Source organism: Cavia porcellus, unplaced genomic scaffold, assembly GCF_034190915.1.
Source record: "Cavia porcellus strain 051 isolate PalLab524CR breed Dunkin Hartley unplaced genomic scaffold, mCavPor4.1 scaffold_7, whole genome shotgun sequence".
NCBI classification, from domain to species: Eukaryota; Metazoa; Chordata; class Mammalia; order Rodentia; family Caviidae; genus Cavia; species Cavia porcellus.
The window spans coordinates 53178488-53322159 of NW_026947490.1; the positions used below are offsets into that span (position 1 = coordinate 53178488).

Genomic DNA, 143672 nt, shown 5'->3' on the forward strand with positions numbered 1-143672 from the left:
GCTCATCAAATTTCAAATTCTAAAAGGCCTTATGTTGGCCTATAGAGGATTCTAAGAAAGTCTCTGTAGTCTGTTAGGTTTCTATCCTGGAGAAAAGGCCAACTGGAAGACCAGGTAAAACCCACTCACTCCATGATGCTTGGTGAGACAGCTTCCAGCAACACTCACCCCCCACCCTAGTTCTTAGATTTTTTTTTTTTTAAAATCACTACTGGGGATCAAACTAATGACTGCCTACTTCCAAAACAGATCCCTATGCTTCCTAGTTCTAAGAAGCTGCCCTATCCATCACAGCTGCCCATCTGAGCTGCTCTGGAGGTTGGTGAATGGTCCCATAAAATATTTTAAAAACAAAAAGAACTCTGGTGTTCTCTGATACTCTTAGTTTTCTTTAGTATTGTTTCAAAATAATTTTCCACTTAGGGCAATTCAGTACAATTAAAAGAAAACGTTACTAACTTCCTAGATGGTAGGGCGCCATCAGGTCTTAGATACCAGTCCCAAATTCCAAGAAGCAGAGGCTGGGAATTACTAGTCTAATCCTGCCTTCCTCGGGGCTGCTGGCAAAAACACACACTCTGTCTTTCTCGTTACTGAGGATTGAACCCAGGGCCTTTTTGTTAAGCTACATCTACAGCCCTTTTTTTTTTTCTTCTTATTTTGAGATAGAATGAAGCTAAGACTCTAAATTGCCCAGGCTGGACTCCAGTTTGCAGTCCTCTTGCCTCAGCCTCCCAGAGTGCTGGGATTATAGGCGTGGGCCACAAAACTCAACTCAGGGGTCTTTTCTCTTAAACACTAACTAGGCTTCGATTGTACCGGGCACTATTCTTATTCTAAGAATTTTACCCATAATAGTTCATTTAGGAGTCTACTTTTTATTTTTGTATTTTCGAGTCAGGGTCATGCCAGGCAGTTCAGGCTGGCCTTGAACTTCCTTTGTAGCTCAGGCTAGCCTCAAATTCACAGTGATCCTCCTGCCTCAGTTTCCCGAGAGTGCTCGGATTACAGGTGTGCACTGTCAGGTCCAGCCCTAATGATTCATTTAAACGTCACCAAAAATTTCTGTTGAAAACATCCATTACAGTTTAGGGTGTAGCAGCACACGCCTATTATCCCTATAATCCCAGCATTCTGGAGACTGAGGCAGGAGGATCACGGCGAGTTCGAGGCCAGCCTGAACTACACAGTGAGACCCTGTCTGAAAACAAAAACAAAAAGGCCATTATCACTTCCATTCAACAGGACAGCACAGCCAGACACAGGAGATGAAGCGTCTGGCTCGTGGACCTGACCATGCAGGCAGCCTGCAGTCATCCGCGGGTACTGGCCTCCCAGCTAAGGGGTGAACTGCCAGTCTCTGAAAAAACAGTTCAGCGAAAGACACTGACGATCAAAATGGCACTGATTTAAGATGTTCCCACCAACCCTAATTCCGCAGGAACCCCAGTATTTCGGATGTGAGGTCCCGTGTCATTTTCCGGGGAAGACACGCTACCAATAAAGCCCCGATGTCACCTTTCACTAGGGCGTCAGGGGAGGACAGGCCGGCTAAGCAGAATGGCGCTCGGGGCTTTCCAAGGCAGGAAATATCTGAAGCCAGCGGCTGGCACACTATTTTGGGCAAATGAGGAGCAGAAAAAAAAATGTTATTTTTCTGAAAACAAGTTTTTAGCCTGGGTAAATGGCAAATGAGACGAACTCATTATGTCCCTTTCATTTCAAACCTTGCCAGCTCGTTCTCATTTTGTGTCTCAAGCGTGGGCATCCTCTCCATTATTTGATCTATTAGTCCCTTCTGCCCCCACCCCCTCTTTTTAACTTCCCTTTGGAATGGGTGGCAGCATCCCACACCCAAACACTCGGCCCCGGGTCTGGGTCCTCGGGAGGGCGTAGGGAGAGGGCGGATCGGGCGGATCGGGCGTGGGCGGGGTGGCGGCCTCGGGCTCACACCTTTTCCCCTCGGGCGGCGGCGGCGGCTGCGGCGGGACCCGGGCGGGGCGGAGGCCGCGGCCTCGGCGAATAGCAGCGCGCTCCCGGCGCGGATTGGAGCAGCGGCATCACGCTGACCTCGGCCTGGGATGTAAATCCCGCCAGCCGCTGCGGGTAGAAGAAGGCTCGCAGCAGCGCCGGGAAAGCCATCCCATCCCCGGCTCCGCGCGGTGGCCTACATCTCGGCAGCGCCCAGCGGCAGGAGGAGCCCGGCGAGGGCGCGGGCGGGGAGCGCGCGTCGGATCCCTCGGCGGCGAGAGAAGGGGCGGCGCGAGCCATGGCCGGGGACAGCGAGCAGACCCTGCAGAACCACCAGCAGCCCAACGGCGGCGAGCCCTTCCTGATCGGCGTCAGCGGGGGCACAGCCAGCGGCAAGGTAGGACGGCGCCTCTCTCCTCCTTGGGGCGGCGCATGTGGCCGGGGCGCGGGCCAGCTCCCTCGCTGCAGCCACCGCGTGGCGTTCGCAGGCTCCGGGAGCAGCGGTGGGGGCGGGCGGATGCTGACTGCGGGCCTCGGGGCCAGGGGTGACCAGCCAAGACCTGGAGGCTGGCGCGCTCCCCACCCCCACCCCACCCCGCGGCTCTAACTCGTGGCCGGGGACCCGTGGGGGAGGGGCAGGAGAGCAGAAGCTTATTGTTTTACAAGTCTGGGGTCCCGGGCTAGGGCTTCCCCGGGGTCCCCGAGGCGTTTGCTCGGACGCGTGGGCCCAGCGGAGCCGAGGGCGCAGCGAGCCGGGAAGGCTGCCCGGGAGTGCGGCGCGCGTGACGGGAACGCGCGAGGCGGCGTCCCGGGGAAGGGGAGCTCCACCGGGGCATTGCGGGGCTCTCGGGGAAGAGCCTGAGCTCAGAAGTGCGGTGGCATCCGCGACAGGAGAGTAGAGCTTCTCTCTGCGGGAAAGAGGAAGCGTGGTCGGCTTCCAGGAGAAAGTTGCTCTGCGGCGCCCGTTGGCGCGCGCCTCTGCGCCCGGGAACGGGAACGGGTCGCCGCGTGTGGCTCCCCAGAAGCCGTTTTCTTTGTTTTATCAGCAAGGGGAGGAGAGGCGTCCTGGCTTCACCCCGGGCCCCTGCAGGTGAAGCGGGGTGGAGCTCCGCAGATGGTTCTTTCTTTCTTTCCTCCCTTCACTGCTTTTGATGTGGGGCTTTTTGCTTCCTCACCTTGAACCCCCTCTCCAACTTCACTGGGCGCCCGGGGGAAGCCGCGCTGGCGGGCTCTGCGCCCGTGGGCTGGCCAGGCTGCCGGGCAGAGCGGGGCAGGAAGGCTGCTTGGCGCCATGAGGAGCGAGCCACGAGGTTGGCGCTGCGAGCCGCCTCCTGCGAGGCCCCTCCTCCATTTTGGTTTTGCATTTTCTGCTCCGGCCCTGGATGACTTGGACACCGGGGGCCCAGATGCGCCTGGTGCAGGGAAACTTCCTCACTAAAGGAAATTCATCGCATCCTGAGCTCCCAGCTTTAGGGTCCGGAAGTTTATGATCCATTTGCTTTGAAGGTTAAGCGCTTTTTTTTTTTTTTTTTAATTGTGAGTTGTAACGTGTTCTTTACTAGTAGTTTTAGTAATTAAAGCGAAACTGGAATGCCAGTCCTTTCTGGAAGCCCCCTTGTTTCCAGAACGTGTTTCTGTTATAGGGTACACGTTTTTGATGCCTGGCGTGTAATTGAAGTCCCCAGGTCAGCCTGAAGTCCAGTCCTCCTAGTGGAGGAAGAGACAAACTTACAGCTGAGTGGAACAGTTAGCAACAAAATGACCTGGGTGATCCTGTAAATAATTTAGTCACCGTGGAGATCAGAAAAGGTGGAACAACCCGGTTCTCCCTATTCATGTGTGGTACCCCCTAACCCCCACCCAAGTCTAGTTCTCAGCTGATGGTGGTGGAAGTTTTGTTCCTCACTCAGGTACCATGTGGCATGGGAGACAGTTGGCCACTGCCTCTAGTGGGGAGAAGAGGAGAGAAGGGGCTGTTGTCATGCTGGTTTCAGAGCCCGTTGTACATTTTCGGCATATGATACTTTGTCACTGTTTAACATTATTTTATCTTGTTTTGTTATTAAAAATGGTCCAAAGCGGCAATGCGACTGCGTAGTTCCATACAGCATTCAATTTGCTGTAATTTTATCTTGATTTTATTATTCCGCTCCTTAGTGTCATTCCAAGGAACTGGAAGTTGAGTGCTGTGTGGCTCCCCTGCCCCCCAATACTTAGGACCAGGTCTTTTTTCCTGAACTGCATTCTCAGCCATGTGTTTTTCTTTTCTCAACCTTTTTTAAGTTTTAATTTTGAGACAAGATCTCACTAAGTTGCTACATTGTCCAAGTTGGATCTGAATATGTGGTCTGGCTGCCTCAGTTCTACAGCGCTGGGATTATAGGGGTGGGCCACCACGCCCATTTTTTTTTTTTTTTTTTAATGGCCAGCATCAGCAAACTGGTTCTTCTGTGGAAGTCTCAAAGCTGAACATGGTGGTACAGAAGGGGCTGGAAGAAAGTCAGGTTTAATCTGTATGCTAGAAGTCATAGAGAACCATAAAAAAAAATTCCGAGTTTTTGAGATAGAGGGAACCTTACCCCCCTGGAGTCCCGGAGTCTCATCCCTGTTTTCTACTGAGTAATAACGTATTCCAGTCTCGAGGTTGGTGGCAGAGCTAGGACTGGATACCTGTGTTTGCTGGGCCCTGTGTTTTCTTGGAGTGGAGCTGCTTGGAAAGCCTGGTGGGTGTGGGACTTCACCACTTAATCCAAAGGAGATGGAAATACAGACAGCTCTGTATATCGTGTTCCCTACAGGGTAGGTCTTGACTGTGTCTTCCCTCCCTGGTTCCCCTCTTTGCAAGAAAAAAAGAATTCTTTGCGGGGACGGGAGGGCCTTTCCTTAATTTGTCTCAATGTTGTGGCTGCCAGAGTACAAGTATTTTATCTCAGACTAAATTAATTATTTGGGTCATGGGAGATAGTGATAGCAACACTGTGTATCACAATTTTTTCTTAATAGTTTGTTTTGTAGAGGAAGATGAATTAGAACTTCAGAGTAAATTTTGCTAGGCTGACATGGCAAAACATTAAGAAAAACTATCTTAACACTGGCGTGTTGAGCAAGTTATTCTGATCTTTGTTAAAAACCAGATTCTTGTGTTTGTTCCTAAAGGTCTAAGGATAGTGAGATATAACACTGGAAAGAAACAAAACCAGTTTAAACTACTCTGTGTGCATTTATATCCCAGTCCCCTAAATACAGCCCCCTCTGTATTTCTTACTCAGGCAAATGTACACAAGTACCATATATCATTTGTTTTTGTTTTTTGAAAAAAGGTTTTGCTATGTGGCTCAGTCCAGCCTCAAGCTCCTTTATTCACTCAGGCTGACCTTGAGCCTCCTGCTTCAACCTCCCAAGGGCTGGGATTATGGGCATGTGCCACCACATCTGGCTCACACAGCTGTCTTTCTTCAAGAACTACCTTCACTGATACTTTGGTTCATGATCCTCTTAGGAATGGAGGACTTTCAGGGCTCACTGGTGTTACTTCTTTCTCCAGGGAGTTCTGGTGTCCGTTTTCTTCATTGCAATTATGACTTCTGTCTTTAGCTCCCACAGATTTACCACTGTTTGCTTTGTTCTGTGCCTGTTTACTCACTGCTTCCTCTGTGAGAGAATACTGAAATGTTACTTAAATGTTTGGGACTAAGACACATGGAGATGGAAGGTAATAGGCAAGAAAGTCTCTGTCTTGAGTGTTTGTACTGTATATAGACTGTTTCTTTGGGACTGAATCTAGAGAACATTGAGATACATCCCCAGACCTTTCTATTCTTTGTTGTGAGACAGGATCTTGCTAAATCACCCAGGCTGGCCTCCAAACTGTGTTCCTCCTGCCTCAGCCACCCAAACAGCTAGGGTTATAGGCGATTACCACCACACCACTTAAACTGTTTTTCTTGTCAGGCTGATTTATCCTTAGGGAATTTAATTATCTCTTCCGTTTAAAGCTGGCCAGGCAGATGTTTTCCCTGTTGCTGAATGAGAAGTTTGGAAGACATTAGAAGAGCCTTTGATGTGATAGAGTTGGAACTGGAATTCACCATTGTCCTCTTTGTGCCCACTCTAAACTTCTTTGCATGCAGAGACCACTCATAGTGGGTATTTTTAGGGGAGATCCGTCTGCATGTGAGTAATACAGGACAGGAGAGGAAATTACTGTCCCCTCAGAGGTGCAGGCTGTCTCCTCAGCTCAGCTTGACCATGAGTCAGCATCTGCTTTTGGAGTGCTTCACAAAGTGCCCTGTGCTGGTGTCACCTTGGCTTGCATGCCTTGTCCCTGGGACTCAGCAGCCACCCATCTGGCCAGATGGCTTGTTCCAGACCCTCCCTCCACTGGGTGCCATGAGACCTCTTCGCTTCTGTAGCTCAGTTTTTCTAAGCAACAATTGTATATTTTAAATTTTTTAAAGCTTGTTTTTAAAACTTAAATTTCTTCCTTGATTTTTCCCTTTTATTATTATTATTATTTACTTGTTTTTTTTTTTTTAAGACAAGGTCTTCCTGTGTAGTTCAGGCTGGTGCTGAACTCATGTCAGTCCTCTTGCCTCAGCCTCCCTAGTGCTGGAACAACAGGTGTGTGCCACCATGCTTGGCAGAGTTTTTTTTCCCTGGCAGTATATGCTTTGCAATGCATAATAAATACATCCGTTGTGGGGAATTGGTGCATACACACATGGCGAGTCTTGGTCCTTTTTATTTCCCCTTTCGCTTTCTTCCTCCCCCGTCTCCCCATCCCTGAATCTGCTTCCATCTGTTTTAGTTACTTTTCTTGTTGCTGAGACAAAATACCCAGCCACCCACAAGTTCAGGGAGGAAAAGTTTATTTAACTCACGGTTTGTAGAGTTTTCCATCCATATCAGCTGGCTCCAAGGCTGGGCAGTGCATGGCACAGGGACTTTGCCGAGGGGAAAAACGGTTCAGCGCAGTCAGAAGATAGCAAAGCAACAAGGGGCAAGCCTGGCAAGTCTCTTTCTGTCCTGATGTTGTCCAGGCTCCTGGGATTAGCGCAGTGCCAAACCGGTCAGTGGGCTGATTTAGTAATCATCACCCACCCTTCATCCTGACACAATCTAGATCCAGTCACCTCTGAAAAATTCCCGCCTATGACCACATAAGGCTTTGGGGAACTTCCAGACATAAGCTGTAACATCTCTACTAAGTCTGTCTCTGTTTCCTACCTTTATTTATTTTACTTTGTAAAGTATTTGTACTTAATTTTCTCCTAAGCAACCACATGGCATTTGACCTTGTGTCTGACTTAGCGTTAGGGTCTCACTCTGTCTGACTCAAAGTTACCTTTCGTGATGGCTGAGTAGTGAGCTGGGCCTGCTGTCCCCTTGCCCTCTGGATTCAGCAGGCACCAGTTGCCCACCCACATGACTTTCTTTTCCCTGGTCCACACTGCTTGCTGTCCCTCCTTCTGAAATTCTCTCATCTCAGCCGTGCGCCTGTCAGGGCTAAGCTGCAGCAGCTCTTGATCTGCAGTCCTGGTGGCTCCTGGCCTGCAGCTGCCCCCTTCCCTCTGGGATGATCTTTATTCCCTGTCTGGGGATCTTTGATGCGGGCATCAGAAACTCACCCTGTCTGGACCCCTGACCACGGCTCCCCTCTGTGCATAGCAAGAGCTTGGTTATTCTACTTGCTGCGGTATCTTTGAACAGTGTTTCTTGTGTGGGGCCTGCGGTGGGGACACGTTGTACCTGACTTTTTTTTTTTGCTAGTGAGCACTGCGATGGTGCTGTTAGAGCTCTTCAAGGTTTGGAAATCTTTTCAATTTGTGTCTTCTCTCCCACTCACGGTGGTGCTGGGCATTGTGAATTGAACCCCTTGGCTTTGCACTGAGCTACATTCCAACTTTATGTTAGGACAAAGTCTTACTAAATTGCTTAAGTTGCTCACCTTTGGCTCAAGCCTGTGATTCTGCCTCAGCTTCCCAGGGTATTGGGGTTACAGATGTGTGTCACCATACCCAGTTTGTGTCTTAACTTTTTATTTAAATAAAAAAGGCTTGCAAATATATTTCTAATGCGTATGTGTATATAATCGTGCTTTAAGCCACTTTTTATCATTAGGATGATTTGTTGAAGCATAAATCAGTCATCTTTTTGTCGAATATACCATATATGTGAGTGTTTTGTAATCCATGTATATAAGTATGAAGTACAAAAATAGGAATTTGAAAGGATGGGCACAGTGAAATATTTAGAAATGTAAAGCCTTTATTAAATATTGTGGTTAAAATATAAAGTCCTTTATTAAAATACTGTGTTTAAAACATTTCAGTATTTTTTAAAGAGTAATTGATTCTTAAATGACTTCAGTGATATTTTCTTTCCTTTTAAAATTATTATTTTTTTTGATCATCTCAATGTTTATGTAGTTCAGGCTGCCCTCCATACCTGGAGATGTGGTGATACTAATTTTGATGATAAAGATGAATGTGTGGGTCTAACTTTAGTCTTTAATGATTGTCATATTTGAAAAAGTTGCCCCATAGAAAGATTCACATAGAAGAAATTTATCATTTGCAGGCTTACAAATCACCACATTCCCATACTCCAGTTAGGCAGTGCTTTTTGTTAAAAAAAATCTGCTACAAGAATTTTATTTTCTATGATCCACATGGTGTTTTTTTTTTTTTTTTTTTTTACACGTAGGCTGTGATTCAGGCCAGCCTTGAACTGGCTTTTTTTTTTTTTAACTTTAAGGCAGGGCCTCACCAAGTCACTGAATCTCTGAGGCTGGGCTTGAATTTCTGATCCTCCTGCCTCAGCTTCCCAGAGTGCTGAGATTACAGACATGTAGCACCTTGCCCAGCTGGAATATTTTTTTAAAATGTTAGACATTTCTATTTAGAACTGTATGTGGTTTCTGTTTAAAAGATGTAGAGGTGTCTCTTTAGTTGTTGGCAACAGAGTTGTTTAACAGTGAGAACGTTTGCTGATGTCTTAACAGATAATTTGACAACTTCAGTAAAATCTTCATTTTTCTTTCAGTCCTACATTAAGCAGTAAGAAATCAAAACGTTTTAAAAGTGAAATATTTCTGTAAGTGACCCTAAAATTTACATGAAAATAAAAAAGAAAAAGACTGGGTTTATCAAAAAGCAAAATGGTATAAAAGTTGACAGCTAGTAATAATCAGCTTTCAGATTACACACAGGCCAGAGTGAGTCTAGTGGGAATTCACAGCGAGAAAGCCAGGCACCTTCTTTATAAAATCATGAAGGCTGCGTCACCAGACAAGTGAATAGAATGATCTGAAGAAATAGAAAGAACCAAGAAAAACATGAGCTTTCAGGCAGTAATTTTTCTTGCTCTCTTCGGAGAGGCAATATTTCGATCAGAGATGGGGTTGGGGGCAGTAGTTCCAGAGGTGTGCTTTGAGGATTTTGAGCAGTGGGAGAGGGTAAAAAAGTCTGCCTTGTGAGTGGCTATTACACACGCTTGTTTCTGTAGCATGTTTCCTGACCCTTTCTTCTTTTAAAACCATTATTTTCATTTGTTTTGCTCCTGGGTAAACTGTCAGGACAGTGCCCAAATAGTCCTGTGAAGCCCACTTTTACCTGTCAGGACCTTATAGGACAGGGGAACAACGGGACCTCTTCTAGGCTTTTGGCAAGAATTTTATACGGTGTCTGCACAGCCGAAGCTCCGTGTGGTGTGTGTCATTGCTTGTGTGTGGTGTTGAACTTCTGTGCTGCATTCATCAGGCCATGTGTGCCAGCTGGCCCGAAGTTTTGTCTTCTTTCTCCCCCCTCACCGGGGAGTGAGAGCCCTTCTGTCCTGTCTCAGCCCAGGGCTGCTGTTGACCTGTCCTAGAAGTCTCTGGGCTGCAGACATCCGCAGGACTGATTCTTTTGTCTTTTTCTACGGGGTCTCACACTGTAGCTTTAAAACTCATTGTGTAGTCCAGGCTAGCCTTGAACTTGCAGCTATCTTCATGTCTCAGCCTCCCTCGTCCTGAGATTATAGATCTACACTATCATATCTGGCTGTCTTTGCCTTTGCAAACTGGTCTCCTGCTTAGTGATAGAGCTTATTGCAGGGTGGTGACAGAGTTGGCTTTGGAGTACATTGGTTAACCATTAGGAGAATTTGGAAGTTTTACTGGTTGATTGCAGTGCTGGGGACCAAACCCAGGAATGTTCTACCACTGAGCTACATCCTCAGCCCTTTTTAGGTTTATTTTTATATTGAGAAGGATGTTGCTAAGTTGTCCAGTCTGGGCTTGAATTTGTCATCCTCCTGCCTCAGCCTCCTGTCTCAGCCACATTCCTGTGCCACCATGCCTGGCTGTTACCTGTTTTGAGAAAAGTGCCTCCGTGAGGTAGATGAAGACCTTTACCTCCAGTGATTGCATGTACCTCTGAAGTATTACCTCTGAAGTATTACTGTTTGACCTAGAATAAGATTTTCTAGTTGCCTACACTTTGAGGAGCCTGTCCTACAGACATAAGTAGATAACATAGGAGTTTTGTTATATTAAGATCTCAGTTTTTCTTCTAATTGTGTGTCAAAACTTGATGGATTTTATGAATCAGCCAGCTTGTCATTTTGTCATTCATTGGCCTCTTTTTAATTTTGTGGAAAACAGGAAACTGAAAGCCTCTACATTTGTAAACCTGACATTCTCTCTCTCTCTCTCTCTCTCTCTCTGTCACTCTCTCACTCTTTCTCTTTTTCTTCTAGTACTGGGGATTGAACACAAGACCTTTGCACTGAGCTACAGCCCAGCCTTTTAAGTTTTTTTTTTTTTCAGACAGGGTCTTGCTTAAATTGTCCAGGCTGGGTTTAAACATGTGATCCTCCTGCTTCAGCCTCCCACATTGGCTATGATTTTTCTTCACTTACTTTGTAGAAGGAGCAAACTACTGGAGCTGAAGGAGCAGAGTATCAAGTGACACTCTGAACAAGAGAAGCAATAAATACTTCGTGTACAGGGTGCAAGCCAAGTGTGCCTTCCCTGCCTGACCACTGAGCACGGAAACTCAGCTGAGCTCAGGGTTGACCACTGGGTTTCTGGAGGCCAGGCCATCAGCAAATTGGGACACTTTGCAAGGTACTTGTCCTCCCAGTTATTTGGAGGCTAAGGCAGGAAGGTCCCGTGAACCAAGGAGTTGTAAACTAGGGGACAACTTAGGCTAGGAGATGCTGGCAGTGAGCAGGCATCCATCGTGCATCTGCGACAAGATGGGGTTTGCTGGGTCATGGTGAGGTGTAAGGTCTGTTTGGTATGACAGATTTGAAGCTCTGTAGTGTCTCTACATCTGTGAGACTTGGAAACCTCTGTCTGACAGGGAGAGTGCTTTCTGAGGGAAGTAGGCCTCATGGGCTTGACTGGGTGGGAAAACCTGGGCTTTCCAGCTCTCTGGCCTGTGTTCAATTCATGTTTCATGTCCCTGCCCTGCTGCGTTCAACCTGTACTTTCTGAGCTCTGTCCTATGCCTGTGGAGCTGTTGCAATTAAATGAGATGTGGTGAGTGCGCAGTGGTTGGGTCTTCAGTGTCTTTGGTTTTGATTTTTTGAGGCACAGTCTTGCTTTGTAGCCCAGGCAGGCCTTGAACTTGTGGTCATCCTCCTACATCCGCTGCCTCACCCTCACCCTCAGCCGAGATTACAGGTGTGCACTACCACACTGGATGAATGGTCTTTACTTGAGAGAATTTTTTCTCATTATACATTTGTCTAATTAGCAAATAAAAATTGGCCTCATTTGTGTCTATACATTGTTGAGTGGTATAGTCAAGCCAACCCATGCATCCATTTCTTCACTTATTTTTTTGTTGAGAGGATGCTAAAAATCTACTCTCCTCTTGATTTTTATGGTTGCTTTTGATCGTTGCTTTTGATCTTCTGTTATTTTTGGGTTTTTTTTTTTTTTTTTTTTTTGGCATTACTGGCATTTAGCTACACCTGCAACCCTCCACCCCCACCTCCTTTTAAATTTTGAGATAGGGGTGTCTAAATTTCTAAGCTGCTCAATCTGAGCTTGAATTTTCAGTCTTCCTGCCTCAGCCTCTTACAACCCCGAGCTTTCTGGTATGTGGCACCATGCTTATCTTCAGAGTTAACAGAAATCTTCTTGCATTAATTTCCCCATTTGCTTTTTTGTTCTCCAATTCTAATTGGCTCAGCTCCAGAACCAGGTGGTGTCCAGGAATGGAACTAATGACCCATTGGTTACAGTGAGTTGTCATGGGCTAGTGTCATGAAGTTACTTCTGATCCTGGACTTTATTATTTCCTTGTTAAGGCTACAAGAGGTTACGGGCCATGCACCTCTATCTTCTGTGGCAGATGTCTTTTTTAGTGTTTTTGTTCTATTACCAGTTATCTGCCTTAGCTGTTCCTCTCTGTAGTTAAGTTGGACCTTTTCTTTAACAGTATTACAACAACTTGTTTTATAGCAGGTAATTGGGGGAAGGAAAAGCAGTTTATCAACATTATCTTAAAAAAAAAACCCACTTTTAATTAAAAGTAGAAAGCATCCCAGTGTACAGATTGCAAGTGTATAGCTCAGCACAGGATCACGAAGTGAACACACCTGTGTCAAGTGCCAACAAGTACGGAAATGGGTTGTTACCAGCTACCCCTCCTCTCAGCTCCTCACTTCCCTGCCTAGCACAAGGCAGAGTCCTGCTATCGCTTGCAAGATCTCAGTGACTCTAGGAGCCAGTCTTGAATGAGGAGATACGCAAACAGGAAAGTCAAGTCTCCATATGCCTGGGAGATGACTGCTGTTCCTTTAATCCAGATCACAGATGCCTCCTGAAGCTTTCACTCTTTCCTGCTCCCAAAGGAGCTGGTCTTCATTCAGTGACTCTGATGACTTGGTGTGCAGTGGGCTTTTGGAGGTGCTAGGATACAGCAGCACATTCGTGAGAGCCCCAGGTCTCTGGAGGCCTCCAAGTGTGTTTCCAACTTGTCTGTATTAACCCAGAATCCAGCCTAGTACCTGACCCCTGGGGTAGGGTTTAATACACCTCTGCCAAGCTGAATCCACAATGCTCCCGTGTCCTGCAGAGTGGTCTCTCCTGTCCCATGTCTGGCTGTTTTGCACTTGAGTTCTAGATTCCAGGATGCTGGCATGCATTGCCCACCCATTTTTTTTCCAGCCTCTTGCATCAAGAGGACTTAAAGTCTGATCGTTGAAGGTGTGAGAAGTGCCACGTAAGTGGTACAGTCAGTATGTGCTGCCACGGGTCAAGAGGGATTGGCAAGTGTTAATGGCTGTGGCGAAGCTTTTCTTGCTGAAGTCACTGACAGTCAGCCAGGCTCTGAGTCCTGTTGAAGCCATTAACTCCTTCGCACACGTTGCTGTAACACTGGGCAGTGCCTGTTTCCGCTGGGAAGCTTCTTTGTTTTCTGCTTTTGGCTGGCTGGTTTCCTGTCTCTGTGCTCTGTGTGCCCTGTCTCAGAAGCCTCTTTGTGCCTCTCTGGTCCTACCCTTCTCTGGACTCTGGAGTCTCCATTTATTAGAGGCTCTCTGGTCAGTTATATTCAGCTCCAAGTCCTTATTTATTCAGCCATCATTGGACTTTCCGCTTGATGCTCGTGAGCTACATCTGTCCGGAACTAGACTCCTGACCTGCACTACTTCTCTCCACCTGTACCCAGGTCATTGTCACCTTGGGGCTTCCACATCTATGCAGTCCACTGGCGCAGTCAGCCTGACTCTTTCTCCTGGAGCCGCTTCCCTTCCTGACCCAGGTCCATCATTGTTGCCTGGGTAACTCCAATGGCTGAGCCCAGCGGCAGGCTGAACTTCCTCTAAAACATTCTCCACAGGCTGCTGAAGTCATCTTTTGACAGATCCATCAGTGGTCATGCCTGTCCCTCCCGGGGAATTCTTCAGTGGCTCTCTGCCTTCAGTGCTGCCAGCAGCATTCCCTTCCAGCTGACCAATGAGAGACTTAATCTCCCCACCTCCCTTGCTGTTCTTCCCCATGTGCCACACCTCCCCTTTCCTACCCTGTCCGCTCTTTCCATTTTGCAGATCTCACAGCTCACCTCCACCCCTTTGTGTGTGTGGCTGTCTCAGCTTGACATGCTGTCACCTGTCATCTGGCCACCTCCATTGTCTGTTCCCTCTCACTGTGCTTCTGCTAATAGTGGCAAACATTTTCTGAGTACTAGTGCGGCTACGTCCTGTCATAAGTGTTGCATGTACATAACCACCTGTGACCTCCCTGATTCCCTGGTGAGTTGCTGTAATTATCTCCAACTCCTGCTTGAGAGAGTGGTGGAAGTCCTTGATGTAGAGCCCTAAATCTCAACTTTGGGCTCATGGTTGGCAGCTGCGCTGGGGGGCAGTCTTGTGGGACTGAGCCTTGATCTGCGCTGGGATGCTGTGTAGCGTGCCCAACTGGTGTCTGATGGAGAATTGCCTGTTGCTGTAGGGGAGAGAACACCACACATTTCGGTGATCAGAGAGGAGGTGCTCTATTGGAAGTCCAGGGTAGGAGCTCCAGGACTATATACTTTTTTTTTCCTTTGTCTTCTTGGATCACTTTTCCTCAGAGGACAGTTGTAAAAATTTGTTTCATAAAACACCCTTTCTTTTCAGTTACATATGTGCATTTATGCACAGATGTAATATCTTTTTCATAAACATTCCCTTGCTTGGGAAACATTGCTTTTTCTCTGTCTGGGGGATTGTGTCCCTTAAGTGTGACATTATCTTGACTGGGCATGGTGGTGCATGCCTACAATCCCACACTCAGAGCCTGAGGCAGGAGGATCACTGAGAGTTTGAGGCCAGTATAAAAATTGCATAGTGAAAGCCTGTCTCAAAAAGGAAAAAAAAATGTCACCTTATCTTGACAGTAAGGATTAACTGGATCTGAGCTCATTATGGATTTGTTAAATGTCAGTCTCTTTGAGAAGGGGGAAACATTTTAGTCTCTTCGGCAGTATCCTGGGGGAGGGAGGGCTTTTGCAGGTAGCTGCTGGCATCTGTTTCTGTTGGCTTTATTACATGATGGCATTTCCTATAAGAAAGCTAATGGTAGTTCACACTTGTAGTCTTAGCACTCAGGAGTCTGAGGCAGGAGGGTCATCACGAGGTCAATGCCAGCCTAAACTACATAAAAAACCCCTCTGTCTCAAAAGGCCACAAGAAAAGCAAGGAAGCAAGCAACCAAGCCGAGTAACCAAGGGTATATACCTCCTTGCAATTTTGAGCATTGTGGTTACTGACTGTATTGGTCTCCTTTGTTTTCCTGACTGTATTGGTCTCCTTTGTCTTCCTATCACAAAATGCCAGAGGAAGGAAAAGGAGTGTTTAGCTTGAACTTTTGAAGGCTGAAGGTCCCGTCAGTTTGACTTCCGGTAAGGGCTGCAGGGTGGCTGGCATTGTGGGAAGGTGTGAGAGGACGAAACGGCACGGAAAGGCAGGAAACCAGAGAGCAGGGAAAGGCCTGTCTTGCTCTTTTATAATAACTCAAGGGAACTCGCACGATCCCGTGAGAACAGCCTTAATCCCTTCTGAGAGCAGATGCTCGAAAGATGTAACAACCTCCAATTGGTTCTACCTCTTAAAGGTTTTGCCAACCCAAACATTGCCACACAGAGGACAAAGCCTCGAACCCTCACATCTTTGGGGGACCTACCACATCAAAAACAGCATGGACTGGTCTTTTCCTAGTGTCCTCAACTGTTTAGGAGATGGAGGTGGCTTTCTCCTGGGAGATGGCTGTATCTTGGCTTTCCTGTCTCCATGCTCATTAGTGTGGATGGAACTCGCACAGGCCATCAGCCTCCTGAAGCTGCACATAGGACGTTGTTAAGTCCACATTTTGCTGGGGTGAACACTGTGCCCCAGATCCCAGGATGAACTCCTTTTGTTGATTTGGGTATCAGAATACTCTGGGTCTCCTTAGCAGCAGGGGTCGTGGAAGCTGCCTGGAGAGAGGATTAGAAGGTATGTGTGTGTGTGTGTTTCTCTTAGTCCTATCTAGTCACTATCTAGTCACTATCTGGTGAGGTGAATGAGGAGACCAGAGAGTGCATATTGTTCCTCAGGAGCATGCAGGTGCTCTCAGAATAGGGACCTTAGCAGTGGCATCTTCACAGCTTTTTACAGCAGTCATAGCTGTGTTGTCCCTGCCTGAGCCTTTCATTGTAAACTGTAGAAATAGCTCATATCTCATTTACTTGGTCACTGTTATCTCCACATGCTGCTGTGGGTGCGTGTGCATGTACAATATTAAAATCTTTAGCTGACAGAGCTGAGCATGGTGGTATACCCTCTAATCCCAGCTGCTCTGGAGGCTGAGGCAGAAGGGTCATAAGTTTGACTCCTTTCTCAGGCAAGATTGTCAGACTATATCAAATAACAGGAATAGGAAGAACAATAATGACAGATTTTGGTAATATAGAGTACTACTGTAAGAAGACAAATGTTCTATCTTAGCTTTGCTACCTTTTTTTTTGGTGGTGGAGGGGCCTCAGTGTTGGGTAAAGTTACTGTAGCGTGTTTCCTCCTCATCAGTAGAATGGGTACCAAGTTAATGCCTATTAGGAAGGTGGCAAGGATTACGTAAAGTAACATGGAGAAGGCAACTGAAGTGCTGCTTGGTGGTTAGTAGTAGACAGATAAGCAGTGGATGTAGTGGTGGCAGCTGATAACCGTCACAGCTATCCCTGCTGCCAGGTCTGTAACCCAAGTCAGTAGTCTTTTCTCCTTGACCTCATCTGGTTTCCCAGAGGCAAACTACTTTCAACATTACCAGTTACTTTTCCTTTTATTTATCTCCATATTTCATAAAAAAGATTATACTGCTGGGCTTGGTGCACACCTGTAACCTCATCACTCAGGAGCCAAGACAGGACTCTGTCTGAGTTTGAGGCCAGTCTGGTCTACATAGTCACACTGTCTCCCCAAAAAAGATCATACTGCTAGTTCCTTGTTCTTCCCTTTCTGGGTATTAAGCATTCTTTATTGCTTTGCTGTGGATCAGGTTTTAATTTGTTATCTCCCCTCCTCACATCTCTCTGTTTTTGTCTTTTTGAGGCAGGGTCTTGCAAAGCAATTCAGGCTGCTCTTGAGTTCACTTTTTTTTTTTTTTTTTCTTTTGTCTTTTTCGTTTTTATCCGTACCAGGGATTGAACTCACGACTGCCTGCTTAGAAGGCAGGCGCTCATGCCGCTGAGCTAAATTCCCAGCCCCTTGAGTTCACTTTTTGAGGCTGGTCTCGAACTTGTAACAATCCTCCTGTATCAGCCTCTCTTGAGTGTTGCGATCACAAGTGTGTGCCACCACACCCAGCTCATGCACCTCTTTCTGATGTGACTGTATTCAGTTTTGGTTAAGCTGTCCTTTAGTGTTTCTATCCTGTGATCTATGCACGATTTAACTGCTAGTCTGAACCAACCTAAATGGATGGGATGTTGTTGATAGGCCTTCAATTTTAAGTGAAATTAAAAGCTGTTGAGAGGTTGATTTGTTTGGTGATTTGCTCATTTTTCTCCTTAAGTGCTTAGTTTTTACAGCTTTGATTTGTATATAGTCTGGAGTCTTGGGAAGAATTAGTAGAGGATAAACTTCTGGAAGAAACCTTAGTTTTTGTAGATGATTTTGGGATAGAAGTGAGGGACCTGCAGGCTTGTATTACTTTTTTTGTTTTTGTTTTATTTTTTGAGACAGGGTCTTGCTATGTAGTTCAGCCTGACCCTGAACTCACTATGTAGCCCAGGCTGGCCCTAAGCATGTGGGAACCCTCCTGCCTCAGCCTCCAGAGCACTGGGACTGTAGGCATGTACTATCATGTTGTTACGTGGCTTTTTCTGTGGGGGGGACACCAGGGATTGAACTCATGACCTCATGCTTGCCAGGCAGGTGCTTATGCCGCTGAGCTAAGTCCCCGGCCCATGTTTTTACGTTTTGACACTAGCTGGCCTTCCTGTTTGTTCTTAGGCAAATATCATCGTGGGTAAGGAGATTTAACTACTGTGAGAAAATACACAGGATCTTGGGAAAGCGCACAGATGGTATAAAGTGAGTGCGGGGTGTGAAAGGCAAGTCAGTATGATCGTGAGAGGCAACAAGCATGGTAGGAAGAAGCCAGGCATAGTGCACTCCTGTAATCCCAGCACTGGGAGGCTGAGGCAGGAGGATCACTGAGAGTTTGAAACCAGCCTGGGCTACAAAGTAAACTCAAGGCCAGCCTGAACTGCATAGAGACCCTGTCTGAAAAAGACAAAAGCCAGGCTTTCATCTAGCCTCAACCACGTTTTGTGAAGTAGGGACCAGCGAGTCACAGCCTCTATAACCTGGTCCTCATTCTGACACCTGCTACTCAGAATATCGGCTGGAACGGCAGGCGAAAGACATTTGACCAGTGCAAGTGATGTAAACTGTTGGGGAGAACTTGAGCTCACTGCCTGGCGAAGAGCACGTGCCTTCTGCAGGTGGAAATGGAAAGACTCTGTATTTGGCAGACTTGCAGGGCCCTTCAGGTCAGGCAGGCTGTCTTAGAGAAGGCAGGCGTAAGGTTCTCCTCCCCTGTTACTTGGATCTCTGGCTCTTGCTGTGGAAATCTGAGACCGCGTCTCAGGGTAGCTGGAGTTCCTTGTCACAGTGTTTTTTTCCTCTGTTGATGTTTGTCTCCTGGGTTCATCCTCAAGCATAGATCTGCAGCCTCTTTTCCTTCTGTTGCTTTCTTTGAACATTTGGAAACTGATTTTGTGTCCCTGTTCTTTTTCTTGAATTTGGGCGTGGTTTTTAGGACTCTGGAGCCCAATCTAGATTCCCCTTTCGAGCCCTTTAAAAGGTCCCCTAGCAGAGTGACAAGTATCAGTCAATCTGGGAAAGCTGCTCCTTATTTATTAAAAAGGGACTCCAAGGTATGGTTTGCTAAAGGCTCCAGGGCAGGAGTCCCTTATGTGTAGACTCCTGGACTGAGGACCGGGAGCTTAGAAGGAGAAAAGACCAATGTCTCTATAGACAAAGCAGACTGAGAATTATAGATGGCTCTGGAAGTGTTTCCGTAACTCTCTGGAAACTGCTGGGGTGTTGTGTCTGATTAATAGACACACATCTCTGAAACTCAAAGAATGGTCATCCTGAGGTTATCATTTCCAAGGCTGGCCCTCTCCTGCTGCCTGAGCCCTGGTTTCTTTTCTTCCAAGGTGCCCTTTGGTTGCGAGTTGCTCGTGTGATTACCAGGGTCCCCTTGCTGCCTCCTCATGAGCTCAGGGACTTGTGTTTGCAGCATGGGTCACAGAGGACACACTTAGTTTACAACTGTGATCTTGTGTGAGGCTTTTTGGGCGAGTGACAGAGATGACATCTGAAGATATCTGTCTGGATCTAATTGGAAGTTTAGGGAAGTTTGATGCAGAATAGATCTTAGTTCTTTTGCTTGTTTCATTTTGTTCTTTGGTTTTTTGAGACAGGGTCTCACTCTGCAGCCCAGCTTGGTTTTGAACTTGCCATGAAGTCCAAACTGGGCAAACTCAGGATCCTTCTTGCCCCAGCCTCCCAAGTGCTGGGATTACAGGTGTGTGCCAGTGTACGTACCTATTGCCATCTCTGTAATTTGGGTGCCCACCTATTTGCCCCACTACATTATCTACCCTTCTCAGGTACTTTTGGCATTTCTTTTTCTTTATGAGAAAAAAAAGATGGGAAAATACAGAGTATTTTCTTATAGAGTCAGCCAAGTGTTGTGTCTGCCTTCTGAGTCTTTTGGGGTCGTGTCCCTTGGTCCTTCCTTCACCCAGGGGTTTGCAGCCAGGATCCTTATCCGGAAGGTGTTGGAGACCTCAGGCACCAGGGTCTCCCCTGCCCACCATGCTTACTGCCCATGAGAATGATGGGAAGCGCGTGTTGTGGACTCCTGCTCTTACCCAGCTTGGTACTGAGGGTATCTCCAAGTAGTTTATTCTTTTCTCCATGGCCTAGCATGTCTGTCTTCCTTCTTGACACAGACTTATCTTCAAGGGAACCCCTTATTAGCATGGGGCTCAGGATGACACTCAGAGCGTTCGGAGCAGTCCTGTGTGCTTACCTGAATATGAAGATCTTTCTGAGTTTTCTCCTCCACGGTTTCGGATACAGGATGTGCACTGGTTTTGTTAGCTGGAGCCCTGCTGCCAGGACTCCCTGCACTGGGGAAGTCTGAAAGTTACGGTGCCTTTCTTTCTTTTTGGGTACCAGGAATCAAACTTAAGACCTTGTGCTTGCCAGACAGGTTCTGTAAGGCACCTTTCAAATACCTTTTCTTTTTGTTTTGTTTTTTTTGAGACTGGGTCCAGCCAGTCATGTATTTCAGGTTGGCCTTAATATCACTAAGGAGCCCAGGCCAGTCTTGAACTCAAGGTGATGCTGCTGCCTCATTCTCCTTTGTTCTGGGATTACAGGTGTGTACCACCACGTCCAGCAGAACTCTATCTTAGAAGAATATAATAGCAAACATTTTTATGCATTTGAAAAATAAGATGTCATCATAGGAAGGTGGTCATTAATAATTTGCTCTGTACACTTACTTGGAAGTTGAAAAAAGGAGAGAGAAGTCTACTTTTATAAATAGGTCTTGGGGGGAAATTACCATTGCTACATTTTCAGTCTTAAATAGAAAGTGGATCCCTTCCCCTAATTCATGGCTTTGCTTACTATGGTTTCAGTTATCCGTAGTTGTCCGGGGCCTGAAAAGATCAAAAGGAAAATTCCAGAAATAAATAATTCATCAATTTTAAATTGTGTTCTATTTCAAAGAGACCTTGATGGGTCCCACTATCCTGCGCAGGTCATAACTCACCAGTGCCTGCATCCTGCACCTTCCTTTTTCCCATCCCGTGGGCCTTGAGTCATCTCAGCAGGAAATTGGGGCTAGTACAGCCCACTGAGGTAGAGAGAGAGAAAGAATGAATTTATTTTTTGGGGAGAGTTGAGATACATACTTGCTATGTAGATCAGACCAGCCTCAAACTCACAATGATCCTCCTGCCTCAGCCTCCTAGGTGCTGGGTTTATTAGTGTATGTATGTCACTATGCCCACCTCGCATAACTTTTATTTTTTAAGTTTTTCTGTTTTATCAGTGCATATTGGCCGTACATCATGATTACATTCATTGCAGGGAGCTGGTACATGCACACAGCACGTCTTAATTCTTTTTTTTCCCTTTCCTTACCCTTCTTGTATTGTTCCATTTAATTAACAGTTCATGCTAGTCTGTCTGTGCCTAATTTATAAATTAAGCTTCGTCATGAGTAGGTATGTGTAGGAGAGAACCGTGTGTGTAGGGTTGAGTCCCATCTGTGGTGTCAGGCGTCTGCTCGTGGCCTTGGAACACGTCCTGCACAGATCAGGAGCGATGCCTGCAGTGCAGAATATCTCCCAGCCTGGGGTTTTCACTTTCTCCTTTTAGTTTTTATTATTTGCCGTAGGGATGGATCTGAGGGTTCATTCAGCAAGTGCTCTGCCTCTGAGCTGCCCTCCCCAGCTCTCTCCCTGGTTTAAACTCTGCTCCTCTTCCCAGTCCCTGTCTGAATATGAATTGTCCTTTACTTTGCAGCAAAATGGTTCCAAAATAGGTGTTTATATATAGATCAGCTCCTACTTCCGTACGTCTCATTTCAGAGCAGCTTGCGCAATTGAGCACATTGCAGCGGGCGCGGCAGGAAATAAAACTGGCTTTTGCATACATGTTCAGTCACTTTTCAGTTTTTTCTTCTCCTTTCTTTTTTTTTTTCTTCCTTGCATGCTCCATCTGTCCTTGCCCAGCTCAGGTATCTACTCTGTGAGCTGAGCTTTGGGTGATTACTGCAAATTGCTGTGTCTGAGGCTGTGGGGCCCTCGGGCCACCTGGGGGTTGGGGACAGGGAGTTTGTCCCAGTGCCAGCCCTGCTGGGCAGACGCCTAGACTCTGCTTCCTCGTCCCAGCCAGCGTGGGAGCTGGGAAGAGTTGTGGAGTAGGGAGGTGGAAGCGCTCTGAATGGAATCTCTGCTTAGCTTCTCTGTGCCTGAAGTACAAGGCAGTGAACTTCCATGGCTTTGAGAATCTGGCAGGTGGAAAGGAATCTGTCTGGCCATGAGCTGGAGTGTCAGGAGAATAACATGTGAAAATAGGCATGAAGTTTTTAAAGCCATAAAGAGCTCTTGTGTGTTCCCATATAGCAGGTATTGTGCATCATATGTAAAATATATAAGTGTGTGTGAACTCCACTTATATATGTGCTCTATGTACAGCTTGTATCCCTTTGTTCCTGGACCTTTCTTCCCCCTACCGAGGGATTCCAAAATCCAAGGGTGTTTTTTTTTAAGGCTGGAATTGGTACTGTGTCACTCTGGGCAGTTTTATTGGAAATTTTTTTTAATTAAGGTGATTGGTACGCTTTGGGTATACATAATGATCACATTCGTCATAGAGAATCTGTAACTGAATGTGGTACATCTTGATTCTTTTTTCTCCCATTTCCCTACCCTCCCTTTAACGCCTCTTCCTCTCCTTATTTACAAAAGCTTTAATTCCGTTTTTTCTTTCTTGTCTTCTTTTTCTTTTCCATTTCTTCCTTTCTCCCTTCCATGTCCCCAGTTTCCCTTCCCATTTGAACATTTTCTTCCTCTTTCACAACGATGCTTTCTTAATTCTTAAATGATTTGTGCATAATCTACATTCTCTCGAATTCTGTAGGTCATGTCTGGGTTATTTACAATACTCAGTACCATGTAAAAAGTATGTAAGTCACTGTATTGTTTAGAGAATAATGGCAAGAGAAAGTTTGTAAGTGCTCAGCACCCATGTGACTTCTCTCTCTTTTTGTTCGGTATTTTTGCTTTTTGATTTCCATTTAGTTGAACCTGTGGATGTGGGACTTGTAGCTACAGAGCCCATAGCTGTGAATTGGGGGTAAGATTTTAACCCAGGACGTTGGCCCATGCTAAGTGTGCGCGGTATCACTGACCCACTTCTCAGCCCCTGTGGATATCTTTGATTTCACTGTTTGAATCTGTAAGGATGGAACCAGCAGGGAGGAGGACCAGTTAACATGTCTCATGTCATATAAGATACATATGCCCCTTGAAATAGACCAAAAAATATGGGTGTCTTCTCAGAGGTCATAAAGCTAGACAGTGAAATAATCAGTACTTGGACCTTTTAATCTCTTTTAACCATTCCACCCTTGCTTCTCATCTTGCAAAGTCTGATATTCCTCTGCGTATTTATCCTGCAGTTGCTGGAGGAACGTCTAATAGGAAAAAAAACTCAGTGATTTTATAAGTGACTTGAAATTATGACACTTGAACATATCAAATTGCTTGTGCTTAGTTTTCTGTGAGTGATGTAACTGTTAAGTTTCCTAACTGTTCAGTGTTGGACTTACGTAGCAGGAGTTGGAAAGCTTAGGTAATTAATTGGAACACACTTCCAGCGTGTCCAATGTCACTCCTTTGGCAGCTGCAGATGTCAACTGGGAGAAGTTTCCAAGGTCTAGAATGAAGGCCATGTGTTAAATAGGGCCTTTCTCCCGCCCTCTTAATTGAAGACAGTATGTACTCCAGGCTTGCCTTGAACTTGGTATTTAGCCCATTCTGTCCTCAAACTTGTGATCCTCCTGCCCTGGGTTCCCGAGTGCTGGGATTACATGTATGTGCCGTCACACTTTGCTTCTTTTTTCACCTTTGCTTACACGGCCATGCAGATGACACCCAGCAGCAGATGGTTACCCACCTGCCATGGCTTCCTCTCCTGCAGAGAGCATTTTCAGGAGCTTGGGAAAAAGCCCTCAGTTACTTGAGTGCTCATACCTGCTTTCTCAGCTGATTCTGACACAGCTACAGTCTTGGTGGTGGATGATACAGCATTTGCCCTGCCTCCTTTTAGTGTCATCAAGCTTTCTGCTCAGCTGATCATAGCCTACCATGGCAGTGGGCAGCCTCTGGTCTAAGGAGCACCTGAGTCATTTGTTCAGCAATCAGAGGCTGTTGTGTCTCTTGTTCCTGACATGCACAGATGAGTAACATGCTGTGAACGGACAGCTGATACAACTGATGACACTGTGGTTGACTTAGTGGCATGGCATGGAGCAGGGAGAATTGCCTGGGGTGAGGAGGTGGAGAAAGCGAGGACTGAGCTGGAGTTGGGTGTGCAGGAGTTAGCTGGGAGGAGAGGCTGGAATGTGCAAGGTGGCACTGGAAAAGCACCCGAGGGCAGGTGGGCTCTGGTCCAGGACAGAGCAGGACTGAGAGTGGGAACTGCAGTTTGAGGCCAGCAGAACAACTTTCTCAAAGCGCTGCATTTGACGGATGTGTAGGATCACTGTATGCTGTGGTCCTTCCCCTGGGGAAGAACAGGTGTGTCCTCCTCTCATTGTGCCCTATCTTGTCAGTTTACTTTGTCCTTCTCACCTTCTCAGGGTTCCTCAACCTCGGACTCAGTTAGATGCTCTCAGCAGCTGGGGAGATTTCCCTGGGTCTGCGTCTGCTGGACTTGTGGAGAGAGTGGCAAGGAAGTTTTGCATATCACTCCGTCTAGAAGTAGGGCAGACTAAGCACAAGGAGACAGACCATAGAGTATTGTTGGAGAAAAACTTGTCCTTTCCGGGCTACCATAGTTCAGGCTATTTCAAGTCTGTGCATGAAGATGTTGTGTAAGATGCCAGCGCCAGTTAATGAGCATTCTAGCTACTGTGCAAAATGCACATGAAGGCTGCTAACTTCTGTCGGGAGGTGTGAGGTACTGATTCTTTGTTATGGGGGAAGTGGAAGCACAGAGAGGGTAGCTAAACAACCTATCCAGGGTTGCTCAGCCGATCAGAGGTGGAACCATGGATACACACGCATCTCTGCTCAGCTCTTCCATGTGCCTCGTGCACATAGGGGGCAGTGTCAGTACTTCCTGAGTGTTATGTGGAGTGGCTATGGCTGCCAGTTGGCCCCCTTGGCAGTCCTGCACACATTAGCTCCATTTGTGGATAGGTGAACAAGCAGGAGCCATCTGGTTCTGATTGATCAGCCTGGGAATTTGTCCCTGGGGAGTGCTGCCAAGCTCAGGAAGGTCATGCCAGGCTCTGCGGTGGAAGTGTCTGGACATGTCACTGAACTTGCTGAGAAAGCCACTCTTGCTTTTTGGCCCTTGTCCTGATTCCCTGCCTGGTGCCCATCCCTCAGCCCAGGAAGACGCCCAGCTGGAGGAGGCTGCAAATCAGCCGGAGCTTCAGGGGGTTTCCCTTCTGTTCCTTTCCCTAGGATGTCTGCGGCAGCCTGGCCAGGTTGACCAGGAGGCCAGGCCTTATGTGTGACCAACATCAACAGTTACTGTGTGAGCTGGTGCTCTTTGATGTCTGCCTCATTTTGGAATCCTTTACAGACTATTGTTAGCAATGAGAGTGTTGGGGCTGGAAAACTTGTGAATTGAATTTTCTACATGGGCATTTGCTGGATGAATCCTCAGCTGGGATTGCTTTTAATTGCTACAACATATTTCATTTTTTTTTTTTCTTTTGGTGGTGGGGGTTGAATCCAAAGGCCTTATTTAGGAAAGTGCTCTGCCCTTGAGTTATGTTTCCAAACTCTAAAAGTTTTATTTTGAGACAGGGTTTTGTTAAGCTGCCCAGATTGGCTGTGAGTTTGCAACACTCTCAGCTCAGGCTCAGCCTCAGCCTCTGGAGTAGCTGGGATTACAGGTGTGCCCCATTGTGCCAGCAATAATAAATGTGTTTTAAAGAATAAAAAAGATAAATATCATCCAGTTGCCACTTTTATGACCTAGGGATGAAGGACTATGATTAAATCTACATACGTACTTTGAACTTCTGGGACAGGTGTTCTCACTGGAGTGCCAGCCTTCCGTCTACCCATCCTCCCCTCTGGAGGAGGCTGCTGGCAGCCTGGGATTGGAGGTTGGCACCAGTTGATACCCCTGGATGTCTAGAGAAGCAGCCCCTCTGTAGAGTCTTGGTCTCCCTGTGGGGTTGGCGACATGCTGCCTGCCTTGGCCACTGTCTGACTTGATTAACCTTAGTCAACCCCTGTGGTCTCACCTGCTGCTACGTACGTTCCAGCTCCTGGTGCAGTGACATTTGGCCCTCTTGGTCCAGATCCCTGACCTTCTGCCTGCATCTGAGACCTAAGTAACACTGTCCACAAGATCAGTGAAATCAAAAGTCCCTTCTGCAGCTCAGATGGAGAGGAAAACCTTGCCCTCCCCTGCCCACCTGGTCGTCATAACAGGCCTCCTGTTATCTGCAGCCATGCTGCTGCTGCCCCCACCAGTCTCTTTGAGGGCCACTCAATTCCACACTTCTCTGTGTTGCTGCTTAGGGTCAGGGTTCTTGTTATTCACTGTGCACTGTTTTGAAGCTGACTTGAATTCCCATCATATTTTGCTTTAGTCCAGACCCCTGGACTTGTTCAGTTTCTGTTCCTGTTGAAAATCCATGCAGGCCTGTGGTGCTACGGGCCGATTGGAGATCCTCAGCCCTGTCTCCTGCAGTCTTCAGGTTGCGCTGACCCTCTGCCTGCTGCCTCTCAGTTCAGGGTGTCTTCACAGTTGTTCTCTTTGTCATTGTTTCCCTCTCTGCCTGATCTCCAAGCTGGGTACCAGCTATGTCTTTGGAAACCTTTGATTGTTTTCCATTGTTGGTAGGAAAGGAAACCTGAATATTGGTATGTACCTCACACCTCTGCAGTTGTGTGGGATGTTTACACTGCATAAATTCTTAGTTGTTATCTTGTCACTTTTTTTTTTTTAAAACTTGTTTCTGTTAGTATTTTTGGAACTGTAAAGATTAACTCCAAGGAAGGAGAGACCTAGACTGCACAGACTAGACCTAAAATGTGCAGTGATTTACCCGGAGTAGTTAGGTGATTGAAATTGCTCTTCATTGCAAACAAAAATGAGGATGGGAGGTGGTGGTGGTAATGTTGATGGTGAAGCAACTGTCTGTCACTGTGTGCTGTTATAACAAAACGTCTTTGGTGGGCAATTTATAAGCAGCAGAAATATCCTGGAGGCTGGATGTCCAGGATCAAGGTGCCAGCAGATTTACCCTTCTCCCCACAAGTCCTGTATCTTTCTCTTTTCTTTTTGCTACACTGGGGATGGAACCTAGTTTCTTTGTACTCCAGCTCTTTTTTATTTAGTTCTAGACAGGTTTTTGCTGACTTGCTAAGTTGCCCAGGCTGGACTTGAACCTGGGATCTTCCTGCCACAGCTTCCCAGAGTGTTAGTATAGGTACTGTCTGTGTTTTAATATCCTTGTATCTGAGATTAAGCTACACATGTGAATTCTAGGGAACGGAAATACTTAGACAAAAACAGCATCTTGTCGAATGTAATTTGTCTTAACTGCAGTAAAAGCAGTTGGCTCCGGCTTAGTGAATGTTGACTGCTGCCTCTGTAAAGCAGGTGTCCCCCACCTGGGCATGTCACAGATGAAGAAACTCAGGCTCAGGAGCCGAGCTCAGCAGCAGCATCAGATTTCCACACAGGCTTAGGTGACTTGGGCTTATTTTTCTCTTCTTGACTCTATATCCTGCCTTCTGCAGAACACTGATTTCATGGTACCAATTGCATTATTTCAGCCAATTATTTTATCATTTCCACCAACTGATAATTACTGGGCAGTCCAGATAAAAGGGGCTCTGATGGAGGCCCCTCCCCCATGATTTCTCCCAAAAGGTCTTGTGTATTGAAAAGTAAGTTCTAAGCCCAGAAACCCTTGCAAAACATATGATTGGAAATACCATGGACACTTGGGTTTAGTTTTCCTCTGTCCATATGCATGGTCCCCTCCCTCTCTGTACTTAGTTTCAAGGGGAGCACAGAGGACCAGCAGGGTGTTGAGCACACACCAGTAGGCTCAGGCTTGATGCCCACAGCCCACAACAGAGAAGATCTGAGGTCCCTTGGTGTATAAACTCCACTCTCCTGGAACCCCAAACTCAGCGGGGCCTTTTTAAAGTTCCGACACTTAGGACGGCTTAATTTTAGAGAGAATGACAGACAGGTCTTCCACGCACCCCTTTATTCCCCTGAGGAGCTGTTGGTGTTGGTGAACGGAACCAGGGCGGGCTGAGTCAGTTAGCTTTTGTAGCGGGTGGTATCTGGCTGCCGCAGCCCCTGCTTCCATGCACGTTGGCAGCGGGAGGGTTCTCTTTGCAGTTCACAGGTGTTAGGACATTTGAACCTTCATTTCCTCTTGGGCCTCACACAGGGAGAGGCACTTGGCGAATGTTACAAACCTCCCTTTCACTTCCCTTTTTTACAGCACTTGAAAATCTGGAAAAGAAGCTCACTTCAGATTTGTGTGTATAAATGAAGACTAGATTACAAGACTTTCCCATGCAGAAAAGAATTACATTTAAATTAGTGATTATCATAGGCATTTGGCCGTGGAGAGATCATTTTGGCTGTCTGGTTGTCAAGTGCCCCAGACTGAATGGGGATATTAGGAAATACTGGTCTGGGACTCTCTGGGTCCAAGAAAAAAAAAGAGCTACATATCTATGATGTGATATCTCGGGGCCAAGATTGACTCTAAGAGCAATTTATACACTGGGCACTAAGCTTTGGGGACATCTGAATGAACAGGGCAGGGGTGTTTGGAAGGAGAGGAGTCCGTGTGGATCTGGACAAATTTTAATTGCAGAACAAAGTACGTTGGCTGTGAATGCGCACAGACCCAGGCTTTCCTGTCTGCAAATGCCTGTGCTTGTGATGCTGGTTCTCATGTTATAGATTTGCATCAGTATTATCATCTCTATCTTGTTAAGCAAGTTTGCAGGGCAGGGAAGAGTCAATATTAGGATGTGAATTTGGTGGAAGTTAGGCTAGGGGCTGAGGGTGTAGCTCAGCGATAAAGCACTGTGCAGGGTAGGGATGGGGGTGGAGAAAAAAGTTATGCAGGGAATCTGCTCCTTCCTCATTTGTATGGAAAACTGCATTCCCAGTCTTGCACAGCAAGTGAACCTTCCAAGAGAAGGAAATATTCTTTTCAAGCCAAGGGCTTCTGTGGGGTGAGGGGAGCTGTCATTGGAACCAGATGCTAAAAAACACATTCTGGAAAATGGTTTTGACTTGACCTTGGTAGAGTAGAGCTTGACTATCCTCCAAGGAGTCTTCTGACAATTCTCAGTATTACTAGCGGAGTTGTGGAGATCACCTAGTTGATAGTTAGTTTGCAGGCTGGTTTGTGATGTGATGGTTAAGTTCTGCAGTTTATTACATAGAGAGCATGTCTTAATGATGCTGTGAATTTGTTAAATATGGCAATCACTTAATGTGTAAAACATTTCTGTTACTTTGGTGGTGGTCATACCCAGGGTCTGGATGAGGACAGCTGATTTCTGTTTGGCTGGTAGTCCTGGGATTGAATCCCAGCTCTCCCATGTTGTAGGCAGCAGCTTTGCCAATAAGCTGCACTCCCAGACTTTTATTTTTATTTCGAGGCAGGGTCTTGCTAAGTCACCTAGATCTGTGTATCTTCCTGTGCCATCAATTGGAGCTGGGATTATAGGTCTGTGCCACTGTGCACAGCAGGAGAAACTAGGAAATTATTGTCCCCCACATCATCTGTCCTTGCATTTTTAGAGGATTTCTATGCTGTGTAGCCCCATCTATATGTTCCTTATTTTCTTTTTCCATGTAAAAAGACAGATCTGAGTATGCCACAGCCTTCCATTTCAGTAGGAAGCTCTTGTACTATAACAAGACAGTGGAGGGGGGAGAATCCTCTCATTGCAACCCTGCACCCCATGAGAGAGCTTGGGAAATGGGGGACAATCAGCCAGGATCGAGTTGAACACACTCATTTAACCAGGCTCGACTTCATCAAGAGTGACAGGTCCACCTCTGTGTGGTGGTGCATACCTGAAGTCCCAACATTTGGGAGGCTAAAGGTAGGAGAACCCCTGCTACCTTGAGGACAGCATGGATGACACAGTGAGACTGTCTTACAAGAGAGACAGACCTGGGCCAGGATGCGGACTCTGTAAAGGCACAGGACCAGGCCTGGTGTTCACCACCTGCTGAGCAGAACTTCCGTTGTCCTTTTAAAACCTGGACTTTGTGAGCAGTCCTTTAGGGTGTGACTGGGAACTGAGGATGTAAGTGCCTTTAAAAGGTAGACTTACAGGGAGTGTTAGGGGAAGAAAAGGTGCTTGGGGAGCAGTCTTTGAAGTCTTCTTGGAAGTTGTAATGGCTCACTAGTTGGAGATTGTGTGTGTGCACTTTTAGCAGATGGGAATTAGTAACTCACACTTGCTTTTTTTCGATGTAGTATTTTGTTTAGTATTCTAGTATTGTGCTAATGAACAAGTTGAGTTTTATAAATGACAAAATCTCTTCTGCCCAACTGTAGTTTCAGGCACTATTTCTCCGCCTCAGTCTGAGGAGCATCTTAGTTTTAGTGACTTTACTGGAATAGGGTCAATATTCCTATTGGGCTTGGCACTAGTTATGGGTGTACAAAGATTAACAAGATAGGATTGCTGGCCTTGAGTAATATAGTTGAAAGGTGGAGGAAGGAGTAGTAATACAAATTGATAATTTTTTTATTGATGTTTCAATGTGTGCCATATTTGCATTTTTAAAGCGGATAGTTCTTTGGTGTTGTGTGCTCACTTATTTTGTATTTTTGAGATGGTGTCTCACTAGGTACTGCAAGCTGACCTTGAACTCACCGTGTATCCCAGCCTGGTCTTGAACTCATAATGATCCTCCTGTTTCAACCTCCCAGAGTGCTGGGATTAGAGGCATGAGCCACCATGGCTGGTTGCTCATATTGTATGCAAGTATCGTTGCTATCCATCTCCAGAACTTTTTCAACAGTAAACTCTTTAAACACTTCTGAGGTGAACCCAGGACCTTATACATTCTAGGCAAGTGCTCTACCATTCAGCTACATCCCCAGCTCTATTTAGAGATAGATTATTGCTGAGTAACCCAGATTGGCATTGAACTTGAAATCCTCCTGCTTGGCATTACACCTGGTGCCCTGTGGTCACGCTTGGCTTGTATATGCCACGTTTTGTTTACCCATTCATCTTTCAATGAGAAGATGACACTGAGTTTCTTCTCCTTTTTGCCTCTTGTGAATAAAGCTAGAACATTTGTGTATAAGTATCTATTTAAGTCTCTGCTTTCAGTTCTTTTGGGTATGTACCGCAGAGGGGAATGTTGTATCATATGGTAATTTTGTGTTTGGGTTTTTGAGGTGCTATCAAAAGTCTTTCACAGGGGATGCAACATTTTTCACTTTCCCAATTGTGCACAAGAATTATAATTTGTTCATATCCTTGCATGTGGTATTTTCTGAGTATTTTTTTTGTCTAAATAATCACCATTCTAATAGGTAGGAAAGGGTCTCTCATGGTGGATTTGACTTGCACTTCCATAACAGTTATTATCTATGTTGAACAGATTATTATGAGCACATTGTCCACTTACATATCTTTGGAAAGATGTCTAAGTGTTTGCCAATTTTGTTCTCAGAATGTTTTTCTTGTTATTTTTTGGTTGCATCATATATCTGGCCTTCAGGATATCAACCCCTAATCAGATATGTAAACTGCAAGCATTTTCAATCCTATCACGTCTTTCTTTTTCTCCCTTCACATTTTTATTGGTGCTTATTGGTTATACAGATTAATGGGTTTCATTTTGACAGATTTGTACATGGGCATTTACAAACTGTACTTTGATCACCCTTGTAATCACCTCCCTGCTGCATCTTCCCTGTTAGTTTGATGATGGGTGGAGGGCAGCCACTTCAATGCATACAGTAGATTTCTATCAAATTCATTATGGGATTTGATAGTGCCCTTTGATGCATGAAATCTATCTTACCTGTTGCGTATGGCTTTGCTATCATGTCCAAGCAATCATAACCAAGTCCTTTATCATGATGTTTTATTTCTGTGTTTTCCTCTAAAATGTTTTATGGTTTTAGCCCTTCAGTTCTTTGGTCTATTTGGAGTGAATGTGTTAGTCTAATTTCCTACGGCTGTGACAAAGTACCTGAGACAGTCAGCTCATAGAAGGTGAGATGGAGTTTGGCTCGAGGTTTCAGAGGTTTTCATTACAGTTACTTGGCAGAGAGGTACAGTGGGGCAAAGTTGCTTACCTGGTGGCTGGCAGGAATCAGTCAGAAAAAGAGGAAGGTGCCGGGGACAAAATATACCCTTCCAGGACTCACCATGGTGATCCACCAGGTGCCACCGCACCACCTCTGCTAGTGTTCTCACATCCTCCTGCTAGCCTGGTTGACCAGGACTCTGCAAACAGTTAATCCACATGTGAGGTCAGAGCCCTCTCCTCCCAGGCCTCTCCCACAGCTGAACACTGCTGATTGGAAACAGACTTCCAGCACACAAGCTTTTGAGGGACATCTCCATCCAAACCATCACAGTAAGGAAGACGCTAACTTCGATTTTTTCGTTTGTTGGTTGGTTTGCTGTATGGCTGCCTAGTGCTTTCAGTGGCATTCCTTGAAGGCTAACCTAACACGGAAGGAAAATGCTTAGGTGTCCCCAGAGGACTCTCAAGTTCTGCTCGAATGACACAGGAGGTTGAGATCTGAGCTCCTCAGCCCATGATGGATGGCATGGGGGCTCCCTTGGGAGCTCTGTGGGAGCCCCCAGGGCAGGTTGAGGGAGGAGATTGTCAGGGTCAGATAGGAAACACATGGTGTTCGCTCTGCTGCTTCGTTTCTCTGTGTTACTGTTTACTAACAGGCGCTTTGGGACAGAAATCTCAGCATCATCTCGTGTGTGCTACTTCGTCAGTGAGGCCCTCCAGGCTTACAGCAGACATCTGCTGCTCAGGCAGGTACAAAGCCTCAGCCTACGCAGCTGCAGGTGGCAGGCCTGAAGGAGATCCTGCGTCTCCTTCCTGATGACTTTCAAGGGACGCAGCTGCAGGTCTTTCTGTAACTCTTTGTATATGCACAGGAAGTTCCTTCCAACCCACTGATCAGGTCTCATTTCCTTTCAGTTGCTTGCCCTCTTTTCTCCCTGGGTGTCTGGTCTATCTTTTCAGGATTCAGGAAGCTGCTGGGCTGGTGCCCTCTTGTGGGACTCCTTTGATCTGTGTGAGACCCAGTAGTGGAAGGCAGGAGATGGAGAGAGCCCCTGAGGATTAGAGAAGGCATGGCATTGAGAATGCCGGGGAATTTCAAAAAAGTTTGGGGTGAGAAAGCTTTTTATAAGGCTGGAGATTTAGCTCAGTGTCTGAAGCACTTGCCTAGTAAGCGCTAGGTCATGAGTTTGATCCCTGGTATCAAAACAAAGAAAGGTTTTTTTCTAAATAAGATATGATAAAGAAAAACCATAAATCAATTTAACAACATCAGTAACATTACTTTGAGAAACATTTGTTAAAAATACAGGTGATTATTAACGGGAAAGAATTTTAATACAAATGAAAAAAGGCAGCTGTCTTAATATTAAAGAACTTTTGAAAATCAGTAACAAAAACTATTAAGAAAGACTAATAATAAGGGTGAAGATAGGATTTCAAAAGACTAGTTTCAGACCACAGCTACATAAAATTATGCAACTAAAAGATGCGTAGTCTCACTTCAAGTAGGAAGACAACTTAAGCAAATGAAGTTAGATATCATTAAGAATGTGCCAGAATATTACCCTGAAATTGAAGGAGGCTGAGTTAATGGAAATAAACAGGGTTGATTCTTTACTCTGATGAACTGGAAATTTATCTTACATCATTGTACATGTGTCTGTGTGTGATGGTGCATATCTGTAATCCTAGTTACTTGGGAGGCTGAGGCAATAAGATCTCTAGTTTGAAGTTGTGGTTAGCCTGAGCATCTTAACAAGACCATAATAAATAATAAACAAGTAAAATAATAATAAAAAGTGAATAGGAATTCTGTTCTGTGAAGCCCTGGTCCTACTCCCCTGAAATTCTGGCTCACCTAGGGTTCGTGTCTGGGTACCCACCCTGCTTCTTGAGGGAATGCTTGAATATGTACAGAAAGAGCTGTTGCATAAGAAGTTCATTTCTTCCCACTTTAAGTTGTCCCCTGGAGGGTTTTTGCCAGGGACTGGAATGGCATCGAGCATGCGTGGTAGAAGTGGTGGTCCAGGAGGGCTCTGGACCACATATCTTCTCAGGTGGCTATGACAGGAAAGGAAGGGAATATAGTAAGGACATAGATGCTTTTTCCTCCCTGGGACATAAATCTTACAATCATTGGTGTTTTGCAGTGATAATTTGTTTTAATTGTGAAATGTGCTCCAGCCATAGTTTTATGCAATTATATAGATGTGAAGAAAGTCAGGGGCATGGATCATGATTTTTTTTTTTTTAAATAAAACTTCCCTAATGGACTGTTCAGGAAAGATGTATGTAAAGGAAATTTGAGGAGTCTTAAGAGAAGTTTCTACTGGGCTGGGGATTTAGCTCAGTGGTGTAAGTGCCTGCCTGGCAAGTGCAAGGCTATGAGTTCGATCCCCAGTATACCACACACACAAAAAAAGAGTTTCTGTTGAACTTTTATCTTGGGTCACCACTGTCTCATGCACATTTCCACCCAGTCATATTTCCAGCCCCTTCGGGGGATGGAAGTTGTTATTTATATTAAGGGAGCTAACACTAAGGTTGGCCTGTGCGAGGTATTAGTGGTATAGTAGAGCGAGGGAATCAAGCTCAGTCCTGTGTACCCAGCCTGAAGGTAAAGAGGCCCACATTTTGCTTGTAGGCCTTGTGGGGACTGAGAAGTTCTCATCCATCTTGCTTTTTAAAACTCCCATCTTTCCCAGAGTGTGAGGGGCATCTCTGTGACCAACAAAAGCTCTGTAAAGCAGCACTTTCCCTGTATGCAGCCTGATAGTTGCTACCGCTGAAAGACCATACAGCATCCTGCTGGATCTTGTAAATCTTTAGTGTCTCAGGAAACAGCCGAGCAAGTCTGGAGCTCCTCGGGTTTGCCCAGGGTGTTTGGTAATTATTAACCAGGATGTTTGATGAAGGAGATGCTGCTGTAATCCCAGAACTGCAGTTTACTGTTAGAGCAAACAGGAAGTGCCAGGAAAAGTTCTGCCAAAAGAAAAACGATCACAGAGTGAAGTGATACATCTTCATGGACTCATCCCCGGAAGGACAGGAAAACAATCTGTGAGCAGCGGTGTGCGGAAAGAAAAGTTGAAGGAAGTGCTGCGATTACAAAAGATAAATTGAACCCATCCATTAAAAATGGCAGGTGCAGTACCACACACTGTGGCTTAAAGTAACACAAATTTATTCTCTTCTCATTTCCCTGAAGGACAAAATCCAGGTGTGTGGGAGCGCTGGATCCCCCTGGAGGGTGGGAGGGAGAAGCGCACCTTGCTTCCTTCCCTCCGCCTTGCGTGTCTCTATCCCACGCCACAGACTTAACCCTCGTTCCTACACTGTCTTCGTGTGACTTATGTCCTGTCTCTGTATTTTCCCTCTTTCGTTTCTCTAGTTTCAGTATGACTTCATCTTAAGGTCCTTACCTTGCAAAGACATTTTTTCCAAGTGCAGTCATATTTTAAGGTTCTGGATTTTAGGGAATGGTCATATATTTGGGGTTGGGGGGGGTAACAGTTCATGTCTTCTGTGACCTGTCCTCAGGTCCTCCTATCCCAAAAAATGTTCACCGTATCCCAGTTTGCTATTAATTAACATTTGGTTTGTGATGATAGGGAGAAGGGAAAGCTAAGAGACAGAAATTCTGGAATAGAAACTAATTAGGTGATCAGTCTTTTTTTTTTTTGTGGTGGTGGTGGTATTGGATCAGTTGCCTCTACACTGTGCTATGTCTCGCCCCTTTTTAAAATTTTTTGAGACATGGCCTTGTTAAGATAGTTAAGTTCTGCAGGCTGCACATGAATTTGCAGTCCTCCTGCCTCAGCCTCCCAGAGTGCTGGGATTACAGGTGTGGACCATCATGCCCAGCTACAGAATGACCTTCTTTCCATGGTGAGGGCCAGTTCTTTACTTGAGCACCAGGAGCTGCCCTTCCTTGCCTCATGTTTGCCATTACTGGGTGTTGCTGGTTCACCAGGCTGTGCTGCTACCTAGCAGTGGGGCACACAACGCTTTTTGTTTTTGTTTAAGGCTAATTTTTTATTTTAAAGAGACTGAAACCAAACAAAGCTAAACAATAAAGCTAATCAGAACAGAACAACAAAAGTGACACAGGATTTCAAAACAAGATAAGTCAACAGTGGCTACCATAATGTCTCTTACTATCTTTAAAATAGCTGTCCATACCTTTATAGACATAATAAAATCAAAACAACAGAATAAATCCTATCAAAACAAAAGCATGCAAGTGTATTTTAAAGAGAATAAAACCAATCAAAACAAAGCCGAATAAAACAGCAGTAAAACATAACAAAAACAAAACAGTGAAAACTATTGGATTTAACAAGACATAAGGAACTCCCCCCTATTTGCTATATTGCATATTGTTATCCTCTAAGTAAATGCTCAGACTACTAGACTTAGGCTTGCAATATCAATCAAACAATACAAGCATTAAGTTGTTTTTGTATCGTAGCTGCTGTCAACTCAGCCTGTCCTGCAAATCTGGCCAGCTACATATAGGGGTGGGGCTGTAGTGTTCTTGTCTCTTACTCTATTGTGTGGTTGGCTCACGGGAATGGCGAGCTGGCTTCTTGTTTCTCCTCCTTGGCCCCACATGGCTGCCACTGGCTCACGGGAAGGGCAAATTGGCTTCTTGTTTTTCCTCCTGTTTTTGTTTAAGATGACAGAAAACTAGTTTTTTGCACCGCTTTACCTTCCAGCTCTACCCCCTTTGTGCTGACTCCCTCTTCCCATGGTTTTAGCTGTGCTTTTATGCCAGCCCGGAGTCTCCTCTTCTGCATTTGCTCCTGGTCCTTTCGCCCTCCCTGATCTTTTACAGGCGTGCAGCTTGGTGAGGGAGTAGGGAGTTGTGGTTCTCCCTCTGCTCTGCTTTTTGAAAGAGTTCAGCCAGTTCGCAGAACAGCAGCCTTGCAGGGGTGTAGTGGTTTTGTTGGGCCAAGCTTGGAAACATCACAGCTGCTCCTTTCCCACTCAAACACCTGCATGTGCTTCCCAGACCCCTTGAGAATGTCCTCAGACTCTGTTTCTACCAACAAACGGTCTCGTTGTAGGGAATCAGAGGGGACTTTGCTTTCTGGTTTCCTAGTAAAATACATTATCAGAAAAGTTGACTTCTTTTCAAAAGGCCCAGCAAGTGTGTGCTTTGCATAACCGCAGAGGGAAATCGCAGAACCTGGCCCAGAGCCTCTTCCTCCTGTGCTACACCTGTGGCTGGGCTCTTTCTGTGCCTGGTGAAGTGGGAGAGCCCGGGAGCTTGTCAGCGTGCTGCAGAGTCCTGGGTGTGTATTTCTGCCTCTGGGGGAGGTGGTGCAGGATGCAGAGGCAGCACACATCCTGGAGCCAGCCCAGGAGTGGAGGCTGCTTTGGCTGCTCTCCAAATGTGTGATCTTGGGCCAAGTCATTTCATCTGCCTGCCTGTGACTCAGTTTCCTGTTACTTAACTTGGGGATAGTAAGAAGGGCACTGTCACAGGCTGGTATGAGGATTAAGTTGGCTCCATTCATCTGTTGGGTCTGCACCCATGGTTTCTAGTAACTTTAGATTGAAAACATTGATGTGTTATATACATGGACCAGCTCCCCACAATGAAGACCATCACTATGTATTGCAAAGAATCCTAAGAAAAATTTAAAAAATAACAAAGTTGTATCTGGACCATGTACAGGCTTTATCATTCCCTAAACAACACAGTACTTTTATATAAAGTACTTGAACATCCTCTGGTTTTGCTATCCAAGGAGTTCCATGGATAGGATTGGCTAATCCCTTCTGAGATCCTGAGGATGACTGTATGTGACATCCTAGGGACAATTCGTGATGTACAGTGTGTTGTCTGTGTGTTTTGGCTGTTGTTTGCCATCCTTCAGTTGATTTTGAGGCCGCTTAATACCTAAGTGCTGCTGACTCTAAAGAAAGCAGAAACATAGAAATGACCCCCTTCCTTTTTAAAAATAGCACTGGGGTTTGAACCCAGGGCTTTTTCATACAGAGCTACATCCTGAGACCTTTTCTTTTGAGACAACGTCTTACTAAGTTTCCCAGACTGGATTTAAATTTGCAGTCCTCTTGCCTCAGTCTCCCAGAGTGCTGGGATTACAGGCATGGGCCACCATGCCCAGCTATATGGTTGAATTTTTAAGAATTCATTCTTAGCAGTGGAGCTTCATGTTGTTTGGTCTGTTCACCAAAGCGTCCTAGGAATGTGTTCCTGTTGATGAGTATTGATCATTAGAATTTTTCTCAGATGCAGTTTAAGATCTGGTCTTTTAGGCCAGATAGCCTATGTTGCACCCACTGTAGGCCTGGAATTAAAACTGGGAGCTTCTGCTGTGTGGAGCTTTTGATTTTGTCCTAGGCTTTCGGGCCACCCTCCTAGGTCCCGCATCATGTGTGACCTTGCTGCGAGGCACAGGCAGGTGCTGGAAAGGTGGAGGCTTAGCTTTTGTTCTGATACCATGGGTAAATATGTGGAGGCCTGCAGGTGACAGGGAGATGCCCAGAAGTCTGGGCACATCGACCCAGGAGGTGCTCCTCTTCCCATCTTTAAAACTCACCTGCAAACTGCTCGTGTAGTGAGTTGCTTATGGCTCCTGGTGTGAAGGCAGCTCCCGGCCAGGGCGGGAGGATGTCTTCAGTGGGAAAGGCGTCATTTACACAGACCTTACCTGCTGGGAACCGTGGTGCTGGCATCAGGATTAGGATCCTTTCCTTTGAAGTGACATAAAAACCTTGAATGACAAGGTTCAAACAAGATGGTTTGTCTCACTGTCTCAGATGGTACTGCTGTCCCGTGATACCCATTGTTGTATAATCTGTAAAGTGCAGAGATTTCACTCTCCCAGTCCTGGGTCTGGGTAATCCAGGGTCAAGGTGCTGGCTACTGTGCTCTCCCAGGAGAGAGCACCCTGTTGCTGCGCCTTCCGGTGGGGACGAACAGTTGCTGTGTCCTCATTTGGCAGAAGCAGTGAGTTCTAAATCTTTACATGACAAAAAAAAAAAAAAAAAAAAAAAAAGAGGAAAATGATACATAGTCAGATTTTGGCATTAGCTTCTATTTCACTCTTAGCGCTCTGGTCGTTTTTAACTTCTGGCTTGTTTAGCTTCTCGCTTTGTTCCATCCTTAGTTGCTGTAAGGTGGCTGTTTGTGCTCCAGCTCTCAAGTCTTTATTCCAGCCAACAGTAAGGGAAGATCAAGGAAATTAATTATTGAAGGATTCTAGGAAGCTGCTGCGTATAGCACCTGCTTATCTAATTGACCAGAATTTATCGTGGTCAGAACGTGCTATGAACGAGGCTGGGAAATGTCATATGCCCAGCTAAAACTCAAGGGAGTTAAGGTTTGGACACACAGCTAGCCATCTTTAATGAGTGAGTATCTTGTGCTTTAAGATGGAATTGCTGGGAGCACAACCTCAGCCGAGGCTAATGAGTAAGATCGAGGTGCACTGACTATTTCTGAACTCTCATGTTTGAAGAAGAAAGGATTTCCGGTGAACTCAGAGTTCATTGAACTCCGGTAGCAGGTTTAATGAGCATTAGAGATGCCAAGTCCTGCCAGGCCCTAGGAATAAAGGCTGAGTCACGTTAGGCCTTGGTCTCCACATTCTCAGGTTTCAGATTGATCTGTGGCTGCTTTGGGGTTTGGAGACCCTTGTTAGGCAGTAATTTAGGGAGTTTCTAATTTCATTCCTGGGTGTGCATGCATGTGTGTGTGTGTAGCTCCTCAGAACTGTGTGTATTTCTGGGGCCTGTGCACAACTCCAAGAGCAGATGCACCTCTGGTAGTGATTCCAAGGGAGCATTCAAGTGGCGCTTTCCTCTTGCTGTCTGGTGGCCCATTTGATGTGGGATGGAGTCAGCAGGTTTCGAACTTTGTTCTCAGTTTCACTCAGGGCAAATTACTGGTGCTTTGGTTTTCTCAGGCCTGTAAATTAGAGCTTCCAAGCCGTGTGGGGAGCGGCCTCTGCTCCCATAGGAGTGATGTCATGTCTGGGGGCTGTGGTAGTTTTCCTTGGGGATGGGCACTGTATATGTTGATGGTGCTTCTGGTTTAATGATGGGGACAGGCAAAGCCATCTTCAAGTCAGTGAGCTGACTTGAGCTCAGTTCAAGAGTGAAGGAGCTAGATGGGCCTTTCCTATATGAGGAAGCCAAGTCCTTCTTGCACCCCTAGCTGATGGGGGTTGAGGGGTTCAGGGCGATGGTAGCGTAAGTCCACCACCCATTGAGAAGAGCACGAGGAAGTAGTGAGTCATGCACCTCCCCAAAGGGTTGATGGCAGTGTTAGAATGAGCTCTCATGGCTTAGATCTCTCTGTCCCTCAGAGTAAGACAGGCTGTGGCCTGGATTCTTGTGTGTGGGGTCACCTGTGGGAAATGCCACCCATCCTTTAGGGACAAACCCAGCCAAGAGCCCTCCTGAAGGTGGAGCTCCTGATCCATCAGCCTGGACCCCATCCAGGTTTGAGGAGGTGGAAGTTTGAGAGGTCCAGGGCAGGTGCCTGCGCCCACTTGGGTAACTTCGTTCACTCTGCAATGTCAGAGCGGCACCCGAGGCCCTTGAGGCTTAGATCCTAGCAAACATGCCCTCTAGAAACAGCATAGTCAAATGGTGCCTGGCTGGCCCAGCCATCTGTTGTGGGACAATGGTTTTAAGGAAGTAACCTTTCTACAACAGCTCAGGGACCTGTGCGCTCTGTCCCGTGGGAACTGGCAGGCCTGGTGATCAGCTGTGTATACTCCTGGGACTTCCTGCACGGGTATCCTCTGTAGAAAGAGTGTGTTGTTCAGTGTGTCTGCTGTAGCCAGGCCCATAGTTACTGGCTCCTAACAGCTGGATTCTCTTGAACATTATCAGAATTTCTAGAACAGTTTTGTGTATATTTATTTATTTTTTTTCTTCTTCTTTTGGTGGTGGTACTGGGCATCATCTCCAAGGAATGTCAGGCACTAAGCTACATCCCCAGGCCTTTTTATTTTGTGACTGGGTCTTGCTAAGTTGCCCAGGTTGGGTTTGAACTTGGGATCCTCCTGTCTTCAACCTCCCAAAAGCACTGAAATTACAGGTGTGCTTCAGCGCCCAGCTTAGCTTCTTGTTGATACACAACTCACTTTCCTGCCTTCAGTTGTATAAAATGCTATGAAATTTAACATACATGTCGATTTAAGGTTGCAATGGGACAAAAACTATTGTATTTCTAACCAGTTTCTTCCTAGCCTCCCTTCCCTGATCATTGTTCTCCAGTCCTGGAGTAAATTTGTGGAGAACATTGGAGCAAATTCTAAGGCTGCTTCAGTTTGGGAACAGGAAAAAGAGTTGTATATTTAGAATCAGAACACCTGTATTTGGAGCCTTGGCTTTGTGACTGAGTAAGACATCGAACTTTGTTGGTTAATTGCCTAGGCTTCAATTTCCTCATTGGGTAGGGGGGGCTTCCTTGCAGTGGAATAGCAATTCTTCAAAATGGTATAGTGAAGAAACTGCACATCTTCATTGCACGCGCACACACACACACACACACACACACACACCCTCTTTGTTTCCTAAAAAATCCTTGTGTTAATGTCTTAGCAGCCCCCCAAGGTCCCTGAATAATGTGCTACAGTAAGGACAGGATTCTTCTGGATACAAGCTGAGCATGGTAGTGCTTTTCTGAAGGCAGAGGATCTCTGAGAGTGGGAGGCCAGCTGGGAGTTTGTAGTGAGTTCAGGGCCATCCTGAACTACATAGCAAGACTGTCTGAAAAAAGAATTAATCTGGAGTCAGTACATAAAGGGTGTAGACGCCATGCAAAACTAGTATGACTTAAGCTTTCTTAGGCAGTTTGGTGAGCAGGCGCAGGACAGGCAGCAGCGGAGAGGGCGGGCCAGGAGATGAGCTGGCCCTTGGACTGCCAGGGTTGGGATCCTGGCCCTACTGCTCTGTAGAGCAGGCTGGTTTTGTAACCTCTCTTGACTCAGTGTTCAGTGTTCGCCACTGGCAGAGTTGATACACTACTGATTTCACCATATAAAATGGTAATAACTGAGGTACTTTTAAAGTGCTGAGCTCAGTGTAGTAAGCAAGAAGAAACTGAGCTTTTGATGTAAGAATTTTTATTTGTGTTAAAATACCTGCAATGTGGAATTTACCATCCTAATAATTTTTAAGTACCTCTCAGGGTCTAAGTGTGTTTGCATTGCTGAACAACCAGTTCCAGTCTGTGACTCCAGACCCTGGCAGAGCCCTCAAGCTCTGGCTCTATGCATTTCACTACTCTGGTTATCTTGGATACCTGGCAGAGGTGGACTCTGAGAGAATATCCTTTTGTTAGTATGTTTATCTTAAGTCTTACTCCAGCAAAAACAGTCGTCCTCTTTCTCCTGGGTTGTTTGTTTGTTTATATAGGGTCTTGCTATGTAGTTCAAACTGACCTTGAACTCAAATCGAGGTCAGGCTGGCTTTGAACTCACAGCGATACACCTGCCTTAGCCTCCCAAGTGCTGAGATTATACGCCTGGCTCTCCCCGCCTCTCCCTCTTTAACTTTCTGATAGCTCATGCTTCTGTTTGCTTGCTTTCTCAGTCCTTATCGTTAGTGAATCTTTTCTTGTGGGACCAAGATGATATCGCAGAGCTCTCTTTCAACCGTTTGAAGGGGGACGCAGGATCAGAGAAAAGGAGAACCCAGATCAAGGCAAGGGAGATACAGAGGAGGGCACTGAGAAAGAAAAGAGGTTCTCCCACGGCAGAGCAGGGCTTCTGCTGGCTCCTTCCTTCCTCTGGTGTGTTCAGAAATCACCTGCACAAAAATCAAATAGTGTACCTGTTGCCATGATTGAACAGCTGCACACGTTTATAGATTTTTTTTAGGGGGGGAATTGAACTTGGCACTGTGCCACTAGGCCGCATCACTGGCCTAATTGTACAGATTTTTAAGGGCATATTTTCTAACGTGACCCAAAAAGGAAGAAAATAACTTTAAGAATGTAGATTGTCTTACAGGCAGGTTTAGTTTTTCTTGTTTATTCCCTGGTATTGGTTTGCTCTTCGCTTTGGACCTGCTGCATCTAGGTTGAAGTCAGTAGCAAGGGCTGCATGATTATAGGCAGGCTAAGTTATCTACCCAGGCTTCCTCATTCCCAGAGGAGAGCAGATGTGAGTTCTGAGGTGCTGTAAAGAAGGACGTGGCATGAGCCGCTGCTTACTAATCAATCAGTCACTACGCTGGCCATTGGCTTTTGGTGGTGGTATGTCTGGAAGGGTCCCTGGCTGGGTCTCTGCACATGGACCACAAACCAACAAAATCTGTTATCCTTGATCAAGAGTTACGACATGCCAAGACATATGGTGCACTCTGGGGGGCTGAGGCAGGACGATTGTATGTTCAGGCTCAGCCTGAGTGATTTAGTTGAGATGCTGTCTCAAAATAAAAAACAAAGGACTGGGGATGTAGGTCAGTGAAGTCCCTGGGTCCAGTCCCTAGTACTAGGAGTACGTGGTGAGGGCACCGACTTTCTAGAAATGTACTCACTCTGTGCTGATTAACTCTATTTTAATGGACACCGTAGGGATTCTTTGCTAGGTTGTGTTTGGGTTAAAGGAATTTTTTTGTTAAGCTTTTTTTTAAAATCCGTACCAGGGATCGAACTCAGGACCATGGGCTTGCAAGGCTGGCACTTAAGTCACTGAGCTAAATCCCCAGCCCAGAAAGTTCTTTGGGATTTTTTTTTTTTTTTTTTTTTTTTTTTTTTGGTGCCAGGGATTGAACTCATGACCTCACACTTGCCAGGCAGGTGCTTAAGTCACTGAGCTAAATCCCCAGGGCTCCCTGCTCCTTTTTAAATCCAAGAGGGTATAGTGCTAGTTGAAATGGTGGTGTTATTGTTCATGTTACAAATGGAAAAAAAACGTTTTTTACTTTTTATTTTTTGGTACTAGTAATCAACTCAGTACCTCACTCTTGAAAAAGGTTTTGATTGTAAATCAAATACCATGTTTTAGATGGTACAGGCCATATTCCTGGATCCATGAATCTCTTTTTCATTTGGATTTCTAGGAAGATTTCTATCTGCTAGTAAAGGTGATATTTTATCCTCTTATAACCTTAGGCTCTAAGAAGCAGATGCCAATTAAGGAAAGCAAATTGTATGTTTAAAAAATTTATGCTTTGTAATCGTGTAGAACCTTTGGTTATGTCAAAGTGTTTTCATTTTTGGATCAAAGCCTTGTGTATCTTATATCTTTCCTATTTTTATTTTCTGGCGGGGTGGAGTCTACAGCCCCAAAGTAGTACAGGTACAGAGTAGTTTAAAATTCTCTTCTGTATTAATATGCAAAAGTGTCATCAAAGCAAATGAAATCATTTTCCAACAATTAACAAGTGTACCCAAATATTACTGACTCAGCAAAAATTCTTTGGTTTGTGTCACAATGTGTACAATGGAGGTATTGTGCAAAACGCTTTAATTTGCATGGACCAGGGCAACGAGACCAGCCAGTTTTTTTGGTTTGTCTGCTTTTTGTCTTTTTCGCACAAGGTCTCACTATGCAGTTCAGGCTGGTCCTGACTGAGTTCACTTTGTAGCCCACGTTGGTCTTGAATGTGCAATGATCCTCCTGCCTCAGCGTTCCAAGTGCTGAGATTACAGGTGTGCACCACCACACCCAGCTCATCCAATTTTTTTATGCTCAGAAAAACCAGTCCACTTCATAACAATTGTAACTTTAAAGAATCCTGTGACTTTGCTTTGCTCAAATTAATTTCAAGAACAAGGCTTCAAGTTTGAGGCAAGAATGCTCTAAATACACTAAATTTTTATCTTTTATAATTAGGTCAAGTTCCATAAGAAGCCTCCAGTTGGAGCTTCTAGGGTGATTGTCAGATATTTTTAAATTGAAAAATTGATCTTTATATCAGGTGAAAAAAGAGTTAATGGGTACATGTAACCCTTTTGTGCCTCATGCTTTTGAGTTTGTTAGCTGTAGATATCATTAACATCACAACAGAGCATGTTAGACTTGAGTCCATTCGGGAGACCCCTGAGCTGCCTTGGGTATTGGCAACGTCAGTGTCCTGTGTCACTTTACATGCTGTGGCCCACGTAGATCTAGCAGAGGCCCCTGATGCTTTGTGCAGAAGTTATCCGTGGCTGTGGACTGGCAGCCAGCAGCAGCAGGGGGCCAGCTGCCCTGTTGGCCCTGCTGCGAACCAGCTGCAGTTTCAGGCCAAGCCCACCCAGGCATGTAGGGCCAGAGGATGTCCGGTGGATGCCTGGGGAACCCCTTGGTCCTGAGACCCCTTGCCCATCGACACAGCATCAGCGTGAGTGTTCTGCACTCTGCTGCCAGGGCACAAGCAGGTGAATAAATTAGCACTACTTTCTCCTAGTGTCTGTAGGTGCCCAGGCATAGTGACTTGTGCCAAGGTGGGAGGGGAAGACTTCACTTGTGTGACTTCCTCTCAACAGCATGTTCTTCTCCCTCAGTCTTTTCACCCATTGTGCAAGACAGAGCCTTTGGTTTCCTCCCGCCACAACCTCTTCTTAGGGAGTACGCATCCCCTTAGTGACCCTGGGCTCTCTTCCTACAGTGCACTCCTCTCATACACCAGTTTCTGCTTCTCTTCTTGCAGTCTTCCGTTTGTGCTAAGATTGTGCAGCTCCTGGGGCAGAACGAGGTGGACTATCACCAGAAGCAGGTGGTCATCCTGAGCCAGGATAGCTTCTACCGCGTCCTCACTTCAGAGCAGAAGGCCAAAGCCCTGAAGGGCCAGTTCAACTTCGATCACCCGGGTGAGTTGGGCAGTGTGCAGTTGTGTGTGTGTGTGTGTGTGTGTGTGTGTGTGTGTGTGTGTGTGTGTTGGCTGGGGGAGTGGAGTAGCAGTACTTCTGTCTTACCCGTGGGGAAGTGTTTGCCTTCTAAGCCTGTTTCCTGGCTATAAAAAGGGGTCTGCCTGTTCATTACCTTGCAGGGATATTTCAGGTTGGGCGGAGGACTTTTGAAACATTTCAGATGCTGCTGGGCTCATTAATTACTGATGGAGTCTGTATGGAGTGAGGGTGACCATGTGAGTCTGGGACTCCATGGGCCAGCCCTAGGAGCAAATAAGCGTGGGCGACCCTTCTGTCTCCTGATACACAGAGGCCTGTGTCACCTCCTCTTTTAGACCTCACGTGTGGGCAGCTGGCCTGTGGTCAGCTCCCTAGCCAGCCCTGAGACTGCTCCTTCTGTTGCTGTGGGTTTCTCATGGCACTGGAATCAGCCTTCTTGATGCAGGGCCCGTGGTTGTCCCTAGTCATGCCTGTGCCTTCTAGGTTGGCACCTGCCAATCCCAGGACAGTAGCTAGAGTCAGAGGAAGATGGGATGTCCAGACTGAGAGTGAACAGGCAGAGGAAGAAGGACTCCTTCATAGGTCCAGGGAACTTTCATACTATTCTGCTTTGGGTAGAAAGCAGTTTTGGGGCATAGTATCAAATCACTTTTGTGTCGAGACAAAATATATGACAGACACCCACAACTTAAAGGACAAGAGCTTTATTTTGACTCATGGTTCAGTGGGTTCAATGAGTCCATGGTTGGTCAGCTCCAAGGCAGATGAAACTGCGTAATGGAAAAGCCCAATGGAGAACCACTTGCAGCATGTCAGCCAGGAGGCAGAGAGAAGACAGAGGCTAGGATAGGAATATACTCCTCTAAGTTATGCCCCCAGAGACCTGCCCTTTCTCCCTGGGCTCCACCTCTGAACATGAAACTTTTTTGAGGGGCATTTTAGGCCTACACTATAGCATGGAGCTGTGTGACTCTCCGGGGTATGGTGCACATGTAGGAAATAAAAGAATTGAGTTTAAGAAACATTTTACAATTTGATTTTCTTCAGATGCCTTTGACAATGAACTCATCTTGAAAACACTGAAGGAAATCACTGAAGGGAAAACGGTCCAAATCCCTGTGTATGACTTTGTCTCCCATTCGCGGTAAGTGAGCTGTTACGGGCTGGGGTTACTGTGTGGTGCAACCCAGAGAATCCCTGGTCTTCATCAGACCCCTTTACCCATCTTCTGTACTTTGGACCCCTATTTCTCCCCTGGTGGAGCTGCTGTAGTTACCATGGAGAGATCGTTTAGCAGCATGTACTGGGGGTTACATGACAGGGAGTTCATGTGGGCTTCCTGGAACATTCTGCTCATTACATACATTTCCTTCTTTCTGAAGGATGGGTGAGGGACAACACATTCACAGTGCTGGAGATTGAACCTAAGGATTTCGTACACACTGGGCAAGCACTGCACCCCTGAGCCTACCTCTCTAGACCTGGTGCATTGGTTCTGACACACATCCCTGAGCTGTTGTTCCTAGAAAGAGATGTAAAGGGTGAAGCAGGGGAATGGTAGGAAACAGAACAAGGAAAACTGTTCTTTTGCTATCTTGACTTACTTGGAATGGACTGCGCAGAGAGCTCTGAGGTCATAGGTGCTGCTCTCAGAATTAACCAAAATGTCCAGAAAGCATCTCAAGACACTGTCCTCTGCAGGGAAGCCTTTATTTTAGTGACTCTGATTGGGACTAGAGCAATGGCTGGACTTGAAGCTCAACGACTTCCCTCTGAGCTGTGGGAACCAGCTCCTGGAGCGTTCACGCCTCTTGGTCAGGGCCTTGGGGAGCTCTCTGCTCACGTCCTGGTTTTAATATGAAACCCTTTGGGGCCTTCCAGGCACATGCACAGCTCCTAAATCACACATTGTACATCTGCGGTTCCTTTCTTATTCTGGGCTTTTAGTGGCCTGGTCAGTGTTTTTACTGTTGGGTGAAAGTTTAAATCTGGTTTTCATTCCTCCTTCCTGCTCCGTTGTCTGTCTGTCTGTCTGTCTGTCTTTTTAGCTCATTCTCTCTTGAGCTGATTTTTTTTTTTAAATAGGAAATCAGGCCTCCTCATGTCTTTGATTTACCAGATAGATGCCCCTGGAGTCCCAGAACATTCCTGTCTCCTGAACTGCCTGTCTCAGGAAGCCCCTGGCCTGCACACAGCCTGGCTCCTCCTGCTTATGAGCCAGAATGGGAGAGAGTGGCGAGGGTCGGGTTGGAGAGGAGAAGGAGGAGAGGGAGGACACCTTGATGCAGACAGGACTGCTTTGCTAGTCTGCTTGTCCCTCACTGGTGTCTCCTGAAGCGTGTGTGTGTGTGGCCAGGTTCTGCGGCAGGGGTGGTGCAGAGATTGAGATACCACAGATCAAGAGTGCCAGACTGAGCAGGAATTAGGAGGCTTAGTGTAGGAATTGAAGGCCCCCCTACCCCCTATGTTGGGACCTGGGAGAGAGGCAGCGTGGAAGGTGGCAGCCAGCAAATAAGACAAAGATGCTCCTGTGGTCCCCAGCCTGCCCATTGGAGCAGACTCTGTTAGCCTCTATTGGGCAGGGCAGATTTGGCTTCGCCATTGACTTCTAAGTCTTCATTGGCAAAATAAACCTGCAGCCACATGGGTGCTGGAATCCTGCAGATTGCACTTCCTGCTATAGAGGGAACTGGGGGTAGTGTTGCACACAGACACTTCCCAATTCAGGGAACGACTTACAGTGCAGCGTGACAACTAAGGCGAGACCCTTGGAGGACCAAGGAGAGAGCGCTTTGGGGTGCTGCAGCCTAGGTATACAGAGGAGGCCATATTTAAGCTGCTCCATTGGAAAGGATAGGTTGTTTGGGAAAGGAATTTCAGGAATAGATAGGCGTGGACAAGTGTGGGGACCTGCAGTGAGCCAGGTATGGCAGAATGGGGCTCATTGTGTGGGGTGAAAGACAGGAGGTGAGGATATGGGCAGGCTTACATCATGCAGAGCTACACATGTCAGAGCCAGCCGCACAGGTGATAGGGAGCCACAGTTGGCTGGGATGTATCAGTGGAAAGGTCATTCTGGTGCCGGAGCAGAGAGAAATGCCAAAGCTGTAGATGACGGCCTTTTGAAGATCCTGAGTGTTGGACGGTGAGGGAGGGTGGCAGGAAGGAGTTCAAGGCCTGACCACTGCAGGGTCAAGGAGTAGAGGGGGTTGTAAGCGAAACACCTGCATCATGAACCCTGGTAGAATTCACAATTTCACCTTTCAGCGTGACTTGTCTCATACTTTATATTTGAAGCTTTTTTCTTCAGTGGCCACAGCTCGTCTTTTCTGAGAAATGTCCTGACCGCCCTAGACCATAGCAACTCTCAAGGGCCATTTACAAGGTGTCCAGCTGCTTGGGGTTAACTGATCTCCAGTCCACTTAGGGGCTTTTGGTATCTTACAAGTCTGTTGACCACTGAGAGTAGACTCCTTTGCTCACATTCCTGTCTCTGGTCTTCTTCCTTATCTTGGCTTAGGTTATCTCAAATGATCTCATACTGGTGGACTCTACATTTGTTTTGGGGACTTCCCCATGGCTCTGAACTCCTAAGATGTGTGTCATACCAAGTATGACTGCTTTTTGGGCTAGCAGTTAGTTACTCAATAAATGTTCGTTTTTTCAGGTCTTGAGTTGTTTTGAATATTTTCCCCACCTAGATCTACATGTGAATGAGAGGAATGAAAAATTGTAGCTTCTTAGGAAACCAACAGCAAAGCCTTCCTAGAAAAGCACTTACTCAGTTTTAGCATTTGCCAAGCGTCTTGATAAGCATGTCACATAGTTCGGAAACCTAGCATAAGTGAGCTCATCTCTGTTGATGTTTTTCAGACCAGCCTCTAGGAATCCCATAAACACCTCCTCTGCTTCCCCATGGGGGACAGAAGTTGGCTAGAAAGGCTTGTGGTTTCACTTACACTTGGGTCCTAACCCTAAACACAGTGGACATCCAGCTAATGTTTTTCTCAACTCTGGCTGCAAAGTTGAAATACTCAGGAGCTTGCAAACAACTCTGAAGCTCCAGTGCTGCCTGAGAGGCTTTAAATCAAGGGTTAGGGTGAGGCCTAGGGTGCAGGCGTAAATATTTTCAGAAGCTCTCAGATGACATGGATATGCATCTGAGCTACCCATGGTTTCAGACAATCTCCTGAGCAGCCCGGCCAGGTTCTTCTGCTCTGCATGCCCTGTGTTCTGCCCCAGCAGTACCAGCTGTAGGACTCAGCCATGAGCCCAACAGTCTGAGCTCACGAGCCAGACAGTATTTCTGTGAGGAAAGTTCTGTTTTATTTGGTTTTGCTCACAAATATGAGATCTGCTGCAAGTGAGGATGAACATACACCTCGCAGCAGCGATGGTCACTACTTTGGCATTGAATTTGAGGCAGTAGGGGACCGTGAGGAGGCTGCAGGACAGGGTCCAAGGGATACAGAGACAGGGAAGTCAGGTGGGTCCAAGCAGGTGCTGTCTGTGACACATCCTTCCCTAATTCGCTTTGGCAAGGTTTCAGTCATTGGCTTTTGAAAAATCATGTTCACCTTGATCTCTGCCGTGGGCATCCCAGCCTGTGTGGAGAGGAGAGGAAGGAGCAAGTGTATTTCTCTACTTTATCCTTAAGGACATGGAGCCCTAGCAGCTAGGTCTTGTCCCCAGCTGTGTGCTGGCTGTGAAGGAACCACGGCAGACAGAGCCCAGGACTGGCCACTTACACGCATATGCTTTCTGTTCTGTTGCCTTTTATCTCAGGACCCCCCCCCCCATCCTTTCCCTGGCCTCAGGTCTGGGGGAGGGGTTGGGAAGCAAGAGAAAACCGTGACTGTACATTTCTATTTTTGTCTGTCTCTTCTCTCTATTCTGCAGCAGGCTGTTTTATTCCAAGGACCAGACATCTGTCCTCTATGTCTGCTTGATGGCAAAAGCTCACAGAGCTGAGACCCGTCCTCCCAGCCCTGCTCACTGCTGCCTGGCCCTGCAGTGGTGGCAGAGGTTCTCAGAGGCTGTTAGCTCCGTGCTTTCAGCCCCGCACTGGTCCCGCAGATGGGCTGCCGCTTGCCTTCCTCTCCCTTGCTCACCCTGAGGGCCTGACCCATGCTTTGCTCTGTGCTTTTCAGGAAGGAGGAGACGGTCACTGTCTACCCTGCAGATGTGGTGCTCTTCGAAGGGATCCTGGCCTTCTACTCCCAGGAGGTGCGAGACCTGTTCCAGATGAAGCTCTTCGTGGATACAGATGCGGACACCCGACTGTCCCGAAGAGGTGCGTTCTGGAAGCTACTGGTGGCCCTGTTGTTAGTGGTCTCCTCGTGGAGGCAGGGGACCAGGGAGCCCATGACAGACCCCTGGCTTCCCTGAGTCTGAAGCCTGGGCCTTCTCTAGGCAGCCGGGTGGCTACGTGGCCCAGCCTGGCTGTGTTAGCTCAGCTCCAGGATATCCTGCTGCCCAAATGTTTGATGACACTTGAGAAGGCATTAGTCATTTAACTGTTTCGGATAAGGAGAGGCTTGTGAGGTCACTGAGATGAAATACGAACTGGAAGGTCTGGTTTCACTGGGAAAAGTTTGCTTACATGCCCAGTTCCTCATGATTTTTCCACCAGGCATTGAAGCAAGATTCCTTAATTTTTGGAACCAACCATGGTTATCTGGCGATAGGAGCCCCTGTGCCTGTGTGTCAGGCAGCCGCCCCACCCCTGCTTCTTCATCTGTTCAGCAGCAGGGTTGCCCTGGGGCTGCCCAGCCTGTGCCTGCCACGGAAGGTGTAGATATGCCTGTTGACTGGGGTGATTTAGTAGCATCATTGCAAGTTGGTGAAAGGGTCCTGGGTTTTGCCCTGTGAGTCAGAAGGAGCCACTTCCACACCAGGAGGGAAGGACACAGGAGGACCATGTGACGGAGGAAAGAGTGGGGATGGGTGGCCTGGATTTTAGCCTCCATGGAATCCGTTCCCTTCTCCCTCTCAGCCAACTTTGTGACTTTGGCGGCCCTTGAGTTGGTCGGTCTCCTTGGACTGGAGTTTCGATTAGAGACCATGAGACAGGCCTCCTTTCAGCAATGTGACGCTGGCTTGGTGTAGTTGCTTGGTCTCTTTAGGTAGTTAGTTAAGCCTGAGCCTGACACCCCCACTCTCCCCCAAGCTTCTACCCCAGAATCTGTTCATCACCTTATCCACAAAGCTCTGGGCCTGTCCTGTTTGATGCTTGGTGTCCATTAGATGCCAAATTAGGGAAGCAGCATGGTGCTTTGAGAGTAATAAACTTTGGAGTCAGTTTAACAGGTCTGGGAGCTCAGTTTTACCACTCAGCAGATGCGCAGCCTCGGGGGAAACTGCTGCAACCTTTTGTACTTCATTTTCCTATTGAGTGATCACCAAACTGTTTGAACTGCTGGAAGAGTTTCAAAGATTAAAGGCATCAAAGGGACAGTGTCTGGTGGCATGTTAGTTAGCAGATACTTATGTGGTAGGTAGATCAGAAGTCCACTTCTGCTGAGGAAGCTGGTGTCCATTTCTCTGAGTCCACAATGGGACTAGATGGTGCTTCAGAGTAGGGCTGGGCTGGTCAAGTCCTCAGGAGCTGGTACCATCAGGCCTAATGCCAGCACTGTGGGACTCAGTCCCAGGGATGCTTGAGTAAAGCCTTGTGGGAGAGACTGCAAAGATGCCTGGGAAATAAGAGCCATGTTTAGGGTAAGAGCAGAGTCCCTGGACAGCAAGTGAGTCATGGCGTCTAGCTGAAACAGGTTGTCATGGTGTGGGTTAAACAGCAGAGCCCTCCCTTGGTTGGCCTGTATGAAATGGGACAGACCCTTGAGGTGATGGGAAACCCCCACCATCTAGAGCTTTCTTGGAGGTGGTTCCAGCCCTGTCCTTCTGCTGCCCAGGCAAATCCCTGCTGTCTCGGCTCATAGCTGCTTTGGTGGATCGCCTGCTGTTGAGTCACTGCTAGGACTTTCCCACGTGCTCTTTGTGCAGATTCATTTGCTCTCTCCACACAACAGAAACCGTGCGTGAGTTTCAGGAGACTCGAGCGAGTGCAGGGTTTTGCCATCTGTCTCCCACACTCCAAAGGCATGTGACCTTCACATTCCGGCTGAGCCTCCTGGGAGAAAAGCAGCCCCGGAGAAACACACCTCCTTCCCACTGGAGCCCTCATGCTTCAGGGCTTGATTTGACCGTCTTCCCTCTCTGTGTGCTCTAAGTGCTGGGATACAGGGATGGATAGGAAGAAACAGGTGTCTAGGGCTGTAGCACCCACTGGCATCGCTCTGTGGCTCACGCTGCTAGGACTGCCCTGGGCCTTAGAGATGACATTTGGCCTTTTCCTATGGGCTGATGCATTGAGTAATTGTCCTGATTGTCGCTCCTTCTAAATTCTCACTTTGCTTTAGTGGGTCACAGAGCACTGCTGGTGCTGCGTGCCCATGTAGCTTCCTGGCATTTGCTGTACCCTCCCAAAGGGCCTGTGCTGGCCTTGCGGAGGTGCTGGGGTCAGAGTGAGATTGGGCTGGTTTTGGTTCCCCGGAGCTTCTGGTTTGTGCCAAGACCTTGACATGGCCATGTCTGTTGGCTGTGCCTGAGGACCTGTCTCAGGGAAGACCACTGTCGGCTCAAGGTGACCCCTCAGGAAGTAGAGTGGGCAGTGCCCTCTGACCTTGTGTTCCTGGTGTCTGGGTGGCTTTCCGACCTGTTTCTGTGTCATGACTCTTCTCTCCCATATTGGTGCCCTGCATTGTGTCTTCGCCTGTGTTCATGTCCCCTGTACCCTGGTGGCCCCCTCTTACCAGGTTTGGCTGGCATTGTGTCTGAGTTTGGCAGTGTGTCCCCCACCATGCTGGTCTGACCTGTGAGGGGACCCCTGCTTTCTGGGGGTCTCCTTGGGTCCTACCGGGCCTTTCAGAGCAATGGAGGACTCTGGCCACCTGCCGTGCTGGGGAGCTTGGGCTCCTCTTATTTAAACTGTAGTTTATAGGAAGGTGTGTTCATGGCCTCTGTGGTGGAACAGGGGGAACGGAGATGCAGGGAGGATAAGCAACTCGTCCAGGGCCACCGGGATAGCAGTTCCTGGGTCCTGGATTCCAGTGCAGGTCCATTTTGCCCCAGGCCCATACCCACTAACTGGAAAAGCAAGAAGAAGCATCTGGGCCACAGCGTGGCTTTGCTGTAACTGCCACACACTCTGCTTTCCACTGCCGGTAGCTTCTCCCTGCAAGACCAGGGAGCCTGAAGCCTGGGGTGCTGCCAGAGGGAGGGCTGTGTGGGGAGGGCCTTCTGGCTGTGAGCACTGCTGGGAGAGTGACAGACTCCCCGGAGCCAATGCCACCTGCATCTGGTAGAAAGCCTGCCTCCGGGAACCGGCTCGGCAGGGGAGGGGAGCTTCGTGGGTCTGTGCGTGCCTGCTCTCCCTCCAGCTCTGATAGCCTTTTGGTCTGGTTTCCTCCTTCCTTGGTTTTATCTGAAGGTGCATGAAGAACAGGAAGCTGAATGGCTGTGTATTTTGGCTGCTTGAAGTCATTAGCTACATGTGCCCAGCTCTCAGGCAGGGGACATGGGATGAGCCACGTGGCCGCCTCTAGGTCTAGGTTCAAGTTGCCATGGGTCCAGGGGAGCAGGGCATGTGGCAGTGCCTGGAAGCCTGTTTCTGGTGTGTGTGTGTTTGTGTGTGGCGGGGGGAGGGAGGGTACTGCTGTGGAGACCTGGGACTGAGTCCTGGGGTTGTGTGTGTGTGTGTGTGTGTGTGTGTGTGTGTGTGTGTGTGTGTGAGAAGTCCTGACACATGGGGGCTTACATCACCATTTTTGTGGCAAACAACTGTGGCAATCCAGGAGTTGGTTCTGTCTGGTGGTGGCCTTGGAAGGTGGCATCCTGGCGGTTTTCTAGCCCTCTGGCCGTGCAGATGGCCTGTGTACATGGATCATCACCCTTCCAGGCCGTGCACGCGCGAGTGCTCTTTATATGCACCATTGCGCTGAGGTGTGGCTTTTCTGCAGTACATTCGCAGGGGCTCCTGTGCATTTATCCTATACCTGAGACCTGAGTCTCCTATCTGAGAAATGGTCCAGGAGGGGTTGTTGTGCCCTTGTCAACGATTATAGATGGATGGTGGCCTTTGGGAACCAGAGAGACAGACAGATAAGGCAGCTCAGGAATGAGATTTAGAAGAGAGCCGTGTTAGTGCAGAGACTGTGTCCCCAAGCTCACTGCTTAGGGGAACTGAGACAGAAGAATTCCAAGTTCTTATCCAGCTTGTGCAGTTCAGCAGCTTGGACCCTGTCTCAAAATAAAAAATGACGAAAAGGAAGGAGAAGAAGAGGAGGGAGGAGATGAAGAAAGACCTGTTGATGTAGCTTAGTGTGAAGAGAAGACCCTGGCAGGTTCAATCCCCAGTAGCTTGAAAAAAGTGGTGAAAAGCTCTATTTCCTGAAAACTGATCAAGCGAAGGTGGAATCTGGCAAACCTGGCTCATATTGACTCCTTCCTTGCCCCAGCACCCCATTTCCTAGTTTGAGGGTCTCTCACTGAGGGGGCCCAGGCTGTTCTCTCATAATGAGCCTCTTGACTGTCTTGATTTGGGGTAGGGGGTGTTTCAAACTAAAATTTAGTTTGGGTCACATGTGCTTGACACAACAAGGCTGTTGGCCTCAGACAGCCTTTTGTTTGAGAGGACATTTTGAAATAGAATTTGACAGTAGCACAACTTAGAAATGCAATTGGTGATGTGGTGATGCAGACCTACAAACTCAGCACTTGAGAGGCTGAGGCAGGAAGATCTCAAGTTTGAGGCCAAACTAGGCTACACATACCCATATTGAGTTCAGGTGTCTTGGACTATAGAGCAAGACCCTGATTCCCCTTGCAAAAAAGAAGTAAGTATTTTGTTTTCTTAACCGGCTGCTACTTGGTTCTTGGTAAAGCCTCTTATGAGTCCAGTGTTTGCTTCATCTGGGGTAACCAGGAGCCTGGTTGCTGAGGGCAGGGCAGATGTGTGCTGTGTCTCTGCAACATTTTCTTGTTTTTCCCTTCCAGTATTAAGGGACATTAGTGAAAGAGGACGTGACCTGGAGCAGATTTTGTCACAGTACATCACATTCGTCAAGCCTGCCTTTGAGGAGTTCTGCTTGCCAGTGAGTTGCCTTCTTTTTTGTTTTTGCTGAATGTAGAACAGGAGATTTAAGTTGCCGGAGCAAACTGAGTCTTTAACCCCACTCCAGTCTCTGAGGATCCCTGGTCCTGCAGCTCTGGAAGTGTCTGAGCTGGGGCCCAGGCTCATGTCTGTGAGCTCTCTCCTGCATCCTTGCTCCCAGGCCCTTTGGGTTTGGGCCACTCCTCCAGCCAACTTGTGCCTCCCAGAAGATTGTGCATTTCTTGCTGAATCCTGGGCGGCTGTGGAGTAGGGTTCACTGTAGCTGGGCACAGCTAGAAGGTGCAGCCGGGTGTGGGGAGATGCTGCCCCCTGGCGGTTGTTTTCCTTGATTCCTGCCTCCAAAGGGCTGTGCTCCCCTGGAAGGGATCCTTGCTTCCTTCCTGGCAGCTACGGCGGGGGATGCCCCTGGCAGGGCTAGCAGAGAAGGAAGGACCAGCCCTCAGCTCAGGACACCGCTAAGTCTTTCCAAGGATTGGGGCTGTGGCAGAAAAAGATAGGGCTCCGTCTCGGCTTTGAAAGGGAAGTGGTCAGCCCCAGGATTACCATGCCTTCCTCACTTGGCCTAATCATCGGCTGATTCTTTTTAATAGAATAGAAATGTACAGAGAATTTTTTTTTTCCAAATCCATTTTATTTGACGATAAAAAGAAAGAAAAAAGAAAAAAAACCACAACAAAATTTCAGAACACATTAATCGGGGACAACAGTGGTACATACATTGTGCATTGTCACCCCCAAATCATTCACCCAGAGCACAGGACTTCTGCATTCAGTTGTCTGAACAATACCAGCACAAATAAATCTTTCTATTCAGCGAACTCAGAGAAATCAGTAGTATACCTATCTTAACTATTTTTTATACATATATATACACTTACACATATGTATTTTTCTTTCAGTTTGTCACACTAATGAAACAATACGATATTACGTATCTAGGTCTTATTTCACTAGTGAGTATGGTCTCAAGTTGCATCCGTTTACCTATACGTGTCCAGTTTATCCTTCTTTATGACTGAGTAGTATTGTATTGTAAAACAAGAGTACATCTTCCTTTAATTCTTTGGGGAAGATACCCTTAAGAGGAATAGCTGGAGAATAGCTCAATGGGACCTCCAATCCTAGGTTCTGAGGAATCTCCACACTGATTTCCTTAGTAGCTGTACCAGTCTGCATTCCCACCAATAGTAGAAAAAGGTTCTTTTTCCCTCACAACCCCTCCAGCATTTGTTATTGCTTAATTTTTTGATACTAGCCATTCTTTCTGCAGTGAGATGAAATCTCAGTGCTGTTTTAATTTGCTTCTCTCGAATGACCAGTGCTGTTTAACGTTTCTTCACGTATTTGCTGTTATATTTTCTTATCTGAGAAGTATGTGTTCATCTCAGATGCCCATTTTTGGATTGGGTCTTTAAATTGGAGGACTTTTTTTTTTTTTTTTTTTTTTTTTGAGTTCTTCATATGTTCTTAATAGTAATCCTTTGTCTGAGGAACAGCTAGCAAACATTTTCTGCCATGTTGTGGGTTGTTTCTTCACTCTGTTGGTGGTTTCTCTTGCTGTGCAAAAGCTTTTCAGTAGGTTGAGATCCCAGTTGTTGATTCTTTGTGATAGTTCCTGTGCACTCTGGGGTTTTTTCATGTCTGCCTACACCAGCATCTTCAAGAGTTTTACCTACTCTATCCAGCAGATTCAATATTTTTGTTTTAATGCTAAGATCGTCAATCCATTCTGATTTTAACTTAGTACACAGTAAAAGATAGGGATCCAATTTTCATCTTTGGCATGTGAAGAGCCATTTTCCCCAGCATCATTTATTAAAGAGGCTATCTTTTTCCAGTGAATGTTGTTGGCACCCTTGTCAAAGACAAGATAGCTCAGTATACCTGCGGTTATTTCTGTATCTTCTATTCCATTGATCTTCGAGTCTGGTTTTTTTTTTTTTTTTTTCCCATACCACACTATTTTTACCATACAAGTGTGTAAGCCTCTGAGCTAAATCCTCAGCCCCTGGATTACAAATGTTGAACCATCCCTGTATCCTTGAGGTGAATCCCACTTGAGCCTGGTGTACAGTCTTCTTGATGATTTGCTGCAGTCTATTTGCCAGTATCTTATTGAAGACTTTTGGATCAATGTTCATTAGGGAGATTGGACTGTGATTCTCTTTCTTGGTTGGGTCCTTCTCTGGTTTTGCAATCAGAGTAATAATGCTTGCTTGCAGGAATGAATTTCGGAATGAATTTGCTTTCCTTACAATTTAATTAAAGAGTTTGAGAAGTAGTGCTATTAGGTCTTCATTAAATTTTTGGTAGAATTCAGCAGTGAATCCATCAGGGCCTGGGCTTTTCTTTGTTGATAGGTTTTTAATTACATCTTCAGCTTCATTTATTGATACTGGGTTATTTAGGATTTTTATGTCTTCTTGATTCAGCTTTGGTAATTCATATGTATTTAGGAAACTGTCCATTTCATCTGCATTTTCCTTTTGTTAAAGTACAAGTTTTCAAAGTAGGCATAGGTGATTTTCTGGATTTCTGCAGGATATATTGTGATTTCACCCTTTTCATTCCTAATTGTGTGGATTTGAGGTTTTCCTTTTTTTGATAAGGTTGACGAAGAGTTTGTCAATTGTATGAATCTTTCAGAGAACCAATTCTTTGATTTGATTCTATTGTTTTTTTAGTCTCCAGTGTGTTAATTTCTGCTCTGTTCTTTTAATTTCCTCCCTCGTATAAGCTTTTGGTTTAGTCTGCTCTTCTTTTTCTAGGAGTCTTTTATTTCCTTTCCTCTGTTTCTTTGCCTTTCCTAGTGGATTCCAGCTGCTGGAGTCCATGCTGCTATATTCCTTATTACTCTTTCTATAATGTCCTTCAGAACATTTTGGAGTTCTAGTTTGGTGGTCATAAATTTCCTCAGATGTTCTTTGTCATGGAAGTATCTTATTTTTCCATCAATTTTGAAAGATAGTTTTGTGGGATACATCAGTTGGGGTTGGAAGTTGTTTTCCTTTAGAACTCGGAACATTTCACTCCAAGCTCTTCTTGACTTGAGAGTTTATGCTGAGAAGTCAGCTGTGATTCTGATCGGCTTTCCTTTATAGGTGATTTGTTTCTTTTCCCTAGCAGCATTTAAGATCCTATTCTTGCGTTGAATTTCTGGACTCTTGACTATGATATGCCTGGCTGTAGGTTGTTTTGATCACTGGAGTTCTATATGCCTCACTTATTTGTATGTCAAATTCTTTTTCCCCATCAGGAAAGTTTTCTGTCATGATGTCTGTGAACATGTTTTTAATGTCATTCATGGTGTCTCCTGCTTGTTCATTGACTGATTAATCTTAAGTTATTCTTTGTCTCATCTAGCAGCTGCTGGATTGATTTGTCATGGTCCTTTGCTATTTCTGAGGAATCCTTCTTTTCCTGGCGGCTAACTGCAAACCTGTCTTCAGTATCTGAGATCCTGTCCTCACTTTGGCCTAATCTGCTTTGAATACTTTCAGTGGAATTTTTACTCTCCTGGGATATCTGCTTGGATCTGCTTGTGGATCCATTTCTTTCCCATGCTGTGTGTCCATAATTTGCTTAAACTTGTCTTATTTCTTTGTCTGTGTCTACTCGAACATCGCTAAGCATGGTGTGTATTTTGGTAATCTCTGTAGTTACTTTGGAGATTATTTCTGATTTCATTTTTTCCAGGGCCTCATTCAATTGCTTTGTTGTTTCGTCTTCAGAGAGACCTGGTGTGGGGCTTTCAGATTGTCCTACCTCATTTCCACCAGCTACTGCCTTCTTCATTGAAGTTTTTTTACTCTCTCTGTGGGCTTCAGTTCACACTTCAGATTATTCCTGGATCCAGGGGACCCACTTCCTTCCCTCTGGTCCTCTTCATGATGCTGTATTCCATCATCTGGACGGTGATTCTCAGAGACGCTGTTTTCTCTGCTGCTTACTGCTCCGCCATCTTCCTAGAAGTCCCCAGTGAATGTTTAAATTTAAGAAGTTTGTTGTAGTATGAATCATATAACCATTAATTCCTTTCAGAATACTCCGCCTTGTGTCAAATACATCCTATTGTCTGTCTTTCTTTCTCTCTCTTTCTCTCTCTCTCTCTCTCTCTCTCTCTCTCTCTCTCTAACAGGGTCTCACTATGCAGTTCAGGTTGGCCTTGAGCTTGGAGCGATCGTCCTGCCTCAGCCTCCTCAATGCTGGGGTCATCGGTGTGTGCTCCTGTGCCTGGCTTTGTTCTTGCCACTTTCTGAAGTGGTTCTGAAAGTCCTCTTTCATGAGTGTCTTTCTAAGTTATGAGGAAAAGAATAGTGACTGCACTGCCAGCTGCCATCTAACAGAAAGGCAGTCTTGGAAAAGCATCACCGTGTGTCCCCGTCTTCCCTGTTCACCAGGTCTGGCACTTCATGACTTCCAGCTCTTCCCCAAAGTCAAACGGACTCTGAACAGAAATGTTTTGGTTGAGGGCATTGAGGTAGCCGTGACAGCACACGGCTAAATAGCGGAGGACTTCCAGAGGGGCCTCAGAAAATGTCAGAATTGTGGGAAAGTGGCATTGTGTCTCCTACTGTTACTAATTTTAAAAAGATCACACATTCACCATACGTTTAGATCATACCTTGCGTTTATTAAGATTGGATGACATACAGATAGACAGAGGGGGATGGTTGGGACTTGAAACCTGTCTGGATAAGCTTGTTCGGGAAGACCGGAATCTGGGAAGACCTAGAACTTAGACTTAGGGGAATTCCTCAGTCCTACCAGTAGTGATTTCTTTCTTCTTCCTCTGTGGAGGGATATGTTCAGGCGTGGCCGTGCGTTAGGCTGTTAGTAGCAGGCTTTATTTCAAGCCACACTTGGCTTTGTTTCTGATCAGGGCAAGTGGGGCCAGTACTCTGAGTCAGCCTGAGTAATAATCTTGCCCCATGTCCAGGGTCCGTCTGTGGTTTGGGTTACCAGAGTCGAATTCTGGGAAGAGGCCGCTGGTGCCTGAGGGGCTGCAGGATTCTTTCCACCCCCTGAGCTAGCTGAGGAGTTTCCTGCTCTTTTCCTCTCACTATTGAGAACACGGAACAGATTCCCGCTGGATTCCTCCCTCTCTCTGGCTCCTCTTCTGCCGGTTCATGCATTTGGAAGGGAGCAGAAGGCTCTGGATAGATGTTCCTGGGTGGGTTCTACCTCTGGCCACCATGCAGTTCCTTATCCCTGGGTTCAGGCTTTCTCTGTAAGCCAGGATCTTGGCCCTGAGAAATGTCCCTGGAGTTCAGGCCGGGGCTGGGCTTGATGTGGTTGGATGTGTGCAGTCCTGGTGGGGGCTACCCACACAGGGAGGTATCAGTCCTGTCACTGGGTTAAAGGTCAGGACACATTTACTGAAAGAATGCCTCCCAGCATCATCTCAATACATTAAAATAAAACAAATAAAATACACACAAAAAGAAGAGGGTCCATTTAAGTAATTCTCCCCCCCCCTCCATCACTTTTTAAAAATCTCTACCCTGGAGCTAGGAGTGAGTTGCCTTTCAGACTGTAAAAGTCCAGGCTAAACTAATCCTCTGTTAAGTAGTTTTTTGTTGTTGTTTGGTTTTTGATGGTACTGGGGGTTAAATCCAGGACCTCAGGCATGCCAGGCAAGAGCTCTACCACTGAGCTGTGTCCCCAGCCTCTTCATTTTGAGGCAGGGTCTCACCAAGCTTCCCCGATTGGCCTCAGGTTTGCATTCTTCCTGCCTCAACCTGGCTAAATTTGCATTTTTCCAATTTATGTTTCTCCTGGCATTGGAAACACTAACAGGTTTGGGTTGAAAGGCCATGTTCTGTGGTCTCTGATCAATAAAAAACTGAGGTTAAACCCTAGGAGCTCTAAGACGGGAAGAGAGCTCAGCGGGAGAGCACTTGCCTGGTTGTATGCGAGGCCCTGGGTTTGAGTTCCAACACTGCAAACAAAAAGATGCCCCAAAGCCTTAAGAAAAAGCTGATTTATTATCATCAGGATGCAAACGGGTAAAAACACAGGATAGGTATTTAAAAGTTGGTCTTGACTTGTCTATCAGTGGGGGACCACATAGGAACCACCATTCCTTATCGCTCCAGCCTCCTTCCCTGCCTGGCTTTTCCCCGTTAGCTCTCAGCAGGACTAGGCACTTCCTTAAGGACTGTAGCTGAAATCTTGAGCTGAACCAGAGGCAGGCTGGCCTCTCCCGATTTCCCGGGTGCAGGGCAGGGTCAGGTGTCTCTGAACACCCACATTCACTCACTGTATGTGTCTTTCTCCACAGACAAAGAAGTACGCGGACGTGATCATTCCCAGAGGTGCAGATAATCTCGGTGAGTCTCTAGGGGAGTAGTAACTTCTGCCTTCTGTCCACCAAAGTTAAGGCAGGTTGTGGTGCCCCAGCTGGACTCTGGGGCCTGTGACTCTGAGCCAGTAGGGTCCTGCTGTTCATGTGACTTCCCTTGGGGAAAGGTCCCTGGGCATGGGCACAGAGGTGTACTGGGAACACAGGTGGGAACATGTGCCCCTTCCCTCCCCTGTAAAGGGTGCATCTTCCATTTGCTGTCACCTCCTGGTGGTGACACTCAGGTAGTTGTGTCTGAGACCACTTTATAGTCAAAGTACCCATTGTTTTTCTCTTGTTGCTAGAACAAAATAAAATACCCGACACTCAAAATTAAGGAAAGAAAGAAAGGTTTATTTAGCTCACAGTCTGTGGAGGTTTCAGTCCGTAATCAGCTGGCTCCAAAGCAGGGTGGCATGACGCAGGGGCAACATTTCAAGGTGGCAAGAGACAGCAAAAGCAACAAGAGCAAAAGGGCAGAGATATTGTAAGCCAGCTACCACAAGGTGGTTGTAACACTCACATCTCCGTGCCCTCCTCTCGCATTGGCTCAGGATGTTTACAAAGTGAGGACCCTGGCCCTCTGCTGAGTGCCTTGGTTAAGCTTCTAAACTTCTCAAGTTGACACAGTGTATCCACCGGGGCAGTACACTTCCTGCTTAGTGTTAATTTAGGTGGACCTGCCTGCCCTGCCATCATGCCCTACTTTTGGAAAGGAGCTGGTTGGTTGTAATACTGTATTTAAGTTATGCGCCTTGGCTTGTCTAGGAGCTGTGATTATCATTGCCTGACAGATCGAGGCTGCCACAGTATGTCTTCACATTCTCTTTGTAATTGGCTTCATTTTTCCTTCTATAAAAAGTGTATTTAAGCCAGAAGTGGTGCATACATGCTCTGAGAGGCTGAAGCAGGAGGATAGAAAGTTTGGACCCAGCTCAGGCAGCTTAGCGACCTAGTGGGCCCTGTCTGAAGATTAAAAATGAAAAGGCCTGGAGAGATAGCTTAGTGCAAAGGCCCTCACTAGGTTCAATCCCCAGTGCAGAAGAAAACAAAAACATATGTTTGTTTGCTGAGCTTCTTGGAGGTTTATCCCAGCAATTAATATTTCGTTGCATATTTTTAAAAGCACGAGGACAGTCTCGTGCAAAATCACAGTGCAGCTGCTGAGTGTGTTGGCACAGGCCCGTGGTCCCAGCACTTGGGAGGCTGAGGCAAGATGATTGCTGTGAGTTCCAGGCCAGGCTGGGGTATGCAGTGAGTTGAGGCCCAGCATGAAAAACATAGTGAGACCCTGCTCAAAAAAAAAAAAAAAAAAAAAAATCAAACCCCCAACCAACACCACCACAATGCAGCCATCAAGTTCATTGTTGCCTCCATATTTTCTCCTTTAATCTGGAACTATTCTTCTGCCTGTCCTTGGTTTTCATAACACTGATGTTTTAAGTATCTGGGCTGCTTGTTGGGTGGCCTGAGCCCCATTTTGGCTTCGTCCTGTTTTGCCTTGCAGCCTGAGTCCTGGGCATTTTTTCCATTCTCAGTAATGTTAAGGGCGACCACATGGTTGAAATGTCTGATTTATTACTAATGCTAATGCAAGACCGCTCTGCCCTACATCTTTGAGGGAATGCACCTTGTGGGGCGGAAGCTGTAGGTTTCTCCTTGGTCCAGTCAGTCTGGGGGTTGAGTGTTGTCCTGGAGTGGCCTTTGCCTGGGTCCTGTATGCCCATCCACGGGGACAGACCCTGTACATGTCCCTCGCCCCTGTTCTGCCCACCCTCACCTGCCGCTCTCTCCCCCACAGTGGCCATCAACCTCATCGTGCAGCACATCCAGGACATCCTCAATGGGGGTCCATCCAAGCGGCAGACCAACGGCTGCCTCAACGGATACACACCCTCACGCAAGAGGCAGACTTCGGAGTCTGGCAGCCGGCCGCACTGACCCTGCCGGCTTGGAGGCGCGTGGAGCACCTGTACATAACCGTTTCCTAGGACGTTGCTATATTTAAGAAGACACCATGAAGATGACAGTCTGTGGGGTTTTTCCCCCTTGCCCCTTTATTCCTTTTTATACTATGGAACGGCGAAATCAAACAGAACTTGATCTTGACCTAAAGTGACAAGACTGTGCCAACTACTACTGGTGATGCCTAATTATGACTCCACCGTGTAACCAGTTATAAATACATATTATACATAGATATATATATATATAAAAGGATCTATTTTTGTGTAAATGTACAAATACTGTAAAGCTGTGTGCCGTAAGTATTTTGCAGGGCCCGGATTGAGTGTTGCGGCCCTGGTGCAGGAGTGACATTGAGGGGACCCGGTGAGGTGTCTGGGGAGAGGAGGATTGCGTGGATGTCCCTTGCTCTTGGCACCTGTGGAGTTGGTAGCTGTGGGTTGAACCCCCATTGCCTCCCCTGTCCCATGCCACCTCCTTGCAGTTGGTGCTTGATGTGTTGACGAGGGAGACCCTTGTCTTTTTTTGTTTTTTGGTTTTTTTTTTTTTGAGTTGAAATTTAGGTGAGATCTCAACTCAAAATTCAAACTCAGGGAAGAGGCCACAGGGAGAGCAAGTCTTCTGTGTCCCTCCATACCTTGCTATCCTGCTTGGTCAGCTCCGTGGCTCCCTCCTCTCTCCACCCCTCTGCTTCTCCTTCCCTGGCTGGCCTTTTAGGGAAGAACTGGGGGAGGAGGGAGTGGAACCAGGCCTGCTCGAACGTCCTCTGGTCTCCCAGGGAAAAAGCTGATCAGAGTCCTTGGCTTTCTCCTATCTAATGGAACATAGTGTAGACCTTTGATAGGGGGCATCTGCTAAATGGCCGCTGGCAGCAGCTCAGGTAGCAGAGAAGCTCTGGCCAGGCAGGGGACAGAGCTGTGGGTTCACAGTGGCTGGCGTGTGTTTTTCACCAGGGACTCTGAGGTCACCACAGGGCTGGGTGATTGACATAATCACCGCACCACCATGTGAATATGACTGTCAGGTGGGGGACAAGGCGTTGGTGCTGGGGGAAAGAAAACCTTTCTTAAAAGTATTTTGAAGCATGGGTCCCAAAATGTCTTAAGAGGGTAACATTTAAGGGTTTGAGGTGGAAACTTTGAGCCCTCTGGAGAGCTTCCTGTCAGTGGGAGCTTCCTGTGTGGAGGAAGCGGCTTCCTGACCTTCTGCCAGGAGTGTTGGAGGGGCTGGAGCGACAGAGGTGGCAGGGGAGATCTGATGGTAGAGTCCGTAGCCTCGGTGGTTGTCATGTCGGTGGTGACTGTCTTAGTGTGTGGTAGCCCATGGCTTTCGTTACTCCTGACATTCTGGAGAGCCTTCTCAACCGTGTGACTCTTGAGCCTGTCTGAGCCACGCAGCTGTGACTCCAGTCCTGTCCCGTCACACTGAGCCCCCTCAGGCTCAGTGTACCATCCGGTTTGATTCCTTTTTTCTGGATTCAATTGGTCTCCAAACCTGTTTTTGCTATTTCAGTAAAGTCAACGCCAGTCCTCAACTAGAACTTTGCCACCCTGAGCTGTGCAGGAGGCTGTGCCGCAGTCCTGGTGGCCGTTGGCAGGGACGGCACCAGTGGCAGGGACAGGTTCCTCCAGGGGGACAGTCAGTCTGGTGCTCAGTGAGACCGAGCAGCCCATCCACTTCCTGTCATGTGGAGAGCAGTTGTGAGAAGAAGGGGGTGCAGGCCTGGATTAGCACCCTGGAGACACAGTGCCCTGGCCTTGCTGGGCCGTCTGTGCCGGGGACGCCTGCCTCAGTCTGGGGGCGCCTTGGCCTTCAGCGGGCTGCACGCTCCACTTTACTTGAAGCTCCCAGGTGCCAAACCATTTAGTGCCTTGGCTGTCTGTCCCACTGCCTTGAAGGAGGGATTCTTCTCATCTCTGAGCCTTTACTCACTTAACTGCTTCCTCATTTATCTACTTGTGGTGTTGGGACCAAGCCCCCAGGATCCCTGAGGAGCCTGCTCCTAGCCTGGGACACAGCTGTAGGGCGGCCTTATCCCTGCTGCCTTGTGAAATGATCACCTGTTTTGGAGTCTCGGGAGTCTCGGCTGGGCACTGCGACACTGTCTGGGGAAGGGAAAAAAGGGACTGGAGGCTCTGCGCTTCTGCGACAACCCATCACTGTAGCCACTGGTGTGTCTGCACTGCAGCTTTCTAGGACAGAGTCCTAGAGTGGGAGTCTTTAGGAATCTGTGGGTCTCCGATGCCACTAGCGTCGGGTGAGATGAAGCCGTGATGTTTGTCATCAAGGCACTGCCGAGCAGGAAGGAGGCACCAGCACGCAGAGTGGGGCAGTGTTGACTGCTCCGTGTGGGGAACCCCTGGCTTCTGAGCCGCCCACCGGTGCTTGCTTCCCCCTCCTGGACCAAGTGTCTGGGGAGCAGACATCCATGCCTGGCCCCAGGGGCCTGGCCTCACCCACCGTCATGCTGCTCGTGCCTCTCCTGCTGGCCTAAGTTTCTTAGTCTTGAGCTCACAGCCTGAGACTAGGATGAGCAGAGACAGGAATCTGAGATGGGCACAAGCATCGTGACTCTGGTGTCCTTAGGCATGGACAGGGTAGAGAGGCAGTGGGGTCTCGGAGGAACACTGGGGGCCGGAGGAGGTTCCAGTGCGCAGGCGCGGGGAGGTTGGCCCCTGCCTCTCCTACCCTTGGAATTGGATCCTTGTTGACCTATCCTGGGTGGATCCTAGATTCTGCAGGCCATAGGGGGTCAGGTTGGAGGCTTCTGGGATCTCGAGCAGTTGGAAGGTGGGAAGAACTGAGCCTGGCAGGTTGTGTATTAACTCCCTCCCTGCCCTCCTGCAGTTTCCTTGATTTAGCAGCCTTGATCCAGACCAGCACCAGAAAGTGAGGGATGCAGTGCTTTTGTGGGAGCTGTTCTCCACCCCTGTGGAGTCTGTGTGCCTCTCAGGGATCCCAACCAAGGAACTGGCTGGTGTAGGCAGGAAGCTAGGTCTGGTCCTGGGGTGCAGGTAGGGTTAGGAACTCGATGGCCATTCTGGCCCTTTGAGTGGAGCGGGGAAAAGTTTTGGGGTGCCAGACAAAACAGGTTTGGAAAGGCATTGCTGGGGTGCTTCTGGGGCCTTTCTGCCTTGGGGCTTTTGCTGCGCTGTGTCCCAGGAGCAGGTGACAGGTGTGACAGACCAGATGTATTGCTCTGCGAGGCAGTGGGCCTTCCTCAGGATTGAGGTGAGGGCCTAAACAGACTTGGGCTTTTCTTTCCCTTTAAGATGCTTGCTCCCCGCCCCCTTTTCTTTTTGTTGCTTTATCTTTATTGTTCCGACTGCATATTATGTACCTGGCTGTAAATAAAGACTGAACCGTAAAGCTCTAGCTCTTGCCTTTTTTGTGATGCTGGGTCAGATGCAGCCCCTGAGCCTGCTGGCTGTGGGGACCCAGCTGTGTAGGCAGGGCTGTCCCTTGTCCTGGCAGAGGACACGTGGTCATCCAGCCTGTGGGAGGCCTCGGGATCCTGGGGTGAGTGTGGGACGGGCCCCGGCCTCAGCTGGTCTGAGATGTAGGTGGGATCCCACTTCTCACCCAGTACAAAACCTGGGCTCTAGGGGTCCTGGGGGAGGCGTGTGGGTTCTCGGGACATTCCGTTCCCCTCATGCCATCTGGTTCCTTCTCTCACATCCACATGGAGAACAAAAACAAAACCTAGGTGAAATAAACTTCTGAAGGAGCAGGTATGTGACGGATGGAGGAAAGCTTGCGTCACCAACACACAATTTCTAGCTGGATATTTTAGTGCTCTGCAGTTCATGAGTGTTTACGTGTGTCCTTCCTTGTTTTTAAAGGTCACCTACCGCTGGGGTCTTAAAAGTAAGTGTCCTGCTCACCGCAGCACACCAGCTCCTGGAACCTCACCCACTTTTTCTCAGCTCCTGTCCTCTGCACCCGCTGCCTTCCAGACAGTCACTCGTCCCCTTTGACACTTGCCACCTGGGTAGGAATTAAGCAGATCTTTTAATAGCACCTGCCCTTGGCAGCTTGCTGTGTTTTTAGAGGATGCTTGGGTGCCTCTAGAATCCACACCTATCCATCATGCTGTACTGTCGGTTACTGCCCTCATGAATCACCGGGTTTTGCCTCTGGGCACAGGTCATGTGAGCTGTTGCTCAAGGGTGGTCCTGGGTCATGGTCCCCCTCTCCACTGTCTGCTTGTCCCATGAGGACCACCTCTGGGCCTAACTGAGGCTTGGTTTGCTGTCCTTGGTGGTGGTGGTGGTGGAGTGCAGGGTGGGATGCTCTGGGTCGGTTTGTGCTCCCATCGTGGGTCCCAGTGTGCTGCGAGGTAACTTCTGCTCCACAACCAGAGACACTTGCCTGACCAGTGCTGGTTGAATCAGCCATTGATGAGGCAGGTTAACGAAACCAGCCATACTCTCCTTGGAGGCCTTCAGTGTTGTTTAGGTTTTTGTGGTTCTGGGGATTGAGCCTAGGAACTGCACACTGACCTCCATCCCAGCCCTTTAATATTTCTTCTTTTGAGACAATGTCTCACTAGGCTACCTAGGCTGGGCTTGACATCACAATCCTCCTGCCTCAGTTTCCCAGAGTGTTGGGATTTCAGGTGCGTATCACTCCTCCTGGCTGAGGTTTTAAATACAAGGCCAGAGAGAGGCTTGGGGTGTAGGGCATTGGTGTTTCGAGAGGAGGAACCAGGGAGACGATCTTTATCATTCCATGCTGGGAATGTTTGGATTTCTGGTGTTTTCTTCTCTCCACATTGGCTATACAGATAAATGGGTTTCATTTTGGCGAATCTGCACATGCATGTAACATGCTTTAGTTATACCTTCCCACCTTTTAATAAGGTCAGTTTCCAAGGTAGGGTGGTAGCTAGCTCGATGGTTGAGTGCTGGCCTAGCATATCCCAACCCCAGCATTAAGGGAAAAAATATCATTTTCTATACCCAAAGTGAAAGAAGGCCAGATCTTAACATGTATGCTTTTATGTTTTCATAAACTGTGATTTGAAACATGGAGGAATCAATTTGATCTCTGACTAAGCCTGGACCTGTTTTTTTCTCATTGAAATGGATGGAGGTAAAAATGGAAGGAAAATTTGCCTTACACAAGTTTTTCCCACAGACGAGCCCACAGTTTACCCTCAGGTCTGTCCGCGCTGCACCCGGGCGCCCACAGTAATAGGTTCAGTGCAAGGTTCATTGAATTCTGATTGTCCAGTTCCAGAGAAATCCACAGTGCGTCTGCCCAAATAGCTTCCGTGCCCAGGAGCCTGTCACAGATAATTAGCTGATTGTGATAGTCACCGTTGACCGTCGCTGCCTTTGTCACACTTTCCCATTAGCCTTAAAACAGCCCTGCAAAATGGCGAAGATGTGGGCATCTGCCTGTTTTACCAAGTGGGAAACCAGCGGAACACAAAACAGTGGTGCGGACCTTACGGTAAGACGGCCTGGAGCGCGTCTGACACCTAGTGGTAACATCCAGACTGCAGCAGGAGGGTGCCTGAGGGTGCCTTTGGGTGCCGTAGGAAGGAAATATGGTTGGCTTCTCTGCTCTAAAAGGGTTGCCCGAGCACCCTTAGAAGCCAAGATGGGATTTTAATTTTTGTCAGAATCCTAGAGTCAAAAAAATAGAGTCAGATACTCTGTTCCCTGGTTCTGCAGAGGTAGCCTGGGAGTCAGATTGCTGGCGGGCACCGGCGGTCTTCAGTAGGGAACCTCTTGGAGGGCCAGGGCTCCCCCAACACTCAGGGTTGCCAGCACTCTGGTTGATGGATGTGCCTCATTGTTCTCATTTTAAAATAGTTTTGTGCCTGAGACTCCTCTAATCTACAGAAGGACCTCAGAAGTTTTTGCATATATGAAATAACATCTAAAAAATAAAAGGCAACATTAAATACAGGTGCCAAAATCATAAATACAAACCTGTGACACAGTCATATACGTGCTACTTGATAAACACATCCAATAACAAGATTCAGTGGACAGGTCCAGTAACCACACTTGTGTGGTACCAATGAGTTTAGTGAAGTACTGGGATTCTTCAACATCCATGTTTATGCTGATAACCATGATTTCCACTGCTGATGAGTGCAGCTAATAACCTAGGATGTGTCTGTCACCTTCCTGATGGAAGGAAAAGCTAGTTTTCTTGGAGTTGTCACTCTTCAAGTTCATGGATCACCTTGTGTTCTTCGTCTTCCAATTAAGAACCCCTGATCCAAATCTTCCAGGCCACCTGGTGGCTGAGGTAAACTGGGGGTGTCCCCTTTCCTGTGTGTCTTGGGAGCTGGCCAGTGGCACTGGGTTTCTTGTGAGACAGCTGTACCAGCCTGCCCAGTGAAGGCAATGAGGACCACAAACTTAATTTAGCACCAAGTGATTAAAAGCAGGTGAGACTAATTAACATACTTTTACTTATACATTCAAAGTGCTATTACTACTTCATCATACAATGAGCATAAGGATTGTTCATGAAATAGTTTTTCTTTTTGCTTTTTTGTTCCTTTTACAGAGACTCATAGCATGAGTACTGGTACTCATAGCATGTCTCAGTTTGGGCCAGCCGCGTGTTGAGAGCTCGCTGGTCACACGGTTCGTGTCTGTCTCAGGGAGCAGCACGTGGGTGGACATTGTTAGATTTGTGTTGTCATGGGGCTGGATAAGGATCTTAGTTGAATGCTCCCAGTGCATTCAGGGGATTCTGGGATCAGGAGAGAGGAGCTGACTCTCCCAAGTGTCGATGTCCGCTCCCGGCCGGCAGGAAGGACACACGACAAAGTCTGGTAGTGGACAACCTTTTCTTTTTATTTTCCTTCTCCGTACAGCCTGCCCTGGGTTCTCCCAGCTGAAGCCTCCTCTGGTCCGCTCCCCGCGGCTCCTTTTGTGCTTCAGTCTGCCCCAAAGCCTCTACCGGTCCGCTATCCGCGGCTCCTTTTGGGCTTTTACTTCTGGGCTTCTACCTGGCTTCTTCTTCCGCCCAGGGGTGGCACCGGTATATATACGGGTACAGTGTCCAATCATGTTAAAGTAAGCAAGGCAAGCTGATTGGCTAACATCATCAGTTGCCAGGCAGACTATATTGTTGAGCGGGTTGTTTACGCGGTAAGCAGGAAACTAACATATTCGATGGGAGGGGTAATCTACCTCAGGCTTTGCTCTTTACCACAGGCCGCACGTCCGCCGCGCAAGGCGAGCTATCACAGACGCGGCTCCCAACATCTCCCCCTATTTTATTTTTTATGAATGTGCGCATCGTAGCCCTTCCTGGACTGGGTGCAGAGGCTTATGCCCTATGTGTAGGTCCACCGTAGGTCCTTGGCTTAGACCCTGGTTGGCCATGCCATGGTCTGCCAAGGCCCTGAGGCCCTCGTCCTTTTTCTAGGGCCAGACACAAACTGGACGGAACCTGGATGCACACAAGCTTGCACTCATTTCCTCTCCATAAAGAAATCCCCTCGGAGAGAAATTTAGACCTGGGCAGCATCTAACAGTCCAGTGGCTTACGTGCAGGATGGGGTAGGGCCTGGCTTAGGTCGAGTCGTGCTGGGGAGGCACGCTCTTACCTGTCATTGACTCACCTACCCTGCTGTGTATTGTCACCTTATGGAGGAGAATGAGGGATGCCCGCCATATCTAGACTCGGTCGTGGGCCAATTGAGCAAGCCATGCATATGCCTGAGGATCTTCTTGTCCATTTCGGGCTACCGCTATTTTTATTCATCTTATTGGTTGGTCTGTGATGGATCTCCAGTAGGGCAGGTCTGATCTTCAGTCGAGGGCTTTGTTGCCCGTGTCAGTCTCTCCGGTATCCACAGTGGTTCTCGTCCCGGTTCCTGTGGGAAAACACAAACCGCGCCTCGGTTCCAGCTGATTACCGGATCCGGGCCCATCCATTGTCCTGTCAGGACATCTTTCCACTTCACCCACCCTTTATGGTTGGGGGAAGGGTTGCAGTGCTCCACAGCTGGGGAGCGATTATCATTATTTAAATTTAAAAAATTGTGTGTGAATAGTGCCATGTATGGGGCCAGGCCTTGGCCTACTCCCCCTTTTTGTTTTTGTAAAATTTCTTTGAGGCTTCTATGAGCCCTCTCAATGATTCCTTGACCTTGGGGATTGTATGGGATACCATGTTTTAATTGAACCTCCATCATTTTGCAGAACTCATTGAAGGCTTTGCCTATATAGGCTGGTCCATTATCAGTTTTTAATATTTTTGGTTTGCCCCATGCGGCCCAAGCCGCCAGGCAATGATTGATCACATTAGACACTTTTTCACCTGTTTCTGCTGTTGCAAATATGACGTGAGAACAGGTGTCTGTGGAAACATGAACATATTTAAGAGTCCCAAACTCCTGTATATGTGTGATGTCCATCTGCCAAACATCACCAGGGATCAAACCTCGAGGGTTTACTCCCATCGGTATGGCAGGTTTGTATGTGGCACAGGAGTCACATAGTCGCACGATATCTCGTGCATCTGCTCTAGAAACATGGAAATGGTTTGCTAGTGTCCTGGCATTAACATGAAACTTATCATGGAAGGCACGGGCTCGCTCGATTGGTGTTAGTAAGGTAAAAATCCATAACGGGCGAGTGGCAGTGTCAGCAGCCGCATTCCCCTGTGCCATAGGCCCTGGCAGGGATGTATGTGCTCTTATGTGGGTGGTGAAGACCTTATGGTGTCTGTTCTGAAGCAATGTCTGGATAGACAGGAACAGTCCAGCCACTGTGGAAGTGGATCTAATTAAACTGGCAGTCTCAAGCACTTGCATAGCATTGACCACATACCTAGAATCGGAGACAATGTTAATGGCTTCTGAGAACCGTTCAAGAATCATTTTAACGATCTGCAGTTCTACCACCTGAGGCTGATCTGGTTTAAATTGTATGGTAACCGGGGGCTTGCCTAGGATCACATAGGCGCCTATCCCCGTCTTGGAGCCATCTGTGTATATTGTAGTTGCTAGGACTAATGGCTCAGAGGCAGTAACCTTTGGAAAAATTATAGGGTGCTGAGTGACAAATGACAAGATAGGGTCTTTAGGGTATTGATTGTTTATATCCCCATGGAAAACACATCTCAGAATGGCCCAGGTATCTATGCAGGCAGCCAGGGTCTTGATCTGGCTGGCGGTATAGGGTACTCGGATGGCTTGTGGTCCTGAGCCAAAATGTTGGACAGCTCTATCATGCGCTTCAAGGGCCAATGAAGCGACTGCCTCCGGGTAATGCTCTATGACTTTTGCAGGTGAGACCTTAGGGTGTATCCACAGTAATGGTCCTTTCTGTCAAATCACCGCTGTGGGCTGTAGACTAGTCTGTAGCAAACAGACATCAAAGGGTCGCCCTGGTTCAATTCTGTGTAAGGTAGCCCCACCTAAGGCTTTTTCTACTCTCTGTAAGGCAGCTCTTGCCTCAGGAGTGAGCCTCCTGTGGGAGGCTATATCTGGGTCTCCCTTCAGAAGGTCGAACAGGGGTTTGAGATCTGAATTTGGTATATGTAAATATGGCCTAATCCAATTAATGTCTCCCAATAGCTTTTGCATGTCATTTAGGGTCCTAACGCCATCCATCCTAATGGTGACCTTCTGTATAAGTCTGGAGGCGACACTGAGGTCCACACCTGCTGACCCAGGGGTGGCCCTTGTTGAAGGCTGCCACCCTGAGCTGTCCTGTCTCTGGGGCGGGGGCCCGCCTGTGAAGGGGGCCCCCTCTGGCCGTTTTTTGGCCCTCTAGCATCTCGTCCACAAATACGGTTGCCCTGAGCATCAAAGACCGACCTACACTCCTCAGCTTTGTGTGATCCCCTCTTGCATCGCCCACAAACATATGGTTCTTCATTCCTAGGGCGAGGCCTAGCATCTGCATTGTTTGGGCAATGACGTTTAATGTGTCCTGGCTCCCCGCAGGCAAAACACCCTTTAGCCTTACATTCCCCTTCTAACCCGCGAGGTCCCCTCTGCTGTACAGCCGCGGCCAGGAGAGCAGCCACTCCCGAGTTGGAGAGCGGCCTCCCTATCTCTCTGCATATCCTAATCCAGGTGTTGAGGTCCTTGTTCTTATGAGGAGCTATCGCTGCCTTGCACTCCTTTGTACATTGCTCAAAAATCAGCTGTCTTACCAGCGGTTGAGCCACTCCCGGATCAGGAAATATCTTATCGGCAGCATCTTGCATTCGGGCCACAAAGTCAACAAATGGCTCTGTGGTACCCTGAATTATTTTTGAAAGACACAAGGAGGCTGTTCCGGCACCACTTACCTGTTTCCAGGCGCGGAGCCCTATGGCATTGATTTGTTCATAGACAGCGCCGGGGAACTGAGTCTGATCATCAGCGTGCCGACCTTCTCCCATAAGCATTTCCTTGTTCCACCCCCGGTTTCCCCGATTGGCGTTTCTCTCAGCCTGCTCTGCAGAGAACTCTGCGTACCAGGCTCGCCAATCCAGGTAACTGCCCGAGGGCAGACACGCCTTTGCCAGCTGAATCCAGTCCGCGGGGGTGAGGGGCCCAGAAGACAGGTTCTCCAGCATGGCAATGGTGTAAGGCGCAGTCGGCCCAAAGTTTGTAACTGCATTTTTAAGTTCTCTAATCTGCTTTATCTCAAAAGGCTCCCATACATTGCGTCCCTGGCCCATAGCTACTTGTACAGGAAATATCCCGTAGGGGCCACTATCTATCCCAGGTGGATGTACCTCATGAGACAAGCGTCCCCCCTGCCAAAGCCGCCTGTAAAAATACCGACCCGCCGGCGGCGGAGCATAAGACGGCGGCCGTGATTGGGCGGAAAATGGGGGCCCGTGCATCACTTCCTGTTCTGGCGAAAGGGGAGGGAGCTCCCAGGCGGCCGCCTCGTGGCGAGGAATCGCCTCCGGAAACGGCCCCCAAGGTGGGGCGGAAGGCTTCGCCTCCCTCTCGCGCCGGGGAGCGCTCAGGAGCTCTCTACTCCTCCGCAGACCAGGTTGAGCAGAGCGCAATTCGCGGGGCAACGCTGGAAAAGAACCCTGCGACTCCTTATTGAGCGACTTAGGCTCCTGACAGCTGGTCTCTTTGGCCTCCTTGCCATTCAACTTTCCCTCGTCCTCGGAGTCAGACGACTCCGAGGCTAGAGCCCCGTCCTCCTCCTTAGCATCCTTGTTCCCCTTGACGGACCCCTCTCGGGAGCTCCCTGACTGGGCCTGCTCAGATACCCTGCGTACTTTTGTAAGCTCTTGAGAGCTTTCTCCACAACCACCCTCGCTCTTAGTGTTGCTACCTAACATGTTTCCCATCTTTTAATATGTTACTCACCGCGTGAGGCCCAAGGAATCCGCCACTTACGCGTGAGCCTGAGGGGAGTCTAAAAGCCCTGTAGGTGCGCGCCACCCAGAGCCCAGGCTTATCCCCAACTCACCTGTCTCGCAGCTCTGTACTGGAGCGTTGTCCACTTCCACGTCTCGGGGGTGATCAGTCCCCGGGCGGGCCTCCAAATGTCGATGTCCGCTCCCGGCCGGCAGGAAGGACACACGACAAAGTCTGGTAGTGGACAACCTTTTCTTTTTATTTTCCTTCTCCGTACAGCCTGCCCTGGGTTCTCCCAGCTGAAGCCTCCTCTGGTCCGCTCCCCGCGGCTCCTTTTGTGCTTCAGTCTGCCCCAAAGCCTCTACCGGTCCGCTATCCGCGGCTCCTTTTGGGCTTTTACTTCTGGGCTTCTACCTGGCTTCTTCTTCCGCCCAGGGGTGGCACCGGTATATATACGGGTACAGTGTCCAATCATGTTAAAGTAAGCAAGGCAAGCTGATTGGCTAACATCATCAGTTGCCAGGCAGACTATATTGTTGAGCGGGTTGTTTACGCGGTAAGCAGGAAACTAACATATTCGATGGGAGGGGTAATCTACCTCAGGCTTTGCTCTTTACCACAGGCCGCACGTCCGCCGCGCAAGGCGAGCTATCACAGACGCGGCTCCCAACACCCAAGGTCATGGCCACCTAGCTGGAGAGCAGAGGTCTGGTCTAAGGGGGTTTTGCTATCATGCTGCTCCATAGTAATGACATGACTACGAGGGGAAAACTGAGCTTCCTGTTCCTCCAACAGGCAGTTAAGAATGAGGCTGTGTGAATGGCTACAAAAGCAGAGCAGAGGGGCCCTGGAGAGAAGGGCTTGAAGGACAAGGACTGGTCATCTCCCCACACACAGAAGGAGTGCAATGCATGGGGACAAAATGACTCTGAGAAATGCAAGGTGGAACACATTAGAGATCTGATTATTCTGCAGAAGTCAAAAGGTGATTAGGAAACGGGAAGTGGAGATTATCAGTGAGCTAACTGGTTCTGGGTCCTGCGGGCTTCTTTTCAGGTATCCGGAACAAAGAACTGGACAAGACGTGCAGAAAGATTTATTGAAGGCAGATGAAGAGAATGCTCGGCAGGGTGAGGGCAACCCCAGGATAAAGGGAAAGAGGCTTAGTATCCAAAATACCTGGATTGGCTCCACCTCCTGCAGATATACATTGGGGGAGGGAGAGAGATGGGAGGTAAATAGGAAGAACATATTTTTAAATGGGTTGGGGAAAAGGGGCAGAGGGGGAGAGAAAGAAGATGGAAAAGAAAATAAAAGAAAAAAATGAAAATAGAGTTTTTGCAGATGGGCAAGGGGCCAGGAGTTGAAGCAGCAAGAAGACAGTGGAGAGGCAGGGAACAAAGCATTAAGATGTTTACGCACATACACCGACCAACTCCCTGTTAGTGTATTCACAGACTGCTGACTTGAACAAGACAAAAAAGTGCCGGCCAGGCACAAGCGAGAGGAGAGAAGACAGAACAGTGGAGCAGGCAGGATTCAAGGGCCGCAGCCCCTCCCTTCAGCCACGCTGGGGCAGCGGCGGGGGATGGCAGGGAGCTCGGAGACTGCCGACTTAAGCAAGATAAAAGTTTATTTTTGTTGTAAAGGAAGTTTCAGGTTTGGAAGTTGAGGGCAACAGTGAGCTGGTATGTCCTCAGGGACTCAGGCTTCTGTGTTTCTGTCATCAGAACTGGGCTCATGTTTTTAAAGTCACTTCATGTTTCAAAAAGGCTGTTGGAGCTCCAGCCAATAGCTCTTCATTCTAAACAGGAGGAAGAGAAGAAAGGCATGCGTTACTCCTGTTCAGAAAGACTTTCCAGAACTATCACATGACAATTCTGTTCACATGTCATTGGCCAGAAGGACCATGTCTACATCCACCTCCTACGGAAAGTGGGAAATACAGTCTTTTTACTATTTCTAACAAAATAAGAAATGTGCAAAGATAATGTAAGTGAAAACAAGTGTGATGATCTTAATAAATTAAAGCAGTCCTAATTTCAGTTTTTTAAAAGAGCATTATTGAGATACGATTAACTGACATATGATGAACAACATGTGTTTAAACTTCATGGTGTGATGGCTTTTACCTAAGTGTGTAAGTGGGAAACCATCTACCCTGGTCATTTCCTGTCACGTGGGATGGCACAGTAGAGGTAATGGTGTGGTAAATAACTGCTCACTTCGCGGCCTCCAGGCAGCACAGGTAGGAGCTGGAGAGGGAGAGAAATCCTTCCAGGCCACATCCCAGTGGCCCAGCCCTAAGAGTGAGTCAGCATTTGCCCTCATGATCCAGTCTGCGCCCAAAAGTGCATGAGGCTCCTGGGGGACATCGGGCTGTAAACTGCAACATTCCACCCCTGTTCTCTGAAAGGCTCAGCTGCATCCCTTGGTGGCCAGTGCGTTTTGCCATCTCCAAGAGTTGCCAAAGTCCTAACAGTTTCAGTGCTGCTGAAAAATCAAAGTGCAGAGTCTCCTCAGAGACCTAAGGCAAACTCCGGAGTCCTTGAAAATATCAAAAGGAGATTTAAACACTCTGCCTTCAAAGGGGAGAAGTAGAGGGAAAGAAAGGAATGGGCCCAAAGCCAGACTGAAGCCCAGCAGGGCGAACGTTAAATCCTGCAGCTCAGAGCAAGCAGTAGCCGTGAGGTGTGAACTCTGAAGGACTTGGGTGCCCCTTTTCACTGTGGTTGACTGTGTGAGGTTCATATAGAAGCTCGTAATTTTGCCTGTGCTACCCATGAATTCTGCCACTTCCCACGAACTGCTTTTATACCTCTGTGAAAACACCAGTTGTCCACATAAATGGGTCTGTTCCTAGAAACAGCCATGCACCTGCGTATCTTGATTACTGCTGTTAGCTATGTAACAAGTATTTAATCAGGTAGTGTCAGACCTTCAATTGTGTTCTTTTTAAAAACGGCTTTCGTTGTTTTAGGCCATTTGCATTTCTTTATGAATTTTAAAGAGCCAATTTTACAAAACCATCTGATGGGACTTTCACTGGCATGGCGTGGTGCTCACAGATAAAGCCGTGAATGAGTGCAGATGTCTGTAACTTTCGATCTTCTAAAGTGTCTCTTGGTTGGAGGAGACAGTATTAGATAAACGGAAGGGAATAAAAGGGGGCTGGCGGGGACAGAACAGAATGGGTATAACCAGCATATATACATCTACAAAAATGCTGCAGTGAAGCCCAATATTTGGCAAAACTATTATGCACTAAGAAATATATATTTTGAAAAATTATCTCAGCAGTGCTTTGCTGATTTCAATGCACACGTCTTATATATCAGCTGCATTTCTTTAGGATGCTATTATTGTAAATAGTATTTTAAAAAACTCTAATTCACAGTTGTTTGTTGCTAGTATGTGTAAAACATTGGGCTTTTATCCTACAACCTTGCTAAAGTCACTGCTGTTTTTAGAGAGGCTGAAGAAGGAAGCTGAGATAAAACACTGGTGCACTCTGCCGCTTTTAACCAGACCTTTTTAAGATTTCCAGATTCTCTTTTATCTTCTTTGCAGGTAATGGAAATCACAGGTTTTATTTTTCTTACTTTAGAAGTCATCTTTTGAAATGAACGTGGGTACGTGGCATGACCAAAATCTAAATTTAATCAACATCTCTAAGCCTCTCCCAGACAGCGTGAGAGCTTTTGGAAGCCCTGCCCATCTGGCCTGTGGTGATGCTGAGTGTTTTAATCACAACTTCTGACATCAGTCACTGCTATTTTCTGTGCTGTCAGAGCCTGTTTAGATTTCTCCAGATTTGGACTGACTCTGTTCCGTATTTCAGTTTGCACTGATGATCTTGGTTCATGGAGTCAGTTCCTCTCCCAACATCAATCTTCAGTCTATTTTGCCAGAGGGTATGAATGGGGCACCGTGAGAAAATGTCTTTATTTCACCTTCCCTCCTGAATTATGACTTAGATCTTTTCTCAGTGCCTTGACCAGATTTTTCTCCTGTCTCCTGTCAAGGGTTTGAAAGTCTTCTCTGTGTTTGATGTTCTGGAATTTGTTGTGAAGCGTTGAGGCGTTGATTTTTTTTTGTTTGTTTGTTTGGTCTTTTTTTTTTTTTTTTGGTCTTTTTCCTTTTTATCGGTACCAGGGATTGAACTCACGACTGCCTGCTTGCAAGGCAGGCGCTTATGCCGCTGAGCTAAATCCCCAGCCCCTGTTTGGTCTTTTTTGAGGCAGGGTCTCTCTATGCAGTTCAGGCTGTCCTTGAGCTCACTTTGTAGCCCAGGCTGGTCTCAAACTTGCTGGGATTCTCCTGCCTCAGCCTCCCGAGTGCTGGGATTATAGACGTGTGCCACCACACCCAGCTTGTTGATTTGTTGTTATGCATCCTATTTAGGCTTTGTGCTTCCTGACCAGCTAGACCTATGTGTTCTACCTCTCCCAGAAATGTCATAGTGGTTACCTTTTCTGATGCCACCACCTCACCTGCTGCTCTGGTCTCCTTCGGGAGCTGAGGCTACAGGATGGTAGGTGACTTTGCTCATCCCTCCATAGTTGTTGTTCTCTCATTGTATTTTTCATCTTTCTATCTCTCAAGGCTGCCTGATAACAAGACTCCTTAGAATTTCCAACTCAGTTCTTTTCAGATGTGCTTGGCCTTGTGCGGCAGGCTTACCCATTATGATTTTTTTTTTTTGTCTTTTTCCTTTTTATCGGTACCAGGGATCGAACTCACGACTGCCTGCTTGCAAGGCAGGCACTTATGCCACTGAGCTAAATCCCCAGCCCCCCTATTATGGTTTTAATGTCACTAAGCACCTTTTAACTTTTACACAAATGATTTCAATCAGCTTGCTGATTTTCTAGTGTCTTACATTTTATTCTTTTTTATTTTAAAGATTAAAAAACAGAAAAATCAGTCAAACAAAAAGGCAACAAAAGCAAAACAATAATAACAACAAAAAAACAATAGCTGTATATACGTTTTCAAAACAAGATGATAGTAACTTAACCATGGTTGTTATACTGCATATTGTTATCTTCCAAATAGTTGCTCACATTACAAGAAACGGGAATGAAACACTAGATTTCAAAAACAAGGCAGAAGTCGAATTCTTCTAGGAAAATACCCAGAAGAGGAATAGCTGGGTTGAATGGGACCTCTAGTCCTACTCTTTCGAGGAATCTCCCGTGTTTTCCACAGAGGTCTACACTCCCACTATCAGTGGAGAAGGGTTCCTTTTCCCCCACAGCCCCTCCAGCATCTGTTCTTGTTGGTTTCTTGCTTGATGGCTATTCTTTCTGAGGTAATATAGGATTTCAGTGTTATTTTAATTTGCACCTCTCAAACAAGTAATGATGCTGAACATTTCATACATTTGTTTGTTATTTGTATTTCTTTATCTGCGAAGTACAAATTCATCTCAGATGCTCATTTTTGAGTTGGATCTTTGAATTTGTGGGAGGTCTGATTTTTTTAAAGTTCTTTATATATCCTACATGTAAATTCTTTGTCTGAGGGACACTTGGCTAAAATTTTTCCCAACTCTGTGAGTTTTCTTTTCAGTCTGTCAGTGATTTCTTTTTATATGCAAAAACTTTTTAATAAGATAAGATCCAAGTTTGTTGAATCTGGGAAGTATTTCCTGTGCAGTTTGATTTTTGTTTGTAGTGTCTCTGCCTATACTTGTCTTTAAGATTTTTATCTACTTTCTCTTCCAGCAGATTTAGTGTTTCTACTTTAATATTTAGATCTTTAATTGATTTTTACTTCAGTGCATGACGACAGACATGGGTCTCGTTTTAGACCCATGCAAAGAGCCGGTTTTTCCAGCACCATTTATTAAAGACACTCTTTCTTTTGGTGAACATGTTTGGTCCCTTTGTCAAAGATAAGGTGGCTCATTGTGTTTGTAGTTGTGCCTGCATCTTCTAACTGTTCCACTGATCCTCAAGTCTGTTTTTGTTTGTTTGTTTTTTGCTAGTACCATGCTGATTTTTATCACAGCAGCTTTGTAACATCATTTCAAGTCAAGGATTGTGATGCCTTGTCTTTGTGTGCAGAATTGCTTTTGCTCTTCTAGGTCTCTTCTGGTTCCAAATGAATTTTAGGATTGTTTCTTCTAGTTCTGAGAGGTATGCTGATAGTATTTTGATTAGCATTGCATTAAATCTATATAACAACTTTGGGAATATAGTCTTTTTCATTATGTCGATTCTTTCTCTCCATGAGCAAAGGATGTCTTTTCTTTTTCTGGTAGCCTCTTGCAATCTCCTTTTCCAGAGTACTGTAATTTTTCAATGTATAACTCTTATTAAATTGATTCCTAAATATATCATTTGTTTGATGCTATTGCGAAGGGTGTGGTTTTTCTAATTTCCCTCAGTGAGTTTGCTGTTTGTGTACAAGACACTATTGATTTTTGAGTGTTGACTTTGCATCCAGCTATGCTACTGAATTTGGTTATTAAGTTCAGGAGTCTTTTGGTAGAGTTTTTGAAGTCTTCTATGTCATGTCATCTGTAAATAATGATAATTTAATTTCTTCTTTTCCTAGTCTTATTTCTTTTATTTTTCTCTCTTGTCTAATTTCTCTGACTAGGTTTCCCAGAACTGTATTGAGTAGGAGTGGTGATAGTAGGTATCCTTGTCTTTTCCCTCATTTTAGAGTGAAAGCTTTCAGGTTTTGTCCATTTAATATAATGTTGCTGGTTTGTCATAGATGGCTTTTATCAGATTGAGATAAAGACCATTTATTCTTCCGGGAGAACATGGCGGACAGATAACAGCAACTACCGGAGGCTCTCTGAAAGACTCGGCTCAGAAGCCAGGAATGATGTGGACTAAGGAGACATAAGCAGGTGGAGATATGCTCTGCTGACTCAGGAACGAACTGGGCTGAGAGAAACCAACTTGGAATGCAGTCCTGGCACTAAAACAGGAACAGAAAAGCCTCGGGGTGGAGGCTGGACCCCGCGCCATTGTAAGCCGCGATTTGGGTTTCCCACCGCGCAGTGGCTGGCTGCCTCTACAGCGGCTCGGCAAGGGGAGAGACGTGCAGAAGCTCTGAGAACAGCAATCTGCGAACGGCAGGGAGGCGTGCACTGACTTGTGGTGAGGTGAGTGAGAGAAACTGACACTCTACCACAGTTTGACTCCAGCAGAGGACTTTCTGGGCCCGAGCAGTCCTGCAGGAGCAGGGCGCGGTGGCGACTCCAGGCACACATCCCCCTCTCGGGCGGGATTGGTGAAAAGTGCCTGGCCTGCGTGACGCTGCCGGCGGACCTGGTAGGCTGTCCCAACCCAGATCCCAGAGCCTGGCAGAGGCTGGGAGGGGCGGGTCCCCGCGTAGGCTGCCTGGTCCGTAACTCCCTGGTGCGCAGCGGTGAGCGGGAACACCTAACTGGCACAATTCGATCAGGCTGTGGCTGACTGGGAGAGAAGCTGGGCCTCTTATATAAGCTTGCATATATAAGGAACAGAGAAGAAGAGCAGCATGGGAAGAGGCAGCAACAAGAAAGGCTCCTCGGCCCCCAATTCTGAGAATCAGGCAATAGCGGACACCGCACCAATATACATAAGGCACCATATAGAGAGCCTCATAGACCAATTCAGGAATGAAGTTATCAACGACCTGAAGCTAGAAGTATGCATAATAGTTAGAGAAATGCTAAGTACCACCCAAGAAAAAACAGGTGGTGGAATGGAAGAACAGAAAAAAAGGGGAGAATTGTTTGATGGAGAAAACAGAGAAAGCATAGAATACGTGAAGCAGGTTCAAAGGGACTACCAAGATACTAAGAAGTCTATCGAAGACTGGCATAACAGCTTGAAAGAAACTAAGGACAGACTATCTGAACTGGAGGGCAGACTTGTAATATGGGAGAATGAAATGAAAAACTTCTTAAAAATAACAAAGAAACAAACAGCAATAATACAAAGACAAGAAGATGATAAGAGGATCTATAACTTAAGGATTAAGAACATAAAAGAAGAAGTAGGGACACAAACAAGTGAACTACAAAAGCTACTCACAGAAATAATCCAGGAGAATTTTCCTAATTTAGCAAAAGGTAAAGATACTCAGATGTATGAGGCATACAGGACCCCAGCTACCTACAACCCAAACAGAGCAACACCCAGGCATATAATAATAAAAATTCCAGAAATTCAATACAAGAACAGAATATTAAAAGCTGTCAGAGACAAGAAACAGACCACTTACAAGGGAGCACGCATCAGAATTACAGCAGATTTCTCTGCACAAACCATCAAATCACGAAGAGCGTGGGGGGAAATAATTCAAGCTTTGAAAGATAATAATCTCCAGCCAAGATTGAGATATCCTGCACAACTGTCCCTGGAAATTGATGGAAAAACAAGGTGCTTCCAGGATAAAGAGGAACTGGGGGAATTTGCAACCACCAATTCAACTCTACAGAGAGTATTGCAGGATATTCTAAAAAAAGAAAAATACAAAGAATCCAGAAATAATGGCAGAGAGGCCACAACGAATGGAGCAGAGAACAAAATGAAGAAGACAAACTGACAGCTACTGACAGAATAAGAGCTCAACAGAAATGAGGCAGAGAAGATTGGATGATAGGAACAGCTATTTTGGAGAAAATGACATCTTAATAGGTAATACTGATTTAGTATCATCTTGTTTTGAAGTCTCATCTAGCTTTTGTCCTTCTGTCTCCAATGGTCTAAATAGGCTGTATCTTATTGGATTTTATTATGTACGATAGTATAAGCAAAAACCTTTTAAAGACAAGGAGATTATACAGAAACCATTGTTCATTTTCTGTTAGTCAGTTCTAAATACTCTGTAATGCTGTCATTCTCTTGAATGGTTTTACATTGTTTTGATATACTTAATGCTACAGTATACGAAGTTGTACTCAAGGATTTCAAAGAAAGAGACAATATGGTAACTACTTTTAGGTTAGGATTATCTGGTGGTGAAACACTATTCTGCTTAAATGGTTATATTTTGATCTGCGCTGTTTCGTTGTTATGCCCTCTTTTATCTCATTCTCCACTCCATTATTTACTTTTTTATCTTTATCCTTTTAATTAAAGGAAAAAAATAGCAGGATATATTATAGTAACCCACTTTGACTTTTCATTACCTCGATTTAAAGCCCTGTATTACTCTCACCATCTGGTTTTTAACTGATGTTCCCCTATTCTGTTTTGTTGGATAGTATCAGGTTCGAAAGTTTAGGCATCAGCTGTGAAGATAATGAGATTCATTATGACGCCCATTCTCGTTGACTTTTATCTACTTTTGAAGACCTACAATGTCTCCAATGTTTTGGTTTTGTCAGTTTTATTCTTTACTGTTTTATTCAATTGTATTATAACTAACGATATAGGCAATTCATTAGAGATAGCGGGAGGCATTATGGTAACCATTGTTGATCACCTTGTATTATGTTTTTACATTATCTATTATGCCCACCCTTTTGACTTGACTGATTCTGTTCTGTTATGTCACATTTGGTTTTACTCTCTTCCAAAAAAGTAATAAGAACCGTGGGAGCAATGAAACCCAAAATGTGTAATAGTCATGGTACAAAAGAGAGGAAAAGAAAGTGCTCCAAACTATATAACTGCATGTATATTTAAGTGTATAAGATAAAAAATGATATCACAGAGTTTTATTGGATCAATGAACAGAACTGTTTGCAGTATCATTGATGGAATGTCCACTTTACAAGCTTTAATTTTGTGACTTGAACAATTATTTCTAAGATGACAATATGTAATCCATTAACTAGTGATTTCCTACTGTTCATTTTTTTTCTGTAAATCTGTATAACTTGTACCCTTTCCCTGCTTTTTTTTTCTTTTCTCCTTAAATAAAATTAAAAAAAAAAAAGACCATTTATTCCAGTTTTATGTAGGTTTTTTTTTTTTTTTTTTTTTTTTTTTTTTTTTTTACCATGAATGTATGTTGGACTTTGTCAAAAAGCTTTCTGTGCATTGAAGTGATCACCTGATTTTTATCTTTGGCTCTGTTAATATGGTGTATTACATTTTATTAATTTGCATACATTGAACCATCCCTGTAGTCTTGGAATGAATCCCACTTGATCATGGTGTACAGCCTTCTTGACAATTTGCTGCATTTTGTTTGCTAGTATCTTATTGAGGATTTTTGCATCTATGTTCGTTAGGGAGATGGATCTGAAATTCTCTTTTTTGGTTCATCTTCCTGTGGTTTTGTTATCATATATATATATGTGTGTGTGTGTGTGTGTGTGTGTGTGTGTGTGTGTGTGTGTATTGTACTGGGGATCAAACTCATGACCTTGCACTTGCCAGGCAGGTGCTTGTGCTCCTGAACAAAATCCCTGGCCCTGTTGCTGGTCTTGATTACTGCAACCTCCAAAGATGTGTGTGCCCAAGCTTCCAGCCAGGCTCTCAGAGAAAGTATTTCAACTAGAATGTCTAGGTATATTGTACCAGGGAGTCTTCCAAGCCACTAGAGTGGAAAAAGAAAGAATCTTACGGGTTTTCTCAAGCTTCTTCTCCAGAGAAACTCTGCTTCGTCCTGAGATCACACATCCTTGGGGATCCCCGGCTCCTGCCACCCCAGTGGTGTGTGGTACATTGGGATGGTGAGAGCTGTCCCTTCTAATTAACATGTAGGCTCTTCTAAGACCAGGCACTGCAAAAGTGCTTTTCCTGTCTCTTCCTACGTCTCTGCAGAGTCCTTCTGCTCAGAATCCATGCCCTGTACATGCTTGGCTGGGTTCCTAGACTTTTGTGTTTCAGTCAGACCCTGTGTTAGTATGAGATTCACTTGTGTATTTATTTGATTTTGTGATACTGGGGTGAATCCAGAAGTGTTCTACCACTGAGCTATATCCCCTACCTTTTCAACTTTTAAATTTTGAGACAAGGTCTTGTATTTAACCTTGGTAGGTCTCAAATTTAGGATCCTCCTGCCTCAGCCTCCCTCAGAGTTGGGATTACAAGTGTGTGTCACATATTTATTTGTTTGACTTGTGATCCTTCTGCTTCAGCCTCCCAAGTGTTGGGAATTACAGGTGTGCACCAGCCATGCTCTGGTTTGCCTGCATTTTTTAAGAGTGTCATGGATATTTGTGTCTTCTATTTCTGGCCAGAAGATGGACTGGGATCTCTCTGTGGCTCTTACCTCTCTGCCTCAGGTCTTGGGAAACCCAGCTCCGACCATAGTCCTGCTTTTTTAGGAGTGGCCACTAGATGGTACCAGTGAGTCACAGTACACACATGTCCATAACCTTCAGAGCCGGCTGAAGGACAGTCCGTTAACATGCACTAGGGAACATGTCCCTGGGGCCAGGTGCTATGTCCAGCCCTGAGACCTCAAAGACTTCATAAATGGCCTGTGGCCACCTGAGTACAGACATAGCTGTCCTGGGAGACAGAGAGGACCCAGGCAAACTTGCACATCCAGACTGGTGACACCTTCCCTAACCATCCACCTTCTGTCTGTCTCTTCCTGCTGTTGTCCCAACACAGCGGTCTCATCTTTCCCTCTTAGCCCAGCTTGGCAACTGACTGCTTGTGTGACCCTGACCCTGGATGAACCATGGCCTCCTCCTTCATCTCTCTAGTAGAGGATGATAATACCAAGTCCTTAGTGCTTTACTAAGTAATGTAATACAGGTTAACCTGCTTTGAAAATTCCTAAGGTCCATGTATTTGTGAGGCATTAAAATATATAATAAATTAATATATTAATAATAAATTAATGAATATGCATTTTCCTAAAAGCCCTTCAGAGCCTAGGAAGATGGGCCACTGTGGACGTTTATTCAATTGATCAGAAAGTAAATTCGTCCACCAGGGGACAGTAGCTGCTGGTTGAGGTCCAGCAGCTGTGCAGACCAACCTCAGAGCCCCGGAAGCAGCCATGTCATTAAGGAGGTGGCTGCCGAATGCGGTGCCCTGTCCCTGGCCAGGGGTCAGGCGGCCTGGTATCTGAGGAGTGGCCTCGTGGTTCCTCTGTCTGGGAAGAGGGACCCCTTTCTTTTCCTTTTTTGAGATGGAGGAGCCCTGTGGGAGGAAGTGAGCTGCCCGAACTCAGACAAACTCAGACAAACACCTGAGCAGGAAAGCCACTGGCACCTTCAGGATCAGCGTGACACAGAAACTCAATGGCTGGTGATGGCCTTCCCATCCCACTCACTTTGCTGTTGCTCTTTTTGATGGATTGCTATGTTCCTCGGGCTTGTCTTAAACTCCTGGGCTCAAGGCATCCTCCCATCTCCACCTCCTGAGAAGCTGGGACTGCTGGTGTGTGCCACCATACCTGGCCTCATCCCATTTTTTAAGAGAAGGACACTGATTCTTTCTCCAGCTGATGGGAGACAAAGTACCCATCTGCAATCTACAGGAGAGGGAAGGGAGGATAGGTCAAGATGTCACCGTACTTGTCTCCTTAATGTGCTACGGAATACCCCTGCAAGAGTTTAGGCCCTTGTCCTTTTGGATGTATTTTAAAAACATATGTTAATAGATTTGCTCACAAATCTGGTGTTTTGAAAACTTCAGTTGAGGTGAGATGTCCATGCAGGCATTCCATATTCATGTGCGCGTGCGTGCGTGCGTGCCTTTGTGTGTGTAGGGAGGCTGCTGGGGTTGGAAATCGCATCAGAGGAAAGGCTATTTTGAGGAACATTTCCCCAAGAGACTTCTAATTGGTGCTCTGATTGCTGCTTTGTGTTAGAGATTTATTTGTTCCTGCAGGGATCACGCAGTCAGCAACACTACCACCCGGTTTGCTAATAGTTGATAATGGAGATCTTGGATCTGGTTCTGGCCACGCCCAGATCAGGAGGTTTGGTTGGCTGCGTCTGTGTGCGAGAGCACAGGATGGGGACACAGTCCCCTCTGCTGCAGGAGGATCTGGCAGAGGTGGATTCTCTGTGTGTGTGTTGGTCATGACACATCCTGTAATCACACTATCTCTAAGCTTTGCTTCTTTCCTTAACGTGCAAGGCTGAATAGTCCACCAGGGGGCGGAATCGCAATCGCTCCCGCTTGGTCCAACCACCAGTCGTTTGTCTAGGAACCTCTGCTGAGTGCCTGTCACCTCATTGTTTTGCTTCAAACCTCATTCGGATTCTATGAAGTATATTATATTACTCCCCTTCCATAAGGAACTGAAGTTTAGGAGAGGTTAAGTGAGTTATACAAGTCAGTAATCTGCCGAGAAGCTGGAATTTGAGCCTGTGTTTTTCTGATTGCAAAGCTTAAGCCCTATTCTCTTACACCCCGTTGCCTCTTCTGTGTCATGCTGCCTCTGAGACAGAGTTCTGTCCCTTCACCCTGCCAGCCAGGAGACATCTGCAGGGCCTGGCTCTTATTTGCCAAGCTGGACCCTGGAAGGCTGTGTTCACCTGGCCACCGGGTGAGCACCTGGGCCTCTGGTCTGCACCCTGTGCTCCCTCCCACACCCTCCCACGGGACTTTATCACCGCTGTGTGGTAAAGGATTTCTCCAACTGTGTGCTAAGGGGCATCACATGTCACTCAACCTGCTGTCTGGCTAGGACAGTGGCTCCCTGGGGTGGCTGATCCCTCAGCTCCAGGAGGAGGAGGAGGAAGAGGAGGAGGAGGAGGAGGAGGAGAAGAAGAAGAAAAAAAAAGCTCATTTGGCTACTTCTGCCACTGTGATCTCATCAGCTAAGGAGAGGAGAACCTCACTGGATGCCCTAGAGGAAGTCAGGGAGTGACCTGACCCTGAGTGAAGGGTCACAGAACAATCATGATGTGTTGGGAGGAGAGTGGTCCACAGAGGCCTGGACGGCAGAGCTCCGGAGCCAGCTGAGCTGTGATGTGGGTTTAGGGCACGTGGTTGAGAGCTGTGCTACTCTGGGTTTCAGAGGAACCCAAGCCAATGGCCTCAGTGAGGTTTCTGCTTAGTTTTCGTTTTTGTGACAGAACAGAGGCCAAGGGGTGAGGGAGGGCAGAGGGTAGGGGGACTCTTTTGGTCCAATTGACAAACTGGAATCTCTTAATTTTACTGTGCAGTGACTATAAAGTTTGTTTTTATACTTCATGAATTGACATCTTAAATTTAAATATGGTTAAATCTGGTCAAAGAGACTTCTCAGGGCTTCAGATTTGCTCTTTCCAAGAAAGCATCCTTGTTGTTAGACTGTGTTTTCCTAACGCTGGGCCGTGGGAAACCTCAGTCAAGCAATCTTCCTTCCCAGTGAACGTGGGTGTGGGTTCTTCCGCCCTGGGAGCAGGTGGCCCCACACCTGTTTCTAGACATTCTCTTTAGAGCTGCCACCTGCCTCCCTCACACTCAGGGAAATGGCAGGGAGGACAGTGCCAAGTGGGACATAGCTGGGAGACTCTCCTGTGGGTCCTGGGGACAGCCACTCACCCATGATGGTGCCCTCAGGGCTCCCACAGAGCTGCGTGCAAATCTCAGCTGCAGAAATGAGTATGTGGAGCGAGAAGTCAGGGCACTGGCTTCCTCTGGGGCAGTGGTAAGACCAGAATGGGCGGGCACGAGAGCGACCCTGGAGTGGGGAAGCGCTGTTGGTTACTGGTAAGTCCTCTGTGATCACCCACCAACCCGTGCACCTACAGTGGTGATTTTTCTGGGTGTAGACTTCAGTAAACCAGATTAATTTAAAAAGTCCATGCTCACCTCTTCCTGATTGTGTTCCCCGGCCTCCATGTCTTCAGCCCATATGACAGTGCTCTTGTGGCACTGCTATTCACGTTGTGAGGGTGAATGAGCCATGCTTGTCAGCTTCTGATGCAGGGCCTGGCACCACTCGGCCCATGGCAGGGCATATTGTTCCATCCTTTGCCTGGTACCACATGTCCGCATCCTCTCACACATCAGCCCAGGCCCCGGCCAGCCTCCTGCTGGCTTGTCCTCTCCCTGGCTCTTCTCACCCCATCACTGTGTCCTGTTTGGAATGAAGACCCATGTCCTCACCCCTGGGCTCATCCTTCTCTCCTTGTGGGTCCCAGCAGCCCATGGCAAATGATCCCTTGACCCCCTCAGTTTTTACCTCTTTCCCCTCCGTCAGCCCAAGGGCATAGCACCCTGTGATGTACAGTTTGGTCCCTAACAGACACCTGGCAAGCCCAAGCTCTGAAACAGTTACTAAAATAAAGAGCCAGCTGCTCCTCCATGGGGCACACAGCGTGGCTCCCTGAATGGCAGGAATTTGAAGCATCTCCCCCAGAGCTATCCCTTTGTTCCACCATCTTGCGTTGAAGTGGCATGCAAAGCTTTTGCTCCTGGAAAAATGTCATTTGAAAAATACACAGCAGGTGTGAGATGGTGCATCTGACCTGTCATCCAGGCAGAAGAGAGGTGAGGAACAGAGGGTGGCTCCGTGGCTGGACTGGGCTTTGGGTCAGATACTCTGTGTTCTGGGACATCCAGCATGGCCAGGAGTCTGGGGAGCCGCTTCCTGAGCTCTCTCAAGCCTCTGCACTCAGGAGAGACACACCAGGAAGCTGGTCTGACCACAGAGCTAACCGTGTGCTCTGATTCAGCTCTCCCAATAAAACTGATTTTTTAAAAAGCTTGGTTAGTAGTCATTTTTAAAAACTTAATTTTGTCAGTCCATATTGTTTCATTTTTGTGTCTTTTTCCTCAGTTAGTTCTAAAGTCTGGAGGGGAAACAGAAGCGTTATTCGTGGGGCCCTACATGTAGCACCTTAATTCACAACAACTCGGGAAGTAGGCGAGTACCTCTGCTCCTTGCTGTGCTTTAGATGGAAAATGTCCCCTAATCTGGTAGAGGAAAACTTTTAAAGTTTCTTATTAGCACATACTCGTCACACATATTGATCACATTTGTCATGGAGAATTTGGACCTGTGTGTTGTATATCTTAATTCTTTTTCCCCCTTTCTCCTTGCCTTCCCCTAATCCTTCTTCCCCTCCCATTTTCAAAAGTTTTGTTTTCATCTTTTCCTTCCATTCTCTTTGCCCTCTCTCCCTACTCCTCCCATGTTCCCATGTTTGTATTAACTGGGGTTTTACTAGAGGCATAAACATAGCACAATATACATAAATGTATAAGAAATGACAAAATTGGCTTACGACGGTCAGCCAGAGTTGGATGAGGAAGCGCACAGAGGGTGTCTGCTTGCTGGGGGCCAAAAGATTCAGTCCAAGGTCTGGGGTTCACTGCAAGTCCACTCCGGGAGGCTGATGGGTCTGCAATGAAAAGCTAAAGAGTCTACACTAGAAGTCTGAAGGATCCAAGCAGAAGCCAAAGAATCTGTGCTGGAAACCAGGAGATGATGTCCAAGCCAAAGGTGAAGACTGGAGCTTGTCCGAAGAATGGAACCTTGTATGTCTTTCATACCACCCAGGAAAGAGCCACCCTAGGGTGGATCTTCTACACTCGGGGTGTAGAATTGCTAAGCCAATTTAGTTAAGTTTCTAAAGGTCTCAAGCTGACAAAATCAAGCACTATACCCTTCCTATTTGAACATGTTCTTACTACGTCTCAGTATCTATCCCGTTATGCTCCTTGTCCCTTTGAGTTTCCCATGCAAGAGAAACATTGTGATATTTAAATGTGCAAGTCCAGTTCTTTCACTTAAGATTATGGTCTTGTACACCTGTTTTCCTACAAGTGATTCGTTTATCCTTCTTTATAACACAATAATCCTCCATTGTATATAAATGCCACATTTTTTTAAACCATTCATCTATCAGTAGGGCAAATGGGCTGTTTCCAAGGTTTAGCTATTATAAATTATGCTGCAATAAACACAGGTATGTGTATATCACTGTGGTGTGATGCTTTTCTTTCGGGAAGATACCTAGAATGGGAGTACCTGGGTCAAACGGGACCTCTAATTCTGGTTTTTTTGAGGAATTTCCACACTGATTTCCATAGTGGTTGTACCAGTTTTTACTCCCTCCAGAAAAGGAGGTGGGTTTCTTTTTCCCCACAGTCTCACCAGCATTTGCCATTGTTTGATTTCTTGATGATGGTCATTCTTTCTGGAGATGGAACCTCAGTGTTGTCTTAATTTACAATTGTCAAGTGATCAGTGATGTTGACATTTTTGTCATATATTTATTTGCTGTTTATACTTCTTCATCTGAGAAATGTTATTTTTCTAGATGCCCGTTTTAGACTGAGTCTTTAAACTGGCGGTGTGTGTGGGGGGGTTGATTTTCCTGGGAGCTTTTTATATTCTAGAAGTTAGTCCTTTGTATGAGAAGTAGCTGTGGATTGTCCCATTCTGTGTGTTTTCTCTTTACTCTGTTGGTTCTTTCTTTTGCTGTGCAAAACCTTTTTAATTCAATGTGATTCCAGTTGTTGATTATTTGTAACAGTTCCTGTGGAATTGGAGTTTTGTTTATAAAATCTTTGTCTATAGTTATATCTCAAGAGTTTCACCCATTCTGTCTCCAAGGATATTAGCTGCTTTTGTTTTTATATTTGGATCTTTGATCCATTTTGATTTTAGTTTAATACATGGTGAGAGATATGAGTCAGGGTTCAATTTTTGGTACATGGAAAGACAGCTTTCCTAGCAGCATTTATTAAAGAGGCTGTCTTTCGTCCAGTGAAGGTGTTTGGACCTTTTGTCAAACATAAGGTAGCTAAGTGTGCTTGGAGTTGTTTTAGCATCTTCTATTCTTTTTTTTTTAATTTTATTTAAGGAGAAAAGAAAAAAAAAGCAGAGAAAGGGTACAAGTTATACAGATTTGCAGAAAAAAAATGAACAGTAGGAAATCACTAGTTAATGGATTACATATTGTCATCTTAGAAATAATTGTTCAAGTCACAAAATTAAAGCTTGTAAAGTGGACATTCCATCAATGATACTGCAAACAGTTCTGTTCAATGATCCAATAAAACTCTGTGATATCATATTCTATCTTATACACTTAAATATACATGCAGTTATATAGTTTAGAGCACTTTCTTTTCCTCTCTTTTGTACAATGATTACTACACATTTTGGGTTTCATTGCTCTCACGGTTCTTATTACTTTTTTGGAAGAGAGTAAAACCAAATGTGACATAACAGAACAGAATCGGTCAAGTCAAAAGGGTGGACATAATAGATAATGTGAAAACATAATACAAGGTGATCAACAATGGTTACCATAATGCCTCCCGCTATCTCTAATAGAATTTCCTATACCATTAGTTATAATACAATTGAACAAAACAGTAAAGAACAAAACCGACAAAACCAAAACATTGGTAACATTGTAGGTCTTCAAAAGTAGATAAAAGTCAACGAGAATGGGCGTTATAATGAATCTCATTATCTTCACAGCTGATACCTAAATTTTCGAACCTGATACTATCCAGCAAAACAGAATAGGGGAACATCAGTTAAAAACCAGATGGTGAGAGTAATACAGGGCTTTAAATCGAGGTAATGGAAAGTCAAAGTGGGTTACTATAATATATCCTGCTATTTTTTCCCTTTAATTAAAAGGATAAAAAATTTTAAAAAGTGTTAAAAAAGTAAATAATGGAGTGGAGATTGAGATATAAGAGGGCATAACAACGAAACAGTGCAGATCAAAACATAACCATTTAAGCAGAATAGTGTTTCACCACCAGATAATCGTGACCTAAAAGTAGTTACCATATTGTCTCTTTCCTTGAAATCCTTGAGTACAACTTTGTATACTGTAGCATTAAGTATATCAAAACAATGTAAAACCATTTAAGAGAATGACAGCGTTACAGAGTATTTAGAATCGACTAACAGAAAATGAATAATGGTTTCTGTATAATCTCCTTGTCTTTAAAAGGTTTTTGCTTATACTATTGTACATAATAAAATCCAGTAAGATACAACCTATTTAGACCATTGGAGACAGAAGGACAAAAGCTAGATGAGACTTCAAAACAAGATGATACTAAATCAGTATTACCTATTAAGATGTCATTTTCTCCAAAATAGCTGTTCCTATCATCCAATCTTCTCTGCCCCATTTCTGTTGAGCTCTTATTCTGTCAGTAGCTGTCAGTTTGTCTTCTTCACTTTGTTCTCTGCTCCATTAGTTGTGGCCTCCACTATTTCTGGATTCTTTGTATTTTTCTTTTTTTAGAATATCCTGCAATACTTTCTGTAGAGTTGAATTGGTGGTTGCAAATTCCCCCAGTTCCTCTTTATCCTGGAAGCACCTTGTTTTTCCATCAATTTCCAGGGACAGTTGTGCAGGATATCTCAATCTTGGCTGGAGATTATTATCTTTCAAAGCTTGAATTATTTCCCCCCACGCTCTTCGTGATTTGATGGTTTGTGCAGAGAAATCTACTGTAATTCTGATGGGTGTTCCCTTGTAAGTGGTCTGTTTCTTGTCTCTGACAGCTTTTAATATTCTGTTCTTGTATTGAATTTCTGGAATTTTTATTATTATATGCCTGGGTGTTGCTCTGTTTGGGTTGTAGGTAGCTGGGGTCCTGTATGCCTCATACATCTGAGTATCTTTACCTTTTGCTAAATTAGGAAAATTCTCCTGGATTATTTCTGTGAGTAGCTTTTGTAGTTCACTTGTTTGTGTCCCTACTTCTTCTTTTATGTTCTTAATCCTTACGTTATGGATCCTCTTATCATCTTCTTGTCTTTGTATTATTGCTGTTTGTTTCTTTGTTATTTTTAAGAAGTTTTTCATTTCATTCTCCCATATTACAATTCTGCACTCCAGTTCAGATAGTCTGTCCTTAGTTTCTTTCAAGCTGTTATGCCAGTCTTCGATAGACTTCTTAGTTTCTTGGTAGTCCCTTTGAACCTGCTTCACGTATTCTATGCTTTCCCTGTTTTCTCCATCAAACAATTCTCCCCTTTTTTTCTGTTCTTCCATTCCACCACCTGTTTTTTCTTGGGTGGGGCTTAGCATTTCTCTAACTATTTTGCATACTTCTAGCTTCAGGTCGTTGATAACTTCATTCCTGAATTGGTCTATGAGGCTCTCTATATGGTGCTTTATGTGTATTGGTGCGGTGTCCGCTATTGCCTGTTTCTCAGAATTGGGGCCCGAGGAGCCTTTCTTGTTGCTGCCTCTTCCCATATTCTCTGTTCCTTATATATGCAAGCTTATATGAGAGGCCCAGCTTCTCTTCCTGTCAGCCACAGCCTGATCGAATTGCGCCGGTTAGGTGTTCCCACTCACCGCTGCGCACCAGGCAGCCTACGCGGGGGCCCGCCCCTCCCGGCCTCCGTCAGGCTCTGGGATCTGGGTTGGGCCAGCCTACAGGGTCCACCGGCAGCATCACGCAGGCCATGCACTTTTCACCAATCCCGCCCGAGAGGGGAATGTGTGGCTGGAGTCGCCACCGTGCCCTGCTCCCGCAGGACTGCTCAGGCCCAGAAAGTCCGCTGGAGTCAAACTGTGGTGGAGTGTCAGTTTCTCTCACTCACCTCGCCACAAGTCAGAACATGCCTCCCTGCCCGTTCTGTTTTCGACTCCGTTCGCAGACTCCCATTCTCAGAGTTTCCGCGCGTCTCTCTCCTTGCTGAGCCGATGTAGAGGCAGCCAGCCACCGCGCGGCGGGAAACCCAAATCGCGGCTTCCAATGGCGCAGGGTCCAGCCTCAGCAGCGAGACTTCTGTTCCTGTTTTAGCACCAGGACTGCATTCCAAGTTGGTTTCTCTCAGCCGAGTTCGTTCCTGAGTCAGCAGAGCATAACTCCACCTGCTTATGTCTCTTTAGTCCGCACCATACCTGGCTTCTGAGCCTAGTTTTTCAGAGAGCCTCTGGTAGTTGCTGTTATCTGTCCGCCATGTTCTCCCGGAAGTCTCAGCATCTTCTATTCTGTTCCATTAGGTTCCATTATCCTCAGGTTTGGATTTCTGCCAGCACCATACTGCTTTATCATTGTAGCTTTGTAATATAACCTTTTTTTGGTACTGGAGATTGAACTCAAGACTGTGCACTTGCAAAGCAGGTGCTTATGCCACTGAGCTAAATCTCCAGCCCTTTGTAGTATATCTTCAAATCAAGGATTGTGATGCACCTGGAGGAGGTAATTTTAATACAGTCCAACCTTTAAGCTATAGCATGAGCACTGCTGATGGCTTTTGAGCCAAGTCTACCATAGAATCAGGAGCAAAAGGCAGAGACAAAAGATATAAAAAATTGCCAGTTTTGCCAAAAAAGAAGAATGTGGAAAGTTGGGGTACGAAAGATAGCATGGTTGCTAAAATATTAGCATTAGAAAGAAGTCAAATATTTTGCATCAGGATAATAGGAAAGATGATCTACAGAATCAGCAACTCATTCATGGCAGGCTCAAAGGTGCAGAAGTGTAAACCTTTCTTTTGAGGAGTGAACTCTAATGTGCTTTGGTCATGCAGGGTATGAAGGGAGATGTTTCCCCAGGTTCAGTCATTCAGGAACTCAGAAGCAGTGACATCCATGGTCCAGTGTGGCTCCACTCCTTCTCAAGCTAGCAAATGACTTGAATATTGAAAGAGTTTTGACCCAGACAGGACACTGTAGCCGGTAAAGCCTCAGGCGGAACCAAGGAGCTCCATCTCCTCCAACCCTAGGAATTTACCCATGGCGCCAAAAGAATGCCAGTGGGCTACCTGTGCATCACTAGTGCCCCTCAGGTTCCACCCCCAACCTAAGCTACATGTATGCCCCCACTCCACGTGTTCCACGGAGAGATTGCCGACCCCGGGGGGAGATGCCATGCCCAGGGGATTGGGGTGTCTCTCCCCGCATTCTCAAAATAAAGGTCATTTATATTTCATACTTATTACCTTTTCAGCCACCACCAGTCCCCCACAGTTCTATCATAGGTTCCCTGGCTGGGAACAGCAGACGAGAGACTCCTGGGCCCTCCCAATTTGAGTCCCCTGCCATTCAGTGCCAGGACCGGACTGCATCCTGCATTAATTCCTCACTTCTACACTGGGAGCTGTAAACTTGTTGCTGCCGGTTTGCAAACAATACCGACCCATTTTACCACAGGTGAGCAACCTCCTGGAGATTGCCTCTGGGCCGGACCCCAGGTGGGTTTTCTCCCCCTTTCCGTAGATTTGCGTGACACTCTCACCTCCTTAGATAGCCCAAGGCAGAGTCTTTCTGCGCCAACCTGTGTCCACACTAGGAGACTCTCACGGCCTTTGGGTTCAGATAGCCCAAGGCAGAGTTTTCCTGGGCCAGCCTGTGTCCACACTGAGAGACTCTCATGTCCTTCAGAGCTTTTTAAGCTATTACTAAACCCACGTGAAATCCACTCATATATTGGTGATGGCCAATTATTATGGGCTTTGGAACTAAATACCAATCAGTCTAGAGTAAAAAGTGATGACCTAAACTTAGTAGACCATGGTCCGTTGCCTCATCTGGCTGTAACTCCGTGGGCCAGACCCCACACCAGATTTTATCTTGGGGATCACTTCCTGTCCCCCCCCAAAAAACCATACTTATGTATGGCTTATCACACTGACGACAAGTTTACAAAACTCTCTATCTTTAAGCCTTTGTTTTGAGAATGTGTGTCCTCTCCCACCAGCGTCCCTTTGTCTCCTCGCCACTTCCCCTTTCCTGCTGTGTGCCGACCTATTCCCCGCCGAGGTGGGAGGTACACCCAAACAGTGTTGAGAGATACACACAGGCTGCTTTAAGCTCTCATGTGTACTTTAGCCCAAACAGTGTTGGGAGATACTGCTGCTTTAAGCTTTCATGCTGTGCCCCAACTCTGTGCGGTATCTCGGCTCTCATGAGCGCTCCGGGTCTGTGCGGGTTTGGCTCTAATGCCATGCCCTAATCCATGCGCCCTGTGAGCAGTTCCAGTTCCACGTGGCGGCTTACTTCGGCGTCAGCCCAGCTACCGGCTGTGCCTCTGGGAGCAGCCCCAGCTTCACGCCCTGTTGGGCCACCTCCCAGCTCCACCCCCCGTGCACTGCATGCCACCGCTGCCACAGCTGCTGCCACTGGCACACTCGGCTTACACCGCCTCTGCCTTGCGCATGTTTCTGGGGCAGTCCCAGCCTGCCCCGTGCACTACATCCCGGTGCTCGCCCTGCCTTCAAGCTGCATGCCCTGCCCCCACACTGGGCATGCTCTGTCCACGCGCCCGACCACAAACAGATAAACAGCAGCTCAGCAGCTCAGCTCAGAGATGCTATTTTTTACATTCTCAAACCATTTATTCAAGGTTAAATAAGCTGGCAATACACAAGACTTTAACTGATAAACGGGAAAGTGGCCACCTGGTAATTTTACCAGCCTTGTTTATCAATTAAAGCCTTCAGTAATCTCCTGTTTAACAACTAAAATTAAGAGGTATTTATGAATTCTTTGTAAGCAGGCAGTTGTGAGTTCGATCCCTGGTACCAATAAAAATGAAAAAGACCAAAAACAAGAGGTATTTATGAGTTCCTTTTGCTGTAAACTACCAGTAATGTTCTATGTTAAACTTACTGGCTATATTATACTGTATTGTCACCGATCTCTTGTTTAACAACTAAAATATAAATTTTGCCTTCTAACCTTTGTTTATACTTTTTCAGGATACATAAAAACCTTTCTCACAACCAGGGGAACTGCCAATATACTTACTAAAGTCCTATTACAGCAAATCATTCCAAGGACTACAACCAGGTTACAGTGACCCATACCTGATATTCTTGGCAACCTCAACAGTGATCAGAGTTGCAAGACTGCCATCCTGGTTTCACATCACTCAGGCTAAATGATGCCCTTCCAGCCTTAGGTCTAACCATCCTTTTGCCTACTCATTTCCATCTCACCAAGGCCTCACAGCCACGACTCTCAGGCTGTCATCTTTTGTTATCCAATTTGGTTTCTAATTTCTTATTCTTTTTTACAGCAGGACTCCTAACAGTATTTCCTATAGACCCCAACATCATACATACCAGAGACAAGTTTTACCCACCTACCTTCTTAACTTTTACCCTTTCAGATGGGAGAATAATCACCTCTCATAACTTCACTCCTCCTAGCCCCACATTTATTTTTCAGAATTCTACCTCAACATGGTCCTGATAAAATGACATATCTAAATCAAGGGCACTTTCCCTTTTACCTCACCTGGGTCCTTAAATATGACAGTGCCATGCCTCCTCATAGTATCTTGTCTCTGTTTTTCCAGTCTAACATACGTGCATTCACCAGTGAAGTTGTCCTGGCTAAAACACCTGGCACCAGCTTCTACCTGGGCATCAACTGTCATCCCTTCGACTCCCCTAGACCCCAGTACAGTGCCCCTTTCCAGCAGGAAGCAGTAGAGAAAGAAATCTTTGCCCCTTTTCATAATAATAATCATAAGACAGGATATGAAAGAGTTTTGGCCCAGACAGGACACTGTAGCCGGTAAAGCCTCAGGCGGAACCAAAGAGCTCCATCTCCCCCAACCCTAGGAATTTACCTATGGCGCCAAAAGAATACCAATGAGCTATCTGTGCATCCCAAATGCCCCTTAGGCTCCATCCCCAACCTAAGCTACATGTATGCCCCCACTCCACGTGTTCCACGGAGAGATTGCCGACCCTGAAGGAGGGTGGAGATGCTGCACCCCAGGGAATCGGGGGTGTCTCTCCTCACATTCTCAAAATAAAAGTCATTTATATTTCATATGTCTTATCTTTTTCAGCCCCCGCTGGTCCCCCACAGTTCTATCAGGTATCATCTGCTAGGTGCTGGCTTTTGAGGCATGCTGAATGCAAAAGTTATAGAGTCATGGAGAATTCCTCTCAGACTTTAGAAGAACACCTGGGAGGCCAGACAAAAATGTGTGACAGGATCACAGTCTCTGCTAAGAGCCCATGAGAGGGCAGAGCAGGAAGCTGTAAAAAGGAAGTCAAAGGCACAGTGGTGACCCCAGGCAACTGGAGATGACAAAACATGGAACATTTGCAGAGGAAAAGCCAGAAGCAGTGAGTGGAGCCAGCCGAAAGTGAGGCCACATACGCTGCAAGCAGTGAGGTTGTAGGAGCACGCTGCTAAAGACTTTGCAGCTCACATCTCATCAGGACTGAACGTGGATGCTGAACTTGGAGCTACAGCAATCAGTGTTTGCTCTGCTGGTTTTGGTCTTGTTTTGCTTGGTTCCTTTCTGTCCTGTTATTCCTCCTTTTTGGAATGGGGATGTTTGTCCTATGTGCATATTGAATGTGATTAACTTTCTTTTTGATTTTCAAAGAGACTTACAAGCTAAGAGTTTATCTTCAGGCTCAGGAAAGACTTTGAATGTAGACATCTCAGCTATGTTAGAACTGTTGACTTCGGCAACTCTTAGAGATGAACTAAGTGTGTTTTGCTTACAGAGCTGTGTATGGGTCGTTAGGAAGCCACAGGTGGATGGTATGGTCTAGGTCTAAAATGTCCCCCAAAACTCTTATATTCAGAGGTAGGAGCTGGTCAGAAGAGGTGAGCCACTGGGTGTGTGACCTGAAAGGGGCATTCTTGTCCCTAGGCCCTCCTTTCTTTCTGTGCTTCCTGGATGCCACTAGGTGAGGAATTTGGTTCTGGCATGGTGATGCTTCGGCCTTGGAACTGGCTTTCCATGGACTGAATCCATTCAAATCTGTGAGCCAGAAATAAACCTCCTTTAAATTGTGGGTATCTGCTATTGTGTCCCACAATGGAAAACCTCACTGATACACTTCCCATTCTTCAGGTGAGGCTTCACGATGATGTGTCCTGAGTAAGACGGCAGTGAGCAAGTGTCAGAGCTGAGGGTCACACCTAAATCTCTCAGCTCAGAAACAAGATCTTTCCATTTTGTCACGTGGGTGCGTAGCTGTCACATAGGCCAGAGAAGGGAGTCAGTAGAGGGGATCAGGAACCCGCTCTGGAGCTGGCAGGTGGAGGCGTCCTAGTTAGGGGAGCTGGGTCAGAGATACAGAATTCCAGGGCAGTGTGGGGGAGTGTGAGGCGAAGCTGGGGTTAGGAAAGACAAGCAGAGAGGACCCCAGTTAGACTGGGGAGCAGGGAATGAGGAGCTCAGCTGTGGGAGCTCTTGCCTAGCTAGGAGCCCCAGCTGAGGCTGAGCTGCTGTGCCAGAAAAGATGCAGGCAGGGGTTCCTGGCTTTCAGGCATTCCTGCTGCAATGGAAAAGAACCAAGAAGCAGCCTTGATGTGGAGGCTTGAGTGAGGAATGGAAAAATAGCACCTGGGGAGCTAAAAACTTTTTTGGATCTTTTCAGGAGAGGCCTCTATTCTTTCCCAAACACATCTGTCATTCCTGGGGTGGCAAACAAGGTGGCTGTTCAAATGCAAATGGAACCCAGGAGGGCTGACCTTTTAAGCTGCTACCAGCTGTTAGGCTGAGACTGTTTTAGTTGACCAGTAAAACTGTTGTCATCCTGTCCCCAGACAGGGATCAGAAAAGCAGGGCACTGAGTGCCAGTAATCCAGGCCAGAGTAGGCTGGGTTGGCCTTCTGAGCTGTTGGGTAGAGGAGTTCCTTGGGGCCTCTCTGTGATTCCTCCCAGGCAGGGCACACTTAGCTGCTTTAGTCCCTGCCGCTGGAATACTTCAGCTTCACTGACCAGACTAGGGCTTGGAGGGAGGAAGGAGAGTGAGGGCTTTAGAAGCCTTGGACTCCGGGCTCCAGACTGTAGGTTTTTGCCTCAAAACCAAAAGCAAAACCAACCAGCCAACAATGTTCCTAAAAGGGAAAGAGTTTTGCCCTAGAATAAACTATAGGACATTATGGCCGTAGTTCAGTATGGTGCAGGCCCAAGCAGGGATGCTTACCCTGACAGCCACTTCCTCCTTCTTCCCCAATTACGACTTCCTCCTTCCTTTCCCAGTGCGCAGGAAGAAAATTCCAATCAGCTCCTTGCTCATCATCAATGCCCGCCCCAAGCACCACGTCCAGTCAAAGGTCACATATAGCCTACACACCCACATCTGGGCAGAGGAGAAAGCCAAACCCTTGCTTTTTGTGGGCTTCTCTCCACGTCCTTAAATAAAAAGGCCACTTTTACTTTTTCTTATATTCTGCTCCTTTGTTGGGCCAGAAAACTCTAACAAAAAGATCTCTCATTTGTGAAAATTGGCCTAAATAATGTCTCCCCTTTGGGGTTGCTGTGACTGTGGTGGCCGTCACAGTGGGAGTGAATGTGCTCATCCTTCTGTGACTTTCCTCTCCTCACATTTTTTTCATGGTGCTGCAAGCTTCCACACTAATTTTTCTCTTGGATTAGAAAATCATTCCCAGCAGACCAAAGGGGAGCCTGAAGAGACGGATTTACTGGCTCCGTGTTTTGGGGGAATACTACCAGCTGCAGATCAGTATCTGCTGACCCCAGTCTTAGAACTGTTGGTCACACTTGGCTAGACATGGACAGCGGGGAGTGGGGTTAGAGAGAAGGGGACAGAGGCTGGGTCAGTACTCACAAGATCCAGAGGGCTGGATGTGATCTTGGGAGAAGGCAGAGGGGATGGGGGGCCAGTGGGACTTGGGGAGCTCCGAAGAAGGCATGGTAGCAAAGGAAGGAGAAAAAAGGTAGGATTGGCTTCCGCAACTAAGATAGTGGCCATGGAGAGATATTGTCCTTCTATGTTGTCCATCAGGAGCTCCTAGCCATTGTCTAGATGAAGCTTTCATCCATAAAGAGTTCCTGGCCTGGGGGGTCCTCAGGTAGGGTTGGTGGTTGACTGTAGAGCCAATTGCCTAGTGTCTATGTCCAGAGTGTGGCTTGTCCCCTGTGCCCAGCACAGGGCCTGTGCTAAATGTCTGACCAACAGGAGGTACAGTCCACTGAGGGTCACCGGTCCCCAGCTCCTTGCTCAATGCAACTGACTTGTGACCCAGCCAGCCTTACCTCCACCTCAGCCAAGCATTCTGAGGAGCTCTGTCTCCTGCAATGTACGGCTCAGGGTAATAAATAGTCCTAATGAAACTCTTAATATTTAAAACCTAGGGAGCTGCTGCCCTGTGCCATATTGAGCTAAAAATAATTCAACCTCAGCTGGTAGTCCTCTCTGGGATCCATCTCCTCACTTTAGCTGCCCGGGCTGCTGAGCTTTGCTTTGTGAGTGGATTGGGGGCTGCATGGTCCGGTCTCTTGGGGAGGGCGCCCCCATTCATTTTCCTTAGTAAATTCAGTCAGAAAACATGGAGGGCCTCCAGTGAGCAGTCAGGCAGGGATTTTAGTCTGTTTTATTTCCTGTTTTGGCCCTGGTGCTGGCACACAGAAGGTCAGTAGCATCTTTCACCGCATGCGTAAGTCTCAGCCATAGCCTGAGAAGTACTTACTTATTTTCCTCTGTAGACCCTAAACCAAGGCTTTGAGAGGTCAAGTAACTTATGCCATGTCTCCCAGAAGAAAGGGCTGGTTGGGAAAGGGCAGACACCTACTGGTTCCTAGGACATTTTGATTAACTGGGACTGTTCTCCTGTGCTGTTTCGCGTGAGCAGGACAGAGAGGTCAACCGGTGTGGTTACTCTGTGCCGTCTCACAGGTGTGTTAGGCAGAGTGTCAGGCCTTAGTGGGCCTCAAGACAGCTGGCTGGGGGCTGTTTGGGGAGGAAATAGGCTATGATGATTTTCCCTTTTACCCTTCCCTCTTCAGCAATAGATAAAATCCTCAAATGCTTGCGGTTTCAAATTTTAACTCAAAAGTCAGTAACCTCCTCTGAGAGGGCTAATGCTAATGAGGTTCAGGGCTGGGCCACTTCCAGACCAGGAGGGAGGAGCTGGAGAAATCTCAGGGTCTCACAACAAACTAAAAGAGATGCATCTGCCTCGGGAGCCAACGTGGACCTGTCTGTCAGCGGTGCCCATTTTCCTTGTCCAAGAACAATGACCTTGGAGGAGGACAGGCTATTCCTTGAAAAACCCAGTCAATCATAGAATATAACCTGAGACCTCATTTCCTGCAGCTGCCCTCTCAGTGCTTGAAGGTGTCCTCTCTCTGTCTCTGTTTGTCTCTCATAATTTATCAGTTTGCAGTAAATTCTGTGTGTATTCTATACAACAGCCTGTGTGTTTCATCAGAGACACAAAGAATCAAAATGTATCACTAGGACCTTTGATTTAGGACCTTGTGCTGCTAAAACCTAGCTACTTGGTAATAGGTGGGCAAACAGCCATTTTTCTTTATTTGTTGGCAATATCCCTGTACATAGTTCTTATATTTAATGTGCTACTTGCTGGGCACAAAAGATGGGAGGGCAGTACAGTCAGGAGCAGACTATCTTTCCAGTACTTCGTTTTTATTTAAGGCAATGACTTTTAAGTTTCTTTTAAAAGTGGCTCTACCTATACATGAGGCCAAATATATGAGGGATGTTCTTCAAGTTGGAGTTGGTTCCCCTTCATCTTAATTCTACCTTGTCTCTAGATCTAAAGAATCACAGGGCAGCTATGCCTTTTCTACCTTGGAATCCGTAAGATCTGTGTGGTTTTTTTCTTTTTTGTTTTCCTGGGGCTTAAGCCCAAGGCCTTTGCAGTGAGATACATCCTTTGCCCTTCATTTTCTTTTTAATTTTAAGACAGGGTCTTACAAAGTCACTAAGTTGTTCAGGCTGTGCTCGAACATGCAACCTTCCAGCATGAGCCTCCCACAGTGTGGGAATTATAAGCACGAACCACCGTGCCTGGCAGTGTGCTGGGCATTTTCGAATGAGGAGTCATGGGCTCCTGTGTGGGTTAGGAGCAGTGGAGGCAGCCAGATTCCCTCAAACTGCAAGGATCTTTAATGTCATCAAGACCAGTACTCAACGTGCATCCTGGAACCAGGGGCATCAGCATTGCCTGAGAAGGCTCTATAGGTCGCAGGCAGCCCAGGCTAGCTGAATCAGGAGCTCAGTGCCATGGAGCTCTATCAAGTCCCCCAGGTGATTTTTGATGCACTTTTGGATTTCATACCCAAGATCTAGACCCAGGTTCCTCAGCCTCAGTGCCCTGATGTTTGTGGTGGGTCAGTCCTGTTCACTGCAGGATGTTAGGCAGGTGCTTACGCCACTGAACTAAATCCCCAGCCATAGCAGGATGCTAAGCAGCTTCCCTGTTCCATGTCCTTAGGTGTCAGAAGCATCTGTCTTCCAGTGACGATAGCCAGACATCCTCCTGTGGGACAAAATCATCATGGATTCAAATTCTTACTTCCAGTAAAACAGTCAACGATCCAGTAGCGTCTGCTGCACAGGACTCTGTGAGAAGACTCTCAGGCCCCATCCAGACTCTATGGCCCTTAACAAGTCCTCAAGTGATCCAAACACAGTTGGAATTGACGAACACTTTGTCAACCAACTTTTTCAGCTCTGGTGCAGAGACAGCAGTCTAGTGGGAGCCTGCCTGGGTCACGTCTTGAGCAGTGCATGTATACGTCTTGGTGTTTGTTGGGACTGAGTGTGTGTGTTTTCCTGAAATTAGAACAACTCTTCTCCTTGGGTCCTTGGGCTCAGATTTTTGGAGTGCCTTGGAGTGAAGAGACTGGAGGCAGCAGAGAGTCAGGCCTTCCACAAAGAGTTGAAACAGCAATCTCCGTGCTGCTGACAAGTGTGGTGGTACTTTTCAGGAGACCTGATCAGTTATTTTGCAAATGTCCCTCGACTTGGATGTGTTTGTTGTTCTTATCTTTATTAAAAGTGGGAAATGCATCAGGCACGGTGGCCCAGGCCTGTAGTCTTAGCGCTTGGGAGGCCGAGGCTGGAAGATTGTGTTCTAGGCCAGCCTGAGCTACAGAGCAAGACCGTGTCCCAAAACCGGTGGAGGCAAATGGATTCTTGAGAGGAAGACCCCGGATGTAAAGTGTCAATCCCATCACATCATAGAGCAGCCTTTATATTTTCCTTCCAGAAAGTTATTGCATTTTTTGAAAACAAAATACTTAGGTACACCCCCGCCAGCTAACTGCAGCAGAACAAATTGGCTTTGTTGAATGCAAAGTAAATCTTGAACAATAAAGTGCTTTTGAACTGTTCCAGTGTCCCCCCCCGCCCCCACAGTCTCCCATGGCTGATAAAAACCAGCCGGGCAATATTAGAGCTGAGATTTGATGCAAAGCCTCACCTTTTCTTTATTAACGGGAGCAGCAGGCACGGCCCTTCTCTAACAGGCAGCCAGGCTCAGCCAGTTTTCTTTTATGGTTCCCATTTCTGATCATTGCACAACCCTAATTAGTCAGGGTGACAGCCAGCTCCTGGGGAACAAAGACTGCAACCACTTGCTCCAGGATAAAGGCAGGAAGGAGGATGTGAGGCCGGAAAGGAGGAAGGCTCTGTGGGGTCCATTCTGACCAGGGCTCTCTGGGCACCGAGTGAGGATTTTGTCCTTACGTGTAGTATTAACTGCCTGGGTTTCTCTCTGCTAGAGCAGATTTTACCTCTGTGATGAATTTTCAGCGTGCCCCGAAACTACTTAGCAATACTGTCTCACTCACACCTGTGAGCCAGATGCATACCTGTGCATAAACACACACATGCACACATACACAGAGGCACACACGCACACACACTTCTTCTATTAGCCTGCCAGGTGTTTCAAATTTTATTTTATTTGCAGAAATGCCACTGAGTCAGTAAAGCTCAGTGTTGCGGTGCAAGTGTATAAAACAGTGTGTTGGTTTTCTATTGCTGAAGTAACGAATTACCACACACTTACTTAAAACTATGCCAATTCATTATCTGATAGCTTGGAGGGCAGAAGTCAGAAATAGGTCTGATGGGCTAAAATCAAGATATTGGCAGGGCTGTATTCCTTCTGCAGGGTCCAGGGAGAATCAATTTCCTTGTCTTCCTAGCTTCTGGCTGGCTCCTGACCCCTTTCTCTGACTTCAGACGTACAATCCTAACTTCTGCTTCTGCCAGCGCAGCTCTCTGACTCTGATGTTCCTACCTCTTTTTTGATAAGGATTCTGTGGTCATATCAGCCCCCACCTTGAAGTCAGGGCATCCTTCCATCTCAAGATCTTGAATACATGGCACTGTCCTTTTGTAGCACATTCATTGAGTCCAAGCTGTGGATATTTTGGGGAGGACCGGGGGCATTATTTGACCCATTGCGCACACTATTTATTTTTAAATAATTTTTTACTTCATTTTTTTAGTACCTGTTGTTGGTGCAGAATGAATCCATTCCTTGGGAGGCCCTGGTCCACATGCATGTCACATCCTGGTTCTTTTCACTCTCCCAGTCCCTTCCCTCCTCCTTCTCCTCCTCTGTTTGCCTCCATCTCCAGGTCTCCTTCCCCTCTGCAACATTTCTGCCTCTCTCTGTCTCTCCTGTCATTGCTCTTCTGTTCTGTTCTTCTTTATACTTTGGCTTTCTCACACAAGAGCAACCATGAGCTATGTAACCTATGTCTGATTTATTTTCTTTAACATCATGGTCTCAAGAGGCATCTATTTTCTGACAAATGACTCAAATTTATCCTCCTTTATGGCCAAGTAGTGTTCCATTGCCACAGTCAAATTAACCCAGCTGCTATGATTTAAGTACTAAACTGAGTACTAAATTACATGGTATTTCATTTGTTTGGCACTTAATAAGTTCTTAGTACATGTGAACTAACTATCATTTGTATTAGTCAGCATTTCCATTGCTGGATACGGTACTGACACTCACAGCTTGGAGAAGAAGAGGCTTAATTTTACTCATGGTTTGGGAGAATTCAGTCCAATACTGTTGGCTCCAAAGCAGGAACATCACAGGGTAATATAATCCAAGTATTGAATATTGTGAACCAAATATTGTATATTAAAATCCAAATATTATAATCCCTTTTTAAGTCCTCTTCACAGTCTGGAAAGTTATATTCATAATCCCATTGAAATGGTAGTGGAATCCTGGCAACTTAATTCCAATCTACCACCTCCAATGGAACCCACAGTGAGAATAAAGACACTATTCATATCCAAAAAAAAAGAAAGTTATGGGCAGCCAAGGGGTCCTAAACCCAATCCACGCAAGGATATATGGACAAAGGTCCTGATCCAAGACTTTTCCCAGAATTTAAATCTTGTGAATAAGGAAGTCCTTCAAAGATGAGTGACCGTGAGGATAGCGGAAATTCATTGAGCAAGGTGAGATGAGCTAGTTGGGTGGAGAGCAAGCACTTCTGCAGTATGCAGGGAGAAAGATAAGCAGAGAGACCAGTCTGCATAGCTCAATTGGGAGAGCATGTGAATGAATTTAGGAGGCTGCTGCTTCAATCTGATATGTAAGCTTTTTGTTCCCTGGGAAGTATTATTTTGAGGCTCATATCCAACTGACAATCCTGGAGCATTCTGGCTCTGCCATCCCACTGCATTCAACTGTTTAACAGGGAACAAAATAGGAGGAAACAGGAAATTGTCAGTTGGCCTTAAAGATTACGTATCAGTACCTTAGGTAGGCTTATTTGCATTGCTTAGAGCCAATTGAAGGGAAAAGGAAATAACATAACCAACTCTGTACATATCAGCATATGGAAATGGGGCCCTGTTTAAATAATGTGGAGGTAGTGGGGGAAGAGTGTGGTAAAGAAGAGTTCATGGTGGCCAGAAAGCAGAGCAGGGGACCAGGCCAGAGTGGAAGGGGCCAGGGAACCCAGGGGCATGCCTGTGTGACCTACCCAGACACTCCCACGAAGGCACCCTGTTAATCTGCTCTGTGCTTCTAATCCAATGAAGTTGACCTATCAGAATTAATGATCACATTATTACTGGAATAGTGTATCTTGTTACTCTCTTTCATTACCACTTTGGTATCACTTTCATCAATCAGTTATTCATAAAGGCTGTGTGTGTGTGTGTGTGTGTGTGTGTGTGTGTGTGTGTGTGTGTGTAGTGGTGGAGGGGGATCAGAAATAGGGTGGTCCAGGTTAATTCTGGCATTTGGGGAACAAGACGGAGAAGGCTGTGAACAGGGGCATCAGCTTGGGCAGGACACACCCTGGAGCAGGTGTGGTAATATCAGTGGAGAAAGTATAAGTGTGCAAAGATGCACAAGCAGAACCAAGAGGAGGGAAACAGGAGATACCATCGAAAAAGAGCACCATTTGCTTAACGGTTGACTCTGATATTTTCCTTCTCAGCTACCTGCACCTTCCATTGGTGATGGCTTGTCTCAAATCCGTCTGCAAATCCTTTCTCTCTTCTGGCTACCTTTATTCCTCAGCTCATGACACTATTTAAAGCCTTGATCTCTCTTCAAGATCTGCGTCAACCACCACCTTCCCTGGGAAACCATTACTCATAGCTTAGTAACCATGGGCATTAATTTTCTCTCCTTAAAATGCCCACAATGCTGAATTCCAAACTCTTGGTGTGGCATGCACAAGCTTGGATTTCCCAGTTAAATCATAAAACACTGGGAATACTTGGTTTCCTTGTCATTCTGCTCCCTAAACTGAGCTTTTCTCATTTCTCTCTGCAGTTCTATCATGGACCTGTGATCTCCCTTTTTCTGTTTAAACCCTACTCATTCTCCCCTCTCAGAAAGAATATGACTTCATTTCCTTTTCAACCTTTGTTTCTCATAATCCAGGAAAATTCTGGGTGATTCGTCTCTAACAAAAGCCCCAGGGATGATGTGTGTATGTTGACACAGATTTGGGAAACACTGGTATTATCAATGGAAAAATAGTGTTGGGCATTAGAGTTCCAGTTTAAGGAACCACACAGATCTTGGAGAAGTGAACCTCTGTCTTTGGTCTTCTTTCTTCTTGTTTGTAAAGTAAGAATGTTGGAACAGAGAATCAGAGTTTCCTTGTCACAGTGAGTGACCCTAGAGGGTGAAAAAGATTACTTGGAGTCAGAACTTAGTCAATCCACCAAGAGGCCTAGAAGAGTCATCGGGGAGATTCTGGGAGAAGAAAAAGCCTCCAAGCCGAGAACTCTCTGAATTTTATTTAGAATATTAGTGTAAGGGAAGAAGCAGGGTAAAAAGCACTTAGGGCCTGGAGCTGTCTCAAGATTAGGCAGTTTTTCTTGGGGAAAGGGGAAGAACACGACCAACACAACTTGTTTCATAAACCTAAGCTTCTTGTTTAACGATTCCCTTTGCACAGAGCCTGTGTGCTCTTGTCCGCATTTTTTTTAATTTTAAAAAGAAAAAAGTCAGAAAAGGAAAACAAAAAGCAAAAGAGATAACAACAGCAAACCCAAAACAACACTGTAGGTTTTCAAAACAGAATGAACGACATTTAACAATGGTTGTTATATATTGTTCTCTTTTTTTTCCAAAGAAAGAAAATAAAATTAAATAAAATAGAAAGGCAGAAAAAGAGGCAGAACAATATCAAATTCAAAAAAAATTATCATCATGGAATCACTAATTGATACATTACCCATTGTTGTCTTAAAATAGTTGCCAAAGTCACAAAATCAAAGCATAAATAGTGGCTACATACTCAGACATTGACAGTGCAAATCCTTCTGTTCAATGTTCCAACAGAAATTCAGTAATATGGTCATCTATCTTACACACTATACACACTGTTATATCTGTTAGAGCACTTTTCTTCCCTGTCACTTTCACAATATCTATTATACTTTTTGGATCCCATTATTCTGTCAGTTTTTATAATGTTTTTACACTTGTCCATGGTTTAAACATCAGTTTAATCATTTACTCTAGGCCTGGCCCCCCACATTTCCTTGGAGTTTTTGCAGCCTCCTTGGCTCTGTGTTGAACACACTGAGTGCAGATATCATCCTTAGGCCTGTTTACTATCCTTGTATCCTTATCAAACTGGGAGAGGTTGGAGCTGGTTTTCAGGCATGTTCAGTTAGTTCCAAGCTTTCCCCAGAGGATGGAGTTACTGATTACAGAGCAATTTGTTCAGGAGGCATTGGAGATAATTAGTGAGAGAAGAAGCAGTGTGTTTGGAATGGAGTTTTTCTGATCCTCTGGGTGTTGATCAGTCAATTCTACGAGTGCTCTGCTGGCAGTCAGGACTCATGGGTTTCACAGGCAGGGAACGCTAAGCACTCACAATGAGACAAATTTGGTTCAGGTGCTCTTGAGGGCTCCTTAGAGCCCAAAAGAAATGGCTGCATGACATTTAATTCTCTTTTGATTTAGCATTCTTTCAGGGCAACATCTTTGACTGCCTGGGACAGACAAGATGCTGTCTGAAACAAAAGTGGTTGGACCGCCTTCTGTGCCCCTGGGATCTTTCAGCAGCAGTGGAGAAGACCGAGGCACACACACCTACACACACGGGTCAGTAAGTGCCATGTGAAGCAAAATGTGAAAGCAGCCAGTGAGCCTCCCCTAAGTGCAGTGGGGTTAGGAGGAAGGTGAACGCCCCACTGCTGGGGGCTTGTGCTCCCCATGAAACAGAGCCCCGGACTCAACTTAGGTGCTCCTGCTTTGCTGGAGTGTAGGAGAGAGAATCAGGAGAGACACGCTCTGAGGCAGGGGAGGGAGGAAAGCAAACCAAGGATGTGTCACAGGACTGGGTGTGGGTAAGGCTCAGCATGTGTTAAGGAGTTGCTAGGGAATGGAAATGGTAAAATCTTATAGGAAGAGTGATCAGGGACATACACATTCAGGAAGTGGATGGTGACTGGTTTTGCCTAGATCACAACACCAGTGCAATATGGAATAGAATTAGAAAGACAGGTTGGATTCAGTTTACGTAAGCCTTGAAAAGATGCTGGACTTAGTCACTGCCAGTGAGGGGACATTCGATGTTCCTTTTGACACAGGAGTAGCAGCCTGTACAAAGTTGTGCCTTCATAAACAAGAAACAAAGCACTCACATCTTGTTCCAACATGAAGCCAAGAAGCTGCACAAAAGGAAAAGGAAGCTTGCTTAGTTTCATATTCCCTGTTGCTCAGTGAAAAATAAAAAGCAGCAATGCCAAGTTCTGTGCCACTGTTTCTGAAATCCCCAGTGGTGTCCCTGGGCTGGCAGAGTGCAGAGAGGTGTGACAAGAAGCTATTTTCCCCAGATCAGTCAGCTGCCAGGAGCTATGTGCATCTTGTTTGGGAAAAACAACCACATGGAGAGCTGACTGTTACTCAGAGGTTCCTCTAGGTGGCCAGAAATGTTCCCTAAAATAGTGAAGTGGGAAGGGAGGAAGGGAGGGAGCAGAGAGAGGATTCAAGGATTCAGGAGAGCAATGTGTATGGCTCTTTGAAGAAGTTCCTGGGAATCTGTTCAGTAGAAGAAAAGCCTAATCTTTTTGGTGGCTGTTTGCTGGTGATCTGGAGGAAGAGTCTCAGAAGTGGGAGGCGGTGATACCCACACTGATTAATATCAGAGCAAAGCAGCACAACCACAGAGCAAAATGTGTTTAGCAAAGGAAAGTGCCTAGGATTGGGGATATGCTTATGTAGTTGTGATTTCCTCATTTTCCCAGCTCTGTGTCAGAAAAAGGCAAGCAGGGGACTCTTAGCCTGGAGAAGGAACAAACCAATGCCTATCTGCCCGTGCTTGATGGACTCTAGTGCTTTATCATTTCTAGATTCTCTAGGGGCCAGAGATGAGTCCCCTAAACTGGCCCACACTGTGCTCTGGTGAAGACAGAGGATGATGTGGGTACGTGGAAGCCTGTGAGACACCGATGAAGTGTTATTTTCCACTGTGACTTCTTTCAAAAACTTCTTTCTGGATTTTTCTTCTACCCTGTAGCAGACAGCTGGCTCCGAGGCCAAGCCCTATATAGGCAGGTGGAGGCAGGGTGAGCAGGGTGGAATGGTTTTGGTGAAGTTATTCTTTGGTCTTCTTAGATGAAGAGGACCTGAATTCCCTGGGGAACAGGGCCAGAGGCCAAGCATAGGAGCTCATGTTCCACTGGAGGGCAGGAGGGAGAATCAGGGAAAAAGGGAGCTGAGATAGGGAAAGCAAATACAAGCAGGTGTGTTACTTCACTGGCTCCGTGCCTTTCACTGGCAGTCTCTGCAGAGGTTGTTCAGAAATACTATCTAGTAGCTGTCTGTTGGGAGAAGAATGGATCCAGGTCTCCTTCCCATCTTCCCACTGTGAGCAAAGTTCTCCCTCATGGGACCTTTGCTCTTCTGCATGTCTGGGGTGTGTTTTTGTTTTTTGTTCTGGGAATCAAACTCAGGGCTTGCCAGGCAGGTGCTCATGCCACTGAGCTATGTCTCCAGCCCACAGGCTGCGTTTTTGCCTGGCCCCTCTGCAGCTGCTTGGGAAAGACAGATCCCACAGTGTAGATGGTGACATGAGATTTCCTGCCAGCATGCAAGAAAAGCCTTGCAGGGTAGCCCCTCCCGCCATTTCTCTCTCTCCCTGCATGTATGTGCATGTGTGGACAGGGTCTTAGGAGTGGTGAGCAGTGAGTCCAGCAGCATGGGCAGTGCAGGAGGCATATTGTTACTCCCTGTCTTCAGTGACACAGGTCATTAGCCGGCTGTGCAAGTGAAATGCTGTGAAGATGTGGCTTGTGCCTGGGATTGCTGCATTCTTTTCCTTCCATGCCCCAAATCCTGCTCTCTGTTTCCTCTGAGAATTTCAAGGGGCTGGGTGATCCTGGAGGAAACACCAAGCTCATCTCAGAGTGCACACAAGCTAGGTTCCATATGAGGAAGGCAAGTGTAGGGGGCACAGTGGAGACAGAGCACAAAAAGAGAACAGAGGAACTGGGCCCTTTGGAGAGTGGAAGATGCACCTTGGTGTTGTCTCTCTGCCTCTTGCTTATGGATCATGAGTTCGTTGAAGGCTGGGGCCTTATCTGGTCCTGACTGGGCGCAGCTTCTGTCACCCAGTGGGCACTGCAGTAAAGTGGGGGCTTAGGAAAAGTCCTCCCTAGCACTCACGCAGGGAAATTAACTCTGGTGCAGATGGAGCAGCCACACTTTCAGAAGGGCGGGGTGGTCCCAGCATTGGTGGCTGCCTGTGCCGTGCGGAGTTGTGATTTACTGAATTTTATAGCCATGTTTTCAGATGTTCACTCACCGTTTACGACTCTGCGGCTAATAAACATCTTGTCATAAATGATAAACGGGGCAACTAGGGGGACGTGGGAGTCATGTTTAAAGAGCCTTGGTGTTCAGCAGATACCTAGTCCTGCCTGTGGATTAGATGGCCACACATTTATTTTTTAAAATCTGTCTTTATCTTCGATGTGACTGAAATCCAAGAGAAGCAGACTGCGGCGCAAGGGATGGTTAGGCCGGGGACACTGCTCTGCGGTGCAAGCGCCTGCCTGGTCAGACTGCTCTTGAGACCAGGGATGGAAGGGGCTTCTGGGAGCTGTCCAGGGTCCTGGGGCGGAGGGTTCGGCGCTGGTGGGTAGAGTGGACTATTTCCCTGGTGTTTCCAAGATTTATTCAGGAGGAAATTTGAGGCCTCCTGGGGAGCAGATTTTCCAAGGTTATAGAACAATGAAATGCCATAATCCTCAGTGGCCAGAGTATGAGCAGAGACAACTGGGATTTGTTTGTCCCTCTCAGTGCAGGGCAAGATGCCTTGCATGACAAAAGGAAAAAAAAATTATGAGGTGTGGTTGTGCAGGGCTGCACTGCAGTTCCAGTGCTCTGAGAGGCTAAGGCAGGAGGACTGCACATTCAAACCTAGCCTGGCCAATTTAGTGCATTAGCGAGACCCTGCCTCAAAACTTAAAATGGGTTAGGGATTTATTTTAGTGCAAAGGCTCTGGGCTTAATCCTCAGTACTGGGCAGGAGAGGAGAGAATTTCCCAAGCACCCATGTGTGAGACGCAGAGCTGGCAACTTGTGCTGGTACCATGTGCCCCATGGACTCCGAGGCTCCTGTTAGCACCCTTTTGGATCATCCACCGGTGCCCCTCCCCTTCCTTCCTCCTCTTTTCTGCTCCCCTTTCCCTCCTGTGATGCCCAGCCTCATACCTGCTGGGTGGCAGAGAGGGCTGAGGTGGGAGAAGGGCTGGGCTGCAGGGGCTGCTTGCAGGTAGATATTGTGTTGTTCAGGGTGGGAGGGACTAGAACAGCCCGAAAGAAAGTGAAAAGCTTCAAAGTGACTGGCAACTGGGAAGAGGCCAGTTTGGGCTTGCCAGCTTTGGATTCAGCAGACATGAGCCAGCTGGTGAACTGCCTGTTGCCCACGATCCTGGCATTTCAAGAGTGATGAGAAAAATGTAGAGAGATGTCAGCCTGCTTTATCATGGAGAGGCAATAGGCCTCAGTTCCTTGAATGGAGAGTCTCATTTGAAAATGTAAAAAGATATATTTATTCTGAGGTTGCCATCCAAGCTGAAAAGAGAACGTTTCATGCTCTCATTAGGCTCCTGGTGCTTCAGGTGGTAGAACTGTTGGGTTCAAGATGAGCCTGAGTATCTCCGAGTGTTTTTGTCTGGCTGAGTTTTGCTGGGTCCAGAGACACCAGGCAGATAGTGCCGTCAGGGCTTATGGGTGTGAGTTCTGTCTTGAGTAGCTCTCTGCAGCAGTAAGCAATTTCTGGGCAGGGTCAGTCCACTTCAGAGGCAAGGACCAATGTCCGAGCTTTCTTCTCACGTAGGGTGATGTGACAGAAGGCAGAAGCTTGGGGGAGGCTCAGTAAACTAGAAAGGCTGCCCCTCCCATAGTTAAAATGTTATTCACACAATCCTGCTAATTGTAGATTCAACTGTGTAAAAAAAATGTATTTTGCAATTTAAATATTCCCTGGAAGGGCTAAGACTCACACTGAAATGCAGAGTTCCTTAGCATTTTTTATGCAGAGCAGCTGAGGCTCTGGGGCCTCTTCCCAGTTGGAATGGCCCAGGGGATGGGGGAGGCAGCTGCCAGCCACAAGCCTTCCTCCTCCAGCAACCAGACTTTGGAGACACTGGCAAGCGCTAGTGCTACCTTGATCCTGGAGATAGACAGGACACTCCGTGGCTCAGAAAGCCCTGACAGCCTCTGATTGCATCTTTTTGTGTTTTGGCAAGGTGATACAAGAGCACCAGCTCTGTAATTACAAACTGTGTTCAAATCTCAGCACCCCTGTTTAATAGCAAAGAAATCATTCTCTTTGCCTATCCAATAAGAAGAAAGATGTCCCCCTAATGTTAGAGTAGGAGGTTAGAGTAGGAGGTGGTGGCATTAAGCAGGCCTATGTCAGGGGTTAGATTCTTAGAGGGAAAAGCAATTGAAGTCTATCAAGAATAACACTTCTCTTCAAATCAATACATTTTATTTATGTTTCATGTCTCATTGGAGTGTCTAGTATGTTAAAAACAAAGTAATAAACCATCATCAAAGTGATGAGAGTTATTGTTTTTGACCTGTAGTACTTGATAACCGAAAATAACGTCAATGGGAAATAAAATTACCTTATGTTGAGAAACAACTCATGCATTCTCATATTTAAGAATGTTGTTTATTTGACATGCATTCAAATTTTATTAGGTGCCTTATTTTGCCAAGAAAGTTAGCAGATCACGGTCCCCCACCTGTAGATGGCTGGCTGATCAATGGCCAAATAGGCCCTGGTGAACCAGGTCTTGCCTCAAAGGTTGGAAATTTGGCTCATACTAGGCAGGTTCCTCATATTTCCTAGCACCTACCCCATCCCACCAGCAAGGAAGGCTCTGGAACCAAGGAGCAGCAAAGGTGACATCAGACCAGAAATGACCAGAAATGCCACAGCAGAGGAGAGCAGCTCGTGGAGCAGGAATGTCCTCTACCTAGCCAGGCCTGCTTGCTTGCTTCCTGCCTCCCCCGCTCCCTGTTCTTCTTCCTCCCCTTCTCCCTTCTTTCTTCCCTTCCCTCTTCCTCCCCTTACTTTTTCCTTCCTTCCTGCTTGCTTGCATTTGTTCTCCCTCCTTCAGTCCCTCTGTCTGTCCTTCCCTCCCTCCCTTTCTTCCTGCCTCCCTCCATCCCCCCTTACTCTCTTCCATTCTCTCTCTCTCTCAAAGACAGTTTATGATTTATCTGCGGTCATTTAGGTCTGTGGATAGAAGTGTAGGAAATAATAACCCTAAAAGTCATTGAAGTAATTTCCTCTGCAAAGGTAGAGATCCAGCGTAGAGATCCGTGGGTCTCTCATCTCTGCAAAAGAATTTCTCCTCGATGGTGCTGATCTCTCCATTTTTGTTTTTCCTTTGGATTGTGAGTCCCTGGGTGGGGATAGTGTCTTATTTGCCATTGGTTACGCAGGGTCATTTTATTATGTGTCACAGAGCAAAGACTGAATTCATATTAGTTGGACACACACACATATTGTTGGATCACCAGTGACATGGCACTGACGTGTGACATCTCAGAAAAGACCCAGGCTCTGGAGTTACACAAACTTGACACTGTTACCAACAAACTGTCTGATCTGGGGTGTACTGCTCTGCTATGATTTGATCTTTAGAGGTTTTCTTTTTCCAGGTGAAATGGAGATAATAAAAAAAAAATTTGCACCTCATAGGCTTGCAAGAAAGACTGACCAAAACTGGTTTGTAAAGTGTCTGTGATTAGTTGATGCACTGTGGCCAGCGGCCACTAATATCAATCTTTCATCTTCTCCTGGACCTCCAGGCAGGGCTCAGTTTATTTATCGGGGTAATTATCATTGGCAAGGGGGTCTCCCTGCCTCCTCATCAGGCGTAATTACCCAAGTGAAGTCATCCACAGAGAGTGGAGCTGCCATCTGCTCTGAGACCTCCCGTGCTGGCCCTCCCCTTCCCTTCCGGAGCCCAGGAGCAGATGTGGGAGGTTGAGCGGGGAGACTTCCGTTGCTGCTGTTAGCAGCTGAATTTCTGGAATCCCTGCTAACAAACAGCCCACATCAGAAGCTGGAGCAGCTGCACATTTCCTTGGGGCCTACCGCAGCTCCATGCGTGTGTGTATGTGTGTGTGGGGAGCTCCTTTCCTCCCCTCCCCAACAATTTTTAAAAAATGACTGAAATTTTCTGTTGATGTTAGGGATATAAGAAAGGAGATTGTTGCGTGGACTTAGGCAGAATTTAAAACTCAAGCCAGGTCAGGAGGAGAGTATGACAGGGCAATGGTGCAAAGTGGGTCCCTAGAAAAAGAAAAGGTAGTAAACAGGAGTCAGGAGTTTGGACTTGGGAACCAGCATTCTTGTCAATGGGGTGTTTCATGGGCAGGTCACTTCCTGACTCCCAGACTCAGGATCCCCATGTATGTGACAAAGGCTGATCTAAGTGACTTCCAAGGCCCTTTGTGTTCTAAACTTCTGTATTTCTGGGTCTTTCCTCACATTATCACATTACTGGACAGCATCCCAGGTCCCCTGCCCTGGCCTCTGCATTCCCTGGTTACCCAGTCTTCTACCCAATGGTCCTGTCCCTCATCCCCGGATCAGCCCTGGCTACTGCATCTCCTGAGCTGTTGACTGATGAAGCTCAAGTCCTCACATAAACTCATTTTCATCTTCCTAAGAGCCGTTCTTAAATAGAATACTATTTTCAAATGCAAAACAGAATTTCTTTTACAACTTTTTACTTTTGACACCTAACAATTGCATGACTTTATGGGATACCCTGACACATTTGAATACATATATGTGAGGCACAATAACCGTATCAGGACAGTATTATCCATTGCCTCAGATATCAATCTGTCTTTGGGTAGGAAGGTGGTAAATCCTCTTTACTAGCTATTTTGAAGTACACAACTCATGTTGTCAACTACAGCTGCTGTACTGAGCTACTGAGTGTTGGAAGTTATTCCTCCTACCCAGCTGTATCCCTGTGTCCATTAGCCATGATCCTCCCATCCCACCCCAAAAGGATCTCTGATACTGAAGTTGTATGCACTAGACAGAGAATGAGGGGAAATGTGTGTGTGTGTGTACCAGGACCAGGTGGACACATGGGGAACAGAGAGAAGTCTTGCTGTCCATCCATCCTTTTGATCTCCCTGTTGTCACTGTGTTAGGCACGTGTGTGTTCCTGTGTGGTCTGATTGGGGTGTAACACCAATGGCCATCACTTATTAAGTCCTGTTTTCACCAGGCATCACTTGGGCTAGTGTCTAATCATCGCTGGAACCCTCAAAGTGGGAATTACAGTGGATATCACTTACAACTTCTGCAGCTCTTGAGTGACCTGGAGGGCCATGTCGTGCAGCATCTGCAGAGCTGTGGAGGCTGAGTTTGCTATGCATGGTAAGCCTGGGTGCCCAGGAGGGCGTTTGTTGGCTGCGGAATAAGAGGGTTTGCTACCTGCTCAGGGCCCGCACCTCAACCCTCAGAAGCCGTAACTCTTACAATGTTCACAGCTTTAGTTGCTTAGTGAAAAATGGCCTCTGAAAGGAAGCCAACAGCTAATGTTGGGGATGTGGGCGAAAAGAAAATGCAGCCTAAGAAAGTGTGCCAGAAATAGAAATTGGAGATCAACACTGAAAGGTTGAATTTAGAAGCAGCTCAGATTCATAATAGGACTGAGGGAGCTCACTGTGTATCTTCAATAGAGAAGACAAAGTGAACCTTGGAACTGCTTTAAGGAGTATTCCAGTCAGTGAAAATGGTGTTCTTTGAATATTATGTTTGAAGATCACAAAGTGTGAGTTACATGGAGGGTGGGTTCTAACGCCTGGTGTGTCCCAAAACCCTCCTTTCAAGGTGTCCGCAGTACACTGGGGACAGAAACAAACAAGATCAGGTATTCTAGAAAATATATAAGAAGAATATCCATGAATGGGATACATATAAATAGGGCTGCTGGTATTCATGATAGGATTCATTTATAACTCAAGTCTTGGTCTTGCAGGAAGGTGTTTTGAGGAAGGAGTTGCTGAGCTAGAACTGGTAAGGAGCTGGCTTGGAGGAGGGCATTTGGGCACAGATACCAGTGTGAGGAAAGGCCTGCTTTTCAGAGTCTGCTGGATGTGGCTGGAACAGGGTAAACACGATTTGGCTGGAGTATCAGGTTTGCATAAATTTCATGAAAGAAAACCCAAGGAAGGTGGATACTCTGGTTTATAGGAAGGTCTTGAGTGCCAGCTTAAGGACTTTGGGTGGGCTTTGATGTGCTACAAGAACCAACAAGCTTAAAATTGCAGAGGATTAAATCCAGATGGTTGTGTTTTACTCATGATATAAGTCCACGACTTGGCAGCTGGGAGCCTGTTCCCTGTCTTTTTACTCTGGGGCTCCCATCATCTGGAAAGTTGTCATCTCAGATGGCTGGAGCAAGGGAACAACAGACATCAGTACTTCTATTCAGATATAAGTTGTCAGTTGCACTCTCATTTTATTGGCCAAGGTTAGTCATCTGGCCATAAGGAAGACAATTGCACCATAGACCTGGGAAGAGGATAGTGGAATATTGGTGAAGATAACTGCTAACTGACAACGAGGAAATATGTGGGTGTGCTTATAAGTTTTCATACAGCACAGTGACATGGTCTTCTGAACTTCCTGGGTACCTGCTTTTACAGTCGTTATGTCTCACTTGGGTGGAAATGGTCTGCTCCATGCTGGTCTCCCAGGGACTAGGCCTTGTTCACTTTGTTCTCCAGTGGCACACAGATTGGACACTTAGGCAAGCAGGATTTATTAGATAGATAAAATATGGGGGGATGTAGCTCAGTGGTAGAGTGCTTTCCTAGCATGCAGAAGGCCCTGAGTTCAATCCCCAGTACCACATGCACACAAGAAAAAAGATAGACAAAATACACTTATTTTCTGAAGAATGGATTGGAAAGAAAATAGATTGGAGTCTAGGGAGATCAATTATTGTGTTTGTCTCAGTTACCTTGGGAGAGAAAGGAAGACACCTTCCTCAGAGCTGCCTGGATACTCTTTTGTCACATGTAGCATACATGACCAGCAGTGTTAATGATTAGAAAGAAAGAAAAATGCTTCTTTATTTCCTGGACAGAGGAGAGCCATTTGCTAGTCTTGTGCTCATCCCCCTGGATGACCCATCTGGGGCATGGTTCAATCTGGTTACCTGTGCCTGGAATGCTGGCCCTTTTTTTAGCCCTTGCTGTAATAACTACATAGGTCTGGTGGCTTCTGCTCCAGAAAGACCAACGTGGATAGCTTTGACAATGACAACCATGGAGATGATGAATGGGTTTTGAAAACTACTTTGCAACTGGTAGCCAGTCTTAAACTTGACTAGAGCATGACTGAGTTGGAGACCCCAACACAATTAGCTGCTTCTCTCACTTCCCCATCTAGGGAGATAGGGAGAAACAGGAGTAAAATTTCCCCTCTCGGTCTCATGTGGAGGTTATTTTGGTTTCAGTCAAGTCAAAAATTCAGCTTGGGCCTGTGCTGCAGTCTCAATGGCTGCCTACTTCACGGCAGACTGAATAGTGTTTAAATGGTTCCCCTTGGCCACTGAGAAGCTTTTGCTAATGGCCTGCAAAGCATTCAGGGTCAGGGGATTGGGCCAGGTGGGGCACTTGTAAGCAGGGAAGGGAAAAAAAGAAAGAAGGGCTGCTGAGAGCCCAGCTCATTCCAGAAAGGGTGGACTAACAACCTCTTGGCCTGAGAGCCCAAAGCTGAGTCTGCTAGTTAGAGGTCTGAAGACGTTAAATTTGTGTAGATGAGGAGGAAGAACATCATTTAGTAGGACTGTGGATGGTACAGACCATGCACCGTGGTCACAGCTCCTTACCAGCTGTGAATGTTGAGCAAGTCATCCCACATTTCTGGCATTTCTTTCCTTGGTCTTTCACACAGGACAGTTGGATTAGATGAGCTCTAACCTATAATGACCTATTTCAAGTTTTCTGTATAAAGAGGCGATGGTGGTTCATGAGCTTCAAGCCTCATCAACTGGGAGTGGGAGGTAGGAGGATTGCTTGGGTGCAGGAGTCCAAGACTAGCCTGAGCAACATAGAGAGACCTGTCTCCAAACATTAAATGTATCAATGTATCTGTATATCTACATATGTGTGTGTGTATGCAAAGATGCATATAAAATATACATCCTTGTTCCTTACTCTGGAAGGTTTAATATTTTAAAACACAATTTTAGGTTAAGGTTCAACTTCTCCACCTGTTAGGTGACAATTAAATAATTCTTGCTTCATAGAGTTGTAGAGAAATTTACATTAACTAATGAACACAAAGTGCTTAGCCTAGCACCTGTTCTATAGTGAATGCTGGAATATAGTAGCAGCTACTACTACTGTTATTTTCTGTATATACCCAGTTGGCCAGGAGGAGCATACAAGGAGGAACATACACACTGTATTATTACTGAACTTCCATCCTGGTGGCACTGGGATTTTGCAATATATAAAATTTATCCCATTCTTGCTGGGCAGATGAAGAAAAAAACTCAGAAACATTTAAAGGTACCAAGGGACAGTGTGAGAGAAGTGGTGGAGAATTTGGAGAAGCTGAAGAAGAGGGAGTTGAAGGGTAAACAGGCTGTGCTGGGGTGGATGTAGGGGAGGGGACGGCACTGTGTTGAATAGAGCAGTCATGGTGGGTGACATGGAGTCCTCTCCTCTCCTCTGTGTGTGTGAAGGTGATCTTTGCTCCCTTCTGGAATGAGAGCTGTGTTGTTGTTAAGCCCACTAACTAGTACTGTGCCTGCTCCTAACCTGGCTGGAGCTGGGCACTGGGTGTCCATAAAGATACTTGTGTTCGTTTTTTTGGCAATTTTAGAAACTCAAAAATAAGATGACTCCTTTTCCAGAGCAAGTCTTAAGCCTTTCAACTGTATTAAGACTGATGATCCTAGAAGCCAAGAGATTATTGGTTTTTCATTGGCCCTTTCCTGCTCCTGTAACCCCACACCAAACAATAGCAGATATGTTTGGCTTTCCTTGAGGCTTCTGGGAAGGGGTAGACTTTCTTCACGATCTGCTGTCTGGGACTTTGAAGTCTGACAGATCAGCTTTCAACCACAACCCAGCTTTGTGACAGGGTCAGGCCCCCGGGAGTGATGGCACTGGGGACAGTGAGAATGAGGGGTGCCACTGCGATCTCTTCCATCACATTCCTTGGGGTGATGGCTATGCAGCTGTCTCAGCATTGCGCTGTAGCTCTCTTGCTTCACTGGGATGCTGAGAGGAGCTTAAAGGTCAAGCCAGCCTGATTTATAAATAAAGTGACTTAGACAAGATCCCTAAGATTTTCTTTTCCAAAAGCCTCTTTTCAGGGAAAAGGGCACAAGATGCTGGCTTTTTAATTGATTCAAGAGCAATGAACAGTTATGGCCATCTTTAAATCCATGTGCTCCCTGAGAGAAAACACAAACACATCAATTTTTGGTGATAGCAGAGGTTCTGAGGATTTTCTTCCTACCACTGCTGGGTGCTGGGCTGGGCCTGGGGCTCTGTGCTAGGAGCTGGGGGTTGGTGGAAGTCAGTGGGTTTTAAGTGTATTCTGGAAGCCCAGGCTTATGTAAGAAGGGCATCCCTGGCAAGTGATGCAACAGTGGTCAAAGTGACATGGCCTCCACTTAGATATTTTTTATTCTTTAATAATTAATGAGCATTGACTACAAAAATGTGTTTATTCATTTCATTTTTCAGCTACTGATTTTGCTAGGATGTTCTGTGCACTGGGCAGGTGTCAGTCCCTGGATCTAACCTAGTGCCTGCCCCTCAGGGAGATTATATTTTAGTAGGGGAGGTAGATAATAAATGAATACATGGGAAAATAAACACTACATTTAAAGGTAGTTATACATGCCACAATAGGGATGAGGAAATAACAGTTGTGATGTAGGGGAGAGGGGAAATGATATTTTATCTCCTCTGTCCCCTAGCTACTTGTTTTTTTTTTTTTTTTTTTTTGTCCTACCGAGGTGATCTCCATACTTTGTAAAATACTGAGAGAACAGAGGCTGTCAGATGTAAACGTCTTCATTCTCCAGCTACTAAATCTGAAGCTTACACACATTTTCTTCCCTTTGGTCAGATGTCTTGTTTTCATTAAAGCCAGTCTTTCCATTATCTTCTGAATCTCATCTCTTTCAAGCGTCTCAGTCTCTGTTTCTGTGTGGTCTGTCTCTGTCTCTGTCTATCTGTCTGTCTGCCTTTCTCTCTCTCGCCGGGACACTGATAACTCAAAATCTAAAACCACACAAACACTCCTCTGTTGACCTTATTGCTTTGTCCAGGTCCTACCATACTTCTCTGTCCCGTCTCACATGCCTTCTCCACTTCCTTCTCTGGCACCCAGTTCCACCACTCACCTTCTCTCCACTCACCCTAAAATGGCTTTTACACTCATTTAGCTTACATCCCTCTGGTCAGACCAGGGTCACATGGACACAAAGGTGTGAGAGAATCTGGGAAGACAAATTCTTAATGTTCACATTTCTAGCCTACATTGGAGTTTATTTAGAGGAGAGTGAATTTTTGTATGCAATCTTTATGCCTGAGCATAAGGCATAAGGCATTCTTTTCTTTTCTTTTTGGGTATAAAAATAAGTGTTATGGTTTGTGTTTGGATGTCCCCCAAAGCCTCATGTGGTCATAGGGGTGTATATCTATTCAGAGGTGGTTGAGTCTAGAGTTTGTGATTGATTCATGGTCTAATGCTGGGATTAAGAGTATGCGTGCTGCGCCCACCCTAGGGTTGGTAGCTTACATACAGTATAAGGAACAGAAGGAAGCTTCTATCTCTCTCTCCTCTATTGTTGCTTTTATTGTCTTCAGTGGCCATGAATTGTTTCTCCTCTGCCACGTGACCCCTTGTCTTGGAGTCATCTGATTGTGGTCTGCAACCTCTACAGACTGTGAGCTAAATTAACTTTTCCCCCTTTAGCTTTGGTGTTGTTTTGTCTCAGCAATGAGGAAAAAGTAACAGACAGTAAGTCAACTGATTTGGTGTATTGCCTCATTTACTTTTCTTTGTTAAAATTATCCTGGTTCCCCTTTTTCTCCTTCTTCTTCCTGTCTCCCCCTTGTCTTCTCTCTCTTCCTCTTCCTCCTTTTTCTCTCTCTCTTCTCTTCCTTCTTTTGGTATTGAGGATTAAACTTGCAGGGCTTTCACATCATGCTACATCCTCAACCAGTTTACATTTTGAAGCAAGATTTCCCCAGTTGCCCAAGCTGGACTTAAACTTGTGATCATCCTGCCTCGGCTTCCCAGAGTGCTGGACAGGCTTAACTCTTTTTTTTTTTTTTTTGTCTTTTTCTTTTTTTTATCGGTACCAGGATTGAACTTACAACTGCCTGCTTGCAAGGCAGGTGCTTATGCCTCTGAGCTAAATCCCCAGCCCCTTAACTTTTAAGTGTTATGTAATTTAAAAATTATATTTTCTCTAATTAATTATTGTTAACAGAGATGTTTTTGTACTTGTCTGTTTTCTGATACTATAATAAAATATCAGAAGCATACTTTATAAAGGGAAGAAGCTGGTTTAGTTCATACTTCTGGAGGTTCAAGGGCATGTCATTGGCATCAGTTTGGCTCTGGTGAGGACTCTGGGGCAGATGGCATCATGGTGGACAGACTGAGGGAGAGATTATGTGGCAAAAAAGAGCCAGAGTGAGAGGAATCATGCTTGCATTTTTTTCCTTTTATAACAATTGTGTCTTAGAAATTGGCCAGGGTATCATGAGATCTATATCAATTTCTTGCAAGGGCGGCATGCCCAGTGACCTAACCAACTCCTATGATGCCCAGTTTCCAATGTGAACCCTTGGGGGAAATTTTCAGGTCATATCCAGACCATAACATTTTTTTGTTTTATTTTTTAAATATCTGGAAGACTTGCTAAACTTTTAAAAAAATTACCATTTTTTATTCTTTTGGCTTTGTATATGGGTAGTATATGATTATCATATCTTCAAGAACAAAACTAATTTAGTTTCTTTCTAAATTCTTTTCTTTCTCTTCTTCTAACCATCTGTCTCTATCTTTATTCTTCACTTTTTATTCTTTTATTTTATTGCGCAGCTAAAGCCTTGAGTTGCGTATGGAATGTGGCAATAGCAAAGATTTTTGTCTTGTTCCTGAATTTGATGGGAATGCTTCCAATACTATAAAATTTAGTGCTGTGTTTGCCATAAATTGTTGGTAGACATCATCCATTCTATATAAAAAATATATTTCCTTTCTGTTTATTTTTAAACTAAGAGCTGTGTGAGTTCTATTCTGCTTTTAATTGAATATATCAATGGATTTTCCCTTGAATCTGTTAATATGATAAATTATATAATTTTAATTTCTAAATGTTAAGCTGTCCTTAGGTGCCTAGATAAATTCCACTTACAATACACACTTTCTTTTTAGATTACTTGATTCAACTTGCTGTTTTAGGATTTTCTTGTGTCCAGATCTATAATTTTTTAAATATATTCTCTCTATTGAGTTTAGGCAATAAGATTGTATCAGTTCATATTAACCTTTTACTATGAGTGGTGATACTTTTATTCTTAAATAAGTAAAAGAAAAATCTGATCAAAATAGAAAAAGAAACATTGAAGCAAAATAGAAAAATCTCATGGTATATAGACGATGTACAATAAGACGAGACTCAGGCTAAATATATCAGTAATAATGAATATAAAATAGTTTATACCATTTGTTGAAAGATGGCAATATAAGTTCTTTTAAGGTATATACATTAAATATAATAATAGCAAAATCTTAAAAGAAAAGGAAAGAAAAAATTACACTACAGAAAAAGTAACTAAACTCAAACTTGTACAGCAATATTGGGATCAAATTGATGTTAAAAGAAAGCATTGTTGAGAATCTTAACCATTAGTATTTTACAGCATAACAAAAAGAATGCTTTATAAGGAAATGCATTAATCCTGGACCTAACTGTTAGAGCAAAATTTGACATCATTATAGAAAAAAATGGACAATTCAGATATATAAAAATCAAGGTTATAGAAGACTCGAACAAACACTAAACACACCTTGACATTACTGAGCGGCTGATCACGCCATCTGGAGCCTGCCCTTTTTCTAAATCCCTAGTTATTAGGGATAATAAATTTCCTAATTTTTAAAGCTTGTTTTGATGAAATTTGATACCTACCGTGAAGCATCCTGAGGCACTGTCCTGGATCTTACCACTCTAGCACTTAGAATTTAAAAGATTCTTTTCCTTTGACATGCAAAGTTTGAAACAAAAGGCAAACTTTCTAGTGGCTTCTCTACACTAGAGATAGGATGATAAAATGGGCACTTTCTGATCACTATTCATGGACTAGGAAACCCTTCAAGAGTCCCAGACTTGGTAGGTGTTGGTTTCATCTTTCCATTTGGCTGAGCACAGAGTCACCCACTGTAATGTAGATTTCTGTCACCCAGCCTCATGGGCCCACAGGTAGGCACAGTGTCCTATAGTTCTCCACCTGCCTACTTGGAGTACACTGCTTTGGCCCGGGATTTCCCCTGTGCTTTCAGCACTTAAAGGTTTTGTTTTCTCTCTAGCTGGGCTGCGTGCAAATATTTGTCTCAGTTACACCTTATCTGGCATTCCAGATGCCAGAGGGAGGCTGGATTAGCCCAGTCTGCCTTGTTGCCAGATCTGGTCTTATCAGAGAGCGGAGATGTTTTTCTAGAGAACAGAAGCCATCTAAGCACTGAATGATGAGCCATGAACACAAATCTTTCCCATCCTACTGGGTTCATTTTCTACGCAGTGTAGACTGAGGAGCTAGGAATTGGTGATACGAATAATGTTGTTAACAGTTTACAGGCGTATGTCCCAAGTCATGCTATGAACAGCACAGTGATCACCCCTGTATGATGTGACAGTGAGTTTGTGGAAGAATAGCTTGTGTTTAATATAGTCTCAATGACAGCTGTCACTATTTATCAAACAACAACAACAAAAAAGGTTTGTGTATGATCAAATTGGTTTAGGCCAGTTCCTAATGGTCAAATGAGGTCTGAGGGGTGAATTATTGTGTGACATGTAAGCAGGCACTGGAGACAGAGATACATACCTTTGGGAGTTACAAGCTGTGTGTGTATTTAAAACTGTGGGAATGCGTGAACTCACTCCGGGTATGCTTTTGAATAGGGAAGATAAGAAGCCTTGAAACAGCTTCTAGGGCTGTGCAATATGCACAAACTGGGGTGATGAGGGGAAACCAGTGGGTGAGACAAGAGGGAATGACTCCTGAGGCAGAAAGAAAAACAAAAGGATGGTATTGCAAAAGGAGAGGAAAGAAAAAAGAGCAATTAGCTATATTAAATGCTACTGATACAGTGAGATAAGGCTGAGGCATGGAGTTGATTTTGGAAACATGGAGGTCATTAGTGATTTTGATTAGCACAAACTGGGTAGAATGTTAGGCAACAGTTCAATCCGAATGGCACTGAAATGAAAAAGGTGGGAGGAGGTGGACAGCGAGTGTTTAAAACTCAAGTTTTGTTTTGTGATGGTCATATAACTGGAATGAGAGGTAATGTCAAGGGAGGAGTTTTTTTATAATTCAAAAGATAAATTATAGTATGTTTGTAAATTGGTGTACATGATCCAATAAAGAGAGAACAATATAATGATGCAGGAGAAAATATGGAAATTGCCAGAGTGACTGAGTGAAATTCAGTGCATAAAGGCAGGGATTGTCCTTGGATTAGGGGCACCATTGGAGTTATTGTTGGCAACCACTGATTTGTGGCAAATCAGGATCAGGTTGCATTCTGCTTAGAACTATCCAAAGAGCACTGACCCACAAAAAGGAACACTCATATCCTCCATCAGACGCGTCATGTATTGTCCTTTGACTTTCTGAATGGAATCTCTGATTAGCAAGACATTAGACTGGTTTCTTCTTCTTCCTCTTCTTCTTCTTCTCCTTGTCTTCTTCCTTTTCCTTCTTCTTTTCTTCCTTTAATTTTTGTCAAGCCAGTAGGTTTACTCACATGGGCAAGGGAGAGGATGTCAGTCAGATACCAGGGATAGGCTTTAACTTCTAGCAACTGGATCCCTGCATATCATGGGTGGGAGGTATTCTGGGCTGCTGGCCAGTAGGACACTCATCCAGTTATTGAAGTGAAATGAGAAGCTTAAATTTTATTCTTAAACATGACTCTTTAGATTTCATTGTAAGTGGCATCACTTACCTGATTGAAAATGAATCAGGTACCAGATTTATGCCAAACCCTGGGGACAATTGACGAGTGAGCAGTATTTGTCTCTCTAGAACTCAGAGCAGAGAGGGGAGTCAAACATCTACTTCATGAGGCAGAATGAGAGAAGCTTCCAGTTCGGATGTGAGCCAAGGGGTTGGGCGAGGTGAGGACTTGGCCTTAACTGTGGAGGATGACATCTCTCCTGACTGATAGGGAGCTGCTGAAGAAGGCATGGTTTGTGCTGGCTCTGCAGTAAGAATGCTCAAACCAGCAGCTTCAAGACTAATTAAGTGAAAAATGATGCAATTGATTTGTTTGCTCCCAGCCAAATAGAACTTGGTCAGCATGGAAAAGCAATGAGTTTAAAATTTCTCCATTTTGAGCCTGCAAGATGACTTAGCATCTTCTGCAACTATGTGTGCTGATGTTAAAATGTCATATGATTTAACTTTTTAAAAAATTTTATTTAAAGAAAGACTAAACAAAACAGAAAAGGGGTAGAAATGATACATACCTTCAAAGAAAAAACAAACAGTAAGAAGTCACTGGTTGATGTATACATATTGTCCTCTTACAAATAGTTGTTCAAGACACAAAAGTGAAACATAAAAAGTGGGGCCTCAAACAGACTGCAAATAGTTCTGTTCAACTATCCAACAAAAACTTAGTAATATGGTTATCAATCCTACACACTTAAACATACATGCAGTTATCCATCTCTTCATTTATGTTGAGATTAAACAAACCAAAGCAGGCTAAAATCACTCTGAATAAAGAATAATAGTATTGCTGGATTTCACATCATGACACTCCAGGATCAGCACTGGGTACTGTAGTGTCTTTTTTTCTTCAAAGTATTTGTTCATCTCATCATGTGTCGTAAGATTAGTTCTCATAAACTGTTCATAGGTTCTACGCATGCATGAGTCTTAACCTGTATTTCTATGCTTTCTATATTAGAGGGAGAAACAAATCAAAGCAGGACAAAACAAAATATACTCCTACAAACACATAAAATGAAAAAGACATATAAAACCACTGTACAAGGAGTTCTACTATGGTTAATGTGTTGTCTCTTGTTATCTTCAATAGAGCTGGCTATATCATCAAACATAGTATAGTTGAATATATCAGTACATAACAGTATTACTAAAAAAACAACTTTGTAGATAGTGTAGAACTACAAAAACAGGTAGCAATCAAACCAGGATGGGTATCGTAGTGTATCTTGTCATCTTCAGTGTAGTTGCCTACACTCTCAGACTTGATACTATCAATCATAACAGTTTTGAATAAAATCTGTTGACACCAAACAGCAATCAAACAAACCACATTTAACTAAGATCGGTCATGATAAAAGAGTATAAGTTATACGGGGCTCCAGATTAAGTTAATAGGAAATTAAAGACAATTACTGTGCTATATCCTGATGTTTTGGGGATAGCTGTCTGTGCCCTCAGATCTAGTGCATGTAGACAAACTGGGATAGAATAAATTCTATCTAGGCAGAGCAGTGTGAGTAATATGGGATTTAATTCCTGATATACTATTAACAATATCTCCTGCCATCTTTTTTTAAGACTATCCCTCCCCTTTCACTCCCCCAGGGTCACTTGCATTTTTGGGTCTCACCAACACCCTTGGTTTTAAATTGGAGGGGGGGGGAACCTGCTATTTACCTAAGTGGTTCTGAACTGTCTCTCTCCTAGACTTGACCTCTAGTTGTATTCCTTTACCTATTAAAGCTTGTCTTTCCAATCTATCCACAAACCCTGGTCTAGTTGCCCCTATTACTGTCTGGTTCCCTGTCACATAGAGCATTGTTTTCTCATATTTGATTTTCAGTTCATATCTCCTTTTTGGGGTTAATTATATTTCCTATAAAGAGCATCTTGGTGGACCCTACCTCCTGATCTACTCTGTCTGTGATTCTCTTTTTTTAATTTAGTGTATCAAGGCCATCTATATTAGAGATTGTAGCCAACCTTCTCTGTCTCATTTCTTTTTTTTATTTTTTAAAATTTTATTTAAAAGGAAAAAGAGAAAAAACAAAACAAAACAAAGCAGTGTAAGGGTAAAAGTAATACAGAACTACCAAAAAAAAAAAAAAAACCCAGTAAGAAATCACCAGTTAATAGATTACACATTATCATCTTAGAGATAGTTGCTTAAGTCACAGTATCAAAGCATACAAAGTGGACATTCAAACAGCGAGACTGTAAACCAAAAACATTAATATGGTCATCTGTTTAACACCCCTAAACACACTTGCAGTTGTATCCTTTAGAGCACTTTTTTTCCCTCTCTTTTTTACAACACAATTGACACATTTTGGGTTTTATTACTTCTTGGTTCTTATTACTTTTTTTTTTGGAAGAGAATAAAGTCAAATATGGCAAAACAAAGCTGTCAGTCAAAACCAATGATAGACATAGCACATGATGTAAAAACAGAGTACAAGGTTATCAACAATGGTTACCATAATGCTTCCCATTTCCTTAAAAAGAATTGTCTATTTCATTAGGTATTATAAAATTGAACAAAACAGTAGAGAACAAGACCAATAAAACCTAAACCTTGTAAACATTACGGGACTTCCCAAGAAGATAATAGTCAAACCAGAATGGGCATCATAGTGAATCTTATTGCCTTCAAAGTAGTTGCCTATACCCTCAAACTTGATACTATCCTTCAGAACGGAACAGAGTCTAATCAGTCAAAACAAGATAGTGGGAGTATTACAGGACTTCACATCAAGTTAATAAGAAATCAAAAATGTTACTATAATATATCCTGCTAATTTTTTTATTTTTCCCTTAATTAAAAAAATCATAAAAAATAACTAATTTTTTTTAATGAATAAGGGAGAGATTGAGATAAAAGAGGACATAACAACATAACAATACTGGTCGAAGCATGACAGTTTCAGCAACCTAGTGCTTTACCACCAAATAACCCGACTTAATAGTAGTTACCATAGTGTCTTTTTCCTTGAAATGTTTGAATATAACTTCATATACTATAGCTTCAAACATATCAAGTCAGTGTAAAACCATTCAAGTGGATGAAAGCATTGTAGGGTATTTAGAACCAGCTAACAGAAAACGAAAAATGATTTCTATATTATCTCCTTGCCTATAACAATTTTTGTTTATACTATCACATATAATAAAATCCAGCAAGATACATCATGATAAAACCAATGGAGACAGAAGAGCCATAGTTTGGTGGGGCTTCAAAATAAGACGATAGTAAATCAGCACTAGCTATTATAACTTACTTTCTTCAAAATAGCTGTTCATTTCATCTCAGGCAATAATATCAAGCAGTCCAGAATAAAGCCATTCCAATTAATAAGTGAAAACTTTATAAGGCTTCAAGGCCACATAATGGGGAATCATGATTACCACATACTTTTATATATTTGAATCATTACTTACATTAGGGAAACTATTCGGTATTCACACATACGAGATTGATTTATTTCACTTATGAGTATGGTCTCAAGCTGCGCCCATTTATTGATAAATATCTCAATGTGATCCTTCTTTATAGCTGAGTAATACTCCATTGTATAGAAATACTACAACTTTTTTATCCGTTCCTCAGTTGATGGACACTTGGGTTGTTTCCAAGATCTGGTGATTACAAATTGTGCTGCTATCAACATAGGTGCACATATATCACTGTGGTATGATGCTTTCAGTTCTTCTGGGAAGATGCCTAGAAGTGGAATAGCTGGAACAAATGGGACTTCCAATTGCAATTTTTTGAGAAATCTCCAGACTGACCTCCACAAAGGTTGTACCAGTCTACACTCCCACCTACAGTGTAGGAGAGTTCCTTTTTCCCCACAGGCTCTCCAGCATTTGTTGTTGTTGATTTTCTTGATCCTGGCCATTCTTCCAGGAGTGAGATGGAATCTCAGTGTGGTTTTTTTTTTTTTTTTTTTTTTTTTTTTTTTTTTTTTTAATTTAAGAGGGAAAAGAGAAAAACACAAAACAAAACAAAGCAGTGTAAGGTTACATATAATACAGAACTACAAAAAAAAGCATAACAGTAAGAAATCACCTGTTAATAGATTACATATTATCATCTTGGAAATAGTTGCTCAAATCACAGTATCAAAGAATACAAAGTAGACATTCAAACAGAGAGACTACAAACAGCTGTGTTCAATGATCCAAAAACATTAATATAGTCAGCTATTCAACATCCCTGTACACACTTGCTGTTATATCCGTTAGAGCTCTTTTTTCCCCTTCCTCTCTTTTTACAACAAAATTTACACATTTTAGATTTTATTACTCCTTAGTTCTTATTACTTTTTTGGGGGGGGGGAGAATAAAGTCAAATATGGCAGAACAAAGCTGTCAGTGAAAACCAAGGATAGACTTAGCACATGATGTAGAACAGAGTATACGGTTATTAACAATAGTTATCAACGTTGTCTCTTGTTTCCTTAAAAAGATTTGTCTATCTCATTAGATATTATAAAGTTGGACAAAACAGTAGAGAACAAGACCAATAAAACTTAGACATTGTAAACATTACAGGACTTCCAAAGGAGACAATAGTCAAACCAGAATGGGCATCTTAGTGAATCTTACTGCCTTCAAAGTAGTTGCCTATACCCTCAGACCTGATACTATCCCACAGAATGGAACAGAGTCTAATCAGTCAAAACAAGATCGTGGGAGCATTACAGGACTTCAAAACAAGTTAATAGGAAATCGAAAAGAGTTACTATTATATATCCTAATTTTTTAAATTTTTCCCTTAATTAAAATAAACATAAGAAATAACTAAATAATTTTTTTAAAGAATAATAGTTACCATAGTGTCTGTCTTTTTCCTTGAGATATTTGGATAAAACTTCATATACTATAGCTTCAAATATTTCCATATCAAGAAGCCCGGAATAAAGCCTTTCTAATTAATAAGTGAAAATTTTATAAGGCTTCAAGGCCACATAATGGGGAATCATGATTGCCACATATTTTCATATATTTGAATCATTACTTACATTAGGGAAACTATTCGGTATTCATACATGCGAGATTGATTTATTTCACTTATGAGTATGGTCTCAAGCTGCGCCCATTTATTGATATATATCTCAATGTGATCCTTCTTTATAGCTGAATAATATTCCATTGTATAGAAATACCACAACTTTTTTATCCATTCCTCAGTTGATGGACACTTGGGTTGTTTCCAAGATCTGGCGATTACAAATTGTGCTGCTATAAACATAGGTGCACATAAATCACTGTGGTATGATGCTTTCAGTTCTTCTGGGAATATGCCTAGAAGTGGAATAGCTGGAATAAATGGGATTTCCAATCCCAACTTTTTGAGAAACCTCGAGACAGACCTCCACAAAGGCTCTCAGTGTGGTTTTAATTTGCATTTCTCTAATGACCAATGATGATGAACATTTTTTCATGTATTTATTTGCCATTTGTATTTCTTCATCTGAGAATTGTGTATTCATCTCAGATGCCCATTTTTGGATTGGATCTTTGAATTTGGGAGTCTGAGTTTTTAAATATTCTTTACATGTTTTAGACAGAAGTCCTGTGTCTGAGGGGGAGTTCACTAAAATCTTTTTCCAGTTGGTGGGTTTTCTTTTCACTATGCTGGAAATTTCTTTTGACATGCAGAAACTTTTTAGTAAGTGGTGATCCCAGTTACTGATTCTGGGAAGTATTTCCCGTGTGGTTTGAGTCCTGTTCATGAATTCTCTACCTACCCCTATGTCTTTAAGGTTTCTACCCAATTTGTCTTCCAATATATTTAGTGTTTCTGTTTTAATATTCAGAGCTTTGATCCATTTAGATTTTAATTTAGTACATGGTGATAGACATGGGTCTAGCTTTAGTTTTCGGCAAATGGAGAGCCAGTTTTTCCAGCACCATTTATTAAAGAGACTGTCGTTCTTCCAGTGAACCTGCTTGGCTCCTTTATCAAACATAAGGTGGTCGAGTGTGTTTGTAGTTGTGATTATATCTTCTAATCTATTCCATTGATCTTCGGCTCTGTTTTGATTCCAGTACCATGCTGATTTCACTGCTGTTGCTTTGTAGTATAACTTCAAGTCAGGGATTGTGATGCCTCCTGCCTCGCCTTTGCTGCTTAGAATTGCCTTTGCTATTCTAGGTCTCTTCTGGTTCCAGATGAATTTTAGGAGTGATTTCTCTAGATTTATAAGGTATGTTGATGATATTTTTATTGGGATTGCATTGAATCTGTATAACAGTTTTGGGAGAATGGCCATTTTCACAATGTTTGTTCTTCCTATCCATGAGCAAGGGATGTCTTTCCATTTTCTGAGATCATCTTTAATTTCTTTTTTCAGTGTATTATAATTTTCCCTGTATAGGTCTTTCACTTCTTTTGTAAGAGTAATTCCTAAATATGTCATTTTTTTGCATGCTAGTGTGAAGACTGTGGTTTCTCTTATTTCCTTCTCTGTGATTTTGTTGTTAGTGTATAGGAATGCTATTGATTTCTGAGTATTGATTTTGTATCCAGCTACATTACTGAATTTATTTATTATATCTAAGAGTCTTTCAATGGAGTTTAGGGAGTCTTCTATGTAGAGAATCATGTCATCTGCAAACAATGATAATTTAACTTCTTCTTTTCCTATCTTTACCCCTTTTATTTCTTTTTCTTGTCTAATTGCTCTGGCTAGTACTTCCAGTACTATATTAAATAGGAGTGATGATAAAGGACATCCTTGTCTTGTGCCTGATTTTAAAGTAAAGGCTTTCAATTTTTGGCCATTTAGTATGATGCTGGTTGTTGGTTTGTCATAAATGGCCTTTATTATATTGAGGTAAACACCATCTATTCCAATGTTCTGTAAAGTTCTTATCATGAATGAATGTTGGACCTTATCGAAGGCTTTTTGTGCATCTATAGAAATGATTATGTGATCCTTACTTTGGCTTTGTTGATATGGTGGATTACATTTATTGATTTACGTATGTTGAACCATCCCTGCATTCCTGGGATGAATCCCACTTAGTCATGATGTATAATCTTCCTGATGATTTACTGCATCCTATTTGCCAATATATTATTGAGGATTTTTGCATCTGTGTTCTCTAGGGAGATTGGTCTATAGTTCTCTTTTTTAGTTGGGTCTTTCTAAGGTTTTGGTACTAGAGTAATATTTGCTTCCAGGAATGACTTAGGAAGGATTGCTTCCCTTTCAATTTCATTGAACAGTTTGAGGAGTGTCGGCATTAGGTCTTCTTTGTATTTTTTTTAGAATTCTGCAGTGAATCCATCTGGGCCTGGGCTCTTCTTTGTAGGTAAGAGTTAATTACATTTTCACTTTCATTAATAGAGATTGGGTTATTCAGCAGTTTTACATCCTCTTGATCTAGCTTTGGTACTTCATATGTATCTAGGAATCTATTTCTTCTGTGTTATCAAACCTTTGAGAGTAAAGGTTTTCAAAATAGGTGTTGATGATCTTTATTTCTTTTCTTTTTTTTTTTTTTGTCTTTTTGTGGTTTTTATCGGTACCAGGGATCGAACTCACGACTGCCTGCTTGCAAGGCAGGCGCTTATGCCACTGAGCTAAACCCCCAGCCCACGATGATCTTTATTTCTATAGAGTCTGTAGTGATTTCACCTTTTTTGTTTCTTATTGCATGAATTTGAGCTTTTTCTTCCCTTTTAAAAATAAGGTTGGCTAGGGGCTTATCGATTTTATTTATTCATTCAAAGAACCAATTCTTTGATTCATTGATTCTTTGGATTGTTTTCTTAGTCTCTATTGCATTGATTTCTGCTCTGATTTTCATAATTTCCTCTCTTCTTTTGGCTTTGGGCTTGACTTTCTGTTGTTTTTCTAGCTGTTTGAGGTGTATCATCAGGTTATTTATTTGTATTCATTCTCTTTTCCTGATGTGGGAACTCAGTGCAATAAATTTTCCTCTGAGGATGGCTTTCATTGCATCCCACAGATTCTGGTAAGTTGTTATCTGCATTTTCATTTTCTTGTAGGTATTGTTTAATTTCTTCTGTGACCCACTGATTACTCAAGAGTGTGTTATTCAGTTTCCATGTGTTTGTGGGATTTTTGCAGCATCTTTTATCATTAATTTCTAATTTCAAAGCGCTATGATCTGATAACATGCAAGGGATGATTTCAACTCTTTTGCATTTGTTTAAATATGTTCTGTGAGCTAATATATGGTCTATTTTAGAAAAGGACCCATGTACTGCTGAGAAGAATGTGTATTCTGATGTTGTTGGGTGGAACACTCTGTATATGTCTATCAAGTCCATTTGTTCACAGGTGTGATTCAGTTCTGTTATTTCTTTGCTCATTTTCTGTCTGGTTGATCTGTCCCTTGGTGTCATGGCATGTTAAGGTCTCCTGTTACAATTGTGTTACTGGTAATTTGAGTTTTCATTTCTGTTAATAGTTGTTTTATATAACTGGGTGCTCTGGAGTTTGGTGCATATATATTTAAAGTAGTTCTCTCTTCCTCTTGGAGTTTTCCCCTAATGAGTATGTAGTGATCTTCTTTGTCCTTTATGATCATTGTTGGTTTAAAGTTCACATTGTCTGCAAACAGAATGGCTACTCCTGCTTTTTTTTGGATTCCTGTTGTGTGAAGTGTTGTTTTCCATCCTTTGACCTTCAGTCTGTGAGTATCCTTCTGGGTTAGATGGGTTTCCTGTAAACAGCATATGGTTGGATTTTGTTTCTTGATCCATTCTGTTAGTCTCTTTCTTTTGATTGGTGCATTGAGACCATTTACATTAATGGTTATAACTGTTACATGCTGGTTTATTGTTGACATGTTATCTATCTGCTGTTGCATCTTTATCTTTCTGTTCTGTTTAATTATCTGTTTTGCTTAGCATTTTTTTCCTTTGTGTATGTAAACTGTCTCTCAATATTTTTTGCAGGGTTGGCTTGGTGTTCATGAAGTTCTTCAGCTGTTCTTTGTCATGGAAGTATCGTATTTCACCATCGATTTTGAATGATAGTTTTTCAGGATACATCAGTCTAGGTTGGAAGTCATTTTGCTTTAGGATCTGGAATACTTCACTCCATGCTCTTCTTGACTTTATTGTTTGTGCTGAGAAGTCTGCTGTGATTCTGATAGGTTTTCCTTTATAAGTGATCTGTCTTTTCTCTCTGACAGCTTTTAATAATCTATTCTTGTGTTGGATTTCTGGGATGGTGATTATTATATGTGTAGGTGTAGTTTTATTTTGGTTATGACTATTTGGAGTTCTATAGGCTTCACTGAACCTGATGTCGGTTTCTGATCTCATGCTTGGGAAATTTTCAGCTATTACTTCTCTAAATATCCTCTTGACATCCTTTATGTTGTCCTCTTCTTTTTCGTTAATTCCTATCAATCTTATGTTATTTTTCTTTGCATCATCTTGCAGTTGTTGAATTGTTATTTCCTGATTCTTTGTTATTTTTAAAAGATCTTTCCTTTCCTGTTCACTAGCTGCAATCCTGTCTTCAAGGTCTGAAATTCTACCTTCACTTTCATTGAGGTGGTTTTTAATGCTTTCAGTGGAATTTTTTATTTCCTGTATATCTCTGTGCATCTGCTTTATGTATTCTGTTTGTTTCTTATATTGCTCATCTAGGGATTCAATCTTTTTGTTTAGTTCCTCCAGTTTTTAAACTGTGTTTTCTTTAGATATATTCAGAATCTCTTTCATTTCTTTTATCATTTCTTCTTTTACCTGGGAGATTATTTCGAGTTTGAATTCCTTTAAAGGTTTCTGGAGTTGCTTGTTTATTTCAGTAGCTATTATGTCCGATATTTGAGGTGAATGGCATATGTTTTCTTCTATATACATCGCTCCTATGGTTTCTTGAGTTGGGTTGGAGGTTTGAGGTTGTCATTTGGTCTTTCGTTTTGTCATTTTCCTATATTTCTGTGTTTCAAGTGTTATTTGAGAGCTTCCTCAGGGTCTGTTGGAAATCGACTTCTATGTTCGCAGCTCCTGGGACTGTGGTACCCATTTCCCCCAGGCCGCTGGGCCTCTAGAACCAGTGGCCCTCTTCTGCCTGTTTAGAACTCCATAGTTCCAGATAAGCTGGGCTCCAGGGACACTGTGTGCTAGCCTGCTTGCCAGAAACTCCACAGTTCTCCGAGCGCAGCTGGAATGGGGAGGCAGATGCCTTAGACCCACTTAGCCACTTCACTGCACCCGGAAGCCTGGAGGGTCCCGAACAGTCTGGGCTTGGGACAGAGTGCACTGGGCACTTACCGCAGGCCATGGGGCCTCTGGAACTGGTGATGCTCGCTTGCTTGCTGAGAAATCCACAGTCCTCCAGATGCACGGGGAGGTGGATGTGGGCACCGCAGATCCACCCAGCCCTTCCTCTGCACCCAGACGGTGTGAGAGTCCCAAATAGGCTGGGCTCCGGGGATAGTGTGTGCCCATCTACTTGCTGGAAACTCCACAGTTCTCCAAGAGCAGCTGGAATGGGGAGGTGGATGTAGATACCTCAGACCCACTTAACCACTTCACTGTACTCAGAAGCTTGGAGGGTCCCGAATAGTCTGGGCTTGGGGCAGAATGCACTGGGCCTCCCTGTCTCATTTCTATTGTGCTCTTTTTCTGCCATTAGTTGTCTGTTTTCTTCATTTCGATTTCTGCTCCATTCATTGAGGCCTCTCTGCCACTGTTCCTGGAATCCTGGCACCTTTATCTCTCTCTAGAATGCCCTGCAGTATTCTCTGTAGAGTTGGATTGGTGGTCACGAATTTCTCCAGTTCCTCTTGGAAGCATCTTCTTTCTCCATTAATTTCTAGAGACAGGTTTTCAGGGTACATCAATCTGGACTGGAGGTTATTTTCTTTTAGGGCTTGGAATACTTCACTCCAAGCTCTTCTTACTTTGATCATCTGTGTAGAGAAGTCTGCTGCAATTTTGATAGGTTTTCCTTTATAAGTAATCTGTTTCTTGTCTCTGATAGCTTTTAATATTCTGTTTTTATATTTAATTTCTGGGATCTTGATTATTATATGCCTGGGTATAGCTCTGTTTTGGTTTTAGGTAGCTAGAGTTCTATATGCCTCATACCTCTAAATATCATTTTCTTTTCCTATGTTTAGGAAATTTTCCTTAATTATTTCTGTGAATAGCCTTTGTAGTTCCTTTGTTTGCACCCCTACTTCTTCATTCACATTCTTTATTCTTTTTTTTTTTGTCTTTTTCTTTTTTATCAGTACCGGGGATCGAACTCATGACTGCCTGCTTGCAAGGCAGGTGCTTATACTGCTGAGCTAAATCCCCAGCCCCCACATTCTTTATTCTTAAGTTATAGATCCTCTTGTTGTCTTCTAGCCTTTGTATTGTTACTGCTTGTTTCCTTGTTATTTTTAAGAAATTTTTCCTTGCAGGATTCCACACTGCAAATCTGCTCTCCAGTTTGGATAATCTATCCTTAGTTTCTTTCAAGCAGTTTTGCCAGCTTTCAATGGAGTTTTTAATTTCCTGGTAATCTCTTTGAACCTGCTTCATGTATTCTATGTTTTCTTTATATTCCTCATCAGACAGTTCTCTCCTTTTTTTGTGTTCCTCCATTCTTCCATCTGTGTCTTCTTGAGAGGTACTTAGCATTTCTTTTGTTAATCTGTTAATATCTTGCTTTACTTGGTTAAAAATTTCACTTTTGAACTCATCTATGAAGTCCCGAAGATATCTCTTTATTCCCACTGATGCCATGTCTGATATTACATGTTTTCTGTCCTCAATCTCTTTTGTATTTAGCTTTCCTGGATCAATGTTCTCAGGGTTGGGGGCTGGGGACTTGTCTTGTTGCTTCTTCTTCTCATATTTTTTGTTTCTTCCATTCAGGCGGATTGGGGGAGGCCCCAGTCTCTTTCTTTGTTGGATATGGTTTTTCTGGAGCTCACTGGCTAGGTAATCCTGCACCCTTCAATGTGTTATTGTGATGCAAACAAAGGTGGTGAATGCTGGCCCGTCTCCTCTGGGTCAGTCAACCTGCTGAGGCCTTCACTGTGTTAGTATGCACTGTGCGCATAGGGAATTATTTGGGACAGCTTATTGGATCTCAGCCAGGGGCATGACCCAGGTCAAGCACACCCCACCAATCCCATCTGGGTAGGCATCAGCTGACTGAAGTCACTGCTGTTCCTTGTTCTTGCCAGTCTTGCCTGGTTCCCACTGTTGGTGCACCTTTCCCGTGGAAGGGTTTTATTCCCAGCACTCACCACAGGTTGATGGTCCCCCATCAACTTGGCTCTCCATTGGGCTCACCGACCCCTGACCTTGTTATGACTGTGGTTCCAGTGAGTCAAAAAGGCGGGAATTTGGGCAGCTCAGTAAATCACAGCTGCGTGAGTTTGGGCACTACAGTGGGGGCACTGAACCTTTAGCTGTTCCAATAGTAGCACCAGGACTGCCTGTTTGATTGGTTCTTTTTAGCTTAGTTTCTTCCTGGGTTGAGAAGATCCATCTCCCTCTGTCCGGGACTCCCCACGTTTTGTTATTTTGGCATCTAAGTTGACTACCTCAGGGAACTTCTGTAATCTACTCTTATCTATCCACCATCTTTACTAGAACCCATATGATTTAAATATTTAAAAATGCATATAGCTTCAGGTAGACACATATAATTGCACACACCAAGACAGTGTTACAATTGCATTTGGAGTTAAGGGAGCTGATGTGGAGGTGGGGATGTTGAAAAGGTGAGAGATTGGGTTGGTTTAGTGAGTCATCCTGGTGATGCCAGAGGATTCGTTGAAATGCTATGACAAGCTGGGAGAACATGGCGGACAGATAACAGCAACTACCGGAGGCTCTCTGAAAGGCTCAGCTCAGAAGTCAGGAATGATGCGGACTAAGGAGACATAAGCCGGTAGAGATATGCTCTGCTGACTCAGGAACGAACTGGGCTGAGAGAAACCAACTTGGAATGCAGTCCTGGCGCTAAAATAGGAACAGAAAAGTCTCGGTGTGGAGGCTGGACCCTGCGCCATTGGAAGCCGCGATTTGGGTTTCCTGCCGCTCGGCGGCTGGCTGCCCCCACAGCGGCTTGGCAAGGAGAGATGCGCAGAAGCTCTGGGAACGGGAGTCTGCGAACGGAGTCGAAAACAGGACGGACAGGGAGGCGTACACTGACTTGTGGCGAGGTGAGTGAGAGAAACTGACACTCTACCACAGTTTGACTCCAGCGGAGGACTTTCTGGGCTCGGGCAGTCCTGCGAGAGCAGGGCGCGGTGGCGACTCCAGCCACACATTCCCCTCTCAGATGGGATTGGTGAAAAGTGCCTGGCCTGCCTGACGCTGCTGGCGGACTCGGTAGACTGGCCAACCCAGATCCCAGAGTCTGACAGTGGCCCGGAGGGGGGGCCCCGCGTAGGCTGCCTAGTCTGTAACTCCCTGGTGCTCAGCGGTGGGCGGGAACACCTAGCCAGCGCAATTTGATCAGGCTGTGGCTGACAGGCAGGGAAGCTGGGCCTCCTATGTAAGCTTGCATATATATAAGGAACAGAGAATATGGGAAAAGGCAGCAACAAGAAAGGTTCCTCGGCCCCCAATTCTGAGAAACAGGCAATAGCGGACACTGCACCAATAGACATTAAGCACCATATAGAGAGCCTCATAGACCAATTCAGGAATGAAGTTATCAACGACCTGAAGTTAGAAGTATGCAGAATAGTTAGAGAAATGCTAAGCACCACCCAGGAAAAAAACAGATGGTGGAATGGAAGAACAGAAAAAGAGGGGAGAATTGTTTGATGGAGAAAATAGAGAAAGCATAGAGTACGTGAAGCAGGTTCAAAGGGACTATCAAGAAATTAAGAAGTCTATCCAAGACTGGCATAACAGCTTGAAAGAAACTAAGGACAGACTATCTGAACTGGAGGGCAGACTTGTAATATGGGAGAATGAAATGAAAAACTTCTTAAAAATAACAAAGAAACAAACAGCAATAATACAAAGACAAGAAGATGATAAGAGGAGCCATAACTTAAGGATTAAGAACATAAAAGAAGAAGTAGGGACACAAACAAGTGAACTACAAAAGCTACTCTCAGAAATAATCCAGGAGAATTTTCCTAATTTAGCAAAAGGTAAAGATACTCAGATTTATGAGGCATACATGACCCCAGCTACCTACAACCCTAACAGAGAAACACCCAGGCATATAATAATAAAAATTCCAGAAATTC

At 45.3% G+C, this 143672-nt stretch overlaps 1 protein-coding gene across 1 annotated transcript; it reads left to right on the forward strand.

Annotated features, from left to right (window-relative positions):
- Positions 1-1996: 1996 nt before the first annotated feature.
- On the forward strand, positions 1997-67731 carry Uck2 (uridine-cytidine kinase 2). Its single transcript, XM_003468667.5, has 7 exons — positions 1997-2368; positions 45676-45835; positions 46922-47018; positions 51025-51167; positions 55931-56028; positions 62332-62380; positions 64193-67731. The coding sequence occupies exons 1-7, from the start codon at positions 2270-2272 to the stop codon at positions 64330-64332; spliced, it is 786 nt and encodes a 261-aa protein (XP_003468715.1). The 5' UTR covers positions 1997-2269; the 3' UTR covers positions 64333-67731.
- Positions 67732-143672: the final 75941 nt, after the last annotated feature.

Bases quoted from the DNA above. Each gene is read 5' to 3' on its own strand.
- Uck2 (XM_003468667.5), top strand. From the start codon at position 2,270: ATGGCCGGGGACAGCGAGCAGACCCTGCAGAACCACCAGCAGCCCAAC. The intron at 45,836-46,921 runs GTGAGTTGGGCA...GATTTTCTTCAG, and splicing joins GTTCAACTTCGATCACCCGG to ATGCCTTTGACAATGAACTC. The intron at 47,019-51,024 runs GTAAGTGAGCTG...TGTGCTTTTCAG, and splicing joins GACTTTGTCTCCCATTCGCG to GAAGGAGGAGACGGTCACTG.